General features: G+C 42.2%; 5 protein-coding genes and 2 long non-coding RNA genes across 12 annotated transcripts in view; 4 read left to right on the forward strand and 3 right to left on the reverse strand.

Moving 5' to 3' along the window:
* The first annotated feature begins 6,590 nt into the window (after positions 1-6,590).
* LOC122840664 (ETS-related transcription factor Elf-1-like) lies at positions 6,591-17,398 on the forward strand. 2 transcript variants are annotated; one of them, XM_044133220.1, is made up of 7 exons: positions 6,591-6,943; positions 7,028-7,151; positions 10,649-10,756; positions 10,876-11,031; positions 11,124-11,198; positions 14,131-14,326; positions 15,474-17,398. In XM_044133220.1, exons 1-7 carry the CDS (start codon positions 6,884-6,886, stop codon positions 16,090-16,092), a joined length of 1,338 nt encoding a protein of 445 aa, XP_043989155.1. In that variant the 5' UTR covers positions 6,591-6,883; the 3' UTR covers positions 16,093-17,398. The 2 variants fall into 2 exon arrangements, with proteins under 2 accessions (XP_043989155.1, XP_043989156.1); XM_044133221.1 differs by lacking the exons at positions 6,591-6,943; positions 7,028-7,151 and adding an exon at positions 8,301-8,733.
* A 4,461-nt stretch (positions 17,399-21,859) lies between these two features.
* Positions 21,860-53,470, forward strand: sugt1 (SGT1 homolog, MIS12 kinetochore complex assembly cochaperone). 3 transcript variants are annotated; one of them, XR_006372267.1, is made up of 14 exons: positions 21,866-22,006; positions 22,103-22,151; positions 23,337-23,427; positions 23,826-23,895; positions 24,789-24,859; positions 27,727-27,780; positions 28,762-28,790; positions 28,995-29,017; positions 31,585-31,681; positions 33,566-33,673; positions 46,908-46,998; positions 49,044-49,216; positions 49,623-49,691; positions 52,796-52,903. XR_006372267.1 is itself a non-coding variant. In XM_044133223.1 (13 exons), exons 1-13 carry the CDS (start codon positions 21,993-21,995, stop codon positions 52,895-52,897), a joined length of 969 nt encoding a protein of 322 aa, XP_043989158.1. In that variant the 5' UTR covers positions 21,860-21,992; the 3' UTR covers positions 52,898-53,470. The 3 variants fall into 3 exon arrangements, 2 of the variants coding, with proteins under 2 accessions (XP_043989158.1, XP_043989157.1); XM_044133223.1 differs by lacking the exon at positions 49,623-49,691 and having other exon boundaries at positions 21,860-22,006; positions 22,106-22,151; positions 52,796-53,470; XM_044133222.1 differs by lacking the exon at positions 49,623-49,691 and having other exon boundaries at positions 21,867-22,006; positions 52,796-53,470.
* Positions 53,471-55,303: 1,833 nt separating this feature from the next.
* LOC122840669 (leukocyte cell-derived chemotaxin 1-like) lies at positions 55,304-70,288 on the reverse strand. Its single transcript, XM_044133229.1, has 7 exons — positions 69,355-70,288; positions 69,081-69,221; positions 64,470-64,610; positions 63,918-64,031; positions 59,024-59,174; positions 58,528-58,634; positions 55,304-56,814 (listed from the first exon to the last, which is right to left on the reverse strand). Exons 1-7 carry the CDS (start codon positions 69,424-69,426, stop codon positions 56,593-56,595), a joined length of 948 nt encoding a protein of 315 aa, XP_043989164.1. The 5' UTR covers positions 69,427-70,288; the 3' UTR covers positions 55,304-56,592.
* On the forward strand, positions 59,438-63,572 carry LOC122840673. Its single transcript, XR_006372268.1, has 3 exons — positions 59,438-59,804; positions 60,063-60,136; positions 63,262-63,572. It is a non-coding gene; the product is annotated as an uncharacterized LOC122840673 (long non-coding RNA).
* Positions 70,289-72,054: 1,766 nt separating the features above from the next.
* On the reverse strand, positions 72,055-76,473 carry LOC122840667 (protocadherin-8-like). The gene is made up of 3 exons (XM_044133225.1): positions 73,713-76,473; positions 73,384-73,609; positions 72,055-73,298 (listed from the first exon to the last, which is right to left on the reverse strand). Exons 1-3 carry the CDS (start codon positions 76,206-76,208, stop codon positions 72,946-72,948), a joined length of 3,075 nt encoding a protein of 1,024 aa, XP_043989160.1. The 5' UTR covers positions 76,209-76,473; the 3' UTR covers positions 72,055-72,945.
* Positions 76,474-121,301: 44,828 nt separating this feature from the next.
* On the reverse strand, positions 121,302-132,956 carry LOC122840675. Of its 2 annotated transcripts, none has more exons than XR_006372271.1 (3): positions 132,422-132,956; positions 130,078-130,122; positions 121,302-121,409 (listed from the first exon to the last, which is right to left on the reverse strand). It is a non-coding gene; the product is annotated as an uncharacterized LOC122840675 (long non-coding RNA). The 2 variants fall into 2 exon arrangements; XR_006372270.1 differs by lacking the exon at positions 121,302-121,409 and adding an exon at positions 129,669-129,990.
* LOC122840670 (uncharacterized protein CXorf38 homolog) overlaps positions 121,602-143,571 on the forward strand; it is a 31,389-nt gene continuing 9,419 nt past the window's right edge. For both annotated transcript variants that reach the window (XM_044133230.1, XM_044133231.1), the window contains exons 1-2: positions 121,602-121,734; positions 137,187-137,259. The gene's annotated coding sequence lies outside the window, so the exon portion shown is untranslated. The remainder of the gene's footprint in view (positions 121,735-137,186; positions 137,260-143,571) is intronic.

A 143,571-nucleotide genomic window follows, 5' to 3' on the forward strand; every position in this document is an offset into this window, starting at 1 on the left:
AGCTACTTCTCAGTGCAACGCTGGTAAAAACATTAAAGGCTTAATGGAGAAACGTTGCCGTGATGACGTGGTGCAGGTCGGAAAGAGCAGGCGCTTCTTAAAGAGACAGAGGCCCAATTTCAAGGTGTTAAATTGTGAAGTCAAATTTCTTTTAAATCATGTTTGATATACCATTTTTATAACAAATGAAGTTAACATGATTGTGCTATAAAATGTCCACATGAAGCATAATACTGTTCCTTTGAAGCGCAACTTTAATGTAAGTTCTTGATATTATTTGTAATAGAATGACACAAAAATCTGAGAACTTAGGCCCTTTTTGATCTAATATGGATAAATAAAATTCTGTGCAACTAATTGACATGCAAAGTCACAAATAGTAAATGACAGTTCAACAGGGTGACATTTAATCTGAGTGTAAATCCCGAAGGTGTCAGGACTTTGTTAGAGAATATTAATGAACAAACATCATCATGAAGGCCAAGTGACTCAGTAGACAGGACAGGTTATAAAATAATAGCTCAAGCTTTAAACACATAAACTTGCCCGTTTTCATCAGTGGAAAACAGAAATCTATCAAGCTACTTATGACGGAAAGGCTAGGATATAGTGAAATCATTTTAGGATTTACAAAGATCTGGGCAGCTGGGCTGGAAACTGCTTTGGTGGCCTGTTCAATAAAGTAAAGAATAGGGCTAATGTTAATGCAAATTACAGTATATTAATATGTATTTGCACATCCGAATATGAACTGAAGATGCAAACTGATTATTGTAGGTTTAATACACCCCTTGGCCAGTAGCTTCATGTTGTTTCCCCCAAATATTATTATAACCTCTTAATTTTTTAATACTTCAGTATTGTTTATCTTCATGCATACCTTAATTTAGCAGGGCTATTAAGTCAGTGGTTCAGGGGAACCGATCTTGGAGACTGAAGTGGAAACTTAAAAATGTTCAAAACCACATTTCTACTGCCTTTCAGTGTGACATTCTACCTTGTGTATGTCTATAGCAAAAACCCTTGTAGAACGTTGCAGTTTTTCGTAGCTGTGTAACAAAATTATATAGTTAATGTTAAGGTGAGCAGGCATGAATATCTTCCACAATATTTTTTAAGCAATTCATGAATTGTTATGGGACTGAGGGGGGAAAAAAGAGGTTTGAATCATAGATGTTTTTTTTCTGATTCAGACTCCAAACCACATGAACACACGTCACTGGCAAAGCCCTAAAAAGCCTCCTCTCATTTATTTCTGTTAAACCACGTCATTATGCATAAAAATATAATTCTGTAGAAAAAAAAAAATTATGTTCTTTCTTCATGTAAGTTATCAAAACTCCCAAGAACAGGTTGTTTTCTTTCAGGTCTTGTGGTTAGAAAGTGGATGATGTAATATCAAAGAGTTTCAGTGCTCTAAACTAAATTAGTGACAGTGACATTTGATGATAGCGCTAGCATGTCTCCACAAGTGCCGCTTGATTTACAAAAGACCGGTTTTTGTCCATGTACAGCCCTTAGTATTTGTTCAGTTTAGACTTTCTTTTTGTACCTTCAAAACTGTACTCACTTAGCCTCAGGTGCTTCTCAAAAACTTATCTGTTGTTCAGAAATAATGCTGTATTCACTCCACTGATCCACTTCTATGCTGTTTTCAGTACTGATTCCACATTTTGTTAATGTGGAATCAGTTGGAGTGAGCAGGTGTTGGAGTGAGCAGGTGTGCCACACAAAGTAGAGATACAGGGCAGAGCGGTGGCTAGCATTGTTGGTTCTCAGCTAGCAGTGCCACACACTTTAAACTGCTCTTAAATGTAAGAAGCCATGGACCAGATTTACTGTTTCAAAACCACAAACACTTTCCATCACTCTAGCTTCAGAGTTTGAAGACCTTTTAACAGAATGCTAAAGTTCAGTGTAAGCAGATTCACTGCCTGCTAGCCCTAGCTTACATGTTTCAGGTCATTGCTATTACATGTTTTGCTAGCTTGGAAGTCATTTGGCCGTACAGGAAGTGATGACATGGAAACTAAAGTCACATCACCCATTTGTGATATTAATAATTTTTGAAAAGCACAGTTTGCATGTTCAGAGGCCAGAGCGACAAGTGTATTAACGAGCAGAATGCAGGTTAGCAATTTAAGCTAATAGCCTGCCATACTAACTAAATGTTAGCTTGTAAGCATGTCACGGTTACTCTGTAGAGAGCAGAATTTCAAAAAGCGATATTTTTAGGCATAATAAGCATGTTTATTCCAAAATATCTGCTAAACTCAGGCATAAAGTTTAGTATTCAACTGCTGTGTACATTATGTGTTGGCCATATGATGAACAGTTGGAACTCTTTTACCTCTTTCTTTGTTTATTTACTTGTTTCATTGAGTCAAATCAGAAAATGTGTTTTATAGGAGGTGTTTGTCATTTACTTATTTAAAACCATTCAGAGAGATGACAGCTCTAGATTTGTGTTTCTAACATGACAGATTTATTTTCTTGGTATACATGAAAGTCTAAAGTCCCGGTCAAAAATAAATACAGCCATAACGATATAACTGAATTGTTTTCTTTGTTATGCTTATTGCACTTGCTTTTTTAGTCACGTGACATTTCGCTTATGATTTCATTTTTTAAAGACAGACAATATAAAGCCCTTGCTGCACTTTCCACTACATTAAATAGATATTAAAAAGCCACTGCAATACATTTTTCACTTTCAGTACTTGATTAGTGCTCATATTGAGGTTAAATAGTTTTATTTGTTTTAAATAGATGTATTGATTAATTTCAATAGTAACTTTTTTTTTTAAATTATCAGACAAGGTTTGAAAGCAGCAACAAAAACTGCAGTTTGTCAGTTTCCTAAATGGTTTGCGGCTGCTGGCTTGTGATACAAACTCTATTTCTGTATTCAACAGGTTTATTGTGATTGAACAGATAACAGACCGTCCAGTTCCCTCATATCTTTAAGAAAAGGAGCATTTCAAACCATACTTATTGAATACTTATTGTCAAAAAAAAAATTTCATTATTAACAAAAAATTATTTTAGCAATTTTTAATTCCCAAAGCCTAAATAATCTCCTCAAATGTCTCCTCTGGTCTTTCTTCTTTTCAGTGAAGATAGCTTTTTAATTATATTAATTATACATATTGTCATAATTACATTCCTTAATTATGACAATATAATAATTTTAGCTTTAGTTGACTCCATTTTGGTTTTCGAAAATGTCTTAAAGTGGACAAACATTTCAACATGTTGCTTCGATGACTTCCACCTGGAGCAGCTCGTTTGGTTATTGTGAAATGCAAATTTTATGTAGACATTGGACGTTCTCTATGCAAAAAAAAAAAAAAAACATTTCAGAAATGTAATGCTTTGTTTACAGTTTACCAAAAGGCTAAAGATTTACTATGAATTAAGTCTTACATCTAGAGTGAAACATGCAGACTTTAGAAGGAAGTTGTTTTGAAATTATGTTGGAAAAAAAAACCACATACACCTCAACTAAACATTTCCATTTTGAATAAAATCTAAATGATTTGATTTCATCTACAGGGGAGACTTATACAAAAACAAGTTATTAACTTAACACCTGCAGAAAAAGAAGCAACTCTGTTTTTTTTCCTGTGTTACAGTTTTGATTTAAAATTAAAATTGAGCCTAACAAAAACAAACGTGCACGCCCCGAGTGTCATCACATACGGCATGTGGCAACCGAACCAAGTTTGTTCCCTTTTTTTTTCTTTTTTTTTTTTTCTTGCCATTTTAATCTAAATTTGCTGACTTTACTGAATGGATGTAGCACAAAATGTGACTGTATGCAAAAACACTGCATGGATCAAAGCTAAAATTGGAGAGATGAACCAGAGCGGACTGGAATGTAACTCGACTGCTTCAGAATCAAAGTCCAAAATTCATCAGAGTTGCTCGTCTCCAAGCCGATTTTTCAGCTAAATGCCTTTGGTGACGACACCGATCCAAAACACAAAAAGTAGAAGTCCATGTCTTCACTTCAATTAGCGTTAAAAAGTTAGCATTTCAAGAAATGGAAAGCTAAACACAAACACCAAACTTTACTACCCAGCTGCGATTTTATATCCAGTTTACGTCTGTTGGTGGGAAGGAAAAAAAATAATAAAATCCCCCTCAAGATGATATCTTTAGAGCCAGCTAAAACAGTTTGCTCATTTTGGAGGCGTCTGTCCTTTCTAAAATAATGTTTTGCACCACGTTTACCATCAGATAACAAATTCATTCACATGCTGACCTGTCATTTCTCAGGTCATATTAATACCACAGAGGCTTAAAACAACTGGGAGCATCAGAAGCTGAGAGAGAAGAGGCCGCTGCTGGCAGAGGTATTGGCAGCGGTTTGGCCCAGAAACTCAGGAAGTGGTTCCATTTAACTGAGCTGTGCTTCCTGTGTGATAACTGACCCAAACACGCTGCGACTCTATCTCACATGCACACACCAAAGGGGAGTTATAAAAACAAAACGTCCCTTCTCACGTTAGAAAAAATGAGTACTTTTTCATCACAAATGCGGATTAATTGGGTTTAAAATGTAGGAGCAGCTTGAAAGATACTGGAATTACATCCTTTAATTGTTCACAGAGCCGGATCCAACACAAACAAAACCTAAATGTGGGTGGAAAAGTTTTAAAAGAAAAATAAAAGAGGGTTGAAGGTAGGAGCAGGTGTGGTAGCAATGTTTACACCTTAAATTTGATACTGGCGACGGGGGTGGGGGCTAAACGGCGCCATGGCAACAGTATTTATTCCCCCTTTTTTCACATTCTGTCACATTAAAACCACAAACCTCCGTGCATTTACTGGGATTTTACGTGATAAAACAACACAGTTTTCATTTTATGTGTCACCAGTAACACAAAAAAAAAAGTCTGAAGAAAAGTGGCCTATAATCGTTTTATTAGCCTCACATGAGGCACATCTGAAGGGTGAAACTTTCACCCATTTATCTATGCCAAATAGCTCAAGTCTTCTTTTTTTATTACTTGTTTTGGATATGTAAATGAATATCAGTTCCAGTGCTAAACGCCGTTTAGAAATTAAAGTTTATCGATCTTTGAATGGGTCCACCTGGGTTATTATTCCCCTACTGTTGTATCGCTTGAAAATGATCGCAAAACAACATTATTATTGTTTATTGCAACAACCTCTACGACAATTGCTGCAAAATCTATTGTGACAGGCATAGTTCTAAAATATGACTATAATTTTAAAAAAGTCTCAAGATTAAAAAGAACCAGTAGACTTTTGTAGATTTGAAGAACGCTATTTTGCAAACAAAATAATAGCCCGCCAGTGGATTGATAGACAAAAACCAAAACTGAGTAGATGGCTCCCTGAATTATCTACAGAACTTCCATTAGAGAAAATTACCCCAACGGCAACAAATTTACTTTTGTAGTTTTGTTTCGCTATGAGATGTACTGAAGGAGAATGTAATTCCTCCTTAACCTGACACCCAGTTAAGAATTGCATTATACTGGTGGCGTAGGAAGAACTTGGTTTACTTTGTTTATTCCAGGAAAGTAATTATTAAGTTGTTATTTCTTTTGTCATTTTTTTTATGCAGTGAAAACGGTTTTAAAACACATCGGATGAACAAAAAAAAAGAAGCTTTTGCACAATCTTCCCTCTGATCTGTTCACTGTGGCAGGTTGTTTCAGTGGATTTTTTGAATAAGGGAGTATAAATAGGGTAAAGACAAAGGCACACCACACTTTTAAGATTGTATTTGTCAAAAAATTTAGAATGTTCTATGCATATGCATAACTTTCCTTCCATTTTACAATTATACACTACTTGGGGTTGGTCTACCATAGAAAGCCCCCCAATAAAATACATTGAGATGTGATTCTCCTTAGACAGGAGTAAGTTTGAAGGGACTGAACAAGAGATATTTTCGGAAGCACGTGGAGAATAATTTCCCTCAGAGAACATCAGGTTCTGGTTGGTGGACTCAGGAATTTAACAGCGGCGCATGTGTGCTGGGCGGAAGGCGGAAAAAGGGAGGGAAAAAGAAAACAAGAAACGAGAAGTGAGTAGCGGAGAGGAGCCGGGCCCCGTCGGTGTTGTTCTTAAACTCTCCTCCTTCACGGCCATGTTGTGGGGAACGCGCGACCATGAGGCCACGAACGTTGTGCAAAGACGTGATCTTGCAAGTTCAAAACCCAGCTGCCTCCCCTCGACCCATAACACCCACCCACCCCACAGATACTGACTCACACACACACTTACACACACTGCAGCGCGAAAACTTCCTTCCTGTTGCTGGTTTAGCCCAGTTTAGAAACGTGATAAGAGCGAAAAATATTAAGACATGTAAAACAGAGAGACTTAAGCTCAGATACCGATGCCATCTTCTTTTTCCCACTCGAGGCAAAGTATGCTAATTCTTTTATTTTTTAACATTTTTTATCTAATACTTGGATATAAATATTTGAGGATATCTTGAAGAAATTAGGTTTGATCCCTCGGTGGCTTTCTGCAGGTGTAGCTGTGCCTCTAACGGCTCCCCTCACTCACATTTTGTTCCCTGGTGCCTCTCTGTTGTTCTGTGGCAGGTTCAGTCAGACCACAGGACAGTTCACCGCCCACCACCCCTCCACTTCCTCATCAAGAATCGAAGCAGAGCAACATGAGTTTCCTGTGACGCCGCTCTGTCTCTGGTCAATTAGTGTGTAGCTGTTCGCATCACTCCTCCACGAGACGGGCTCCCGAGCGCATCTGCAGCTCCGCGAAGAGTTTCTCCGCAGGAAAGACACAACAACACCTTTCTGCTGGTTCGGATCCTCCTCGCCGGAGGGGCCTGTGATGTTGTTTTCATGACGTTGGAGTTGCTTCGGGACACACAGCCATGCTTCAGCAGCCGGAGCTCATCTTTGACTTTGCCAGTGACCACTTCAGCTCATCACAGGTGAGATCTAGTTTGTTTTTTGTTGGGTTTTTTTTTTTAATTACTAAAACCAGTATTTGATTTAAAACAACCATCCGGTTTCAGATGGGGATGTTTTCAGAGTACCCTGCAGTGGTGGTGGAGGAGGTCCCCCATCAACACCTGCTGACATACACTGGTATGATGGGTGAACAGTCACAGACAGAGGATCACCATGAGCTGCTAAAAGGTCAGCCTCCACACACACACTCACGCTGTCTGCCACTCGGCCGGTAGTCACAAAGTTGTCAAAAAATGTCATTTATGTCAGTAGTTTTTTGTTTTTTTAAGACCTGGTACTCACCCACTGACTGACAGAGTTCAAGTTTATTGCCTTTAACTGTGACTTACTGTGCTGCAAATTCAGTTTTCTGAAATAAAACGTGGAACAATACATGCAGAGCTGAAACGATTAATCAAATTAATTCTGATTAATCTGTTTCGTCATGATTAATTGGCTAAATCGTGATTTATTGAAATCATCGTCAGCTCATGTTGTAATCAATTACTCGTTAACTGGAGACTTAAAAAAGAACCAGTTTTCTGAAACAAGTTTGACATATTCAGAGCAATAATTAATTAAATGTACACAAATTATCTACATTTTGCATTTCAGATAAAAGCACCTGTGTTTGTGAAAACGCTCTAGCCGGAAATTTTCAGGTGGCATAGTTTTAGTTTCACCTGGTTCAGATTTACTAAAGGAATGCCGTTTTATTGCACTTTAGGCAATAACATTTTTATTTCTTTTTTCAAAAAAGAAATGGTGTATTGTTTGTTTATTTACTTCTTTTAATGTATTCTTAATGTCACGTGAAAAATCCATAGAATATGTTTTTTTAAAAATACGATTAATTGTAAGAATAATCGATAGATTAATAAATTACTAAAATAATTGTTAGTTGCAGCCATGCTTTACAAAAGTTCAATAGAAAAGGTTTTTGATTCTGAAATGCCAGTACTAAACATTAGTTGCGCCTCCTTTTGCATTATCTTGTACTGCATCCAAGCAGCCTGATAATATTTGCCAGGCCATAGGTCTCCCTCTATATTATGCAACTTTATATGCTACACTTTTTTCCTCCACTCAACTTTGTAACTGTTACACTCGGATACGACACTCTGAACAGTCAACTTCTATAGCAATGGCATTGTTTTGCTGAACCTTGCTGTAGAGGCTGCCAGTGACAGCTGTGCAATGATACTGAAAAAAGAAAACAGGTGATCCAACTTAAAGAAAAATAATGTATTACAATTAATAAAATTAAGTTTATCCAAGTAAATATATTAAGTTTATTAAGTCCTCGTGTTGAGCAGACATGAATGAATGAAGTTTAACAAACTTAATTTGATTCCATGTCACAAGTTAACTCTTTTTTTAATTGGAGCTCCATTCTCTTTTTGAAGTGTCTTATTGTGAAGAACACAACGCTTACTTTTTACAAATTATTTTTAGAATTGATCATATCTAATGTAAAATTTTTTGTCTGTGTAACTGAATTGTGGGTTTTTGGTTTGCTGTAAATTAAAAAACAAAAAAACAAACAAAACAAAAAAACAACAGCGCCTTATCTGTGCGCATGCGCACTGGGGTTCACAGCACATGGACCACCCTCTGCAAAAAAAAAGAAAAAGAAAAAGAAAAAAAAAGTTCAGGAAGTGAAACAAAACATTCCTAGCGTGCTCCTGTTAGTGAAGGAGTCCCAGCAGGATGCTGAGGACGAGGTGAAAGCAGGCTGCAGCTCTCCTCGTCCTATCTTCGGAATGAAACAGTAAGGCTTGTCGCCGGGGTCGTGTTTATCTGTGGGAGCAACAGCTGTTAAAAGCTCGCAGAGGTTCTCGGCTGTATTAGCCCACGGTAACAGCTGGTTTAGAGAAGGACTCAGAGACAGCTGAGGAGAGTTCCCTTTAAAGTTTCTACAACATGGAGGTCAGAATCGCGAATCTAGTGGGTGTTTTGTTTGTTTGTTTGTTTGTTTGGTTTTTTTAACCTGCGCGGTGGGTTTAGTGGAGCTTTGTCCCTAGCAGAAGACAGGTAGCTGCTAGCTAGCAGATGGTCTGATGAGCTGCTTCACAACCTCATCACCTCATGAATAAATGCGCGCTGAACAATAGACCCCGTTTTTGCTGAGGGCTGCATTCATCGTCGTGACCATACATACCGTACATTATGTTTCATGAACGTGGTTGCGTGTGATAAGCAAAAAGTAGCGAGCCGTAGCAGAATGTTTCTTATTAAGAGAACAGTGTGTTAAGAGACAGTTTAGCTCAGTCTGTTACTTATTAACAGGTTGTTGAGGCGTACTGTAAATGAATCTCAAAACTTTGGCGCAAATATTTGACGTTTTAAGGAAAACGCCAGTATATACTTTAATAGCATTACAATAGCGTGTGTTATTGTGAGAAACCATATTAAAGATAAAAAGAATAAACCTGTAATGTTGTAGTATTGAGCTTTTATTAGTAGTAGTATTTTTTCTCCAAGGGAAATAACTTTCCTGCTATTTTTAGATAGTTTTTGGTCAATGTTTTTCCAGACAACTATCATAGACCCTTTAGTATTAGTTGCTTGTTACTTTGTAATTTGTTAGTAATTTAAGGCCATTGCCACAATTTATTTGTAATTTTTTTTTAAATGACGCACAGTAGGGCAGAACATTTTTTAGACAACATTTAGGTTTTTACCTGTTCTGTATTTGTGCATTTTTTTCTAAATATCAAAAAAATTTGTCTCATGTCAAGCATGCTTTATTAATCCCAAAGGGAAATTTCCACTTTTGTCGTTGAGCAACAAAGGTAATTTAAAGGTTTCCAAGGAAAGCTATCTGCCTGTAAGCAGAGTATATCGAAATGAAGGTGGTTATGGAGAAAAAAAATCACATTCTCTAGTATGTCAGGTATGGTAGCAGATTTCCAGTCGACGCTGCTAGTGAGCATTCTGCATCAACAAACACGGTGTCGGCGCAATTTTAAAAAGTCTTACATTCATGTTTCTAAAATTAAGGACTGAAATTAGTTCAATTAATTTTAAAAATGCAAGTTGGCCTCAAATACGTCAATCAAAAGTTGTAAATTTTGTTGTTGGAGAACTGTTTAATTCCTTATATACTAAGAAGTTTTATTTTATTTTTAGTTTATGTACTTTGTTGCGTTCTGTGATTTGAAGCGGTTGACTACCAGTAACCAGCTGCTAATATACGCTTTATAGCTAGCTATTTCTTTTTACCCACGATTTTTTTAATATCCATTGTGGTTAAGTGCAAATTTATCGTGAACTTATTGCTTCTTGTACATCTCTGTCACGACACATTAATAAATTTGAGTTGGTGAAACCTGAAGAAATCCTGACGTAGCTGATCCACTGGATTGGTCCGACACAGAGCAACCTTATTTCTTTTATGATTGGCTATTCATAATTTCTGTATATTGTAGGTCTATATCAACTCTTTCTCGTACATCGATCGAGCAAAACCTATTTTGCGATATTATACATTGCTGTCTTTTTTTTTTTATCGCCCAGCTCTGTAGCGTCTATCTACTCTCACCTTAGATGAAGTTCTTTTCTGAGTTTGCGGGGGAGTCGGCATCACAGGAAGTGAGGGAATGTTTTGGTGACCTCTCCGTCTGAATCCCAACCCTCCCGTATCTCAACGTGCTTTTTGCCCTCGCTCCTCTTTTGATCTGCAGTGGAGCCATGTGAGAGCGGCGAGGAGGAGACCATGGAGACGCTTGTTGCTGCTGACTCGCTCCTTGACATGGACTGCGTTGACACTCTCTCACTGGAACAGCACTACTGTAAGCCCACACACACACACACACACATTTTCTGATACACAAGTTGTTTGTGCTGGGAGACGTTATTTTTAGATACGATGTTCTCTTTCATTAAATCTGTTTATGTGCCGCCCCCACAGCCCAGGCTTTCCTCCCGTCACTGAGCGATGTCATCACCGCTCCCGTTACCCAGGTAACCGTGTCCGCCGAGGGCATTGTGGGAGCCGTTGACCAGTCGCAGTGGCACTCGTTGCACAAAGAGAGGCCTGCGGCGCAGCTGCAGTCTAGAAAGAGGAGTGAGTTGTTATCTTTCTGAGCGGAGGCGGAGGGGTGAGGTCACCTGGGAACACGCGGATTAAAGAGATTTGATTTGTTTTTGTGTGAGCAGGTAAGAAACCTCGACATCGGAGGGCAGAGTCTCCTACACCGGATATCAAAGTAAAGAAGGACAAATATAATAAAGGTATTGGAAAACATTATTGTTTTCATATATCTCCCGGTGCTAGATCTGGACTTCAAAATAAAACCATCTAAAGAGAAATTAGTGATCCAACGGGGCATTATTATGTGTTTTCCAGGCACATTGTGCTATAAAATGGCACCATCAAGTAACTTTGCTACCTTCAGTTGTTTTAAAAGTGCTAATTCGATCAAATATGACATAAAAGAAATTTTACTTCTTGATTTAACGCCTTGATATTGAGCCTCTGTCTCTTTAAAAACTCCTGCCCTTTCTGAAACTCCACCTACAGGAAGTCGTCACAACGCTCTGGATGGAGCGAAGAAAGAGCCACAAAAGATTTGAGACTCTTAGAATACAGTTTCCCCAGAGCTGTGATGGAATAATTTAGATCAGAGTGAATTACAGAGGCTCAGTCAAAGTCTACACCAGTGGTGTCAAAACGTTTTGCCACGAGACCCAAAGTCATTGAGTTTGGAAGTAGTTGGGGCCACAAAAATTGTTTATTTTTTTTTTGGACATTTTAAAAATATTCCCAAAAACTATTACTTTTATCAAAATTAACCAAATAGTGTGGTTTTTGTAGAAAACTGATCTGTAAATCATTATAGATTGAAAACGTAAAAAAGGTCTTGTGACTCTAAGAGGCCCTCGGTTTTGACATTATTTGGGTCGATTTTCTTATTTGGAAGTTAAATTTTTCTTTTGAGAAAACCCAAGCCAGTGTTTGTGGTTCTTGTTGCTCCAAAATTAAGAAAACATCAATACTTGAATAATTAGAAATCTGTATTTTGCATCTTGATGTGTGTGTGTGTTGTTTTTTTTTTAAGAGGCATTACTTATCTGTAAAAAGTGTTGCCCTAAAAGAAAAAAAAGTGTCCATCTGGACCAACCACTATGATTGCAGGTCAGCCGTAAGTGGCCCCCGCGCCGCAATTTCATCTGTACCAAGACTTTCAAACTGCTGTTTTTCTTCCAGTCTGGCTGACGTTTTTACTGCAAAGTGCTTTTTAAATTCAGATTTGCTCATTTCAAAACATAACATGTTCTGGATCATCAAAGGTCTGGGCTTAGTGATTAAATGGACGAACCACTGCAGGCACGCACATTCCTTTTTTTTGATATTTCACTATAAACACAATTAGATATGCAACACAAACTGCGGGAAATAAAAAAAAAACAACTACAAAAGAATAAACGAGTCAACACCTTTGCAAAATCAATAAACCCATGTTTTTGATTTGAAGCGCGTACCTTTCGGGCTCACATCATTCACTTTCAACAATGAAACAACCAGCAGTTGCGTGGCCACAAATCATACTTCATGTACTTAAGTGGCAACGGAGCCGAAGAGCATCGAAGTGGAATATGAGTGGAGAATAAACAGCGGGAGAATATTCTATTTACTCTGCAGAGAAGATTATTCATTTTACTGCCTTGCTCTTTTTGCAGTAGCAGTGACATAAGTTGCTATCAGCTGGTTAATTAGGCAGGCCGTCTGACATGTTGCCATGCCGACTGTCGTTTCAAAACGCTCTCGCCTTATTAGGAGTGATGGTTAGTGCTCCTTCAGTTTCCACATCATGACTCTGCTTTTTGCGACCTAAAATGTTTCCAAACAGTCAGAATGAGTCATTTTCACAAGTGATAGAAATATGGAGGAGCCGCGGGTGTAATTTGCTTCTGACACATGAACAAGCAGTACTTATCAAAGATTGCATTTAGGACAGCTGATGTGTCAGCTTGTGTTAAAGGTGATTCTTTGTTAAAGAATTATTTACAGAAAATGTGCAAACTAGCAGCCATTTTTTTTATTATTATTGTTTAAAGGACTTTTGGTTGTTGCTGGGCAGTTCAAACACGCAAATTGAGATTTGTCTTCTTCAGGCCCTCGTATAAAGAATCTCAAAAGCCTGTAGTACAATACAAAGGGTTTTACAGTGCAGCCCTATATTTAACTCTATTCCCTTTTATTTTGGTTCTGATCCCCATGTAGCCCAGGTGGCTCTTACGAAATATGACAGATCATGATTCCTTTTCAAACCAAAGCAACACTGAGTCACTTCCTGCCTGGTGGATATTGTTCTTACTTGAGTCATTTAACCACACTTTCTTACACAAGTCTGTAGTCAAAGCAGGTCCAAAATGTCCCACTGGCAGGTGTCCAGTGTCTTCCAAAATCACTCGGACCCCATTTTGCAGTTCTCCTCTTCAGATGCCAGTTGTTGTTCAGAGAAGACCAGTTCTTGTAGATTAGCAGATTATTAGCTACTTTTATTTCAAACCTGCAGTATGTAACTTTTATAAACAATATGTTTCATACGTATTTGATTAAACTGTCATTATGTCGCGACAGTATAACGTAAGACAGGTGGTCTGTGAAAAAAAAAAAAATCAAACTCCTCTGCCTCCACCCTGTGGTCCTACTGCATTCTGTTCAGTCAGAAACAACCAATTAGAGTCAGTAGGAGGATCTTAGTGCTGTCAATCATGCTTATGCCATTGTTGCTTAATGTGCTAATAGTGGAGAAGCAACTTACTATTTCCCACAGACTTATGTTTTAGAGAATATGTAAAAAAAAAAAAAAAAATACATTTGAGCCAAATACATGTTTCCTTACTACTTCTATTAAGTCTTCACCAAAGTTATTCTCCTCAGTTTATTTTTTATTTTTTTCCCCTCCAGGGGGTCTTTTGTGGGCTCTAGAGTCCCTTATATGAAAGTAGGCTGACAGGAAAGGGGAGAGAGAGACGGGGGAAGACATGCGGCAAATGTCGCCGGGTCCGGGAATCGAACCCGCGACGGCCGCGTTGAGGACTCAAGGCCTCCAAATGTGGGTCGTGCTATCCCCTACGCCACCACAGCACGCCCCTCCTCAGTTTATTTTGTCGTTGTCTCTTCCTTTATTGTTCTGTTTGTGTGTTTCTGCTTTAGGAGGGAACACCCTCTACCTGTGGCAGTTTCTGATGGAGCTGCTGCAGGACAGACAAGTCTGTCCTCGCTACATCAAATGGACCGATCCGCAGGCGGGCATCTTCAAGCTGGTCAACTCCAAAGCCGTGGCCAGGCTGTGGGGCAAACACAAGAACAAACCAGACATGAACTATGAGACCATGGGAAGAGCACTCAGGTACAGCTTCTTTAGGAGGGTTTTGGTGGAGTTTTGGACCTCGGTCCTGTTTTAGTAGTGCATCTTCACTTCAAAAATTTAAGCCACAGTGCATCACAAAGTCGTGCATACTTGTGAAGTAGAAAATTACCACTTTTTAATTATTTTTGTTAAAAAAGATTTCCATCTTTCTGAGACCCCTCTAGCGCCCTCTTGTGCCCCCGACCCCTACTTTGGAAAAAAAAAGTGGTCCAAAAAATAAAATCCCACTGAAACAAATTTTAGCTTTGTGACAAAATTTGCTGCAAGAACGTTCCGGGTTCAAATCCCGACCTGGGGTCGTTCTGCACGGAGTTTGCATGTTCTTCCTGTGCATGATTGGGTTCTCTCTGGGTACTCCTGTGGGAGTACCCAGAGAGCTTCCTCCCACAGTCTGAAAACATTCGGCCTCTCTAAATTGCCAACACGTTTGAGAGAGTTTGTCCTGTGTGTCTCCATGTTGCCCTGTGACAGACTGGTGACATGTCCAGAGTGTTACCTGCCCCCCCTGCGACCCTAAAAAGATGGATGGACAAAATATGAAAAGTAAAATAAAATTGCAGAATTTGTACCTCCAAAGCTGTATATATTTTGAAAATTGATCTTCCATGGCAATGAAATCTGTAGAGAGAAAAATAAAGATTTTTTGACATCGTTATGCTCAATTTTTGGGGGGTAATTCTTGAAGCTTAGATTGCTTTTTCTTCCTCCACTTACATTATAGAAATGACATAATGGTGATAAATATTAAACGAGTTTTCAATTGAACAAAACATAATTGATTAACAAACCAAACAAAACGTATTAACAATGTATAGCAAACAATATAGACAGACTTTCAAAAGGCAGATGCAGCTAAATTAGTCAAATCTACATTAAAAGTCGTAAATTTGCCCATGTTGCTGTTGGAACTCAATCTGAAAACATTACCAGCTGCTCTTTGACGTGGCTTCTGGATGTGTAAAGCCTGTATTGACTAGTACAAGAAAACCAAAAAAAACAAATGGATCGGTATAGCTCTAAAAAAACCAAACATCCCCATTCTCTTAAAGTCAGCCTTAAGATCCAACTTCCTCTTCAAACTTAAACTGAGACCTGATTGGATGTCTATTCCTCTTTGTTTGTGAAGGTACTACTACCAGCGGGGCATCCTGAACAAGGTGGAGGGCCAGCGCCTCGTTTACCAGTTCACCTCTCTTCCCGTGAACATGGTGTACATCACGGACGGAGATTGCGGCAAAGAGGAAGACGACGACGACCACGACAAAAGTGGAAACGACGAGGGGCTTAGCGATGGTACCATCTCCAGTGACCAGTCTGTGGAGGACGAGGAAGCTGATGAGGCGGAGGAGGAAGAGGATGAGGAGGACTTCCAGCCGCCGCTGAAGAAAACCTCCTTGGTCTCCCCGCGAGCCGCAGCGGCGCAGCGGCCCAGACCGACCGCCAAGCAGCCGGCTCAGCGCGACACCGTCCTGCGGCCCGCCGGTGCCAGCCTGATCCAGGAGCAGCACCTGCCCATCGTGTCCGCCGAGATGCTGAGGACGCTGCAGAACCTGCAGAAGGTCCGATCGCTGCAGCCGGCGGGGCAAGCGTCCGTCTTCAAGACGGCCCAGCTGCTGGGGAGCCTGTGCGAGAGCCAGGCTGCGTCCAAGACGGCAACAGACGCCGGCAAAGGGGCGCCGCCGAAGTCTCACGCAGAACGCCGGAACGCCCCGTATTTGGTGCCTCCCACGACCTCCGACCAATAAACACATCCAGCCTCCGCTTCAAACCAAACACGTTCACTCCACTGACTCAGGAACTCTTCCACAGCTGTACTTTGCTGCATCAACGTCTGAACGCCAGGTAAAGCCGTCGATCATTTAAGCAAGGCACCAATTAGACGTCTCACGGCGTCTTTGATCGGACGACAATCACGGCAAACCAAAACCAACTCAATTGTCCCTTAGAAGACGTTACACCCTGTTGTATTTTCTATCAACAAGCTACTCAAGAAACCAAAGACAGACATGCACTGGAACCCACAGCCTCTCTGCACCTTCTGCAGATCCCTTTTGCTTGCACTTCCACTTCAGGCTTTCCTGGAGTCATTTATCATGCCATCACTTCTTCGTCAACCTTTTTATTTTTAATTTAATGTACAATCACAAACTGAATCATTCCTTTGCCTTCAAAGCGTCTTGTTTGCACTATGATCTTCACTCTGCTGTACTTTTCTTCTCTAAGTGCCTAAAGGTCTCGATCCTGGCCCTGCTTTCTCTCTGTCTATTGCTGATAATCATGAGAATTGTGAGGGAAAAACATTCCATATTATTATTATTTTTATTATTATTATAATTATAAAGAGTACTGTTGTTTGTTTTTTGGATATGTTTGTATTGTGATATGTTAAAACAAGGGATGGCTTTTTGCTGCTGTTAAATGTTTGGCCTTTCTTTTCTTGACAATCACAAGTGAAGTGCTTCTTATAAATTTCCATTGTAACTGTAAGGTCTTTCTGTTTGGACACTGTGCATCTATAAGCCTCGGATGTTATATACTGTTAGTTTGAATGTGCTCCTGCTCTGTTGCCATATCCTCTGCCCCGCACCTCCAATCCCCCCCTCAGGTTCCTTTATTTTTCTACTCTACAGAGACCGTGTACTCCATGTAAGGAGCGTAATGGCCGACTGTTAATAATGAAGTAATTAGTCAAGCGTTTCCTCCTGCCCTTACCTTAATGGAGCCTCGCATAGCCAGCTCGCAACGTTCACCTCACTCCGCAGGAGCGGGGCTGCCGTTTTGTCAGGCTAAACTTAGTTAGGAGATGCTTACGCAGTGACTGTGCCTTTGCCTGTAGGGAGCCGCTATGCAAAACTGCTTCTCACATTATTAAGCCATTTGTCTCAGATTCCCCCTCACCTGAGCTACCCGGGTGTCTCCCGATGCAGTTTATTCAGCATAGGGCGAGCTTTAGCCGGAGGATGAGGGAGGATTTCTGTTGCCTTATTTCTTTTACGTGTTTTCCTTTTTGTCCAGAGATTGTAAATGGAATAAAGGAATATATGTGTGAAATTTGTCCTCGTCGTATTTATTTATCTTCATGTTGTTCAATAAAACCAAATGTGAAAATCTGCGGTTTGTTTTAGAGGTTTACATCCGTTCATCGTTGACTTGAAAGCAAGAGTTCAGGATTGCCGAGTGACGATTATTCTTTTAGAACAACAAGTTGGTTCTCAAGTTCTAATCAATCTGGTGGATAAAACAAAAATGTTTCCATTTTAGAACCAGTTTTTTATTTTGAAGTATTTGTTAAAAACTGTCACTATGTTGTGACACTTTGAGACAGATAATCTGGAAAAAATTAACCTCCTTATGCTTCTCTTTTTCTCTTCAGACATTCACCACTCCCAGTCAGAAACAAACAGAGCCAGTAGGAGGATCTTAGTGCTGTCAATAGGGCTCATGCACGTGTTGCTAAATGTCTTCAGCACTTGAAACTAGGATTTATGAGCCACAACAGTCTCTCTTTCATCATAAACCTTCTAAAAATGCCTCTTGTCAGTATGGAGGTTGCCCTGACACATCCCAGAAATGCTGAGAGAGAACATAGAAGTTGTAGCATTTTTTGGGGGGGGCGGTTGTCAGTCTTGGAGACTTTTGATCTAAGATTAACAAAAATGTCGGATTTTAATTTTTTTTTCCAGTGTTCCTAATCCTCTTCCGTACTAATTCTAATAATAGTATATGGATTATAAATAAAAGTGAGATTCAGACCAGGAAACCAACTAGCTTAATTGAGTGCTGCCATAACTGGTATAATATTGTGAAGTGGTCTATCATCCAGAAATTATTCCAAAAGCACATTAACGGTTGTTACAAAAAGTATATTATTTCTCTGCCACATCCTGTCTTTGTTAGCTGCATACCCCCTCTAACCCTCCAACCTCTACTGTATCGAACACACGCACACCTGCTTGAGTGTGACACGAGGCTGGGTGAGAACACTGAGGAGGAAAAGAAGCAGGTCCTGATCACATCTATTGGTCTTCAAGACTGGAGCGTCCTGCTTGTCATGAAGGCTCCAGATAAACTAGTCTTGACCCATCTCAGTTCATGAGTGAAAACTGCTCCTGACCCTCTACAGTTAGCCTACCAGCTGCATGCAGGGGTGGATGATGCCGTCATCTACTTACCGAGTTTCACCTGGAAAGTGGTGGAGGCACAGAGAGACAGGATCGCGGTGTGTGTGACAAGCTGCTCGGGATGGGTGACGGTGCTTCCACTGACTGCTGGGTTGCTGATTACCTGTCAGACAGGGCTCAGTGTGTTTGGCTGAGGAGCACTGTGTCTGATGCAGTGCTCAGTAACATGAGTGCCACGGGGAACTGCTCTCTTCTTTAAGTACAACTCTGAGTCAGACCACCTGCAAATGTCCTCCAGAGACTCTGCAGACATGGGGTGTACTGATGGACATGAGTCATTGTACAGATAGATGGGTGGGATTAAATCACATTGAGGAGTCTCCCGCTCCTCAATGTGGACAAGACTCAGAAGATGGCAGTCTGTTTGGCAGAGAAAAACATCCTCTGACTAACTTCATCACTTCCTCGACTAGAGAGGACATGAATGTTGGATTGGAGGACCAGCACTCATGTTATGTTATTCAAAATAACAGTGTACAGACTTTACTCCGTGAAATCTCAAGTTTTTTGACATGTTCAGCAAAGATCTTCTATCAGTCTGTAGCATCAGCATTCATCTCCAGTGTAGTGGTCTGTATGGGAGTGAGAGCAGCTGTGCCCTGTTTGCCAGCAGATGCTAAAAACTCAAGCAGTAAGTCTTTGGACTGAGCCTGGAGACATTGAGTGAATCAGGGACAAAATGGTGTGGCAGGAAATTGCTTAAAAAAAAACAGCTAATAAAGAGTAATTCTCCAAAGGTTATACTAAATGTGGGACCATCACCCCAAACTTATATCTCGTCTAAATGGTCCAGACTTGATCGTCTGCATGTTGCACATTGTACACAGTTTAGCTGTGTTCCTTAACCCGAGAGTCAATGTTGAAGACTTCAAAAAATTGTGTGAGTAGACGTCTTAACTGACCAAAACAAACGGCAATCGACATTAAATTAGCTTAACTGGTGTTGGACAGCGGCACCTCTGTTGGTAGGGGCTCATCCTATATGCAATCTGTCTTTATTGGTCAATGTTTTCTTGGGCTAGATACTTCACTCACCTTGCCTGTGAGTGGTGATCAGAGGGTCCAGTGGTACTGATTAAATGCCAGCCTCTGTCACACTTCCAGGTAACTTGTAGCTACAATGTAGATTCACACCATCAGTGTATGGATTGGTGAATGACTGATTGTAGTGTGAAGCGCTTTGAGCCTTTGGTCTTGGTAAAGTGCTATAAAAGACCAGACCATTTAGCATTCTGTATTCAAGAAAGAGGTGTTCAAAAGACGTTCAATGATTGCTGCTAAAAAGACTCTACGTACAATTATTACTTGCTGAGATTTATTTGCAGTCAGTGTCCATGAAACACAATCTCAACACGAGACATGAGTGCCACGGGGAACTGCTCTCTTCTTTAAGTACAACTCTGAGTCAGACCACCTGCAAATGTCCTCCAGAGACTCTGCAGACATGGGGTGTACTGATGGACATGAGTCATTGTACAGATAGATGGGTGGGATTAAATCACATTGAGGAGTCTCCGCTCCTCAATGTCAGAAGATGGCAGTCTGTTTGGCAGAGAAAAACATCCTCTGACTAACTTCATCACTTCCTCGACTAGAGAGGACATGAATGTTGGATTGGAGGACCAGCACTCATGTTATGTTATTCAAAATAACAGTGTACAGACTTTACTCCGTGAAATCTCAAGTTTTTTGACATGTTCAGCAAAGATCTTCTATCAGTCTGTAGCATCAGCATTCATCTCCAGTGTAGTGGTCTGTATGGGAGTGAGAGCAGCTGTGCCCTGTTTGCCAGCAGATGCTAAAAACTCAAGCAGTAAGTCTTTGGACTGAGCCTGGAGACATTGAGTGAATCAGGGACAAAATGGTGTGGCAGGAAATTGCTTAAAAAAAAACAGCTAATAAAGAGTAATTCTCCAAAGGTTATACTAAATGTGGGACCATCACCCCAAACTTATATCTCGTCTAAATGGTCCAGACTTGATCGTCTGCATGTTGCACATTGTACACAGTTTGGCAGTGTTCCTTAACCCGAGAGTCAATGTTGAAGACTTCAAAAAATTGTGTGAGTAGACGTCTTAACTGACCAAAACAAACGGCAATCGACATTAAATTAGCTTAACTGGTGTTGGACAGCGGCACCTCTGTTGGTAGGGGCTCATCCTATATGCAATCTGTCTTTATTGGTCAATGTTTTCTTGGGCTAGATACTTCACTCACCTTGCCTGTGAGTGGTGATCAGAGGGTCCAGTGGTACTGATTAAATGCCAGCCTCTGTCACACTTCCAGGTAACTTGTAGCTACAATGTAGATTCACACCATCAGTGTATGGATTGGTGAATGACTGATTGTAGTGTGAAGCGCTTTGAGCCTTTGGTCTTGGTAAAGTGCTATAAAAGACCAGACCATTTAGCATTCTGTATTCAAGAAAGAGGTGTTCAAAAGACGTTCAATGATTGCTGCTAAAAAGACTCTACGTACAATTATTACTTGCTGAGATTTATTTGCAGTCAGTGTCCATGAAACACAATCTCAACACAGAAAGGACTAACTTTTCCTTACTTTGTTTCAGTAAAGTTATTATATTGGCAAATTATTTTAAATTGGTATTTTTTCTTTTTAGAGTGTAGACTTAGGCATGTTGGAATTTCTCTACTTGTGCATTACTTTCTGTGCATTGGAGAGACTTATTTCAGGGACTTAAAAAGGCTGAGCAACCTGATAAAGAAGGCTGGTTCTGGGGACCGATGTGGAATCTCTGGAGACGATAGGGCAAAGAAAGAATTCTTCATAAAATCAAGAAAATAATGGACAAGCCTGAGCTTCCTCTTTTTGTGATACTGTAATACAACAAAAGGGTGTCTTCAGTCAGAGGCTTCTTCAGAACCACTGTGCAGACTGTTAAAGGAGTGCTTTTTCTGCCCATACACATTAGCATACAAATCTTTGAAGAAAATTATATGAGTTACAATGTACTTTCAATCTAAGGTTAATAAAGTATTGTTGAATTGAATTAAATTACCTTTTATCAAATTACTCTTAATAATTTATAGTGATTGCAAAATTTCCTACTTCTCTTATTTTAAAACCTCAAATCAAATTGTGCTGTATTATTCATATTGGAAATCTTGTACGGTACTTGGTTGTTGTTTAAACCTTTAATTTACACCTCTTATCTCTTTCTGCCTCTTTCTTACTAATACATTACTTACTCGGGTACAACAACAGATTGAAACACCACAGCGAGATGTTTTTTCTTCTTCTGTAAATTCATGTTTTGGTGATCTATTCCAGGCCGATGGGAGGAGCAACGTTCAATTTACGTTGAGCGTCAGAGCTCAACGTAACCGGATGTTGTCGAGCCTTCTGTTGCGTTCACTGACAGTCGCCGCTAACACGTTTTCTAGTACTCTCCACGTCTAGAACTTTCCTGTCAGAAACACAGTACAGGTCTGCGGGCGAAACCCATGGCAGCCGAAAGGTAAATTAAACCCACCTATTTATTTCTCTTTGACTCGGTTTTATGCAACGTTTCCCATTCATTTAACGAAGTCCGGGTGTGTGCTGTTTGCTTTAGCAGCTTCTCCGATAGCTTCATTGATGAAGATCCACAGAAAGCTCTGGAGGTAAACATTAGCATTTGTTTCCATCTATGGTTTAATTCTGCTGGTGAAGGTCGTTGGTTTAAAGTTAAAGTGATATGACTAGTAGTTGTTCTGTACAGCTATCCGAGACATTGCTTGATAATGCACATTATGTTAGCTTTGGTTTAACTTTGCTAAGTTAGCTAATGTTTCCGGCTAGCACTACTTTGGAAAGCAGTAGAGGGCTGACAGAGACTTAAGAATAATTGTTGCATTTTATTTCGCTTCCTGTTTGCGTAATAACTTTGTATTCATTAGTTGTAGCTACACACTTAAAGTTAGCATGTTAGTTAGCTCTGCACTCGTTCAGTATTGAGTTTAACTGAAAGTGAAAGCCAGGTTTCAGGTTGTTTCTGTAGCTACAGCATTTACTGACGCTTTCAGAGCTTAAAGCGATATTCAGCTCCTAACCTAAGGCATATTAGCAACTTTTTCAAAACAAACAATTACATATTACAACAGTGATATTTCATATGTCAAAAATCATTCGCGGACGCAGATACGTCGTTAGCTTCAGCCAAATATTTGAGCAATTCATGTCCCTCAATTCAGAGTAAAAACCTTTAAAATGTTGTGACCCAATCACAAAAATGTTTAATTAAATTTTTTCCAGACCTTTCTGTGAATTGTTTAGCATGTTTTTTTGTCTAGTAATAAAAATATCCTAATATATTTTTTAGAATATTTCCCTTTAAAGGGTTTTTGCCTTTTCCAACCATTTAAAGGCAAATATCTAGTAAAGTTTTGCGGCTTTCATTTAGGAAAGATCACGGGTTGTCTTACAGTGAAATGTGTTTTCACAGTAACCATTAGCATCTCGGAAATGAAAAAGCTGTACTGTGTACAATATTTTTTGAAGTAAACATTATAGCTCGGATATTAAAAATTCTACTTTTCAGGTAAATTGAACGGTTTTGTTTGTAAAGCTACTTGAAGAAAAAGTAGCTTTACGATCTAAACTAAAATGGCTGTCACAGAATTTAGTCAGGAAGTTTTATAAGGCTAATTAATGCTTTGCTTTTAAAAGAGTTTATAAGTTAAGTAATGTCAGCAGGAGTTGAGGGGTTTTCTTGCCCTTTCTTGCGTTTATAGTTTTATTCCTATACTCTGTCTCAAATGGAAACCACGTTAAAATAAATTGTCCAAAGGCTGCGTTGTTCCTTTCAGGTTCTTAATGAGGCTCTGCTAGGAGACTGTGACAATGCTGAGTGGTTCTGCCAGCGTGCCTATGCCCACATACTTCTGAAAAACTACAGCAGTAAGTCAAGTTCACCTTCACACAGCTGGAAACGAAATTACTCCATAGTCATAGTTAACTGCAAAATATGGTAAGCTACATTCTCACGTATTTATTTACAAAATAAAGTCACGCACCATTTAGTGTATTGAGTATCATTTAGCTTTTGCTTGTTTTAGTGAGAAGTCAGTTTAGTGTTGTAGCACAGTGAGAAACTTAATATTCAGCAATGTAGCGTCTGATATCATTGACAAAATATTTTTAGTTTGATTCCTAGTATAATATCTCTGACTAGCCATTAGTCCTCGACTTCTCTACCAACACAGATGTAGGTCCCTAAATTCTGCCATGTAATTGGCTAAAAAAAAGTGACCGGTTACTGTTGAATAACTGTTTTACCTTTTCTTTTCTTCTTATAGGTGCCGTTGATGATGCAAAGAAAGCGCAGCAGCTGAAACCCAGCTTACCTTTAGCCTTCATGCGAACAGGGTGCGTAGAATAAAACAGCTGATGTTGGTGTAATTCACTTAGAGATAGAAATTAAACCGGCCCTTTGCTCAGCAGTCAAAGAAACAACAATGCTTAATTCTTTTAAGTCTCTGGAAGTATTGAGGTTGAGCAATGATGTTCTAAGCCTTTTCTGAAAAAAAAAAAAAAAAAAAAACCCAGCTCTTTTAGGAATAGGGCCTTAAATTTACTTTGTCGATAATATAACATGCAAACATTTTCTCTCTTTAGTCTGGACTTAATCCACGCCACTGAATTATCAGGTACATCTCAAAAAGTAAAATAATGAAAAAGTTCAATGTTTTTATCACTCCTTTCAGAAAGTAAAACTCATAAAACATATTAATTGCACGTAAGGCGAAGTATTTCAGGTTTGTATTTCTTGTAATTTTGATGATTATGGCTAACATAACAAAAACTCCAAATTCAGTGTATCAGAAAATTTGAACATTGTGAAAAAATTAAATATTGGGACCTGCTGGTGTCAGCGTAATCAACTAATTAAGTTCCTTGAGGCTATAAATGTGTCTGAGTACATAGAAGTAAATTTTCAGTAGCCTGACTTTACATAATGCACATATTTATATTCTGTCTGACGCGTAATTCTGAGATTTTGTGATCTATAAGACATGATCAGCAAAATTACAGAAACAAAGGCTTGAAATTTCAATCCATGTTAGATTTTCACTTTCTAAAATGAAGGATAACAAATATGAAACGTTAAGCTGTTCAATTTTAAAGTTTGACCCAGTCAAACTTGTCACGTGGCTAAGAAGATTCTTTAGTTAAAGAAGACGTCCACGCATATTTTACAGATGACGGCGCATTTTCAAAGTTATTATTGAGAATTTCTTTTTTGTTTCTTACTTGTCCAGAATTGGAGAGTACCACCTGAAAAACTACGAGTCGGCACATTCAGCTTTCGTTCAGGGTCAGCAGCTGGACGGTGAGTTCAGTCCACTTCTGCTTTCTGCCTATGCAGAATCCACTTAAAACCACCCGCTGTCCTTCATTGCCTCTGTGAATATTTATGGTTGTTTTGGATTTATAAATATTTGTTGCTATGTCAGGGCCCAGAAATCCCACTGACTTGCTCTTACTGAATGTTTTGTATATATGCCGCTGGATTCTCTAAATATGTGAGAAGATGAATCTGTTATTGTGAATATTTGATAATTTACTGCTGCTTATGGGTAAAAGTGAGTATCTCAAAGTGTCGGTATCCAGTTGTTCTTTTGAACTGTGTCCTTGAGTCCAGAGTATTGTGGCTGATTTCATTACAATTATCCAGATTAATGCATTTTCATTCAAATGTGTTGAGACTGATGGGGAATGTTATTACAGGCTGAACTTGCTGCACTAAGAGTGAAGACTGGAACATACATACCATAATAAAAATCATTATTAGTTTCATAAGAAGTGAGGCTATTAAATAAATTGATTTGACAACAGCCTATAAACAATTTGTGAGAGAAATTACAGCGTGTACCCTGAACACACCATCACTCAGATTACACACGGAGGATACTGTAAGCTTCTTTTTATTATTATTAACTTGATCAATGTATATGCTTGAGGCTCTTATTGTGAAGGTCTGTGAAAGGTTGTCTCATTTCATCTGACTTGAACAATTAAGATGTTTTGCCGACTCCTCCTTTGTTAATCAAAGCATATGTCCCGAAGCTTTTTGATGTTAAATTAAAAACATTGCCTCAGTGCTCTGTTGGTTTATCCATTTATACTCTGAAAATAGTTTGCGTTGGTTTGATTCATTTAATGAATAGCAGGACAGCAATCATATAAAACCCAGAAGCTGAGCTAATTTTTCTTTTAACACTATAGCTAACTTTGAATACTTGACATCCCCTTTATGAATGTTTCCAGATCAATTCTAAAGCACTAATTTACTTGGTTGTTTTGTACACTTTCAGTTTTATGCGGTGTGACAAACAACATTTATTTTACACAATGCATTGCAAAAATCTACTGATGTTCTGCTTGCATTCTGACCGAAGCCCCACAGCGGTCAATAAAGCTAAATTGGTAGCAGAATTGGTAACAAATCTGAAACCATGAGGGAAAGTTCTGTTATATTGATTTAGCATTAGCTTCCACTAAATACCATGTTGGTATATTGATTTAGCATTAGCTTCCGCTAAATACCATGTTGGTATATTGATTTAGCATTAGCTTTCACTAAATGCCATGTTGGTATATTGATTTAGCATTAGCTTCCACTAAATACTATGTTGGTATATTTATTTAGCATTAGCTTCCACTAAATGCCATGTTGGTATATTGATTTAGCATTAGCTTCCGCTAAATACCATGTTGGTAAATTGATTTAGCATTAGCTTCCGCTAAATACCATGTTGGTATATGGATTTAGCATTAGCTTCCACTAAATACCATGTTGGTATATTGATTTAGCATTAGCTTCCACTAAATACCATGTTGGTAAATTGATTTAGCATTAGCTTCCGCTAAATACCATGTTGGTATATTGATTTGGCATTAGCTTCCGCTAAATACCATGTTGGTATATTGACTTAGCATTAGCTTCCGCTAAATACCATGTTGGTATATTGATTTAGCATTAGCTTCCGCTAAATGCCAGGCTGATATAGTGTTTAATATTAGTGGATCTAATATTTATGATAAGTGCTTTAAGGTAAGGTTAGTTTTGTAGTTAGTAGTATCCACCAACACTACATGCATAAAACTAGGAATGAAGGATAGATCATTACTATCATTACTAAACATGGCTAAGGTAAGCATGTTTGTATAATTATCTTCTGTAACAGCAATATTAATATTGGCTCATATATTCATACTGATGCATCCCCAGATGAAACGCATTCGCTTTCAAAGATTATGAAAGAGACTGCTCACAGTCTGGTTTTCTGTTCTTCACCAGAAACCTCAGCAGTCTGATTTTCTTATTTTTCTCCAGATTTGGCTTATATAATTGATAAGCTTAGTGGAACTAACTAAAGGTTTGCGCAGTTGGAGATGATGCGTTTCATATTTCTTAACAGCTTAGTGCAGCAATAGCTGCACTAAGCTCGTTCACCACGTTAATTCTGACAACGTTCTAACTCTTTGTTAGAACGTTGTAAAAAAATAAAAAAAGGTTTTAAACCTTTTTTTATTATTCAACTGCATTTTTTTATATTGCAAATCTAATTGAAACATATATTATAACACTTGTCCAAAATACTGTTTTTTTATTTTTATTTTAATGATTAAAAGAAAACTCACACAGAAACAAAAAATAGATTTCTAAAGTTAAATCCTAACTCTGACATAAAATCACTCTCATGTCTCAGTGTTTACATATTACTAGTTCATAAAGACTACATTTAAATCTGATGAGCTGCATATTGACAAGTTTACATGTCAGAGTCACTTTAATGACAGTGGATGTTCATTGGACGAATGAAAAATTTAGCTAAAATCTTTGTATTTTTAGCCATCGATCTGATCTACCTCAGCAATGGTGTAAAAATCAGCCACTGCCCTCTTCTGCCCTCCCGTCAGAGGTGTTTGACTGACAGACCGGCCCACCAGCTCATGTCTGCACATCTGCAGTGAACAAGAGTCACTTTCTTGTCACATTTAGCAAAATGTAAGACAAAAAAAAAAAAAATCAGTGTTGACCAAAATCAGAATTGCAGATTGTCAATTTTTCTTAGAAGTTTGTATTCGCCGATTGGCCAGAAAACTGCAATCGGTGCACCATTACTGAGAAATGTATAACTTGTAAAACATTCAAAACTATGCTTTTTTTGTTTTGTTTTGTTTTGTTTGCAGATTCTGACAAATCATTTGAAGTCTGGATAAAACGATGCGAGGAGATGATGGGGAGTAAGTATCCCACTTATCAGTAAGATTTACATTATGCTTACATCCGACATTTTATTATTGTCCATTTTAACTGCTCTCGGCAGTGCTGATATGTAAAATGTGCCGCCTTATCGGGTGTTTGCAAGCAGGATTCTGCCGAGGTTTACGCCCTGTAAATTAGGCCGCGTGTTGTGGTCGCTGCTGCCGTCGAACATGAAACTAAACGGTGCAGTCGGGGAGCGGATCAGCTTATCTGATCAAACAAACGGGGGCGCACATATGCAGGGGATCCACTCCGTTTTCTCCCCCCATGTTGGAGGCAGCGGCGCTCTGTCCAATGAAAGATGCATGCCTCGTTGGGGCTCCCGTTGATGCCGCGGCCCTCCGGATTATCTCGAGTAAACAGGAGCACGGGTTTTGACAACCACGCTTCACACCCATCGTCCCCCCAAGAGCGCCTTGATTTATCAGAGTTCAGATTACTGATGTTCGAAAGCCTCCGGTGAGACGCAACCCCTTTATACAAACACAGAGAAAGAAAGGCGAGCAGAGCCAAAGTTACTCACGCACACACCGTAAACAGGTGTTTCTCCAAGAGTGTCAGAGTTTACACAAGTTCTGCCTCCCTTCTAAAAGCCCCCCCACAGGTCCCGCTTTGCTTCCCTTTTCAAGTTCGACCTCATTAAGGCGACATTACCGCGCCGCCTATCGTCTCATCCCGCTCTCTCCACGCGCGTGCGCTACGTCGTGAATAATGCATGACAGCATGCTGTGTAAACGGCACGCGCGACCTCGCTTTGGCTCACGGGGCTTTAAATGGCCGTAGATGGACCAGTACACAAACCGGTGGAGAGGATGGGTGAGCATGGAGGTGCCTCCGTTTGCTGCCCAATGGTGTCGGAGCTTAGTATTTTAAATATGTTTTTAGAGGCTTTGTTGTATTAAAACACTTAAAGAGGATTTAGTTGTTTATATTGTTGTTTTTTTCTCTCCTTTCCACAGCTCAGACACAAAACGGCAGCGACGCCACGGTGAGTTTCTCTGTGGAGCCACTTGGGGGCAGTGTTGCTCTCAGCATCAGACGAGCTGTTTTGGCTTTGAAGAAGGACTAAAGAAACAAGCTTGTTGTTTTTTAGAGTGTGTGTTTTTCTCTGTCCTCACTTGTCTGTTTATTGTTTCATGATTGTGTTTTTGTCATTTCTTCCTCTCTAATTATCCTCCCGGCTCGGGGGCAGACACCAGCTGCTCCACCTGTGAAGTAAGTGAGCCATCAGTATACCTTATCTGGGCCTCTTCTGATGTGTTTTTGCTGTTTATCTCCCATTACGCAAACCCTCTGCTCTCCATTACATACTTATCGTGTCACAACAATGTAGGCGTGTGGAACGTCTTTTATTATGGATGGTGTTGAACATTAAAACGGCAAAGATGGAATGATGAGAATCAAATTTAGTCCCTTGCAGAGATGGGTGAATGTGTCGGCACTGTTTCTTGCTACCCTCTTTTATTGCAGAAGCTTAGCTGAAAGTTTGAGAAAATCCAATGCCTGAGTAAATTTTTTAAAATAAAATAACAGCTTGTAGCAAAACCACTGGTGGAGGAATTATTGGCAGTCCTGCTGGTAGTACGCTGCATAACCCTTCTGTGCCAGCAGGACGGATCTTTGACCAGTTTTTTCTTGACAGCAGATTTTTAAAAACTAAGTTCTAATCAATTCAGTCAATTTAGTTTTAGTCAAAGTTGTGAACGACTAATTCTTACTAGTTCTTAGATCTTAATGTAGTTTAATGCAAATTAGGTTGACTACTATTTGATATCTCTGATGAATTAATCTCTTGGGTTCTCGCTCACATTTCCCAGGGGGGAAATTTTTCTCTTTTTAGCTCGATGCAAACAATTTCTTTTTATGGAGCTGAATTTAAGTTTTAATTTGCAATATGCAGACATAGATCAGCTTTTATTTGAAATGGCTTCCTTTGCATTTTTGTTTTCAGTAAAGCTTCAGAAAGTAGAAATCCTGAAAAGCATGTGCTTTTTAGGCACAGATCATATCTCTCTGGCTACGTTTCATGAGTTCCCACATGACTGCTACAAGAACAGACTGCAGTTCATCAGCGTCCAATGTTCTGCTCTCTCTTTTTTTCTTTGTTTGTTTAAGGAAATATGAGTCATTTTGGTCATTCCCCATAAATCTTTACTTGCCGTCTGTCTGGTTTTCATCAGGGCAACTGACAAGAAATGCTCATCAAGAAGTGAGCTGCTTGTTATCAGCTCACTTCACAGGTTTTCTTTTGGATTTACAGTGACGTCAATGAGCGATTGTTGATTTTGTGTCACTTGAGTCATTACCGCCTTGATTAGACACAATGACAGCTATTTTTCAGCGTCCTGTCAGTGTCCACCAGGTCTTTATTCGAAATCTCTTGGGATTTCAGAGACGTCATGATGCTGCGCAACAGAGAAAAATTCAACTGAACCCACCTTACTTAATGGAGGCTAAGGGTTGCTTTTCCAAGTCTTCATTGTTGAAAAAGTTGCCTGGCAAACATCCACTTGGTATTTAGATGGCGTGCGATGGTTGCTATGGAGACTTAGTAACCCCAACATTGCCACTTCTTTGCTGCTGTTTTCCAACAGTGAGCTTTGCAGTCTTTTTTTAATCTAATTTACCATCCTGCTCACTGTGTGTGGCGTTGAGATAAATATTAGTCCTCCTACAGGCTCTAATGCAAATATTTTAGTACACTTGAAATGAGAAGAAAAAACTAACAAACAACTTTGCAGCAAGATACAGGAGCTTGATTTAATTCAACAATTCCTTGAAATTGATAGAAAAGGTACTAGCTCCACTTAGGAATGCACCGATACACCTTTTTTTTTTGTTTTCCGATATCTGTGGTTTAGCATTGGCATATAACCAATTTAGAGAAAAGGTGCTGAATTCCAACGGTTCTTTTTTCTTCTTCTCTATTTTTAAAAGTAGACAAATAAATGTACCGAATTACAAATAAATCTGATAACGTTGCACCAGCACACTGAAATACACCAAAAGCTTCACAATCTCGGTCAAACATGTAAAAACGACACAACTTTTATGGGTTCAGTTGGCGCAATTAGAAATTACAACAGCCAATGTAAATAATAAAGAAACTGAAATTGCTAAAAACAGTACGTTGACTACTTTTGGCAAAACATGAGCTGCAACAAACCTTCTGCCTTCCGCACATTGTAACCAATACCTAATCTAGATTCTTCAATATTGGGACCCATACAGATATTAATACCGGATTGGTGCATCATGTCTAGTTCAACTGACTTTTCACTTTTAACGTGGGAAAAATGTCTTGTGTAAGTGGGTTCTGTACTTCCTATCAATACTAAGAAAATATTTATTTAAAACAAGCTCCAATATTTTGCTGAAAAGTTACTTGTAAGTTAGTTTTGCCTTATTTCAAGTGTACTAAGCTTTTGTGTTTTTGCAGTTCAGCAGCAGCCAGAGGCTTAAAATTGGGCTTCTCAGTCACATTTAAACCCTTGGAAACTGGAAGATTGGATTATGCACCAAAGGTTTAAAGTAAAATATAAATAATGATTTTCTTGCATTTATTTTGCCACTTGTGGTTTTGTTGAACTCCATAATTCCTTAAAGTATGTCCACTGAATCAATGCACTCAAACGAAAGATTGGATTTTTTTATATTTATCAGTGTAAGATGAAGCTTCTGCCATAAACACAGGATTTATTTCAGGATTTGTTTAGTTTTATTTCATTTATCTGGTACTCATTTGTACCGGTAGTAGTCTTGGTGTCGTCCGTCTCTTCCAGGCACGACTGGTACCAAACAGACTCACAAGTCATCGTCACGGTGATGGCCAAGAACGTTCCCAAGGACGCCGTGCGCGTCAGCTTCACGGAAAGAGAGGTACGGAAGCTCACTGGCACGGAGGCCGACCCGGTCTGCTTTTCTCTCTGTATGCGCCGAACAAAGACGGGTTATATCTTCTGGAGTGTTTCCTCAGGGGGGCCCATTAGATGGGTCTCATCCACACACACACAGATGCAGACACCCACGTACACACACACACTCCGCCCCACAGACCCAAACATGCCTCCAGTGGTGCCTTGTTAACGTTGCCCCCAAAGTACAGATCTAAGAACAATTTACCCTCCCTAGCTTCTCCAACCCTCCTAATTGTCTGTAGATGGGAGGGATAACTGATCTCGGATCAGCAGCGGAGCCCTTCAGGGACAAGCGCTCCTTTCTTTGACTTTTTCTCTTTTCGTTTCAGTCTTTCCAGCCGTCTCTCCGAGGGGTAACTGCAGGGCACCCTAGGGAGCGGCTTTGTCTTTCCTAATAGAATAACAAACCGAGTTTACCCCATTTCAAAAGAGAGAGTTCACTCTCCCGCCCGAATAACAGTCACTCGTTAAGCTCCCTTTGTGGCGCAGAGTAAAGATAAGTTCATATATTTTTTACTAGGTCAGTATATACAAAAGAAATTAAAGATGAAAGGAGGTGGTTCCACTTACTTTCCCCTCGCGACCGAGCGCGCGGCGGCTGTGTACCTACAGACGGCACGGAAATTCAGCTAGAAATGAATATTAAAGCTGTGATTTCTTTTCTTTTTTCTTTTTTTGCTGGAATTGCCCAAAAGCAACTTTTATCTCACTTTCTAAGCTCTTATTCCCATTGAAGTTCTTATGTTCATTGGTTCCAGATAAGAAGTAGGGACTTTAAGGAAAACATTAGTTGTGGACTTGAGACTTGGGCACATATTGACGTAGCATGATATTAATGCAGAGTCTATAACAAAAGCAGCTCGCGTTTCTAAGCGTTTAGCAATGAAGTCGTGTCCTTTTGAACAGCCAATGCAGCCACAGTGTTGGTGAATGACAGGCCCCCTCCCCTCCACCCTCTGCGCCCACTCGCTGGTCATCAGAGTGTAGCTGAAGGGGACAGGACGAGGTCTCCAGACGATCACAGCAGCCACATCACATGAAAATTCTCACAGCCTCGTTGACGCCTTCGCTCCCACCGTCTATGTTGTTTTACACGTTCTCTGAGAGCTGCGGTCAAATCAAATCACAATGTTGCTCCAACAGTTTCATCACGGGGAACACTTGTTTGTTTCATTTAGGGCTGCATCGATTAATCAGATTGATCGATTAATTGAATTAATTGGGATTAATTGTGACGAATCGATTATTGAAATAATCGTCAACTAATTTAGCAATTGATTAATCAACACCTGGGGTATACAGAATCAAAAAAGGCAATTTGCTGAAAAAACCCCAACATATTCGGAGCACTAATTAAGCCAAAACTGTACAAGAAAATTTACATTTTGCATTTAATATAAATATATATAAAAAATGCCTTTGTCTCTAAATATGTTTTACACAAAACTCCTCGAGTGGCAATGTTGGCTTCAAATTCAGTCTGGTTCTGGTTCAAATTCAGTAAGGGAATGCTATGTCAATAAAATATTTACTTTTTAAATTATTTTCTTGTTAATTTGCATCATTCAATGAGTTTTTAATAGTATGTAAAACTGCTGAAGTGGTTAAAAGGATTTTTTTTTTTTTTTTTTTTTTTTTACCCAGTTAATCAATTAATCGTCAAATTAATTGATTACTAAATTAGTCGTTAGTTGCAGCCCTGGTTTCATTTAATAGCAACTCTCTTGTTGTTGCAGCATCATAAATAAATAAATGGCTAGAAATGCATTAGAGTCCAGTTTCAACGTTGCCGGAGTCCAGTATTCTTCCAGAGATAATGTCTAACATCTATTTTTCTTTTCTGCAGCTTTCTGCACAGATACAGGTGTCGTCGGGCGAGGATTGTGACCTCCACTTCCACCTCCTGCACCCGATCGTACCGCAGCAGAGCACCTTCAAGATCCTCTCCACCAAGGTAACGCTTTCAGGGTAGCTAAACACACCTGTGTGGGGATGCATGTGTGTGTGTGTGTGTACGATGAACGGAGCTTAATGTAAAGCACTGCTTTCCGAAAACGGTTTTATCCTTTGAACTTTTTCACATTTTGTCACAACACTGACAAAAATTGTAATATGGTTTTGAGAATGTTGGTAAGTTGACCGGGAAGAAAAAGGGCTCGTTGTTTTTATGACTTAATAAATCCAGCAGTTTCTGCAGCTTGCTAGGTGCTTGCTCTAGTTTGAAGTGAAGTTTTTTCACTTTATATAAGTTTTGTTTCCTCAAAGAGCTAATGTTGTTGTCGCCAGCTGCGATTCCATTACAAATCTTTGTTGATTGAAAGAACACAATTTCACTAGGGCTGTCGTAAACGAATATTTTAGTAATTGAGTAATCTACCGATTATTTTTATGATTAATTGAGTAATCAGATAAAAAAAAAAAGGCAAAGTAAAACATTGGTAAATTTAACATATTCAACATCAGTGCAATTTTTCACAGTTGAGCTTCCCTAACAATAACGCTTCTGTAGTTTAGAAAATTAACTCGTAACAATAAAAGCTCACTTTCCAAGTTAACCTGAAGAAAAGTTATACAAGAATCTGGCAAGCTCACAAACACGCTAATAAAAAATGTCAATACTCCAGGTTTTTGTTTCTGTATTCATCTTCAGTCACTTTAATAGATGAACTCTCACCTTGCCCAGACATTTATAGTTTTTGTTTTCATGTTAGCGACGTTATTTGATGCCTTCGTGCCGCAGCTACCCATTTGTTGAGAGCGGGATGATGAAATAAATTTCCCGGTTTGTCCGTAAAGCTACACTTACGTTAATTATTTAACGCTCAGCGGGTCGCAGTGTTCAGTCTATCCGCTCACCTGTATAAATACACCTGCGGCTCTTCCCCGCTGTTCGCTCTGAACCGCCACCAGGCAGCAGCTCTGGGAGGAGAAAAGCTGCCGTCCTCCAGGCATCGCGCCAGTTATTTTAAGGTTGCTTATCGGTCCCCCGAAAAACAACAAAGACCCGGACATTATCTCCAATCAATAAAATCCTCCCAGGCCGAACTTGAAAGCTTCTTTGCGTTATGCTGCTAACACTTAGCTTTCGTCAACACCTCAGGCGGAAGTGAGAGCTCCGCGCAACGCCAGTAATAACCTGGCTGAAACACAGTGCACTAAATAATAAAATATAATTGAACGAAGCTTCGAGGCAGAAAAATTCTCCTCGAAGAATTTCAATAATTGAGATACTCGAATCATTCGAGGAATTGTTGCAGCCCTAAACTTCCCGTTAAGTAAGACCTAAAATTAAAATCACACGGGAATAAACTTGTTCGCACAGTAAGTCATTAATGGCTTTAAGGCAGCGGCAAATATGAACTGTTCCAAGAGAAATATTCATATTTCAGCCACGCGCTAGAATCATCTCAGAGGAGACGTTGGTACCTTATCCTACCATGAAAACATTTTTGATCAAAAAACAAAATTGGCATGTTTCCATTAAACAAATTTTTTTTTCGTAAATTTCAATTTGTGTAATTCTGTGGCTGATGGAAACGCTGCTATGGACTCAAACTAACGTCTGTTCTTCTAAGCATTAAACGCTGCACTCTCCCACCACTCCATGTTGTCTGTTCTTGATCTTCACAGATGTCCGTAACCATGGCGACGCACGCTCGTACGTGATCGTCGTGCGACACTCGCATACAAAAGCGCGGTTTCGTAACGCAGCCTGCTCGCATGGAAGTAATTGTAATCTAATTACTTTTTTTTGTTGGAATTGTAATCCCTCACTATACTTGTTACCTGAAATATGTAATCAGATTACAGTAGGGCGTTACTTCTACCATCTTTGTGTTGTCCTGTCACATGCAGCCTCAATCAAATGCATCACACAATGAGTCTGTAACAAGACAAAGGTGGGAAAGTTCAACACTTTTGGAAAGCCCTTGAAGATTTTTTTCGTAAATTTGATGTTAGGATGTCTTTTTTTTCTGTCTTTCTTTTATTTCTTAAAGGGCACACGACACCTGTTGTGCCAAACTGTCACCTGCCAACCCAAAGACACATGGAGGTTTTGTAGTGTGCCGGAGAAGAAAGAGGGAAATAACAGCCCGTTTTTGTTTTTTATTTCATGTTTTTCTGGGTCAGAGTGACCACAGCCAGGCGACATTCATACGCGACATGATGAAAAGGCTTCAGACCGAGCAAAGTGCAAATAAAAGGCTCGGACAATTTCCAAAAGAAATAACGAAAAAACATGATGCTCGCACAGATTCACGCAAAAGTTAGAAATTTCTCCAATTAACCAGCTCTTTCATTTATTGTTCCAGTGGCCTTCTGTTTTGTTTTATATTTCTGAGAGGTGCTTTAATTCCTTTGTCGGGTAAAACAACATTAAAGCGGGAAAAGAGCATGCTGATTTGAGTTTAAGCTGCTTACTGGGACCGCGGCTGATAATTACTGGGGTTGCTGCGCTGAGATCAGCTTCTTAATCTCTTCAATAAATTAAAGCAGAATAAAGTAGGCTTTCCTTACCTTTAATTCCTTAATGCTGCTGAAGCTTTCTGAAGCTAGAGTGGAAACGGGGAAATCCACTCTTACTGTATACAGTGCAGCTCCCGTGTAGACATCACTGAAGGTGCAAATCCATCCTCCCTCACACAGACACACACACACACACACACACACACACACGCACACTAGTATAATTTACCCGTTGAATGTTCCTCTGCACTCTTTAAGGTGATTACTGACCTAATGAGGAGGATGGCTACTTATTTTTTTTAACTGTGCGCTAATTAGTGTGTGTTACCGATGTGGGCTAATGAATGTGCTGATTCAGGATTTATACCACTGTCAGGTTCTAGCCCCACAGATCAAGAAGCAGATTTTATCCAGCTTTTTATCTTTAATCATCTAGGCTGTGAATGTTGGCTCTTTTTCCCCCTCCCCTCCTCTACCAGGGCATTGATCTGCCCAACCCAGCAACATGGAGCTCTGCTCTCTACTACAGGATCTTCTTCAACTGCATTTTTTTTTTTAAAAGACATGCCACTTCCACATACAGATTTGTTTCTTTTCTCTTTTTTTTTTTTTTGCTTCTTTGGATGTTTTCATACATGATAGTCTGGTAGACTTGGTTTGATTCGAGACCAAAATTGCACCATTTGCAAATTTTTCAGATGGTTTGGTTCGCTTTCACACTGTCAAATAAACCAAACCTTTTGGAAAACCTGTCCACCCCTCACCTGTGGTGGCGCTGCACCAAGAACCAATGAAGGAAAGGACACCAAAAACCCCTGAAGAAGATACTGACAGAAACTTTTACGGTCGTGGGATTTCTCATTTGTGTTCAGTAGTGGAGTACAGGCTGTTTGTTCTGCCGGCGCTATAGGCTCTTGGGTTTGTTTTGGTTCCGTTGGTTGCCCTGTTTTGTCCGCTGTAATCAAACTCTAGTTTGTTTGCCTGTTAAGTCCGGTTTGTTTGGGACGGTGTTGAACCGCAACTGAGCTTTGTTGTGGACAAAACAAGTGAACAAACCTAAGTGTTGGGTGCAGTTTGAATGCAGTATGAATGGAAGCCGACCGGAGACCACTCCAGAAGTTCGAAGCGGACTATAATGCAGTGCATTCTGGGTAAATACAACCAAAACAAACACGTGAGCCTGATGCTAGCGGGAAAAATGTGTCGTAGTCTTTTTGCCAAAGACAAAACAGAGATCTTAGTACCACAAATAGTTTTTGACATAACTGTCTTTGTTTACATTTCAAAACGGTCATGACTTCTTCTGAAGGTTTTTCTGTCGTTTCTTTCAGTGGTTCTTGGTGCAGCGCCACCCACAGGTGAACAGGTTTTCCTAAAGGTTTGGGTTGTTTGACAGAGTGCAGCGTGAAAGAGAACCGGACCAGCTGAAAATGTAACAAATGTTGCAACTTTGGTCCCCAAACAAACATTTTGGTCTGCAGACAAGACTATTAGGTGTGAAAACACCTTAAATCGGACCTCAATGGAAGAGTTAAAGGGAAACAACTACTTCTGACTTAAGACAGAACAAAGACTTGTCTCACATTTACCACCAAAAATACTTTGAAGATGCTTCAAGACTTTTAGGAAAGGATTCTTTGGAGTAATTAAAATAAAGTGAAACATTTGGCAAGGTGTCTCATTCCAGTATATTGAAGAAATAACCTTAAGCAAACAGTGTTAGCAACCTTCCAGTATGGGTGAATTAGAGCAATTCTGCACAGTAAAGTGGACCACAATTTCTCTGGAAAGACTATAAAGATTCTTTGCCAATAGGAGCTCAGCTGCTTATTGACTTTGGGAGGTAATTGGTTCTTAACAAACTCCTCATTTGTAAGCTAAATTTTTAGAAGAGCTCTTTAAACTGTTAATGACGTGAAAGATCTGATTAAAAAAAGAAAGAGCTAAAATCAGGATTCTGAAGGAGCCAAATGTATATAAATATATTTATTTATTTTATTTTACAGCACCAGCGTGAAACTGCGGGAAAACTTCAGCTACAAGTTCACTGAGAATATTCTGCTCATTTTTTGACACAATTATCAAACTGATAACCGAGTTACACGGAGGAGAGGAAAAAGTAGATTTCTTGCGAAAGCATAACGTTACGGACTATATTAAGACAGGCGACCTTTATGAGAAATGAAAAAGGGATTTGTCTGAGATACACAAACCACCTACATAAAGGAAAGTGAGTGCATCAGAACCTCCTTCGCAGTGGATGATTATAATGAGAAAACGGGTACATCAAGTCGTGTGCGTGTTTTTTTGTGTTTTTTTTCGATATATATATATAATTGTCAAAGCAGTGATGTTGAAGCTTTGTGTGACTTATCGAGTTTAGCGTCGTACTACATCCGAGCAGCATGAGCATCAGCCGTAGAGGCGTTAGTTTTGCAGATCACAAGCCTTTGAAGCCTTTTTTGCTTCACCGTAAATTTGCAGCAACTCATTACTGACGCAATAAGACAGAAAACCCCTGTCCTAATTTGTCCATAAAATGGTCTTGGAGTCGTCAGAGATCAGAGATGTGTTCAAGCCTATATTTCTTATTTTTACTATTGGCACAGAGCACAGTGTGGTGGGAGAGAAAATGGGAAAACTAGCCTCCGATACGGAGCGAGCCTTAAAGATGCTGGGCGGCTTGCACTAATGCGAGGCTTTGTGTGGTTAAACACACCAGGTCTGCCTCTAACTTGCCTCGCGCTCGATTGGAGCGACGATTACCGCGCTGCCCAGCAGACGGGAAACGGTGACTAAGACTCTGTGAACGCCCGCGGGCCACGCCGCTGACCTGTAAACATCAAATCACTTCCCAGCGAACAGATTCCTCCCCCACGGTGTAACACCGCCGGGCAGTCACTGACCGGACGGCACGACGAGTCTGTAAACGTCAGGGGGAAATCGATTTTTGCTCGTTTAGCGCTTTCTGAAATTTCTTCTCATTAGAGAGTACTGCACTTGATGTGGTCGCGTGTTCGTCGAAGCCCGCGAACCCAGCCGAGGATTGAGAATTGCACTTGGATGCACCGTGGCGAGGGAAAGACTTTTAGCGGATTTCTATGCAGTTTGCTTCGAAGGTATCAGATTTCCTGTTGCAGCAATCTTGATCTTTACCTCTCCGGGGCTTTGAAAGTTTATTTTTCTTCCTTTATTTTCCATTCCACACACTTTCCCTCCAGTCCTATTACCACAGCCATCACAACGCATAACACACATAGTAGCTCAGAGGATGACTTTGCAAATAAAAAAAAAGATCAAGGAGAGTTGAAAGGTATCTGACAGTTGTGGTTTAAGAAAAAGGAAAACCTTTTGCTGAGTCAGTCAAAACAAATATATGTTTTTTAAAATGTATTTATTTTTTCTCTTATTGCCTCAGATTCCATTTTCTCATATTTGAAGAGGCGAACACACCCGAGTAGCGAAAGCTCAGAATGCATCACTTCAAGTTTCAACAGTGTTCGAAAAGTTCATGGCTTCAGCAGACTTTTCAATTCAGTTTATTTACGTAGCACCACTTCACAACAACAACAAAAGACTCATAATTTTACTTAAGTCACACATACATTCCAGTTGATCCTCGTTATCAATCAACGATTTAAGCTCAGTTCATTGGTCAAATTTAATGAACTCATCGACTTGCAGCATTCACTCCGCCTGGACGAACACGTAGCGCTGTTCGCTTGAGAGGTCATTGACTTTACATACCGAACATGCATGTACCGACAGTGGAGAGGAAAAACCTAAGCAGAACCAGAACCGGGCTCAGTACAAGTAGCTGACTGGGGGGAGCTTGACGGGACAGAGTGGATACTCAGAAGGAAACGGATGAACCGATTTTCAGTTATTTTTCAAGTTTGTGAAAAGTGAAGCGGTTAAAAGGAGAAGAGGCAGAACGATGAGTCGTTCCCTCATCCAGGAAGTCAAACAGAAGATCAGACCAGAGGCACCTTCTATAGAGAGGAAAAAAAAACATGAAGGTAGCAGTCAAAATAGCAGCAAATAAGGCACGTTGGAGAGTAGTAGAAGAAGAACATGATGCAGAAGAGGGTAAGGGAATCACACACTCGCAGAATTGTCACACCACTGACTACTCTTGATTCCTCTCCGGCAGACCTGCATGAAATGTCAAAGCGGTTGAAGACGACTGAATTCAACAAACTCTTGTGCTGGTCTGCACACCAGTTGGTGGCGTTAGAGTGCCAAATTATTTGTTTTACCTCTGCCAGCAAAAGAAAAAAGAAAAAAAAGTCTTAAGAGAAAGAACAGAGGGAAAAAGAAAACCGACAAACGGGCTCTGTTTTCCACGTGTTCGCAGTTGGTTTGGTTTGCTTGGCTGCGACGAAGGTCGGGTCAGGTCTGTACCTCTCTCACACTAACTACTCTATTTTTGTGCCAACTTATCTGGCAAAAATATATATATTTAATGTAGAGCAGACCACAGGATGGATGATGGTTTAAAGCTTTCTGTCAGAAAGCAGAAAGGAGATTTTCCTTTCTTTCTCACAGAGTTATTAATAAGAATTGTCTATAATTTGTGTTGCGCTTCCTCAGCTCCAGATGCACCACGTGCGATGTAAAAGAATTTTTTTTTTACCCTACAAGTCAAAACCCAGGGATGATGCAAGTCCTACAACTTGGTTCTGTTGCAGTCAATCCATTGATCTGACTCCGGATTCAGGTCAGAGCACCTTTCCGTCTTTGTCAGTAGAATTTTCTATCTGTTATGAGAAATTAGAGTAGATTAAGTCGCCTGCTAGAGCTTAGGAGCCTTTTTGGGGCGGCTAAATAGCTCAGAGTTGTGCGGCTCAATATGCATTCTTTCAGAAAATAATCAGATTGTGAACAAAAAATGAAACATCTGCCAGCGTTCAGAGAAAGAGAGGAATGTCTGGATGAAGTCTGAGTCCTTGGAACTTTATTGCTAAAGATACAACAGCGAGGCGGTTTGAACTCATTCCTCAACACACGTACACGTACCTGAGGCCATCATAAGGAGATGCTGTTAAATATGATTATTAGGTCAGTTATGTACAATTCTTACTCTTATTACTTTAAACAAAATGCACAGCCTGATCAAGTCAATAATAAGCAAAACAGCCACATTTGACACGGTGCCAGTCATTTAGGGTTTTGGCTGCTCAGTTGGCTCAGTCCTCTCGTTGTTGTAGTTCACACATCAACAACTACACCCTGTCTAGACAACAGTATTAAAAAATATATTTTAATTAGTTTTTTAAATTTCTCCCAGTCTGTCTTGGGGGGGGCGGGGGAACCCTTCCTCCTTCCTAAAAGAAGAAGGGTGTTTTTTTTCACTTTTCTTCATTTGGCTGCACTTTTCTTCATTTCTGTTTATAGCAGAAAGCTAATTCTATTTCTGTGTCATACTTTTATTATTTTCAAAACCGGTGCATTGTGTGTGTGTGTGTGTGTTTTTTGTTGTTGTTGTTTTTTTAACCGGTGTCAGAATGTTGTTCTTGGTTCAGAAATGCACAAAATACCAAAAAGCAGGTGATTAGATAATAACTCAAACCCTTTACAACCTGGTGTGCTGGTATTCATCGCCATGGCTACCCTATACTTCCCATGAAGATATATTGTTTCATATTGAGAGCTTGTAAAATCTCACTTCTCTTATAGATGTTTGATTGCGTCATACACTTGGATAGTTGGAAATCATTAACTTAGACGAAGTGAACTCTACACCACTGTATCTATGGTACAGTTCTGATCCTAACGTTACAGGCTGAAAGCATTTCTGATAGTTCAGTCTGACAGCAACCCCGCCGGAGGAGCGAAAGGGCAAGTCAGGGGGGGTTACGAACTCGAAAGCAGACGCTGTATGTGAGGACGTAGCAAATAATAATAATAATAATAATAATAATAATAATAAAAAAAGTAGAAGCTGTAAAGAAAATTGAAGCAGAGCGTTGCGCAACCCAACATCTATATACCGTGTGCTCTCTGTCGGCTGTGGCTGACCCGCACAGTAGCTGTCCCTTCTCAAAAAAAAAAAAAGAAAAAGAAAACACTTCCTTTTCACTCATTTCCTCACTTTTCCATGGCAACAGCAGACACTGCATACCAAAGGTGCACGTGGGTTGCAGCTTAAACAAGGACTCAGTCTTAGAGAGGCTGCAGCTGAGGGTGGACTTAGACTCCTTCTATTTAGTTTGCTCCCTCGCCCGTCTTTCTATATTTTGTCAATTCCCTGCACGCCCACGGTCACAGCAGCGCAGCTCTGGTCACTCCTGATGTTTCTGGCTTATTTAAACACCTACAGACTCGGCGTTGAAGCTTTTTTTTTTTCCTTCTCTCCCTGGACTGTTTGTTCACAGGTCCAGTGGGCTCCTCAGGCTCACCTTCCCCTATCACACTCACCCAAAGACATAGAATCCCACTTGCAGATAATTGCAGCATTCAAACTCCTCCAACTTCCCCTCAGCTCGTACAGGTGGAGCGCCGGAGACCCTAACTAACCGCGGAGAGCTTTCTTCATGCGTGTCTCATTTAACAGTTTGAAGCGGTCAGGGGCGGGGGGAAAAAAAAAATCACTCAAATGAACAATGGCATCAGCAAGTCGAGTTTTCCCTAGATTGGCATGCATCTCTAATGAGCCCTTTAAAAAATAAATAAATATATAAAAGAAGGAGAAAAAAAATAGAAAGCACCGCCGTCGGAGCTGTTGAGTCTCAACCAGTGTCTGACTGTAACAGGCTGCCCTGCACTGTGTTTACGCTTCATCCTCCTCGCTGTCTTTAAAGACAACTTAGCAGGGGGAAGCTAAGCTGGGCTTCAGAGTACACACACACACACACACACGCACACACACATGCGCATGCATGAATGAATGCAGAAGAAAGAGCTGTAATCTTTCAACACACTTGTGCTGTTTAAACTATTTTCCTTCTTTCTTTCTGTGCGTGTGTGTGTGTGTGTGTGTGTGTGTGTGTCAGTGTCGTCTGTGGCACATTATCGTCAGTGCGACCTCCTCCCGTCCTCCCATCACAACAAACATCCCAACCGCAGGGGTCACCGCGACAACGGGGAGCCAATTACACACTAGTGTGTTTGATCAGAACAGACGGCTGATGCGCTCTCACCCACACACACACACGCACACGCACACACGCACACACAAACACACACACGGATATAAAAACACGTGCACACACTCGTTCTACTCCAAAATCATCTCTTTCCTGCAAATAACTAAAGTGCCGTCTCCCCGCTTTAATTTGCACGCCTGTCAGTGTCTAAGAATGTTGATGTGTTTCTTGTTTTTTCTTTTTTTTTTAGGGAGATTGTTTGAAATCTTCCCACATCAGGGGGGGAAAAGAGGTTAAAGATGTTGGAGGAAGAGTTATGTTAGAAACTCGGTGGGGAAGATGCTTATAAACACATGTGACAAGTGACACAGGTCCCTTCTGTAAATAGCCTGTATCTCTATGTGTGTGTTGCATAGTTCGGCCCCTGGGGTCCTGTGGGTGGTGGCCCCCCAATTGTGGCTGTGCTGTCACATTCCTTTAAGGACTGTCGCCTCGCCTGTCACACACGCAGCGAGAGAGAGAGAGAGACACACGCACGCGCGCGCTGCTCGGCCTGCCACGTCCCTTGAAAGGCAGGAAACTCGGATGTGGCAGGAGATTAATGTTGTATGGCCCAGGAGCACGCATGGCAGCGCACACGCCTCCACGCAGCCGGAGCCGCGGCTTGACTCCTGCCAAACTTAAAGCGTCCTAAATTTTTAGGGAACAGAAACAAACGGCACCAGCTGGTTGTTTCAATGTGAAGAGTATTTTATTTTGTTTTATTTATTTTTTTTAGGTGACAAAAGATGACAAAAAAAAACTAAAACATCTCTTTGTGTTTTTGCTAGTGCGAGAATTTCGAGCGCTGCTGGAAATATCTATCACACCACATCGGTTTGTGAGGAATGAAATCCGGATTTTTTTTTTTCCTACGTCGTAAAGTTCTTAAAACAACGTAAGATCTTAAAACAATGCAAGATCCGACGGGATCCAGAGTGCCTTCTCAGGCGGATGCTGCGTCTGTCGACAGCTTTAACGAATGTTTGATTTTCCCGTGTGACGCTGCTTCAGAACCCCAAAGATTAGCTTAAGTTAGCTTCTCAAACACATTGCTTTCCACAGAGGTGGCTCCTGTCAGATTACTCTTTGGATTGATTACAAGTTGTTGCTTTATTAGTTTTGATTCTTTTTCTTTTCATTGTTGAAACAGCAATGTTTAATTCAAGCAGTTAAAACAAATTAAACCACAGCACTTCTTTTTAATGGGAAATTAATCAAAGTTCAGTTCGTACAGTCAGTGACCAATCACTGCAGCTCTGCTGAATTTCGGCCAATCTCCTTAGTCCCATTCGGATGTAACCTCCTGTCTCACGTCGTCTCTTGAAAGCCAAACTTTGAAGATGAAAGCATAGACATTACAGGGTATTATAAGCCTGGCAGACCTCCAGGCCACACCTATACCCCCACCAGGCTAAGCATTGTTTGTTTGTTTATTTCACATACACCAGAAACGGTAACGGTGATGACAAAGACGGGTTATAAAGTCTCTTTGATGAAATGGTTGGAAGCACAATAGCAAGAGAGTATAGTCAGTGTGTGACCATATAGGCAGACTGAGGTCAGGTGTTTTTATTTTTCTAATTCTCCGGTACCACATAACCACTGCTTCAGCGAAAAAAGTTGACAAGTCAAAGAAATATATATTTATTTCAATTGCTTATTTTTATCTTTGCCTTTTTCAAGACTTTGTAGTTTGTGTTTATGTATTAATAATGTCTTCCATATCGTTCTGTAGATTTGAACAGGTTTCATGTTAAGTTGAATGACCGACGTTGGCAGCTCCTCTGGACATGATCGTGTTTTAACTGAAGGGAGTGTTTCAAGAAGGCACCTGAAATGGTTACTTGCACTACAAGTATTAATATTAGGAAGGTTACTTGACTCCAACGTTTTGAAAAAGGTGTTGTAAATATAAGTAGTTTTAGGCCACAACAATCAAAAAAGCATGGCAACGTCCCGGATGAGCAACTCTGAAACGCAACCAGCGAATTAGTCGGCAACCTCGGTTATTCAAATTTCTATCTGAAAATATATATTAAAGTTGAAGCGCGATGTTTAATTTTTTAATTCTAAATTAGTCTCTCTACAGCTAGCAACCTCTTGCTCCTCAGTAAATGGTTGATAATGAAATAGCACCTCATTAAAAACCAGATTTAGCCCGGTAGCCTAAACGCTACATGAATGCATATTTAATACCTAAACCTACAGCCCTCCACTGCCCTACCCTCAAGTTTTTTTTTTTCTCCACATCAGCAATTAAAGTTGTGGATCTGTCATTTATTGGTTTAAAAAAAAAAAAAAAGTGGCTCATGTTGATTTGGAGATTTTGACGTGGCTGTGTTGCTAGCTGGGCCCCGCTGCTAAAAATACTTATTGCTGAGCTCAAAGGTTTCCAACCAAGTCGTTCCAAGGCTCTGTGTGTTTGCCAGAGTTATGAACAATATTTCGATGCATTAGAGTCGTGTGGGATGACAGCAGTCATTTTATATACCAGTCAGGCCCTCCAGTGTTACCAGGGAAACCAGGATATATATGACTTGTGAAGAAAGGCCTTGTTACTCAATTGAGGCCTTAATTGAGTAACCTGAAGTTAAAAATGATACTCTGAACGATTTCCGACGTCTATATCACTGTTTACTTAGGTAAATATGAGGTGCTATTTGCCTTAAACCTTTTAAATCAAATATCCCATTTAACAGTTTCACAAACCAAATTCCCTGTAAAGTGATTACTTGAGCAGATCCAGGGGTTCGCTGTGGTAGATGTTCCGTTTTTAGCCCCTGCGTGGAGCAGAAAGTGATGAGGCGTACCAAAGCAGTCTATCGGCGTACAGCCGCCTCGCGCACGCTAGCTCATCACTTCTAACAGCGATCGCACCGCCCGGTTCCCCTCGATCTGCTCACCCCTAATCCCCTCCTCTTCCCCCCCACCCACCAACACCGCCTGCCTCCACCCTCATAAATGAATCATCATGTCGCCCAGCAGAGCAGAAATGTTCCTTAATTGCATCGGCATCACCGGATCTGTCTCTCGTGTGTCAAAACGCACACGGCATTAATAGGCGGGGAGAGGGGGCTTCTCTCTTCTGCCATGTCAGTGCAGCTCAGTGTCCGTGTCCTTTTCTTTGCTGCATTGTTTTCCTCCTCTACTATGTTCTCCATGTGTAACGATTCGGATCAAATGCTGCTATGTGGAATTAGGATCCGCCGCCTCTTCCTCTCGCTCTCTCTCTCTCTTTCTTTCTCTCTGTCTCTCTCCCGTGCCCCGTCTCTCACACCGGCCCTCTGGCTGACAGGCGTCTCGTTAGCGCAGTGTGTCTGTCAGTGAGGTTAGAGATTGAGCTGTGCCCCCGCATATCCCCGATGTCTCTCTCCAACTCTCTCTCTCTCTTTCTTTCTTTTTCTCTGTCTCTTTCTTTTCTTTTCCTTTCATTCCTTTCACTCGTACACAGGCTAAGTCGTTCCGTGGCTCCCCCGAAACAAGCCGCGCTTTCAGGCCTCAGTAATGAGCCGATGTGTTGTGCTTATTTTCACCCACTTTTGGTCAAGCGTTGTTGTGTGTTTCTCTCTCTCTCTCTTTATTTTCTGTTAGGTGGAAATCAAGATGAAGAAGATGGACGCCATCAGATGGGAGAAGCTGGAGGGAGAAGGACAGGAGTCCAACATCAAACACTTCAATCCGAGTCAGTCCTCAGCTTCACTGTTTACGCTCTGTTTTTTTGTTTTGTTTTTTTTCCTCCTCTAATCTGTCTGTATCTCTTCTCCCGTCTCCACCGCCGTCAATCCGTCTCACCATCTTCCTCCTGAACCACTACTTGTTTCTTCCTGTCTCTGTGCGAAGATCAATATAAGCTCCTGTTTGTCTGTTCTTCACTAAAATGAGAGTGGGCAGTCGGGCCCTGCTAGAGTCTTTCATTAGCGTGACGGCGAGGGAAAAAAAAGGTAGCGGTGGCGCAGCGCGGCTCGGTATTTCAGCCCACACGTTCCTGTTACAGACGGGATTAAATACGCACCTAGTTGTGTCGGTGGGGAAGGAAAACTCGTCGTTAAGTGGGCAGCCTAACTATTTTTCCTCTGCCCAGTTTTTTTTTTTTTTTTTACCAGGGCACGCTTTTAACTTGTGATGCCTTCGAACATGATGTTCGGGAGTTTTTTATGAAACGTGTCCACACTTGGCCTGAATCTGTCTGCTGCCGCATTTGTGTAAATCTGCGTCTGGATTACGCGTCCTGCTCTGCCTCTCTCATCTCTTGCTGGGATTATAAGCGGATGTTTTTACAACTGGAGAAAGCAGAAATCAAATCTTGGGGTGATTGTTTGCCAAATGAGTTTATTCGTTCAGCGTTGCAGGGCGTGTTCTAATGAAACCATTAATGGTGAACTCCAATAAAGATTGACATTTTTTCTTCTTCTTCTTCCTATATGGTTCTAATGGTTGCATACCATTTGAACTTTGTCACATAACTACAAGCTTCAGTGTAATTCGTTGAGTTTTTAGCTGATAGAGTAAGGCATAATTGAGAAGAGGAAGGAACGTATAAGACAGAATTTCTTATTTCAAATTAGAATCTACTTGTTTCATCAACAGGGAAGTTTTCAAACCTGGGCTCTATGGAAGAAAGGCAAGAAGAAACATTTTCTGGGGGGATAAAAAGAAACATATCAAATGTCATAAAGTTTGCCACATAAATAGGTGAGCGTGTGGAGGGCCGGGCCCAGGGTGGGTAATTGAAATTCAAATCAATTTCAAAAATGTTTTTTTATCGATTCCAAGGGGAAATTAAATAACCTAAACATGTGTGCCTTCAAAATGATCTCGTTTGACATTTCTCTTAAAAACCAAAAAAATAATAATAATTTTTCATTTTCATAGAACCAAAACAGACCCTGGCTAGAAAAACTGGCAAAAATGGATTCAGCCAGCATCATGTTTCACTCACAGATTATTTCTCGCGCAAGATTGTCTAATTTTTCATGAACGAAATAGACTTAAAGGACTGGAAACACAAATTTCCAAGGTTTTTGCGACATGTGAGCTAAAGTATATGCTAATCTTAGCATAATTCCTCTTACCATTGGTAATTCCTCTTTATGATTTATCTTAACAAACAACATGGATGGTTATTTCATCTGAAAGGTATCATAGATGTTTCTTCATTCATATAAAATAAAAAAAAAAAAAAAACATGTTTACTGGCAAACAATTCAAAGAAAGATCAGATTAAACCAAAATTATACATTTGGCTCTACATGAAAGATGCTGTTTGGTGGAAAACTAACACTGCAGTTACAAATATGAAAACATATTTTTGTGTTAGAACGACGGCGCAGTCAAAGTCCAGACCCAAGTCCTATTGAGAATCTGGGACAAGATGTAAAGAGAAATTAAGTGGTAGAGATGTAGCTTATAGTAAATAAAATGTGATCATAATCAGAGAGACTGAATACAAAATGAATGCCACACTTTTCAGGTTTTTATGATGAAAGCAAAGTGCTATTTTGCTTCCTCTTCGAAATGAAGGACTACATATTCTTGGTCTGTCTTGTAAAAACCCAGTAAAACACACTGAGGTCTCCACTCTCAACCAAACGTGAAAAAGTTCAACTGTTCTGCTTTCTCTGTCTCCTACCTTCTCAGATATTTTCCACTTTAACATTTTTGACCTTCAGTAAACTAACATTTGCGAGTTCTTCTCCTCTACTTTTTTTTTTTTTGTTACCCCTTCAGATCAGTACCCAACGTCTTCCCACCACACCCATAAGTGGGACAAGATGGTGATGGACATAAGCGAGGAGGAGAAGAACGAGAAGCTGGAGGGAGACGCGGCGCTCAACAAGCTCTTCCAGCAGATCTACTCGGACGGCTCGGACGACGTCAAGCGGGCCATGAACAAGTCCTTCGTGAGTAATCGCTCCTGCGGTGACGCGGTTTCACGTTCACTACTGTGAGCCAAGTGTAAACTGCAAAAACTTAAGCAATGCCACTCGTTGCTCTTTACAAGCTTTTTTTTTTTTTTTTTTAAGGTGTGCAGAAAGGAAGCATGTTTTTTTTTCCCTCATCACTCTTGTATTGATCTTTCTGAGAACTGAAGATAAATGAAATAAGAGTTTCAGGTCCACTCGATATAAAAATGTAATAAATCTTGTGGTCTGCGGTTGTTTCATCCCACGAAGGTCTTATTGTAGTTTAGAGGCAGGAAAAGCTTGATAAGTGTCCAAGCGGTAGGAGTCCAGGGAAGGGGGGGGGGGACAAAGAATCGCGACAAAATTCTCTAAAAGTCTGCTTTCCCTCTTCTTCTGTTTATAGAGAGCAGCTGTGTAGATGTTTGTGCTGCCGAGACCGAGGAGAATTGGAGAAATATCTTCTTAAATGAAGGTGGCTTAGAGATTACACACAATATTAAAAAGGATAGGTTTGACTGAGTCACTAGAGGTCCTAAAATTGTTGTTAGGCCTGTCGGAATAAGCAATAAATCAATTAATCGCATGATAAATTGAAATAAACTCAGTAATTTACTTTTGCATAATTTATTGTTTTTGTCTTTTCTCTCTCTTTTTCCCCAAAACTGGATGATGGGAGTATAATTCATTTTACTTTTTGTTGTTTTGGTGATTATATTCAAAATGTCTTCCAGTGTTAAATGTTTTCTAGAATTTAAAGTTTGTTGATCTTTCGAGAATGTGTTCTTCCATTATTACCACCCTCACCGTTATATTACTTTAAAATGGTGTCAAAACAACAATTTCATTGTTTATTGCTGTGACTTCTCTGAGAGTTTGTCGTCCGGCAAAATTTGTTACTGTGACACACTTGGTTGTTTGTTGTAGAAAAAGGAAAATCAAACCAGAAGAAAAAGTCGCAAATATCAATAAACTGTTAACGTCATGTTTTAACGGGCCGCATTTCTCTGCATTTCTCTGTTCAAGTGCATTTAAATTCCTTTAAGATTAAACTGCTACTGAAAAAAAACACAAAAAAAAACAACCCAGTCACAGCTGAATGACATTGATGGTAGTCATGATGAACTGCTGATTTTCCTTTTCATTTAGGTAATTGGATATCTTGATTTTTTATTTTTATTTTTTTATCCAGTCTATATAATTTAGCTGCATTAAGCAGACCTAGAGAAGCTGTTTGGCATTGAACGCAATTAAAGGTGAATTCATTGCACAACCTGAGAAACAAATACACAGAAAACCTAACTACTTCCTTTATTAGGGCACCAAGGTTGTCGACCCAGCCATCAACAAAAGTGCTGTTTGCCTCTGTAGGCAGTTGCTATATCAACGGCCTTTACTGCAAATACTTTGGTGCGCTTTTTAAAGAAAAGCCCATGCAGGTATTGAGAGCCGTGTCTGCTGCAGCCATGTTTGAATCGGTCGATTTTTAACCAGGTCTGTTGTTGTGTGCACAATCCACAATACTGAATGCTAGGAGGCTTGTGGTATGTCGTCGACCAAAAAATACGTTGGAATTTTTTTCCCAAAAAATATTTTAAGGGTTTTCATAATTTATAACGAAAGGCGGCAGCATCTCCCTGCCTGTGATGTCACTTCCTGTGTACAGATAGACTTCAGATGGCTAAAGATGACTCTGTGCAGAAAGCTCTGCAGGTTTTGTTCACATGGGATTAAGTGGAACCACATGGAAATGTCTTACTTTCAGAGTGATCAACAAGTCGTATCAAAACAGAGAGGAAACATGCTATAGTTTCGTTGATTGGGTGTTGGCCTCCATAAGCCGTCACTAGCTCCTATAAAAAAAAATAAAAAAAAATCTGACCTAAGAACCAAGCCTATAAATGCCGTTGATTTAATGACTGAGACTTGCAGCCTGATTTTATTGGCAATAGCGGCTGCACAAGCAGTCGTCTGCTGTTTAGGCTCAGGGTTGGTTTTCCTGCTGAAAACCCAGCAGATCAATGTGAGTTTTAACAATTTAAAGGACCCGAGGAATCCCAAACGCACTCCCAGCTTGTGCAGAAAATAACCCGTTGTAGTCCTTTGAAATAAAACGAAGAAGAAATCTCTAATGTCAGTCTCTGCGCGTTTTGTGGAGAGCTGACCTTTTGATGGAGGCAGCTCTGGTCTTTTCACTCTGTAACATTCTTAAGTAACGTTGATGCCGGCCGCAGATTAACCGTCGCGTAATGCGCGTTAATGACAGAGACCCAGGCTAATTTGGATTCTGAACTCAGACAAAACCCCTATACAGGCTTTTCCGGTGGATGTGTAATACTCTCGCACTCCTGAACCGACAGCAACCCAAAGCCTCTTAAAGAAGACATCCATCTGCACTTATCTACAGGCATTGATTTGTCACCGGCTGTAAGAGAGGAGCTGAGTGCAAAGTTTACACCACCCAAAGTCAGAACGACACAAAAAAAAAATGGAAAAGGGGGCGGGGGAACTCCGTTTATAGAACGTTATTTTATTTGAGGGAAGCTGCACATGTCCCAGTGATCAGTGTGAGGTTTCAACCATTAGAGAATCATTCGCCGTCTTTCCCAGCAGAATTAACCTGCGACTCTTTTTAACATTCATGCCAAGTAGGCGTTTGCTCCAACGTTCACCAGCGCTAGAGCGACGTAAGCATCCGTTTACATTGTGCCGCCGCTCAATAAAAAAAAATAAAGATGCAGCAGGGGAGAGTGTTTCTTTAGTCGCATCGATTACTGCGAGAGCGTCTTCACAGGTCTGCCCAGAAAGACCCAGAACACGTCCTTCCACCGACTCCCTGTAGCTCAGAGAGCAGACTTTAAAATACTGCTGCTAGTATATAAATCGCTGAATGGCTTGCCACCGCGAGACATTGCAGATGGGTCATTGTCATACTGACCTTCCAAATCACTCAGGTCTTCTGGTTCCGATTCTGGTTCTGCATCCCCAGAACCACATCCAAACATGGAGAAGCAGCGTTCAGGGTCCTCATATCTGGAAGAAACGTCAAGAAAACCGCAAAACTGCCGAAACACTGTGCTACTTTAAATCAACTCTAAACCCTCCTGATTAGAGTTTGATCAGGTCACGTAATTGGCAACTTCTATATATTTTGCCCCTGAAATTTTTGTTTTGCTTTGTTTTATTTTATTACTTTGTAAAGCGCTTTGAACTGCTTTGTTGCTGAAATGTGCTATACAAATAAACTGGCCTTGTGATTTAACATCATTTCCACGTAGAGCCAAGTTGGTGTGGATTGTCAATGAATTATCAATTAAATTATATATATGTTTTCTCTGGTTATTATTAGAATCAGTTTGGTGCACTTAAACATTACATTGTGACAGAAAGCAGTTAAAACAGGAGAAATCTACCACAACTGATAGCAACATTATATTTATGTAGCCAGCTCCACTTTTACTGGAGTAGTGTGAACCTTTATTTTTTTGCATATTTTGGCACATTTTAACAAAACTGAAATAATAAGAACTTAAAAAAAAAAAGACTTATAGTAGTTATCTATTTCTCCTCCCTGTGCAGATGGAGTCTGGTGGTACGGTCCTGAGCACCAACTGGAGCGACGTTGGCACGAGGAAGGTGGACGTGAAGCCACCAGAAGACGTGGAGTTCAAGAAATACTGAATGTCCCCCTGCGTCCCTTTTTCCTTTTCTTTTCCTTTTTCTTTATTTTTAAACATCGTCTGTCTACACGTTTGCCCACCTGAGTTCCTACGGGATCCCTCGTTGCTCGGCCGTCTGCACCGCGGTCTACTCTTTAGCCTCCTTCCTCCAGGAGGCGCTGCATTCACATCACCTCGCGGTGATGTGAACCCAATCAGCTAATCAACTGATTGGGTTTGAAATGCGAATGATCTCTTTTTGTTTTTGTTTTGTTTTTTATTCTTTAGAGGCCGAAGGACTAAAAAAGGCAATCTGTAGACCTGAAATGCAGCGATTCGGCCTTCAGACGAGTTTTCTCTGAACAGCCACAGCCTTTCTGTTTGGAAGCCTTTTCACAATTTGCCGTCTTCAGCAGAGTGTAAAACAATGTACAATTGCTTAGGATAAGAACTATTAGTGAAACTGTTTTTTTTTTCTTCCTGTGAAGAGTCTGCACCAGTGCTCTTGTTCCTTGACTTGTTTGCCAATGGCTCAGCACCTGGCGTTCCATCAGTGTGACTCAAGCCTCATTGTAAATAAAAAAAAGATTTCTTGTTTGGGCTGTAAATCCGTGTACTGTGTGGTTACTGTCTGGAGTCTGTTGCGAACGGGACGGGAAGTCCCTGAACGCATCATTCAGACTCAAGATGGCAGCGTATTGGGACGGGGAGGGGAAGCCGCATGCTGGGATTATACGCCGGCAGCGGTGAAATGTGGTATAACTGATAGGAGAGCGGGCGGTTGAGATACGGCTGACGCCTTGAGGACAGGGTTTACTTACTGCAGCGTGATCGGTGTCGAGACGGAAGAAGTTCCCCCTCACTTCAGGTTGTTTGTCCAAGGACGAGGATGCAGCCGAAGACGAGGGAAGCTTTCTAAGAAGTCTTAAATTAAGGCTTTAACACGTTTTTCATTCATTTTAAAAATGAAGGTGGCCTTTAACATGTTCATTGCAGCTCTTGTTTTGGCAGAACTATTTCATATTGTATGTTAGAGGTGGCCAAATTGATACAAAATATCAATAATGTCAATACCAAGACCAATGTCGACTCGATATTAGAGTGGTAAGATCAATGCTTTAGGTCCCTCTTCAAATTTAGTTTTATTTTTGTGTTGCAGTTTGTAACCTGCTCTACCTGAAAGATTCTGTTGTGATTTGCTGGAATTATCTTTTTTTTGCACTTTATTTAGGAAAAATGCACACAAATTAAGTTAATATGATTAAAGTATTTCGTAGACACTTAGAAATTTTGTCCAAATTGTGTTAAACCAGAAAACCACCAGAAGGTCAGACGTTTGATATCAGACTTAAATGAAAAGCATTGGTATCAGTATTGGTATCGCCAATATGGGCGATGCCAATATGCAGTATCGCACACCTCTGTTGTATATTTCTTGTAATTTTTTTATTTTTTGTCGGAGGTTTGAGTCAGACATCTTTATTGCGTTCTGTGACTCGAGACCGTTGAGGCTACTGCTAACTAGCTGCTAACTCCCTTGCTAGCTAGCTACCTTTTGAACATCATGGGTAAGTTCAAATTTATTGCTAGTAACATAAATGAAGTTTGGATATTTCTGTGGAAATATAGGTCTTAAATTTTATTCACAGTGCTCTGAAAAAGGTCTTCAATGTAAGTTGGTGAAACGGGCAGAAACCCGGTATGCAGCAGCTGCAACTGTGAGGGGGAGCGTCCTACCAAACCAGGAGAGCATTAATATGGATCAGCCTCCCTAACCACATCATCAAGCCTCTCACACTGAGTTAAGTGTTAAATTCATCACACATCGTTTCATCTCTCCTGATGATCAAACAGCCATTTGTGACTCTGGATGGAACTCTTAGCTCTGTGACACTTTACTTCTCTCTCTCTCTCTCACACACGCACACGCCTCTAGTATCCTTCACACACACAAAATAACACACCGCCCCCATCCTTACCCCCTACCCCTGCCCGAGGCGGCTCTGCGACATCAAAAGGAGCTAAGCGCTTTGCATCGTGGGTAAGATCTGGGAGCGTGACGGGCTGCAGAGTCTTTAGTCTCATTAAAGAGTTCTAGATCTTCGACTCTCACATTAAAGAACTCTGGAAAAACTTTCTGCTGGGGCCTTTGGAGCAGGGACCAGATGAGACGCTTCTCAGAGAACACTGAAGGAGCCCGGCGATACACACAAGACGTGTGATCAGATAACATTTATTCTTTTGATCTATAACAGAATAAAAATGCTTGAAACCTAGAAGTTTACTTTAAAAAAAAAAAGTTTTATTTCATGATATTGCACTTTGAAAAGTTTGGAAAGGAGGTACATTTGTTAAAGGCAACTCGTGAAAAGAGTTGAAGCTAATTGGATCTGAAACGTCAACAGGCATAAGTATTCACACCCCTGGAGCCTCTTCCAATGGATTTTATTTAGGTTTTCATTCAACAAAATGGCGCACGGTTGTAAAGTGAAACCTGTTTTTTTTTTTTTTTTTTTACAAATGATCTTAAAAGTGTGACGTGTCTTTACTCTGATAACCCCTATTACAAGTACAATCAGTCACCTTCAATTCACCTGACATGGTGGTGGAAGCATCATGCTGTGGGGATACTACAAAACATCTCACATTTTTACATCTATTTGCTTTATCGCTGGACCTTGGGTGTTCTAGCATGAAAGTGAATCTGACCAATAGTGAGAAACGGTGACATTGTCATTTTACTGTGACGACTGTTTTGATTACAGACAGAGCAATAAATGACTTCTCTTCCTGATTATTAGCATTTTGGTCACCATTGCAAAAGATGTAGAAAACGGTTGATGCCTATTAATATTGTATTGCTAATCAGAGCCACCTGGAAGGTTGTAGCCAATCAAATATGGCGTCTGTTTTTATTATTTGTGATTAAAACTGATTCGATTTCGGCTTGTTTTATACATTTCTAAACCAAATCCTTCCATTTGCAACTCTGGCTTCCAGTGGAAGGGTTTCATATGGGCAGCTACCCAGGGCGGCTTCAGAAAGGGGCCGTGGGCCCAAAGACAAGTTTTCTTCCACCATTGCCCTGTATTTAACCCTTCCCTCCAACTCTGCCCACGTACCCCGTTCATGGCGAGTTATCACATAAAATCATAGAATCCCACTAAAATGCATCAAAGTTTCTATTATTCCACATCGGACACCTCCAGATGTGCGGTTCTGTAAATCCACCGACTTCTTCTGGAGTTCTTTGTAGATATTTATGTACAGAATTTTAGGCAATGTCGATCACTGGCTCTATTAATGCAAGCTTTTCCTAAGCGTTTACATGAACTAATGTCACCATCTCTGTTTTCTAGGTAGCATGTTGCGCTCTAGCTCAGAAGACCCCAGATTAGTAGCTGCAGTGTGTGTGTGTGTGTGTGTGTGTGTGTGTGTGTTTTAACAGCATGAAAGGATGTGCCGCCACTGCGTTTGCCTTTCAGTGTCAGATCAGCTTTATATGCATCTAGAATTCATAAACGCAGCTACTAATGCAAGTTGCTTTTGAACAAATCAGCTTAGACTCAGCTACCTACAGTAGATGTTATTAAGTAACCCCCCCCCCACATCCCTCTTTTTTTTATTTTTATAACTTTTCCCTTCATCTCACCTCCCTTTGAACCCCGTCCCTCCCTCCTGGGCTCTGCCATGTCTCGGGCAAGTGCGGTGGTTTTCTCACACCAGCCCCATGATGCGCGCCACCCACCATTTGCAGGGCATGATAACTCTGCAGGCCACCCTGCAGCCTCGGTAGTGGTACGGCCAGGACTGGTGGCCGAGCGGCTCGCAGATCCTCTGACAGTGGGTGTAGCCGCGGCGACACTCGCTGCAGCACACGCCCTGGTGGTCCAGCATGGGGTCGATGTCCGCGGCGCCCTGCTCGCCCTCCAGCCCTCGCTGCAGGGGGAGGAAAGGGGAAAGCAGTCAGACTTGAGTGGCTCGTTTCCCTCGTTGGCATGTTTAGCAGTGAAAGAGATCTCATTTCAGCCCTGTTGAATATGGGAGGCAGGGAGGTCACACGTGTTTTTTGTTGTTGTTGTTGTTTTTTTTTTCTTCCCCCTGTTAGTTTTCAGTTTAATCCTGCCTGCAGTTGTCAGGGCTGTGATGAAAGGAGAGGAGGCTGCAAGTCTGAGCAGCTGGAAGGGAATGGAGGATGTGTAAGGAGGCAGAGGTTTGTAGCAATGAGCTACATTTACTCGCTTACTTTTACTTGAGTAACATTACTATGAAGTATCGCTACTCTTACTTGAGTAAAATTTCTGGATGCTCTACCCACTGTGAGTAACTTTAGTGAATGAAGAACAAACACGTCTTAACCAAAAATCCATCGGACACGCACCTGAAGTTTTTGTTAATGTTTCAAAACCTTTACGTAGAAAGAAATCGATTTGGAAAACTCCTTCTTTTGCATGATTTTGCCATTTTGTAATTATGCCATTTACATAAATTATTTTTCATTTTGGTCTTTAAGGGGGCAGTATTACATAAAATCTACGTTTTTTTTAAGCTTTAGTTTGTGTTATAATGTTGTTCCATCATCAAAAACATACCTGGAGTGCTGTCTTGATCCTTTTGTGCATGTTTGAGAAATCCTTTAATCTCCATGGCAACCATTCAATTGTGCAAAACGCCTGGGGGGGGACCTAGCCCCGCCTTCAACAACAAAGTTTCTCCTCAGAGCTGCAGTTTCCAAGCTCTCCTTCATGACGCCTCCACTCAGCTCCTTCAGACTAGCCAGCAGACTTTAGCAAACTCCTAGTGGCACTGCACATGTGCTGAGCTCAATATAGGAGCGACTTCTTAGTGGAATGTTGGTAAAAATGTTAAAGGATTAATAGAGGAACAATTAACCTGAAGGTGGAGCTTCAGAAAGAGGAGTTTCTTAAAGCGACAGAGGCCCAATTTTAAGGCATTAAATTACTAAGGCATATTTGTGTGATACATACAGCATTTTTATGGCAACTCAAGTTAACATTGTACTATAAAATGGCGATATGCAAATAGAAAACACGTAACACTGCCCCTTTAAAATATCCAAAATTTCCACATAACATATTTTCCTCCATCTGATGATGAAATTTTTAAATATTTAAACGATTCTGCTTTGATCAGTTTACTACAAACTAGGCTTTTTTTTTCTTTTTTTTTTTTACAAAATACTTCTTTTTACTCTTGAGTACCTTCTTGGACGACTACTTTGTACTCTTACTCAAGTAAAAACATGTGGAATAGCGGTACTACTCTTGAGTACCATTTTTGAGTACATGTATACTCAAAAACCTCCATAAGGATGGGGACTGTTTAACAGGGCGGAGGGGGCCGCGGAGAAGAAATGCAGGGGGTTGGGGGCGATGAAATTATTCATACAGCCTCATTCCTGAAAAGGAAAGCTTTAGACAGCCCGCGCGGAGAAAATGCATACACTAAAAGATGTGCAGTGACGTGCCGAGCCCCTCCGCCGTGACCCCAGCATCTGCTGCGGCTCCCGTAGATGTGAGAAACTCTCCGCGGGGGAAAGGCCTTCTCAGGTAGCGCCCCTGTATCCGAACGGACAGCTCGGAGCGCTCCGGCCGGATGTAAACACCGCGGAGGGAGCGGCGTGTGACTCACCTGATAGGGGTTCTCCGGGTTGAACTGCGGACCCCCGTCCTCTTCCTCCACCGCAGCAGCTGCCTGCCGGCGCTCGCGAGGAGCGGCTCTGCTCTTCCTCTGGCCGCCTGCACACATCACAGCGTCACCGTCTGACAGCGGGCCAAATTTAGGAGCGGAGTGGCACTCATGTCGCACGGCCGTTTCCCGGGCAGCGGTTTTCAAGATTATCAGACGATAAACAAATGTTTATATATATATTTGTATAGAACTTTTGACCTCACTGCGTGCTAAAAATTCTCCATTCACGCTCTCTGAGAAACTTCAGACACGATTCAGATCAAACGGCTGCGATGTTGAATAGAAAAATACTTTAACCCATTTGACCCATGTTGTCTTTGTTCCTTGTAAGCACTCTGTTTGGCTGTTCAAATCCTTTCTGTTTCCAACAAATGGGTTGCTGTGTCAGATCTGAAAGGATTTTTTTTGTTGTTGTTGTTGGTTTTTTTTTGCATACCGGGTGAGTGTGTGGGACGGAGCCAGAAGATGGGCAGGTCTCCACACAGGTCCATGATCTTGCTGCTGAGGAAGGAGGAGTCGGACAGAGGCGGACCTGCTGCCACCAGGATCAGGTCGTCCTCGAATTTGGCTGGCATCACCTCGTCGCCCTGCAGGGAATGAATAAAAATGAAACGCACTCAAGAGCCACAGCCAGTCGTAAATCCGTACTTGTATGTTCTTCCTCGTCTTTAGATAACCTGCTCTCCACGACGGGAGCTTCACGTTCTTGCCATAAATATGACGTCGAATGTACGCCGAAACGTCATTAGCTGCACGAGCGCATTGAACGTCCCATGCGCGCACCATTCAGGGACCAGTAGCGATACTGTTTAGTAAAGTTTTTTGGGGGGAAATATGAATAGCCTACTTGTAGCTGTATGTGCACCTTCAGTGAACTGTATTAGCTGTATGTGATCTCAAAATATCAATCTGTCAACGTATCAACTCACCAGCTCCTGTTAAATAATGGACAAAGTGTAGAAGAAGAAACAATAACTAGTCTATGATTGACCAGTTTTCCGCTATCGCCCCGTGACTCCGGTTGCTATGGCTTCCATAGCTAAAATATGGATGCATTATGCTAACGCGGCTAGCAAGTCGAAGCTTGTTCAGTAGGAGTTTTATGAATTTTTCATAGAAACATGCCTGTTTCATAGTTACAGGGATGTTATGTATGGATACATTACAAATTCACAATATTAGTTGGTCTGGAAAAAGACACATTTGTAGTTTAACAGGTAAGAACATTTGATAGTTTTAGCCAACATTTAGCTCCCCTCAGCTGGGGAAAATAAAAACTGAAATCAACCTTAGATCAAGGTCACACTGGGTAGCAAATAACCGTTCAAATAATTTACAGCACGAGAAATAAAGTGAGACTTTTATGTATTTATCTACTTAAGATGAACTTACTACATTACTTGCTGCAGAATATGCTGATGTGAGAATCCATATTAAGCTTAAGGCTCCAATATATTTTTCTGTTTGTCTTTCAGCCTACTTCTCAGACCTGGTAGCTGCCAACACTTTGCAGAGGCAGCCGCCACGGGGATGGCAGAAGGTCCCTCAGGTGATAACATCCATTGTTAATTATCTGGAGTGGCAATCACAAATAGGTAGTTCAGGCAATTAAAAACTCCAGCCGCACATTTACTTAAACATCTAAAATAGAGCTGAGCTTGGACAGAAACACGCCGAAAGGTCAGCAGAATGTATCTGTGGAAACACAAAGAATTAGACCCAGTCCTTCGATCACAGTGGACAGATTGCATTCTAATTAAGTGACCTATAAAGCCAGTCTTTTTCTTTTCTTTTCTTTTTTTTTTTTTTTGGCACAGGGTTTTATTTGCACTGCAAAACCCCAAAATCCTACCAAGTATTTTTAGTTTTGTTTCTAGTGCAAATATCTTAGTACATTTGAAATGAGACAAAACTAACTTACAAGAAGCTTTTCAGCAAGATATAGGAGTTTGTTGTAAGTCAACTACTCCTTAATGTTGATGACAAATTCTTAAAGCCAGTGGAACTAGAACTTTTTCACCAATATTAAGGAATTGTTGACTTAAAACAAGCTGCTGTTTCTTGCTGAAAAGTTTATCTTAATTCAAGTATATTTGCTCTAGAAGCCAGAACAGAATTACTTGGTAAGATTTTGTGGGGGGTTTTTGCAGTGTCATTCTTCACATACTTTCAAAACCATGTATCATTTTCCTTCTATAATTATGAACCAGGTTTGTGTCAGTCTATAGCAAATATCCCATTAAAAAAAAAAAACGAGTACCTATTTTAAGGTGTATCACTACTAAAGTCATTCCTAAGCAGACATTACAAGAACAAAATAGTTTGCTGCCGGGGTTTTTCTGTATCTTGTCACTCCCCTTTAAATAACCCACACTCTCTGCATCATGTCCCAGTCTAATCCTCATTATCGGTGCCCTGTTAACGCTCCGTTTTGGAATTATAAAGTCAAGCCCGAAGGCACTCTGGGCTGCAATATGTAGATTTTGTTTTCGCGCTGACATTTGGTTGCACGCACGTAACGTCGGGTCTCGTCAGCATCTGACGGGGGGAGGAGGGCGGGGTAGAGGGGAAGTTTGACGTCCTGAATGGACGGGAGTCTGCTTATGAGCCGCATGAGGTCTCGCCCCATAAACACACGTGTTGTGTGGATCCATGGCCCGCAGGAGAGGAAAAGGGGAAAGTCTGCTGGGATGATCTCGCCCACAGGCTGCACTGCACCAGCCAAAGTCACATTTAGGGAACCGTTCAGAAATTACTTTTTTTTTTTTTCTTTCCCAGCTCAAAATAATTTGCTGGAGGGACAAATAAAAGCAGGGGGTCCTTCTTCACTGCTCGTCTGACTGATAAGAGTTTATCTGACCCGCTCCCAAGGAGGGGGGCTTTATGCGTGTGTGTGTGTGTGTGTGTGTGTGTGTGCTTATCTAACCCATATTTCCCATCATTCTAAATTATAGCAAATGACCAGCCTGCAGCAACCATTATAACGACATCGCCATGTCTTCCAACCACACGCGGGCTTCACACACGGCGTACACACACGCGGCGCGCCCACGATCATTTATGAGGCAATAACGCAAACACACACCCGAGCACAAATGTGAAATAAATGATCGTTTATGAGGCAGACAGAGGCAATAAGAGCAGCCTTGCGTGATAATTAATTGTGTTGTTGTTGCGTTCACGTGGGAGTGTTTGTGCGCGAATGCGTCGACGGGGAAGCGGTTGGTGCCGAAGCGGATTTACGCGGATGCGAGGCTTACCCAGAACTAAATGATTTTAATTATCACGCGGCCTCAATTGAGCAATCACACGCTGTGGTGTGTTTTTGTGATAACAATCCTCACACACACACACACACACACACACACACACACACACACACACACACACACACACACACACACACACACACGTGACTTGCAAGTCCCCCTACTGTGTGTGTGTGTGTGTGTTACCCTAGCAAGCTGTCACTAGTCACCTGTGTGGTCCTGATAGGTGACTTGCTTAGATTTCTGAGTGCGCATTAGCGGTAATTAAAAAGTGGCAGCTGTTTAGAGCAGTGATGTTAAGTATAGAGAATTAGTTTTCATAAATACCTGTGAGGAGCTTTAGGATTTGTAATTGCAAGCGTGCGGCACGGTCTACATTTATTAATCCCTTAACCTTTAACGATGCTCCACATAAGCGCGCGTTAAGGGCTGCACCGATTGCAGTTTTCTGGCCGATCGGCGATTATCGATCTTTTAAAAAGCTTAATCTGCCGATTCCAATTTTGCCCGATACCAATTTTTTTTTCTTCTTTTGTCTGAAATGTTGCTCAATACAGCAAGAAAGTTGTTGAGTTGGCAACGGTGGGGTCACTATTGTTGATTGTAAACATGCAGACATATCTTGGAGGGCCAATCTGTCAGTCCAAACCTTTCTCACCGGAGAGTAAAAGAGGACAGTGTTTGATGTTTACACATTTGCCAAGCTAGATAAGACCGGCTTCATATGTAAAAATCGGCCGATCACCGATCTCCCAAAATTAAGGAAATCGGCACCGATAAATTGGTGCACCCCTAGTTAAAAACCTTGTAGCTGACCAAACTGTCATTCACGTTTCAGTGAGAAGGAGAGCTAATGCTAACAGGACGGTTTCACAGTATTTTTAAGGTGCAGCAGCCATGTTAGATGCTAAACTCAGGACCGCTGGGCAGCCTTCCACTTTTCAATTCGGATTGATTTGTTTCCAGCTGGGAAATCAGAAAAGGTTAGAAAAGCACCGTATGCCGGAAGACTCGCTGGTGGTCATCAGCACGACAGTGTTAGACCCACGCAAAGAAAATAAAAGTAATAAAATTAAGAGAATGAAGTCATACAATTACGATAGTAAAGTTGTAATATTACAAGAATAAACTCATACGAGAATAAAGTCGTAGTTCCAGAACAAAGTTGTGAAATCACCAGAATAAAGTCATAATGCAATTTTTGTATTAATTTGACTCAATTCTCAAAGTATAATTTCATTCTTAAATTATTGCGACTTAATTCTCATATTATTTCAACTTTACTTTCTTAACATTATAGCTTTATTCTCATAATATTATGGTTTTATTCTTGTGACATTAATGACTTAATTTCATAATTTTATGACTTTAATCTTGTAATTACATTTTAAAAATCTTTTCTTAGTATAGCTCTCTTGCTCCGTCGCGCATCGGGACTTGTGCAGGGCTAGCTGCTAGCACCTCTGCAGACCCCACACATCCTGGACCCAAACTGTGAAGACGTTTGCCGTCGGCTCAACGCCGCAGAGGCAGTTTCTCCTCCCAAGCCATGCGTGCGTTTCGAGGAACGAGGGACTCGTATCTCATTGTCGCTGCTCTGATCAACAAGACAGAAAACATTCGATCCCAAGAAAATCCGGAAACTGCGTGGTGGGAAAATGTGTTTGTTTTGGAGCTACTGTGATTTCTACATCCCCTTTCTACCACAACAATAAAATAAAATGCAACTTTATTCAGTTGAAGTGTTGGTGAAATTAATTAAAATTTGGATCTGAATCACGGTTTCTAAAAGAAATCATAAGTACTTTCAAGTTGGCCCCTGTAGCAAAACGTTTGAACACCACTGCTGCAGAGGAACCATTAGCTTCCAAACTGAGCACTACAGAGAACTGAATAGATTTTTGACGGTTTTGCCGCCGGCTGAGTTAGTTTTAACCAAAGCACGGATTCATAATCAGGCTGCGGAATTACAGATATAATTTTCCATCTCTTGAATAAACGGGATGAAGGCTAAAAAGCATTTTGAACTAAGACAAAAACACACAAAGAAATTCGTCTCACCAGTTCAAATGTGGTCGGGTTCTTGTTCAGCGGCTCCACATCCGGGAGCTGAGCTTTGACCTGGGTCCTGATGAAGCACTTGTCTCCCCCCGAAAACCGGATGCCTGTAATTCCCTGGGAAAGTTTTGAAAGTGAGAGTTTCAATAATGTCACACTCGAGATCTGAGGCGTTTGTGCACAACTTCAAATATATATGAAAAAAAAAAAAAAGGATCAAAGCGACTGTGATTAAAGGTCAAAATTTTAATATTCAAAGCCGTCAACCCCCGCCGCACTTCTGTGATTAGCCTGATTGGGGCTCTTTAATTAAAGGTCAAAAACCACCAGTCTGAATGCACCGGAAATCAGAGGGCCGACGCATCTTGACACTGATTTTTCCCGAGGGGATCCGATGTCTACTTGTTCTTCATTCCTCCACCGGGTTAATGAGCCGATCTTCCGACCCCCGGCCCCTCCCGAGAGGAGCCGCCGTCGTTCCGACCAATCTCACTGATTCCTCCGACGCGGCCAACGGCGCCGCGATGTTCTCCGATCGCTTCGCATGAAACTCACAATCTCGAAGTCGTGGACCTCCAGCGCCTCGTCCGCGCCGCTGCCCGTGCTGAACGTCTCCATGTTGTTGGCGGAGTCGATCTCCATGGAGCCCTTCTCCACCTTGCCGTTGATGCTCATGGTGTAGTGGACATTGTAGACCTGTGGACACACACCCACACACACACACACACACACACACACACACACACACACACACACACACACACACACACACACACACACACACACACACACAAATGCATGCAATGAGCTACAAAGAACATGCTCCACAAACTTTTCCATGTTTTGTTGGTTGCGTCACCACAAACTTCGGTGTGTTTGTTTTTTCAGGATTTAATGTGACAGACCAGCAGAAATTAATCCAGAATTTAAACCGTTTCTCCTAATCAGAATTATAAATGTTGACTTTGGAGATTCCCAAGAGCAAAGTCCATGTAGAAGATTATTGCAATGCAAAAACACAAAGTCTTACGAAGTATTTTTGGTCTAGTTTCTACAGCAGATCTCTTCTTGAACTTGAAATAAGACAAAACTTAATTTCAAGTGAGTTTTTAACGAGATAAAAAGGCTTGTTTTAAGTAAACAATTTCTTAATATTGTTAAATACTTTTTCCATTGGCAGGTTATGTAACATAACTTGACATTTTCCCTTTGTTATAAGTTAATTTTATCTGCCAATGGAACAAGTGCTTTTTCATCAATATTAAGCAATTATTTACTTAAAAAAAAAAAGGTGATTAGTAAGTTTGTTTAGTCTTATTTCAAGTTTACTAAGATATTTTCACTAAAAACTAGTCCAAAAGATTTAGGATTTTGTAATCGCAACAGTTTTGGTCAGTATCTATGAATGCTACGTTCTTGCATTCATTGTTTCTGAAAGGGGAACTATTACATATTTTCCGTCCGCTCAGTGCCATTTCATAGCACTATCAAGTAAAGTATGTAACATTCAGTTATTATAAAAATGCTATATCTAAAAAAACACAACTTAGAAGAAATTTGACTTTGCAATTTGACCCCTTGAAATTGGGCTTCTGTCTCTTTAAGACGCTGCTGCTCTTTCCGACCCTCCGCCTTCAACATGTCATCACATCAGTGCTTCTCATTATGCCGCCTGCAACCGACTGAGAAGTTCTTCTCATGATGAGTCGCAGATCCACCAGGTGAAACCCTGGAAATACCACCGTTCATTTCTTAAAAAGAAAAAAAAATAGAAAAAGTAATTTCATTATTTTTTCCCAGCATGTCATGCAGTCAGTCTCTTTTTCACCAAATCTGTCACTATGTACTTTGTGTCTTAAACTGGTAATTAGCGCAAATGTTGCACCATGGTAGTGCAAGGTCACACACACACACACACACACACACACATTGACTGTACCCTATTCGCGTCTCAGTTCATTAGTCAGGCAGTTATTACGGGTTCATTTCTTCGTCTGCTGCTTAGACTACAGGAGCAAAAGTTTCCTCCCGTTGCTACAGTAACAGTGGAGCCGAGCTGACACCCACATTCCTGGAAGCTTCATTATGCTGATATCCGAAGTGTTTTGTTGCTATTCACAAAAATTTACTTTTTTTTTCAGAAGGTGTGAGGACGTTTGGAGGCTCTGTGGCCGACATGCACAGTTTCCGACTGGCATGAAAGGTATGAGGGTCCTGAGAGCGAACCCACCTCACACTGATGTGTACGCAAATAAAACTTTACTCATATAGTGCTGTTCAAACAAAAATAACAAATACACAAAACAAGTGATGTTGGAGTTGGAGGAAGGGATTTGGAGCCACAGGAGAGGAACCTCTGTCTGCTGTAGTATTTAGGTCTGAATGTGGGGGACAATCGGCAAGTCCTCACAGGACCTCAAGGCCCCGATGGGGGTGTAGGGAAGCAAAGGTTTGTGGTACAGATCAGTGTGTCCATGTAGAGCTCCCCAGAGTCTTGAAATGCACTAGAGAATGAGCAGGGAGTCGATGAAGTTGCATTAGAAGTGGAGTTACGTGACAAAACTCTGAAGATTCAGTCAGGAGCCCAGCAGCAACATCCTGCACAGACTGCAGCTGATCTATGGAGGTTTTGTTTAAACATGTGCGATGTTAAAAAAAATAAATAAAAATCGAACTAGATGGAACAAAAGCATAAATTAAGATTTCAATTTCTGGATGAGAGACAATAGGACTAAGTTTGGCAATATTTAGCAAATGCTAGAAACAGCAGCAAAGCAGAGATTTGACTTGATTTTCCTTTGAAGGATATCCGAAGGTTTAGTACCGATGATTTAGCCACATAACCAAGAAGCCCAAGAACCTGCTTTATTCTTTATTTTTTTTGTCTGGCGCAAAGATCTTCACTTAATTTTTTTTTGTCTTTCAGCTGAAGAAAACTTTCAGTCCTCCAGCTTATGATTGTATCCAGCAAGTTTAGCAAAATAGTCTTTATTTGGAAGAAAAGAAATACACAACTGGACATCAGCAGCATAATAATAGCTGCGTTTCCATATAGTTGCGCAAATTAGAATTGCGCAAATAAATTTGCTCAATTTTGCTGAACAAAATAGAAACACGGCAATTTTGGAAAAAGATCAACATCTTTTTATAAAGATTTTGTGCTAGGATGAGGTGATTTAAAAAAAAATAAAAAAAACATTTCTTTGGCTCTATTGAATCTGATGTGTTTTACAAAACCGCAATGGAAATAACTGGTTTGCTTCACTCAAGTCACGTAATGAACAGCCGGATGTTTTTACTAAACCACGAAGAAGAAGACGACAGAAAGTGCTTGGAGGATGGTGGTGCGGAATGTTCTGTAATGACTTTCAATGACGCCACAATTGCGAAATTGTGTTTTTTATCACAATTTTGCAATAATATCAACAACTCTTGTAGCTCATTTGTAATGGAATCTCAGCTACAAAGACGCCGACGTCTTCTGTGATACCTGATGATGAAATATTTCAGCCACCAGAGAGCCGTGGGTGGAATATGAATATATGTCGTGTAGATGTTTACATCCATCGCTGCCTATGAATTTTGATAACCTACTGCGAGAGCTAGCTTACTTACATGGTGTTTCTGTTCGTATTTAATGGAAACGCTGCAATTGAGAAATTGCGTTTTCTTGACATCAGCAGAATCCCGACAAAGTTTTGCGTGAGTTTTGTGACGACAACTCAGCTGGTGATGGGAAATGTTCTTAAAAAGTGACGGTATCAGACCAAGGGGGAGCAGGTAGAGCAGGAAAAGCAGTGGGCCCAAAACAGAGTCCTGTGGAACGCCGAAATTAAAGGGACAGGAAAGTTTTCTGTACATGGATGTAGCCAAGAAGGACGGGAAGTGGTACGAGGAAGAGGGCGTGGGGATTTATTTAATAACTTATCCTGAGAGCAAACTGTGATTTGAATTGGAGTTCTTATTGAATGGAAACGCCGCAACAACAAAATTGTGTTGTTGTTTTTTCTTTTTATATTAGTGGAATATTAACAAAGGTTTGCACACTTTTGTGATGGAAACACAACTACTGATAGGAAATATTCTTAAGAGAGCAGTATCCAACCAAGAGGGAGCAGGTAGAGCAGAAACAGCGACAGCCCTAAAGCAGAGACCTGTGGGACGCCAAAACGAGCGGGACACGAATGAGATCTGGACGTAAATGTAGCCAAGAAGGTTTTAAAGAAGAACCCGAAATACCAGCCCAACTCCTCGGTCTGTCTCGCGATGTATGCTGGTCAGCAGTGTCTTTTTGTTCTCTCTCGTTCACCTCTACCCTACTCTTAGTTAAACCCGACACGTTTCCACAAACATCCCACATGACTTCCCTCGCGTCCTCTTTCTGAGACACACGTTGCACACTCGGTTTAGTCTGGCCTTCTCGTCTCGTCTCATTTCTTCGCCACAGACCCTTTCAGGGAGCAGAACGCGCGCACACCGCCGACTGCATTTTGCCGCTCGTGTTTTCCACCTCTTGCCCCCGGAGCTTCGGCCGGACCAGAGAGAGAGAGAGAGTAGGGGGGAGGCCCTCGCCCCACTCCTCCTCTCCACCTCGTTTCACCAGTTCAGGATCCCACAGCACAATGGCTCCATTCATTTGCCTCACACTGTACCACAGAGAGGAGGCGGATGATTTACACTTCTCCGTTTGCCTAAATACCAACAATTTAACAAAAAAAACTAATTTTGAACTCCTCCGTCTGTTTTGATCTGCTGGGACTTTAATTCTAACAAGTTGAATTAATCATCCCAACACCGATGACTAATAAGCTTTTTTTCTTTCCTCCTTCATTTTGATCATATTCAACAGACATCTTTCTAGACTGACATTTTCTCCAAAGAGAGCTGTTTTTATTTTATTTTTCTAAGTGGATATAGGGAAGAAGAGCAGAGTTTGGGGGTATCTGCGCATTAATGGAGCTGCAGCAAACAAAGGACCACTGGATACAACCCTGAAACAGAGACACGAAGCGTAAAAAAGAGCCCGTGCCCTTTAACACTAACCAACACATTTCAATATGCATACAATAGTAAACTAGAATCTTTCATCGACCCACGTTACGTCTCAGGCGGGCTGCGAGCTTCTCCCGCACAGAGAAACCCGCAGGTGCGAATCGTCACTCTTACGTGTTTCTCGCTGTTGTTCCAGAAGTAAAAAGCGCCGGCGGCTCCCAGCAGCAGCAGGACAGCTCCGGTTACCAGCACGGCGATCCCGGCCTTCAGCAGGAGTCCGGCGGAGGGCGGTTTCACCGCCACGGCGGAGTAGGCCTGGACGGGTTCGACGCGAGCAGCAAAACAAAAACCCCACGACACATGAGAGCTCTGTGGTTTGACCGTGCCGGTCACCCTGAGGGGATGCACAGCAGGGTGCCACGGCTTCGTCTTGCACTAAGCAACTCACCGGCGGCATGAACTGATGCTGGTCCTCTGGTTCTGCTGTCGCGATGGGTATTTTCTCTGAGCTCCCGGCCATGACTGGAGCCAAACAGTCAAATACCTTTTTAAGCCCCAGTTTCCCCCCCCCACTCTCACCCTCCAACCCTCTCTCTCTCTCTCTCTCTATCACTCTCTATCTCTCTCTCTCCTCCTTCTTAGAAAAGGAGGTGGGCACTTCTCGGCCCAACTTTACTTCTTAGCCCAAGCTGAGCATTTTCAGCTCTTAGAACTTTTAATAAAAAAGGTAAAGTTAAGGTTGTAACTTCAAGCTGATTAGCAGCCAGAGAAGGCATTAATGTAATTCTGAGGTTTTTTTTTTTTCTTTTTAGGCTTTCTTCCAGAAAAATCATTAACCAGTTTTTTTTCCCCCTTTGAAGCTTCCATAGGCTTTTGCTCATGCAACTTACATGAGTCTGATCCCGCTCTGATCCGCAGGATTTCATATCATTAGGTTTTATGACAACCTTAGCGAGGCCGGCTTGAACCTGTTCAGTAATCATGATGACAGCGGAGGAGGGGTGTTTTTTTTCTTCTTTGTTTGTTTATTTGTTTGTTTCTTTCTTTCTTCTTTCTTTCTCTGTTTTCATCCCAACTTTGCACAGCTCTACCTCTTGATTTTGTTCCCAGTTACTGTTTCCGGTCAAAGGTTACTCCTGCGGAATGTCACAGGTTTTTTTGTGTGTGTTTTTTCCCCCTCCTCCTCCTTGATGGACATGGCGACGAGCCAAAGCTGTCCTCTCTCTCTCCCTCTCTCCCTCTCTCTCTCTCGACGAGCCGCATTCCTACACCGCCTCCTGCGTCCGCAGCGTTTGCTGCTAATAAAACACGCCCCGAATCCATGAATGATGATGATGGGATTACGTGTGCGTTTGGCATGTGGACAAAAACAAACAAATAAATAAAAATGCCTCCAATTTACTCAGACGTTTTCATTAATCCATCAGCACTTTCCAAAGCCATCACATTATCGTTGTTTAAAGAAGGTAATCATTTTGTATGTAAACTTCTCATTTTCAAGACAATAAATCTGACATGTTCTCATTATTGTTGATGTTAATAGATAGAAATAATTTCGGCGATTTTAACTGACCTGAAGCCAAAAAGGTTTGGTCTAATTTATGTTCAGACAGCGACTTAAAAAAAAGGTGCATGTGTCGTTTTATTCTGACTATGTAAATGTCTGGTTTTATTTGTATTTGCATAAAGAATTGGGGGAACCAGTTTGGGTTTTAATGGTCAAAGTCACTAATAATCGAGATGCAAATGTGTAAAAGTTGCTTTATGTGTTGTTATGTGTTGTTAAAAACATACAAAGACGAAAAGCTCGACAGGGAACACGGCTGTTTGCAGAACAGTTCAAGCACAGCAAAATTTGGTCAAGATCATCTGTTGACCAAATCTTCGCTGCCTCTCATAGCATGCTGAATGCATTTTAGAAAGTTTGGCTTTTGAGCCCATCTGACTAAAAACAGAAGGACCTTCCACGTTTTGGTCAAAAGGACGAAATAATCGAGGAAACTGGAATCACAAAAATACATTTCCTCAATGGAAACTGGCCAATTTAAAAAAAAAAAGGAGGAAGCCATTACTCCAAAAAGAAACACAAGAATCAAATTGCGGTTTGAAGATCCACACATGGACAAAGACATTCGTTTTTATAGACCTGTGGTCTGACGAAACTAAAGTGGAACTGTTTGGTCTGTTGTTACATTTGGAGATAAAAACCTGGGAACAGCATCCCATTTGTTTAGTATGGGGGTGGCAAGCATCGTGTCGTGTTGGCTAAAATAGATGACATCGTCTAAAGAATATTATGTGAAAACATTAAGGCAACATCATCCAGGAAGTTAAAGCTTGGGTCCAAACGGGTCTCACAAATGGACAGTGGCCCTTAGCATGCAGCCAAAATGGTTGCAAAGTGGCTTGACAGACAACGAAGTCGGTGTTTTTTGGTGTGGCCATCGCAAAAAGCCCTGATCTCAGTCCGATAGAGATATTAGATATGAAATGGCAGGTGTGACAAAGGAGCCTTACTAACCTGACTCAGTTACAGAGGTTCTGTCAGGGGGAACTCCAAAAAAACTGCTGAGAAGCTCGTGGAAGGAAACGCGAAAAGGTTTGACCCAAGTCACGCAGTTCAAAAGGTTGAATTGAACAACTTTTTTAGCTGTAATGAGGAAATTTATGGAAACGTCTAATTTTGAAGACACCGACACACAAATCTCTAACATGCTCTTCTATTATTGTGATACTGGGCATGTAACTGACCTAAAACATGAGACGTTGGGTCTGATTTAAACTTCGGACGGTGAGAAAACAAAGGTGCATGTGTCTTTTTGTTTGGTTTATGTAAACGTCTGGTGTCGACTGTAAATGCAAGAAAGTCAGCGGTAAAGAAGAGGATTACTATTGGCTGAAATGGTGGGAGCCAGGGCGGGGAGGGGCCTGGATTGCTGAAAAGCACCTCAGTCTGTTTTTGGCATCTCACCAGCAAAATTATGTATTTACAGAGGGGGAAAAAAAAAAAAAACCTTAAGTGACCTTCCTCAGTGGGCTGCAAGGACGCTCAGGCTGCAATAACAGCGACGCCTGTTGGCTCCCGCTGCTCTGCTGACTGGTCCGACTGACGCTTCGTCATCCTTTGGAACAAACTCCAACGCACGGGTTCACAAGAGTATGTCAAAGTTTATTTCTTTTCATAGTGTAGTGACGATTTAAAAAAAGAAATTCTGTACAATGAATTATTGCATTCAAAAGTTTCCATACATGGTTATCAACTTGATCACCAGCCCCTCAAATGGAACGTTTTAAATAATAGGCATGCTTAAAGATCTGCATTTACATATATCTACATTTTGTTATTTTTTTTTGTTTGCTTTATTCTCTTTTCTTTATATATAGAAAAATAAAAATCTCTCCATGTACAAGGCTTGCATATGATACACGTTATGTTCAACAAATGTCTCAAAGTGATTGACTGGACGTCAGAGGCGGCTCTCGGCACAAAGACAGACATACATGAAACAGCAGAGCCAACCCAAGGCATCAGAAAACTGGGTAGCTGCTCGGGGCCTCCAGAGCCAACAGGGGGCAGCAAAGAGCTCTGTCACTGTTGGCCACAAGTCAAGTTTTAGATTTTTGTTTTGTTTTCTTGTACAAGTGATACATCTGCAGTTTCTTGTGCAAAATAAAACTTGTGATCATATTATACATCATATTTGAAATCATTTAGTATTTATATGTGTTTTACAGTTTATGCTATACAATCCCCTAAGTTAGGGTGAGCTTTTATGGTATCGTTTCTGTTATATGTATGATGCGCTAACTTTTGATATAAAAGGGATTATTTGAATGATGCCAGCTGATAAGGACCCCAGATCAACTTCTGCTCGGGGCCCCATTCACTCTTGGACCGGCTCTGTATGCCAGGATAGGATTCTGTAAGCTCACGCAGCAATACAGCCACATCTCTCTCAGCTTTGAAGCATCAAAAATTAAAACTCTGGAGAGTCTGTGCGTTTCATCGAGAGCGTGAGAGTTTGTGCGGCGCTCCGCCCTAGACGTCGTTGTTGGGGCAGTGCGTCGGAGTCGGGGTGTAAACGGGAATGGCGACTTCGCTGATCTCCTGCACCCTCACCGGTCTGGGCGGGGTGACCAGGACGTAATCGTATTCGCTGTGCAGGACCTTCTCGTAGACACTCTGCAGCCCCACCGTTTTGGGGATGTGGGCCTGGTAGTAGTTGTCCCTGCGGTTGGGGTCCCGGGGCAGCGAGGCCGTCTTGGGCAGGCTGCTGAAGGAGGAGAGGGTCGGGGCCGGAGAGGGGGCCGCGTTGGCTCTGCTGGCCGAGGGGCTCCAGCATCGGTCCGAGTGGCCCAGGACTTTACACTCGCTGGTGCACGCCCACAGAGCTAATAGAGGAACAAGGTTAGGTCAGATATGTGGACTGGTACAACTCATCTCTTCATCTATTGTTTTGATGTCTTCACTCCTTACCGTTTTGCCCCCCCATGGGAGGAACCATGGCCCCATCCTTCTTCAGGCCAGTGTCGCCGCTGACGTCACTGTCGCTGTCATTGAAGTCGCTGTCCCCCTTGCCACTGTCTTTTCCACTGAAGGCGGGGTCCCGGGCAGAGATGGTGGTGTAAGAGTTACCCTTCCAGATGGTGATGGGCCTCACCGCCTCTTTACCGTTCCCATAGCCAGGCAGAGTGGAGTATCCCTGAAGGAGAGAAGAAGAAGAAGCACATGTTAGTGTCTGCTTAGTAAACACATTTCTCCGCTCCCCCTGCTCACAACCCTTCTGTCCCAAAGGAGCGTCTCACCTCGTGTTTATTCCCTCGGAGTTTGCTGTTGTTGTCTGAGTCATACACACAGGGCACCTCGCTGCCGTCCTCAGAGGCCGAGCACATGTCGCTGCCCCCCGGGTGAGCCGGAGTGAAAGCACCAGGCTGGCTGCTGAAGGAGTGTCCGTCAAAGACCTCCGCTCCTCCTCCTCCTCCTCCTCCACTCGCTCCTACACCTCCCCCCGCGGCTCCGTGGAGGGGCAGAAGCGGGTTGTCCCCCGCGTGGTTCCTGGCCCTCTCCAGCGAGCCCTTCTCCCCGTAGGAGTCGCTGTCTTCCCCGCTTTTGTCCCGCCGGCGCCGGTTGCAGGTGGTCGCGATGAGGATGATGGCGAGCAGCAGGAGCGTGCAGCTTCCAGCGAGCACGACAATGATCACCACCGACAGGTCCCACTGCGCGCGCGCCTCGTCCCCGCCGCCCGCCTGGTACACCGTCCTGTCGCTCGGCGGGGAGCCCGCGATGATGAGGAAGTGGAGCGTGGCGGTGGAGGTGAGCGCGGGCCTCCCGTTGTCGCTCACCGTCACGGTCACGCTCAGGGTCTCGTCCACGTCGTGGCTGAGCACCTGGTTCAGGTAGATATCCCCTGTGACTTTGTTGACGGAAAACACGGAGGGCTCCCCGGTGGCGAGTCCGTACGACAGCTCTGAGTTCATGCCCTCGTCAGCGTCCCGCGCCTCCACTCGGGTCACGATGTAGCCCGTGGGCGCGTCCCGGGGCAGAAGGACCTCAGCCGAGCCGTTGTTGAGCGGCGGCTGCAAGATGAGCGGCGCGTTGTCGTTCTGGTCGATGATCCGGACGTAGACGCTGGCGCTGCCAGACAGAGGCGGGGAGCCGCCGTCGCTGGCTGTAATTCGGAGCTCCAGCTGCTTCATCACCTCATAGTTGAAGCTCCTGAGCGCGTAAAGGGAGCCGCTGGCGGGATCCAGAGACACGAAGGTGGAGATCGGGGAGCCCATGAAATAGGTGTCCGCTAGTTTGTAAGTGACCTTCCCGTTTGACCCTATGTCCATGTCCCGCGCCACCACCGTGGTGATGTAGGCGCCGGGTGCATTGTTCTCCACCACCGCTACTTCGTACACGGGTTTGCTGAACACCGGCGCGTTGTCGTTCTCATCCGTCAGTCTGATGGTGTACTGCGAGATGGTCCTGAAAGGAGGGGAGCCCAGATCCTCCGCCACCACTGTTAAGTTATATTCGGGGATCTTCTCCCGGTCCAGCGGGCTGGTGCTCACGATCATGAAGCTGTCCTCATACGCCTGCTGCAGTCTGAAGTGGTCGTGTCCGTAAAGCGTGCAGTGCACCTGGCCGTTTGCGCCAGAGTCTCTGTCCGAGGTGCTGACCAGAGCCACGAAGCTCTCTCTGGCCGCAGCCTCTGTGATGTACGCTATCCCCGCTGTGATAGAGGTCATCGGGGTGATAGATATCTCCGGCGCGTTGTCGTTCACGTCCTGCACCTGAACTACAATTTTACAAATGGCCGGGCTCGGGTTCGGACCCAGGTCGGTGGCCTGGACGTCAAACTCGTACGTGTTCTTGCTCTCAAAGTCAACGGGGCTCTCCAGCGTGAGCCGCCCGGTCTTCCTGTCCACCCTGAAGAGTTGCCGTATCTCCGGAGGCACCTGGTTTCCGAACCCGTACACCACCTCGCCGTTCAGCCCTTCATCCGGGTCCTCGGCGTTCAGGTCCAGCAGCAGGGAGCCCACCGGCGCGTCCTCGGGCAGGTCTACGGAGAAGCTGCTCCTGTCGAACACCGGGCTGTTGTCGTTGTAGTCTTTCACCTTGACATTTATGCGCGTCGTCCCGCTGCGGGACGGGTTGCCGCCGTCCATGGCGACCAGCTCCAGCGCGTAAGAGGCTTGCGTCTCCCTGTCCAGCTCCTTCATGAGCACCAGCTCCGCATATTTAACCCCGTCGGCCCTGCTAAGCACATCGATGGAAAAGTGACTGTTGACGGAGATCTGGTAGCTCTGGATATAGTTCACCCCGACGTCCTCGTCCACGGCAAAGTCCAGCGGGATCCGGGTGCCCACCGCCGTGTTCTCGGAGATCTCCAGACTCGACTCCTTTCGGGGGAACTCTGGGGAGTTGTCGTTGATGTCCTTGACCTCCACCTCGACGTGGATGAGCTTGAACTGCTCTTTGGAGAAGCTGACCACGTCGAAGGCGATGAGACAGTGCAGGGTGTGTTTGCAGATCCGCTCCCTGTCCACCCTCTCGCCTATCGTCAGCTGCCCGTCGCTCTCCCTGAGGCGGATGAAAGAGGAGTTGAACTGTTTCATCATCTTGAAACTGTTCCTGGAGCCCCCCGAGAAGGGCGAAGTAGCGTAAACGTCCTTGGCTAAGTTTCCAATCACTGTCCCCGGCGCGTCCTCCTCAAACGTCTGATATTTCATCGTTTTTCCTCGCGTAAAAGCAGCCAAGACCAGGACGGAGGCGCACGTAAACACCAGCAGCCCGGTCCACCCTCTTTCTCCCATCTTGATATTCTGAAATTCAGCAAACCGTCCTCACTGAGTCCAACTTAGGAGTTCGAACAAAAACGCACCTGGTCAAAAAATAGTAACAATAACAAAGTGTCCTCCTCTCCCTTCAGTCCACTCTCCTGGGTTGTTTGTTAGAACAAAGCCCGTGATAAATATTCCATATGTCTGATTATGCGCACTCAGGATGCGCTCCACTCTCTCTCTTTCTTTCTCTCTCACTCACTCACTCACTACTGGAGGTGTGCTGCTCTGTCAGCGCAAGCGGGCTGCAGTGTCTGCGGGAGGGTTTATATGGCGAGGCATGCAAATGAGCCGCACTGTGACCAATCCGGGCTTTGAGATGGGGAAGACAGAGTGAGAGAGGGGCTGGACGGTGGAGGGGAGGGGTCTTCTTTGAGACCTCTAAACCCTGTTTAGAGATTCCTGGGCTGTCCGGAGCAAGTTGGCACCCAATTTGTGGGCTAAATGCAGAGCTTGATTTAATACAGCTATAGTTTCCGTTGCTTGTTTATGTTCCTCGGGACTGTTGAATGAGTCTGCGCACCGACACATGGGTGGAGGGGGAGGCACGGAGATGCGCAGTGTCCCTGAGCTAGAGGACAAAGCATTTGAATAGGACTGTCTGACTGGGACTGCTTTTACCTCTGAAAAGAGGTTTCAGTGTGCGACGAGATTTACACCGAAGCACCGTTTGGATCCCCACACGCGTGTCCCGTGTAACCCACTAAGAGGAAACACTAGGCTGAGATGTTCCACTGACCTCTCCACCTCTAAAGCGGGAGGAGACCTTAAACTCGAAGCACGCACGACGCAATTTATCATTTTCACCTCGTCCTCGGAGCACCCTCATCGCCCCTCCCAGCCGGACAAATATGCTGAATAATGGAAATGGCTACGGTGTTTTGGAGACGTATTCGGACCCGTGACCCGTTTCTTAAATTATGACACACCATCTGCAATGGTACTGTTTTGGGGGATTTTGTGTCATTGCACACTCAGAAATAAAATAATATAGAGCTCTTACTCACAGATGAGTCTGAAAAGTGTGGCGTGCCGCTGGAAGTCTTTAGGGGTGTGTCTCAGTAGCGTTGGACATGACAGGCGGACATTTTGTGTACGTTTTTCTTTGCTCAACAGCCCAAGTTCAGTCAGACCGGACGGAACATCAGTTTTGCCAACTTCCCACACGTTCTCCTGTTAGGTTTAGTTCTTGACTTTGACTGGGCCGTTCCAGCACAGGAGTAGGATTTGACATTAAACCATTCCAGTGTAGCTTTGGCTTTACGTTTAGGGTTGTTGACATGCTGGAAAGTCACCTGCGGTTTTCTTAACGGGTTTTCTTCCAGTACTCCCGTCTCATTAAGTCAAAACAGCCACCACCATGTTTCACAAAGGGCCTGGTGTATTGTGAGGGTCTGTGTTAGTTTTAGTTGGACGGTTTGCGTGTCTGTATTCTGATTGAACAGACCTCAGTTATCCTCACAGTTTGGGATGTGAACTTCTCCGCAACTTTCCTAGTGACCTGCTCTGTTCTTTACCCACCGTGACGACGCTTGCTCTCTAATAATAACATCTAACAATAAATCATATTCTGAAGTGCGCTTCTAACTAATAGGGTTGGGGATTTTTTTTTAAGACATTTGTCACACTGGAGTTTGTTTAGGGGTAACATAGTAAATAGGGTTGAATGGGGTCCACCTTTCAAATTTTTAATGGTGAAAAATCTTTAAAAATCTGCACTATTTTACTTTGACCTCACACCGATGTGTTGATAAGACACTTCCAAGAAATTAATTTCCACATACGCTCAGAAGAACGTGATGCTAATGGCGTCATTTTGTAAATGCCAATAAATTCTAATGAACTCCCTCTTCCTCCCGTTCACTCATCCCCCGCCCCTGCTGTGCTCTAATCTCGTCATTGTTTGTCTTTCAGATCATATCTCCAGCTACACGGGGACCATGTGCACTTCAACATTGATTTCACTCTAATTCGGCCCGAGCTCAGATCGGCTCACGAGATGTCTTGTTCAGAGAAGAGGGAGACGTAGGGGGGATTTACTTATTTATTTTAAACTAAAGCCTATGTAACGGCGCCGTTTAACGTGCGGCTCCCAGTGGCCTCGGCTGCCGGAACAGAGAGGCGCAGGTGAAGACGCACAAATACTACCGGCTTTCACCCGTTACAAACGGGATTTAGCTGTCAACGCAGAGGGGGAGGTTGGGGTGGGGAGGTGTGTTGATCAGGATTTCAATGGTGAGATTATATCAAAGGCCTATGAAGCCCTCGTTAGCAGCGGTGCGATAATGGCATGACGGGGTCTCCCTTTGCAGCCGTCCTCGCCTGCATTGTGGCCCCCTCTGAATCTGTCTGCGCGGGCCCTCGCCCTTTCTGAACCCCTCACAGTCCCTCCGAACCCCCCTGCCTCCATCTCGGCCTAACTGTGGCATAATGGAGCAAAGCCACATGTAGCCTTTGTAGCACCATGCCCTTCCACCCCCCTCCCTCGTCCTCTCCAGATCCAGAAACAGGCCCCGGCTATGACTCCTTTCATTACTCAGAGATGGGAGATGAATTGCCCCGGACACCAGGGTCCCCCCCATTAAAATACATTTAGAGACAGACCGGGGCCCCGTCACGGCTCTTTAAGAGATTTTCTCATTCTTCCTATAGGGCCTGCTCGCTCTTTCCTGACCCCTCCTCATGCTGCACCCCCACTCCCCCAGCCCTTTTTCCAGGGGCAACACTTGCCTTGCAGTGGAAGCTAATACAGGTTGGCATGTTCTATAAAGAACCCATCTGCCACTGAAAGTCAAATAGAAGGCACCTGAATGAACAAGCCCAGCTTAGTTGGGCCTGTCCCAAAGAAGCAGACATGAGACTTTGATTGATTAATGACATCACTTTCCAATTACCCCAGAAGAATGGGATCACCTCATGACTTTATGCTTTAAATGAGCCAGACTTGAGGTTCTGAGGCTTTTTGAAGGATTTTCAACCTTTTTTCTTCTTTTTTCCTTTGCAATTTGTCTACTTATTCCCTCATTTTCTGTTCGGAGCTCATACTAAAACAGGACATCAGATTGCGTAGCACGTGTGCGCACTACAGCTGGTCGGTGAAATGAAGAAATATGAATTGGCATTGCATCATTGGTTGGAAAAAAAAAAAGAAAAAAAAAAGCTATTTAAATATCGGTTTTATTTTTTACTTAGAACATTTCCAGGTTGGAAACATAAACAGGAAAACTTTTAAGTTTTAAGTCAAAAATGTATCTGAGTCCATATCTTAAAATCCAGCATGCCTGTCTTTCAAACATAGCGATAGTCACAGTATAACAGTGAACTCAACCACCTGTGAGTTACCGTAATCTACAAATACTCGAGACACCTCCATAACTGCCTTTTTTCATGGTTCAAACACTAAATATACCTTAATATGCATTAATACGCACAGAGGAAACTGTTTAAGCTCTTCCTCAGAAGCTAACATCCACGGTCAACCTTATTGTAGCGCTTGGGGGTACAGCCAATCAGTGCCAAGGAAAACAAGTGCCGCTCCAGGATTGGCTGCTTTGGAAACACTAGCCAATAGCATGTCAAGTAGCATTTTAGCTAGCTATGTCAATTTCCTGTTCTCTATTTCATTTAAAATACGTTAGATGTACTCTAAGAAAAAGAAACATGAATAAGTAAAGATTCAACGAATAACTTGGCGTTGGATTCCACAGAAAAATCCGCAAATGTCGAACCATTAATAGCAGAGGTACGCTTCACTGTAAAGTAGGGCACTTTACATGACAACTGAGAGGACATACAAACCAAAAAAACAACAACCAAAAAACAATTTTGTAAAGCAGAAATTATGGACTTATGGCGCCCCTATAGGCCATCTCACCCAGTGCAATCAGCTCAGTCAACTGTATTAAAACCACCTGTAGAATTACTGCTGTGTTCATTCATTTCATTTATTTAACGGATCTCCACAGTAACAGGTTTCTGACCAAGATTGTAGCAAGAAATTCAAAGACCTCACAACGGTAACAGTGCAATACTTAAAATACCAGGATTTTACTTCACTCAGGGATGCTAAGTCTTGCAGAAACAGGTCAGACTGAAGGTTCCAGCTTGCATAAAGTTCCTTGTATTAAGCACTAAAACACCTAAGCTTTATTTTCCTGTTCAATGTTTACTGCTGGTACAATAAAAAAAAAAAATTTTAACATTAAAGATAGTAATTTCCTTGCTTCTACATTAAAAGGAAAGATAGTGGAAGGGAAGAATGGCTATATGAACACATTCCAGTCACTGAAGTGATAATTATGTGGGGACGAAGCGCTTACATTAGTCTTGAGCTGACAATGCCGGATGGAAAAGCATGGTTATTAAAAATGCTCAGTGCCCCATCATGTCCAGCATGAAAATGAAAGCAGTGAGCGACAGAGTGATGAGCATGGAGGACAAAAGTTGAGTTTTGTAATGCAAAAATATAGGAGCAAGTATGGAACTTTGTGGAACTCCTTTATTTTATTGTATTCATAACAGGAACATTGTGCCGTAATGAGCATCGCTGCGAGACAAAAGCTATCTATTCACGAAATAAAATACAATAAAAATACTCGTAACCATCAATGGGCTGTGCTTGACTTATGAAGCCAATCAACCAATTGTTTGGAAAACAATATCTGCAAGATGTTAAAGCCTTTAAAGGAATCCTAAACATTGCTGCTGGTCAGGATGGTTTGGTATGTTATTGATGACCTTCATAAGGGCCATGATATTTTACTTGATCTTATTTTTATCTTTTGAAAAGCACTATTTTTTTTCTCTAAAAACTAATTAAATGCAGATAAGCAGTAGCAGAGAGTTTAAAAAAAAAAAAACTTCTAAGAGGGCACCAAAAACAGCAATGATATTCATAGAATAAGGTAGTAATTTGCTTTGCAGCTGCAACATTAACCTCGGTGCAAAAAAAAAAAAAAGATCTTTCATTCAGGCAACTTGGTGAAGAGCTCTTTCAGATGAAGACAGAGAGGCTTTTTTTTTCTTTCTTTTTTTTTTTTTTTTCTGAGCCCACAGCAACAACATGCTCAAAGTGTACACCGGATTCCCGCGTATTCCAACACCGCTCAGCGTTTTCTCACACCCAGAGGTACAGAGCAATCAAAAGCAAATAACGCTGCTGTATGTCGCGTCTCGCCTGGCGGATTAAAAAAAAAAAAAAAATCGCTGCACGTGCACACGCGCGCGCACTACACAGACACTTTTCCTCTCCCTTCAAAACAGTTGTTGGACAGACTCTTGCATCCACACACACACACACACGCACACACGCACACACACACACACACACACACACATCTACCCAGACAAGAAAAGCTCAGATTTGAAGACTAAAAAAAAAAAAAAAAAAAAAAAAAAAAACACGTGATCACCGTGTCAATCGCGCCCGTCTGCACGCGAGCGCAACAAAAGCAGAATTAGGGAGAGTCTCTGAAATCCTCTCCATTCTTCACGAGACATATTAGCATTTTCTTTAACATATATAAATATGTCTTTAGAGCGCCCTCAAACCCCCCACCTCCTCTTCTTTTCTTCCATTCTTCCGCATTGTGGCTCCATTTGCTCAAGTGATCGCAGAGGGTATTTGGGGGTCTGAAGCTGCTCGGCCGATCCGTGTCTTTTGTTGGGGTTTAACTCTTTCACATGGAAATGGGCGATTTGGTCGCTTTTGTGTCCAGCAGATAAGCGCTTGGAAGTGGGGAGGAGGAGGTGGAGGAGGGCAGGAAGGGTGAGAAAGGAGGACTGTGTGCGCGACTTTGGGAAGGAGGGGTGTCTGTTTAGGATAATCGATCAGAGTTGGTGACCTCCTCACAGAACCCCACACGCACCAACCCCAAATCTCACTTGCTGATCCTTTGGCCGAACTCGCGTGCCATCACGAGCACTGAGCTCTAATTGGTTTCCAGCAGTAATTATCCAATTACCGCCTCTCCAGCGGAGAGCCGCTCTCAACGCAGAGCTGGCCCGGATAATGGCCTCACCCTTCTGCAGTACTGATGGAAATCTTTAGGAATGAACGCGCCCCGTCGGCTCCGGGAGTGCAACACTTGAGAAAGTTGGTGCCGCTGCTCCCGGTGATATAGAGGGCTTTATGGTGAGGACACCACTTCTGAATGCAGAGACCATTCAGGCAGCATTATTCCCAAACTCTTATCGAAATTGAATTCATGATAAAGTGGTCGGCGGGTTAATTTGGCCCCTTTGTGTGGCCGTTAAGAAGTAAATGTAAGCCTGACATTACAGGGTGGCTTCTCACGGGAATTCTGGGAGTGTAAAACTTCAAGATTTCTGGCTGGAAGATTCATTTTAAATGTTTTTGGTGTTTTGTTTTGTTTTGTTTTTTAAACTAAAACACAAACAAAACTGTCAACAATCTTAACTCGAACTTATCATGTTTGGCCTTTCTCTGGATTTCCTTTCGGACGACATGTATCCAGAAAACTCTCAAAGGGTTGGTCAGATGGGGACGACTGATGATCTTGGGTCTGAAAGCCGAAACAAAATGCCATAACAGAATTTCAAGGATGTTATCATGTTGTGTTCACATTTAAGGGCCAGAACAGAACACCATGAGGGGCAGTAAGCAGATCAGAAACCAAGTGATGAAGTAAAAAAAATTTGTTTCGACTTCCAGCACTAAATTGTGTCAATACACAAGTCTTGATATAACTACATCAACATTTTTGTCAGCATTGTAGTTTCCATTGTTTGGAAATGAAAGGAGATTAGAAGCACGCAGATTCATCCAAAAACTTTACCACCAACTGGTAGGGACTCAGTCAGGGAGGGGACAAGATTCTAGTCAGGACTTTGGATGAGCCACTTCAAAACACTCATATTACTTCCTTCCAGAGATGCACTGATTGTGGTTTTCTGGCCGATCTTTAAAAACCTTGACCCTTGATTCCAATTTTGGTCAATACTGATTTTTTTTTGTCCAAAATTTTGTAAAATATAGGAAGAAAATTGCTGAGTTTTCAACATTGGGGACTGTTAACTGCAAATATGCAGATATGACCTGGTGGACCATCCTGTCAGTCAAACCTTTCTCATGGCAGAGCAAAAGAGGGCAATAGTTGATTTTTTGATCTTTGTGGAGATAGATGAGATACGATCATAGATCTTCTAAAATTGAGGAAATCGGCATCGTAATGTCGGTGAACATACTATTCAAAAGAATTAGGTTGGCAAAATGTAAACACATGTATTAATAATAATACATGTTGTTGATGCCATTTGAGGTTGGACGGCTTGTTGTTGTTGTTGGTTTTTACTAAATTTACGAGCAAACTGTTTTCACATTGTCATTATGGAGCACTGTGAGACGTTGAATCCAATGTGGAAAGAGGGAAAATGCTAAAATGTAAATTTTCCTACTACTAAACTCCCATAGTTTCCACTTAGAAATTGGAAAATGTACTTTAAAGATGCACAAACACGCCGATCTTCACTACAAATATGGCTGGAGAACCACGTGAAACAGTTTCACTTTGGAAAGGTTTCAGATCCGGTCGGTCGGTGGACGGGCAGTGAACAGCAATGAGGCTGATCCGAGCGCAGCAGCAGGCCAGGGCTGGCACCGCAAAAAGCCGACAGCAGATTGATAACGTCCAGTTTTACGCCCCGACATTCCTTCTCTGCTTCCTGCACCTCTCCTTCTCCCAGAGTTAACTCCTGCTCCAGTCCATCACCTTCCAGCCCATCTGTCGCCGATAGGCGCAACACTTTGAATAAATTCCTCGCCCCGACAAACAAAACGGTTAACACCTCATGAATACAGCTTTTACACCCCGCACACAGATTGTGGGGAAACTTTAGGGCCGCAGGAGTAAGTAGAGCAAAGAAATCTGTCGGCGGACACTCCCCTCTTCCCTTCCACTTCATTAGCAGTATTGTGCTCGGGAGCGCGCAATCTGTGCGGCCGTCTCTGCCCGGCCCCGCCAGCTTTCTAATGACTTTCCGATGATGATTTAAAGGCTCGCACGGTCCCGGCCCCGCTTTCGCGCTCCAACCCGCCTCCCCGTCTCATTCTCTCCTTTCTCCTCTTTTCAGTTTGGGCCGCTTTTGTCTGGGAGCTGCTTCCATCACTTTGCTTTTTCTTTTTTTTTCCTTTTTTTTTTTTGGCAGGAGTGGAGGGTCCCGTAAAGATCCACACATCAGCCTCGCATGAAGGAGTTCCACAGGGCAAACTTTGGCCACTTGTTTCAGCCCACCGAACACGCACACTTTTTAAAACTTTTTATTAGTTGTAGCCTATGTTTTGTAAATTTCTTATAAAAGTTCTGCCTGATATATGTACATGTATCACATGGGAATAAAAGTAGCTTTCAGTATTTATATGGCAAATTAAAATTTAAACAAATTTTTTTTTAACCCCAATAGTGGTAAAATAATAACCCTTATGATGGGTTGTGAGTTTCAGCCCAATTTTGGGTCATTTTATCTGTGACGCTGCAGTATGTAACTTTTACAAAACATATTTTTCCTCCCATATTTGTTAAAACTGTCGCTATGCCGTGACAGTAAAGCGTGAGACAGATAACCTGTAAAAACATCTAGCTATTGCCGTGTGAAGAAATGCATTCAGAGCCAGCTACCCGAGGCTGTCAATCACCCTCGGGTATCTGCTAAATGTGCAAACGACAGAGAAAAAAAATTTACAATTCCGGAAAGAAAAACAAAAAAAAAAAAAACAAGTTTATCCCCTGTCATCTGTGGCCATGCTAACTATAGTTTTAACATTGATGGCAGGCTTTGTTGTGGTGAACCAGGTGTAACAGAGAGAAAGGGGGAGTGTGTGAGCAGCCAGTACACACGGGTGATTAAAGGCGCTAAGACCCTCCGCCTGGCTCTGATTGGTTGTTCCTGACTGAGTGGTGCATTTCTGAAGTTTGTACTGGGAAAGACAGAGGAGCTGATATTTTTAAACAGATTATCATATTATACTGTCACCACATAATAATAGTTTTGAGAAATCTATAAAAAAAATATTTTAAATAAAACTTACATACTCCAGTATGTAATGGTCAATTTAACTTGATCTTTGGATAGTTGTCGTAACCCAGTATGCTGAGTCAAACCACCAACCCAACCCTGTTGATTTAAAACAACCCAGCGTCGGCTCGGTCCAAATTTGACCCTGGTTCATCCCAGGGTTGGATTAGTTTTAACCCAGCAATTTTTTTCAGTGTGTGAGGAGGGAATTTTTTAATTTTTTTTATTTTTTATGGACGGGGGCAGGGTGTGGGGGTGGGGTTCGGGGGGCTTGCATTTACTCTGAGGAGGTTTTCTAAAACGCAAACTCCTCTAAATGCCTCATTTCCCTCTTTTTAAAACAAGCAGGAACTACAAGGTAGCCTGTGAGCATAATGGAAAGCTCGGGGGCTTTGTGTGCTGCACACCTGATGGCTGCACTACGCCAGATTGTGCTGCGCCTTACATGAACAGATGGGGGGTGGATGAGCTGAGAAAGGCACGGAGGAAGGGAGTGGCACACGTCTGGATGTCACTCATGTGGAGTTATGTGTTGTTACTGCGTGGGCCATAAACACTTAGACATGCAGCTGTGTGTGATGTTGTCTATAGGAGGACGGTAAACAGTGATGCAGCCGGGGACGATCCATCTGTCAAAGCTTACTGTACAGGAATGTGTGTAAACTTGTAAGTTTGGACTTTTCAACTTTTTAAATGTGTCATGTTGTAATCATAAATTTCAATGTATGTTTTCAGGACAAAGTATATTGGAAGGGCACAGAGTTTGCAAAATTTTAAAGGTGACCGCTTAAGCTTCCTTGAACAGGTTAGAATAGATTTGTGCTTATTACATTTTTTATTTTTGCACAAATAATGGATAGTAATAAGATTAGTTTTCCCTATTCTGAGCTTGTTTCAGACTGAGTCGTTTTAGGGCCTCTTGTCATTTTAAATCCAAATCAGCTGCTGCTGGCCACGCAAGCCATCCGCACCCAACTCAACGTTTAAACTCGCACGTGAAAATGGTTATATACAACTGTACATCTTTGAAAATTATTAGTAGAGCCTCCAGCGCAAACAACAAGAATGCAGCAAGTAGTCAGTCAACAACAAAACACCAGCAGCCATTGTACAGCGGTAAAACCAACTGACCAGATATGCTGGAGCTCCGCTTGGGTTTCTAGGTGACGGTGGCTTGATGCTGGGGTTGCTAGGTAACAGGCTAGGTAACAGCTTGTTATCAAGAGATCAAAAAACATTAGTTTGGCTGGGTGTTTTTTTTTTCTTCTTTTAAGCCCTTGGACTATTTTCAGAAGCAGAAGTACAGAAACGAGCAAAACGTTAATTTTGTTTAATGTGTTCCGTTTAAGTAAAAATTGTGCAAAACCATGTATCATTTTTCATCCACTTCAAAATTATACACTAATTTGTGTGAGTTTAGTGCTTAAAACGACATAAAAAAAATGAAAGTTTTTGGTAGCGAAGTGAGAAAATGGAGAGATGTTCAATCAGTCTAAATGTTAGAGACTCACTGAGATTTTGTGTGATGCCAGAGCAACACAGCAAAGAAAACATTTACATGTCCATTTCTTTGTATAGTTCTAATTAAAAAAAAGAAGCTTTTCTTATTCATCAAGAAATGCCCTTGGCTCCTTTTGTTTGACAGTGAAGCACTTCATATATTTTCTGTAGAAACAACTTAGCTCGCCTTTGTAGCTACGTTAATTTTATTTATTGATTGATTGATTTATTTTTTATTTTATGAACCTTCTCAAAACATTTTTATTCCTATTTTGTTGAATTGACATGTCTGTTATCGCTTTTACACCGCGGCAGGCTATTTCTGTTTTAGCCTGCTTTCATTTTTGGTTCCTGATGTAAATATTGTTCTGGGAGGACGATTATTAATGTTGCACAAAGTAAGGTTCTGTGACGTAGCTGCAGCAGCCAGGCAGAAACTGTCTAACTTCGCTGCTGGTAAGATGCGTGCTAATGTTTATATCGTTAAAAATAGTTCTCACAGCTTTTGTGCTGCATAAAAACATAATGTTAACTGTGCAAGTGTTTGTTTTAAAAAAAACTTTGGGGTTGGTTAAAATTAAATTGTTACTTTTATAAAGTTTGTCTAAAGTTTTCCCTCCAAAATGTGTTTGTTGGGCCGCAGGACTGTGACTGCGTACCAAACCCGGTGGTTGAGTGTGTCCCTCACTGTCTTGTAGGTACGTAATGGATACACAGTTTTCTGTTGTAGTTTTATCTTTTAATTTAATCAATTTATTACAGAATAGGGCCTTTATGCATTCTTTTACATGAAGTAAAAATGTTAAGTTTTGTATTATATTTGTGATTTTCATTTATATTATTTTGCATATATTGACATATTTCATTGATGTTGATTTGTACATGATTTCACAAACGTCATTGCACTCTTGAAGTGGCAGGCCGCGCTAAAGTACCACAATCTACTTATTGCTGCTTGGATTTGGCTATTCGTGATCTGACATGTTATGATATACGTAAAACAAGCATGTAGCAGCTGAGAAAGAATGACAACCGGTCACAAACGTGTGAGCGTCGTGTCTTGTTTAGGACCCTCGGCATCATGTCGTGACCTTGTAGCATCAATTTTTCATGCACAGCCTTCATCCATCCCGACTGGAAGGAGCGCAGCCTCCTTAATCTTCCGATTCAGACGTGAAGCAGGAGACGCTGCGGTGCAAACACAGAGCTGGGCCGGACTGTTTTCTGACTCAAATTTATACGTAAAGGATTAAATTGAAGACAGAAGACGGCACAAGGTCAGCGGAGCTGCGTGAGTTGTCTGAATGTGGAGAAGCAGGCGGTAATAGTCGCAACTCCGGGGCACGAGTATGATTATTAAAAACAGGCCTTAACCTTGAGCGTTTCAAAGCACATTGGAATAAGCAACTGTCTCACTCTGAACTCAAAAGACTGCTTTTTGGAGAGGCGGACTCTGACGTTCTAATTTGTATCCAATCACTAACGTTTTCCCATGATGTATTTAATACCAGCCTGCGCTGTGAACAACCATCCTCCACTGTGACGAGAGACGTGCCGAGTCGAATGAGGCGGCTGTTAAGTGAACATGGCCTAATTCTAAAACAGCGCAGAAAACCGACGACATCGTTTAAAACCTCTCTTTCTGTTCGCTGATTTTTTTCCGCTACTACCGGAAAAATCCAAGTCAATGGGAGAAATCCCAGACAAGGGAGATGAGAATCAAGCGGGATTGCGTAGGAGGGTAATGGCCTACTACAACGTATTCACCTGGACTTGCCAATGTTAGCAGTTGCATTAGTAATTAAGACAAAAGCAGCAACTCTTTACGATCCTCCGGTGTCGATCGAAGAACAGCTTCAGTTTTATTAGAAGCCAGGAATGTATTTAAAACGTCGGAATTATTATTCTGCTGGAAGTCATTGAATTTTGGAGTAATTATGTATTTCGTGCTGGGTTTGAGTGTTTATTCTAGAACTTCAAGCTGAAAGGGGCAAGGATGGAACATTATTTTAGTAGATTTTAACCGTGTACAGTTTTACAGCATACCATTCTTACATTTGGGCCCTGGTTTTTAAGCCAAGTAGCGACCAAGGTTCTGTGTTGAGTTATCTTGGTTGAGCTCTCTCAATTTCACTCATCAGCTGATTCGGCGGATCGACCGACCTCGAGTCTGCCGGGACAACTTTCAGAAAAACTAAAGGACCTGGGTAGCGCAGGAACACGCTATTATCAGTGCTGCTGCTCAACTGACACAAAATCAAACTTTACTCCGTTTTCGGTGGAGCTAGAGGACCGACAAGTCCTGGCTGATACGGCCAGCAGGCTCCAACATTGTAGCTTCACATTAAACCACAGGAATTGCTAGCTGAAAAAGATAGATAATAGACCGATAATATCTGTCAACTCAGCGTTCCACCCCAACTAATGTGTCTATTTTCAGTTCGAGTTGTTTAAAATTGCTAAGCTCAGCTAAAACCCAAGGCACATGTCTGACTAGCTGCTGGCGTCCTCCACTCCGAGGACGTACTGAGATTTGGAGCAGGCACACAGGTATATTACATCTTTCTAAAACCGGTAGTCTAGTTCCGTTTGTGCCGCTTTCCTGAATTTCTTTGTGTCCTTGTGGGTTGGTAGTTGAGCCATTTGCTGTTTTGGATGATGTTTTGTGTTATGTTTGTACAGCTTTCTATCTTGTCTTAGGTGTTTCAATCATTCATTGAAACTGCTCCATGTCTTAGCCGGTCCTCATTGTTTATGCATCACTCCCTGTTTCTTCACTTCATTGCAATATCCTGCTGTTGTACATTCCTGTTGCCCCCCGTGTGTTTTGGTTTTGATTCTGCACTCCCTTCAGTCAGCTTCTGCTTCTATTATTAAATGCTTTGCTCTGCATCATACATGTCTGACCTCCCTACCTACATGTGGTTCCTCCATTTCACTGCACTTTAACAATGCCCATTGTTGCGTATTGTTAGTATAGCCATAGCCTGGTAAAAACCAGAGCCTTGTTCTTCGCCTCCCTTCGGACAGAGAGTGTGGACCCTCTGCTGTTGAGAAACGATTGCTTGCTGGAGGTGTAGACGTTTTAATTTAGTTGAAGTTTTAATTAGTTCTCAATCGCTAATATGCTCCTGTGACGTATGTAATGCGCCAATTCAACGCTATGAAGCTTACCCGAAATTGCCTGTGCTGTAAAACAACCGTCCTCCACTGCGAAGAGAGAAGTGCTGACCTGAACAAGATGGCTGTCACTGTTAATTCAATATTTGACCAAAACGGACTGAACGGCTTCGTCCACTTCCTCCGCTGCCATTGCTAAAACTACAGGCAGACTACGATTCTAAAACAGCTCAGAAATTCAACATCGTCGTTCACAACTTCTCCGTCTGCTCCATAGGTATCCAAGTGAATGGGAGAAAACCCAAACACAGTTCTGAAGGGAGATTAGAATGGAGTGGAATTGCATAGGAAGGCGATGGCCAGGCAAGTATAGAGGAGAATCTGTGATAATGCCGGCCATTTTATCCTTCCCGATGGATGCCCGAAACCTCGGGCCATCATTAGGTCTTTCAAAGGGATATTGATCCAAAGAGTGTCCCCAAACCAACAGACCGGACATAAAATCAAGCTTCTCGTTCTGCAGGCGTTAGCTCTCTTTCTCGACTTGCTTCAAGTGTTAAACATTGCAGCAGCTGGGAGAAATCAGAGACAATAAAAGGGTTCAACTATTAAATTCTCCAGGATCAAATATTATGTCTGCGGTGCGACAAAAAAAAAAAGAAAGAAAGAAGAATGCTCTTAACAGCGTGAGACTCTCAAACGTTTCATATATTACACACAAACTCCACTGGAGTAACTTTAATCACATATTAGTTCTTTAACTTTAAGCAACAACCCACTGACCTACTTTACAGACTTTATGAGTCACATAAGACAATCAGTGTGCACTTGCAGCTGAGGTGGAAACGCTTCTTAAACTTACTTATTTGATAGGCAACAGAACGCCCACTCTCGCTTACTTTGCCGCTTCTCACACTTATCTCCTCCCCCACTCCTCTCCCATCTCACCCATTCCCTTCCTCCATCTCTGCAGCTCTCTACCTTTTTCTTGCTGTTTCAAGTCCCCGCAGTGCTATTTAGAGCGTGGCACACAGCTATATTAATGGGACTAAAGAGGATTGCACAGGTAACACAAGTCCAGCTGGTGCTGCACTCAGCAGTGCGGCTCCACGCCGAGCAGCACAGAGCACTCACCCCCCAAAACCCTGCACCTCACACCTCCCTCCCCGTTCACTGAGTCACCCTGCCCTGAACGAGCAGCACTATGTAATTCTCTTTGAACGCTGCAGCCCCCCCCCCTCATAGCCACTACAAAAAACAGCACAAAAATAAGAGGGGACACCGCGCACGCCCACGCGTGAAGCCCCAGGCGCTCGTCGCAAACATATACTGACGGCGGGGTGCAAACGCAAGCGCCGGCTCTATGCGATAAGTGTGTCCTTCTCTGCAAGACTTTGAAGGGGGTAGGCATTGTTTTCCCTCAGGAGTAAACACCCATAGAAGACAGATAACTATATACAACAACTAGTCCAAATGCACTAAAAAGACCAACACACAGCCAGCACTGATTTTTTTTTCGTCCAGCATGACTCTAATCAATATTTCAGCAGCCCAGGCTTGATTGTTCACGCAGGCCAGAAGAGGGCTAATGAGGCAAAGCTGCAAAGACAATGTGCTCCATAACAGTAGGCTGTTTGCTGAAAGACAAAACGGTCCTTGGGTTCTGCAGGTTCACTCGCGCTCTCCTCAGAATGAGAACTTACTAAAGTGAGCCCCCCCTACACTCCCACTATCCTGCATGACAGTTAATGAGTGGGCATGTCTCTCGGAGAGAGCGGCAGATGTGGTTTCCCTCTGATCTGCTTTGTCAAAGCAATCCTGCCTCATTGTTGTCAGCCCTCTTTGAATCGTAGTTTATGTGCGGAACGTGGACGGCCTGCGAATCCCGCTTGTCGGAGTCGCCCTTAAATGACAGCTTGCAGAGTGTTTATGCGTGCGTTATGTAACCTAAAGTTCTGCCGTGGGAGAGAGTGCGAGGAAGAACAAAGGTTTGTTGCTCAGAGGACGGCCATCGTTTATCTTGTTCATGTGCTGTGCTAAAACGCCGTGGGTTTCTGCTTTTAGTAGCATGAAAAATGACGGTGTAGATATCACTTAATGCTACGTGCGTGTCTGTTGCAGCAAGGTTTGCTGAGGGTGAAGCCATGACAGTGTAGCCAGATCTACGTAGAACGTGCTCACTGCAAGAATATAAGCATGTGCTTATATGCTGACGGGTTTATTTAAATTAAAGATATAAGAAATGTTTTCCCTTGACCGACTGGTAATATGAGAGGGAGTCTGGAACAGTCTGGATTTTAGTTTGTCATGTTTTCCAGGTCTGGATAAGTTTGGTAAAGATACTGAATAATGACAAATTAACAGCAGTTCTGCAGGGTGGTTTGTAGGGAGCCACCCTGCAGCCTGGAGTCTGAGCCTGGAGTCTTTCTGTATGTAGTTTGCCTGTTCACCAGGTTGCTATGTGTGCATTAGTCTGAGGGTACTCTAGTTTCCTCCCACAGTACAAAAAAAAAAAGACTTTTAAGTGGTCTCACGTTCTCCGGCGTACTGCGAGCCGTGCAAATTCCGCACACACCCTCAGTGACGTTGGGGATTTCATAGTCGGGCGTACCGATTGCTTACATCTCTCGTGACACATTCCATCATTTTCTACAGTCTAAATCAGGGGTGGGCAATCCTGGTCCTCGAGGGCCCGTGTCCTGCAACTCTTAGATGTCTCCCTGGTCCAACACACCTGAATCCAACAGTTGAATCACCTCCCAAGTGCAGTCAGGTTCTCCAGAGTCCTGCTAATGACCTCATTATTTGACTCAGGTGTGTTGAAGTAGAGCTACATCTAAAAGTTGCAGGAGATGGACCCTCGAGGCCTGGAGTTGCCCATGGATAAGGAGGTACCTGGACAAACTTTGTTGTTTTTTCTTCACCAGAGAAGCCACTGCACACACTGCGCGTCCTTATTTAGACTGGTTGCGCTGACTCTGGTCCTGTCCCAATACTCACACTACACCCTACGGCCCTCTGTGAAGTGTGTGCTCAGTGGAAGTGCACATAACGGGTGTGCAGGTTACAAGTGTGTAAAGACTGGAGAATTGGGACTCTACAGGTTACATCATCGACTTGCGCCTCTGCGTTGTAACTTTGACATCCAAAATGGCGGGAGCAGTCGTTTCAGAAAGTGGCAGTACGATTGTAGGTGTACAGTGTGGATTTTTGCTTTCCAAAGTCACTGCAGGAGGTATTTAGCTGTTCAAATATGTTTTGTTATGACTTGTTGAATACAGAGAAAAATTTGATAGCATTCACACTATAGAACGAAACAAAAAAACTGTTGTTCAATACTTTTGAAAACTGATTTATTTTATTTTTTTGACAGAACTAGCTCGGTGAACATTGGCATGTTTCTACCTTTTAATTCAAAATATCACATGCAGTGATGAATTGTGGGTGATAGACTTTGCCCAAGTCTGCTTGGACGCAGGCTTATAGCCGAAGTGTGGATCAAGGGTGCAAAAAGGGCGAAAGACCGGGACCCACCAGAACCCTTCAGTGGGAACGCACCTTCGAAGGACACAAAAGTGGAAGTGTGATTATTGGGACAGCTTGGTGACGCGTGCAAAACATTTCAATGTGAACTCTGTTTCCCACTGAGGGATACCACAAACACGGTTGTAGAAGTTTACCTTTGTGCAGATCTGTTCCGCGTAAGTCTGTTTTTACGTTAATTGGTAGTGAGTGTGTGCATCGTTTGTCCTGTGTCGCTATGTTGCCCTGAGATGGACTGGAAAGAACAGAGAAACACCTTAGAGTAGCTTAGCGAAGCCAATAAGCATAACATGAAAGTTGCTGAGCAGTGAGTACCCAGAGAACTCAAGCTCTGCATGTGGAGAGCCCAAAACTTAACTACTGCAACATCATTGTAGAAATCTCTGGCATAAATTCCATGGGAACGTTTGTATTTTAGATACAAGGGAAGTAAGAAGGACTGAGAACTCTGGAGATTTGGGTTTGGAAGAGCGTAACACTGTGACATAAAAAGATAGTTGCGGAAACGTTGCAATTAAGCCCTTAAGTCTTTCGTGACAATACATCCTGCGGCCAACTCAATGTTTAAACGTTAATCTAAAAAGAAAACCAACAATCGTTTATCCATGGTTAGAGTGAAAACAGGGAACCCTCTCTTTGAGCATTGCTGGCCCTTACTGAACTCGGTGATTGCAGCATTCAAACAAACGCACTCAGTGGCTGCTGACGAATTTCAAGAGTTTGTTGCTGGGGAGTTTGGGGGCTCGTTAGGTTGGCTCATGTACAGGAGTCACAGTACACTGCACTGTTCGACAACTCTCTGCTGTGTGGATGCTTTCCTAGCTTTTATGTTGGGTACTATAAACCATTCAGAGATAGTGCAGCTTTACAGCATGTTTAGAATCCTGCAGAACAACATGTCTGACAGTTAATGTAAAGAAATACAAAGGAGCAGGAAAAGGAAAGGTTAGTTTCAGTCAGACGTTAGCAGCATTTGATGTACACTGCCTTGAGTAGATGGAAACCTCAAGGGAAAATTCATGCTTAATTAGGTGGTTCAATGCAAAAAATGGTTTGTCTTTATTGTATTTTTCCGTGTTTATCAACGGATGGCCTGTTTTTTTTTTTGTTTTTTTTTAGACTGAAGCTGTGTCCTGCTGTTGTACTGCATGGCTGCTGTACAATGTAACGGTGTAACAAATACACCAATGTGATATACTTTATTTTAAAACACATTAAAGTCCAAATGTGAAGAAAATTAAGTTCACGTTGTGAAACATCAAGTTCTAAAATATGCATAAAGCAAACCACCAAAGCCCCAAACCACCGGGATTATAATACAATCAGTGTGAAGTTTGTATTTACAGGTTCTAGGTTGGGAAAAGTCTTGGGTTGGAATTTCCAGGTCAAAATTCCCACCATAAATCTGACCTCAAAGTCCAATATGGCTGCATTTTTATATAAAACATAGTAGTAGACAAATACAGTTTATTACACAGTAATAAACTGTATTTGCACTTTGCAGATCTGCACTGTTGCGCTGCTTGAATGCCTAAAATGCTCAGAAATACATTTTTACTGGTTTGTACTGCTAATGACAGTTAGTCTGGTCATTGGGCAAAACCAATTAGCAAATCCCACTGGTTTTCCAAATTCCAGCTGCAACATTGGGTAGTGGGGATGCGTCGTAGCATTCTGCTTACCTTTCCCTACACTGCACTTCTTCTTCTTTTTTCTTACAAACAGGAAATGTAGAGAAACAGATTAAATTCCTAACATTTGCTCAAATCCTGAGCATGTTTTCTCTCCACTCAGCACAGATATTAGGTATTAGCTGCTCTCTGTGGTTCGGGAACGGAACAACGCTCTGTAATTGAAAAATCCAATAAATTTCGAGGTCCAGACCTGGTTATTGGAGATAAATATTCCAGCTCTCAGCACAAATTGATATAAGCACCTCTAAGAGTAATATGCTCAGCTTCGCATCCCTAAATATAACAAAATAAACATTTCCCGTCTGCGCTTGGAAAAAAATAAATAAATCAACGTTTCCTGCATCTTGAAGAGAGCCAAACTTAGAGGACGTCTGCCCTCACTGCGGACACTCTCGGTTGTTTCTGGGTCGGTTCGACACACTGATGCTGCAAACAGCTGAAGTGAAGTGTTGGGTTTTTGCTGGACCACAGAATGAGCGCAAATGACGGATATATAATGTTGGTGTTCCACATTTTGTTTCTCCACTGCTGTCAGCAAATCTCTAAAAATGAAAGAGCTTTATAAACAGAGATCTTCGCAGGCATGCAAACGCGCGCAGCAGGCAGCACCCAATTATCTTTGCTCATAGTAAATGAGAAATAGGCAAATTAGTGGAGGGTGTGCGCGTCTTCAAAGAGTACAGTGGAATTTAACAAGCAGGGGAAAACGTCCTCACTCGCTGTTCCTTCTCAAACCCTCAGAACAAAACCAAATGTAGGCTATTTCATAAAACTACAACCCGCGTGCCATCAAAGCTCTCCCTGCGGAGGCGTTATTCTTCGGCGCTCCTCCCATCTAAGCGTCCCATTTCTTCACTCAGCCATCTTTGTTTGCAACGCTTGTCTCGCGTCACAGAGAGGGGAAAAGCCCGCGCTCGACTCATCTTAACAGCTTGTGTGTCGCTGGGAAAAGAAATAGATGAATCTTTAAAAAAAAACAAAAAAAAAACATAGAACAAAGAATAAAAAAAAAATCTGCCTTTGTTTCCAGAGAACAGACGGCTGACAAAGTTTTAGAGAGGCAGCCGTGAAGTTCTGCCTCATTAAATGGAATAGCTGTTCTATATTCAGGGTCTCACTGGGGCTAACAAACGCAATGAGCGGGCCAAACTCGCTTCGTTACGCCGGAGCAAGGGCCTTTTTGTCTGGGCTCGGTGGGTGGAGTCGGTTGGGGAGCTGGGGGCGGGCCAGCCCTTTAATACAGGTACTTCTTCCCAGCTGAGGGGACTTTGTGAACAGGAAAATATTCTCAAACGTGTTCCCTGCAGACGGAACGTCATTATTTTCTCTCACTGCATAACAGGAGATTGGGTGATCTCAGACAACTCGTTGTTTCCTCAGAGGCTGTAGCTGAAGTTCTCATATCCTCCTTGAAATACAGACAAGCTGTGTTATGCTCAAGCAAAACTTGAAATGTATTTCACCTGGATTTCAAAGAAGCAAAACATTGTGAAGCAAAGGGAAAACAATGTGTAGTTTTTTCCAAAAAAAAAAGAAAAAAAGTTGTTGGCAAGTTTGTTTAATGGATGGAACTGAAAACAAGGAAGTCCTGGAGGAATACCTATCGGACGGTTCGTCCTTCGCAGAAAAAATCCTTTCGCTCAGAGCTCACCATTATAGCTGCACATAATAGGCAAATACTGACTTGACACAGAAGATTTTTCTGTTTTTTAGTAGCCAGTCAATTCCGACAAAGAAAACAAAATAGGCATCAATTGTTGGCCCTTCTGGAAGGCGACCGCTTCACCAGCAGAGTCGTGTTACAGGCAACAGTTGGAGCATCTGACCGTCAGTCCAAACAGAGACTAGAGGTCATCGGACTGAGAGGATGCCTCATCGATGCGTAAGAAATCATTACCGTCACTCAACAGACTTTGCTAGGGTTCGTGTTTTGGGTTTGCCAGTCGTATCTTTTAATTTTTCAGCATATGGGGTGTATAAATGTATCACAATGGATATGGACGTGCATCTTCTTCCTCAAAGTGTTGCGAAGACGTGACCAATGTGAGAGTTTCTAGGGTAGTGGTAATCTAGTCCATTTGAGGTAAAAAGTTGTCTGTTTACTTTTTTAACTGACTGTCAGATGCCCAAACGTCTTTCCTCATCCTGCCACCAATTACATCCTCTGCTTCTACATCTGCCGTCTAATGCTGTGGTAACTGTCAGATGCCCAAACGTCTTTCCTCATCCTGCCACCAATTACATCCTCTGCTTCTACATCTGCCGTCTAATGCTGTGGTACTCCAGACATATCTTGACCACATTTTCAAAGTCTTGGTCTCAGTTGGTCTCGGGTTAGGTGATCTCGACTAAAACAGTAGCGCTTCCTCCTCGAAATCCCAACTATTTATACACCTAACACTAGTTAGCGTAGTTAGGTATGTTGAAAAATCAAATTCTCAGCAGCCGCAAAATCTTAACCCGAAACATTCTTCAACATTTGTTTCATCAAAGTCAAACGTATCATTCGAATAATTTTGTCGCTGTTTTATATAGAAACGTGGGCTTCTGACAGTGTTGTTGCTTTGAAGATGAAGTAGTCTTATGGTTTTTGACCCTGTGTGACATTGAGATGCAATGGCTGACATATTCTATCGGTTAAATAAAGCTACTAGCCATTTCTTGGATGCTTGAAAGTGCGATACTGCAGGCCAACACTGACATGAAGAATTTTACACATGGCTCAGTAAATGGCTGCACCTGTGAAAATGTTCACTTTAATCTGCATCGTAGTTATTTCACCTCTCAGTGTCAACACACGTGTAGTAAACACAGTTAGTCAGTGTTTCAATTTTGTCAGAAGCCAAAAAGAAAATTGCATTATTTATCTAAATTTGAGGTTTAGCAAATAATTTCCACCTTTCCAAGCCGTGGTTGTATTGCTCCATCTCAAGCCGGTTGTGGCACAGCAAAGAAAGGAGACATATTAACTGCACTGAATCTCAATGAAAGCTCCTTTGACGCTGCAGTAATCAGTACAGAACGTCTTGTGAACCAAAATTCCTATATTTTTCTCCTTTAACGCTGCAAACTGAATAATGTGGCTCTCATTTGTATTCAGCCGCGCCAAATCAATACTTTGTAAAACCACTTTTCGCTGCAGTTGCAACCATATGTCATTTGGGGAAGGTCTCTGAAGGTCTCGTCCATTTTTTAAACAGCGAGAAGCTCAATTTGGCCCGTCTGAAAGTGTCTATGAACATCAATTTTCTGGTCTTAACACAGATTTTCAGCTCAATTTGTGTCTGAACCTGTCCTTTGCCATTTTGTTTTAGAACCTAAACATATCCACATCTGATTGGGTGATTTCTGAAGACAATTGTTGGGGTTGTCAAAGTGAAGAGGCTGAATTTAAGCCACGTTTTCTTTGTGTTTTGTCTTACTTTTTCTAAATTAAACCATAAAAGCACATTGACAGACTTCCTCTTGAGCTTTTTGAATTTGTTCTGCACCATTTTGGTTCCTCTCACAGTCTCACCAACTCGATTCCAAACAGCTGAAGGCACTGAGAGAACTAATACAGAAACTTCGTGCTACCTTCTGCTCCGAAGAAAAGCCAGTTTGAAAGCTAAATTAATTCACCCAGAATGAAACACTGATGAATTTACCATTCCTGTTTTTTTTCTTTTTTAAGTTTTTTTTTTTTTATCTTCAAGACTCCCTCGGATTTGAGGCGGTTAATCTTTAAAATGCAGCTGCCTGAGTTTGTGAAACGAAATAAAAACTGTCCTCCTGAAGAACTTTCAGAAGATTAGGAAACCGTTTCCTGAGCTGCTCTTTCATGTGTGCTTCCCAGATTCAACGATATCTTCAGAAAAAAAAAAAAAAAGCTGCTCCGGCTATGGTGCTGTGGTTTGAGATAATGGGGAGAAATTTGCACAGTGTCATTATTTTCATTCTACTCCGTGGATATCATTTCAAAAAGGCGGTACAGCATTGATATCTTAATGGGCTTTTTTCCCATTCTTTATTTTTCTCCAGTCGCTATTCACATCGGCTCGCTCTGGGGCTACTAATGCAAACGTTACGCAGGCTATTAGAGGTGTTTAGCAGGCTTGTCTCAGAAGACTGGAGTATTTGTCGAGGCAGATGGACACAGGCCCCCGAGGCTGCCCTCTCCCTTGACCCCCTCCTCCACAGATGTCCCAAACTGAAGCCGCAGCGCCGTCCGCGAAGCAGCAGAAAATCAGTAACGCACCGGAACCGAGCAGTCAATAAGCAGGACAATTAGGAGCGTTTGAGAGCCAATTCTGGCTGCGCAGCGGCGCTCCTCGCTGGGAGAAGCACGCAGCGAGCACAGGCCGGATGAAAGAGGAAGAGGGGCCATGCGGCGCCTTTCTGTGAAGGCCTGTTTGACCGATGGCTCTCCGCTGAATAGGGTTCTGGTGGTAATACATAAATTAAGAGGTTAAGTGAGCCATCAGGAACAAATGTTTGCATTTATTAACTAAGAATAATGGCTTCCAGCGGCGAACCCACCGCTTGAGTCTTGCCTTCGGGTTGACTTTCTTAGCCATGTTGGATATCTCCTTCGCCTCAGCCATCCTGTCGCTTCATCAATCAAGTCTGATTAACCCTCACTGAGCCGATTCCTGTCGCCATACGGAGCAGGATTGCTGCGGCAAAGCAAAAGCTGCTGTACATTCGCAGACGTCAGGCGGAGAATATTAATGCCGTTTCGGGTGTGTTCCCACTGCATGCAAAGAAAAAACAAAATAAAACAAAAATGTTTTGAAAACCAATTAGCTGTAGCTTCATCGACACATCAGAGACCGAGGTGTTCACGATGCTCGTTACGCAGAACAAACAGTCCCACTCATGCGCGAGCGGGAGGGGGTCCCGTAGGAATGCACGAGGCAGGTGTAAATTTAAACCGTTAATGAGGCGCATCAAAAGCATCAAAGGCGCTCCATGCTGAGCCATTCTGCCATTAGGCCATATACGAGACAAAAGCCATCAGAGAGCTTTTCCCCCACTAAACGCTGCAGAATGGGTCAGAGCTGCAGGAGTCATATTTTAGCGGCTGCAACCCCCCTGCCTGCTAGACCCCACAGGGTCAAACACAAGGTAAGTCTAAACTCCTAACAAGACAGATGAATCGGCTGCTACTGGTCAGCTGATAGTCATTTGAGTCTGGAGGACTCAAACGTCCAGACTGGTAAAAGTCTCTTTTAAAAGCCTCTGGAAGAGACTGTTGAGTCTCTGGTAGATAAAGGTCTGGAAGAGACTGTTGAGTCACTGGTAGACAAAGGTCTGGTAGAGACTGTTGAGTCTCTGGTAGATAAAGGTCTGGTAGAGACTCAAAAGATATCAACATTTACAATGCTCACATGTACATCCACAATGTTCATTGTAAATGTGATGGAATAATGGGTTTTGAACATGATGGCTGTTGAGTCTACTGGTGATCACAAAGGTCTGGAAGAGACTGTTGAATTCTGGCCAGACTAAAGTAACTGACTGTTAGATATTAAGCTCAACAACAGTGATTTACATTCATAAAGATCCCATAAGGACATAGACTTAAGAAAACCAAGCTCAGGAACATCTGCTTGTAAACTCCATGCCTCCATTCAGAAGTGATGAGTATGAAAGCAAAGCTATTATGTCACAGAGGATTCTTAATACGATCAGACTGGACGGCTTACATCAAAACTCTCTCTGAAAAGCTGATTAAAGTTTTATACTCCAGACAAAATCAGTGATCTCCATATTTTATAGTCTGATGGTTTTATGTCACAAGGAATTCCTTCTTCATATATCCTTCTTACAATGTTAGCGGCTTCGCATTTCTATAACGTAAAATTCACTTGCTGATTTGAATAAAAACTGTGTATCCGACACTATAGCATAAGCCAAGTCAGGCAAAGTCAGGTTGTCGTAGACGTTACTGGTCATGTTGAAAATTTCCATCAGTTGACTTTCTTAAAATAGACACAACTGCTACACAATTTGTGCAATTGATCCTGAAACGTTGCAGCAAAAACCCAATAATGAGATTATGTAATCTCATGCAAGGCTACGCAGATTCTCAGTCAGCACCAATGAAGAACCACTCAGTCAGCATGAATAATTGAAGGGATTCCAGTGGAAGAATGGTCTTTAATTCTGCTAAGAAATCTCAGAATATTATAGTCTTTGAGTGATGAACTTCCAGACTGAAATATTTAGGAGATCATTAAGTTTGGACAAAAGGTTGTAGAAAAAGTAACGGATTTTGCAGTAGTATGCTGTAAATTTTACTTTCTTGATCCCACGGAGGGTTTGTTCTTTTATCGCCAAAGGATTTTGCCATGACATCTGTGATAACCAGGTCAGAAACCAGTTTGCTGTCAACGTCTTTGAAGCGGACACCAAAGTCGTTCTTGAACTCTTGGTTGTCTTAATTTAAGACGATGTTGGTCTTCTTTCATCTCAGTGGTACGTGATCTAATCACGTCGACATTAGAATTAAAACGAGTCATTTAATTAAGATTTTGCTGTCACTCTTTATCAATATAAAGCTGATATCGGAAAAGTAAAACAGTTTTCTGTTGTGTCAAAATGTCTTTTTTTTTATTGCTTTTACAAAGTAGAATTGACCAAAACATTACCTTAAACCTGAGTTGTGTTCTAGGTGTTTTTACAGGGCTTGTGAATATTTTAATGTAAAAGTTTTAAACATGCGGCATAAAATTTTGTTAACAGATGGATTATCTGATAGAGTCAGATGATATTATCGTTGATATTATAAAAACTTTATTTGCCTCAATGTACAAATTCACTTGGGCTAAAGGTGTCAGTCAGTAGTTTGTGTGAAACCTTTTTTTTTTCTTGCCAAAATACAGTTGCAGTTCTTTCAGCACTCAGTAACAAACTTGTAAAAGTCCTGAAGCAGTGACCTTGGAGAATGACTACCTTACCAACGTCTACTTTTCTCCGTAAAAGACTTTCAGACTCGATGGAATAATAGGTTTTGAATAAAACTTACAGCTTTTAACTATGAATAAATCCCTCCTTTATGTTGACAAATGTATCATCTCCACTTCATTCTTCCACATCAGTGTCAATTTACTGATTCGTGAGAGCAGAATACGTTCCCATCTTATTACTGCAAAACTTTCCTTAGGCGTATGAATATCATGTTTGAATTATGAAATCCGGCACAGTTCCCTTTGGCAGGCAAAGTCTCTTAAATCCTTGAATCTCACCCGGCACGTAGAGGTGGGCTTTTTGGGAAATGAGGTATGTGAGCACGGATCTCCTCGAGGGCCGACGGGGAAGGCACATCCACGCTGTGGGTGGTTATGCGCGCGCGCAGGCGAGAGTCGCTTGAATAAAAGGCAGCTTATGCAAATTGGTTAGTATGACCAACTCAGGGGACGACGACTGCGCCTCACACGGAGTCTTAATGTGCTGCTCTGCCAGTGTTTTAGCCAAGACTAACAAGACACGGCGCGCCGGCAGGGCTGAGCAGCAGCTTTACTCAGACAGAAGGCGAGTTCACAGGCCTTCGCCTCCAGGAGTTAACCGTTTCCCAGTCTCATTATTATTATTATTATTATTGTTGTTGTTGTGGCTGCTTTAGTGAGGAATTGTACAAAGGTACAACATTCGTCAGCGCATCAGATAAACGTCCCTCAGAAAGTATTCACGTCTCCTCCTGCGGGTTCAAAAACCACTTGCTGCGCGGGGACTGGTTGAGGAGAAACATCAACTTTAGCTGCGTTCGATCGCCCAAATTGAGATCCCGAAAATAAATCTGCTTAATGGAAACGAGCTCATTTTGAAAAAAACTTGTTTTTAATAAAACGTTTCTGCCCTAAGGTGAGGTGGTTTTTCAGTCATATCCAAATATTTATATATTTCACAAAAACTACAGTGGAAACACTTTTTTTTTTTTTTTGCATCACACAAATCACGTGACCAACATCCTGATGTCACTACTGGCGTAAAAGATGAAGAAGACGACAGCAGGAAGTGGTAGGAGGATAATTATTGTTTTTAATGACATATCACGTAAACAAGCGTAATTTTAGTTTCACTTCTTATTTAATGGAAATGATGCAATTGCGAAATTGCGTCATTTCCTCAACATTAGAGTATCAGCAAAGTTTTGCGCGTGTTTTGTAATGTAATCGCTGCTTAACGAGAGCCGATTTGGTCACTTCGGAGGACGTGAGTCGGCCTTTACAGATGCGGGAGCGACAACTCGGAAGCCCCCAAGGACGAGGCGCACTGGGAGGACTTAGCAAGACGTCGATGCCGCGACCCACTTCTTTGCTTTGGAGGCTTGATAGGTGACAAGAAGATTGCGTGACACACTGGCATGTTAGTAGGCTGTTTGTGTGGATTGTCAGGGGGATAACAAGCAATGGGGGTCAGCTCCTTCTCCTGTCCTCTCCTCTCCTCTCCTCTCCTGGCTTGTCAGTCACTTCTCATCTGTGGGACATCCGGAGCCTCCGAAGCTTGGCCTACTTTCCCCGCTCTTAGACAGAAATTGTCTCAACTTATTTCCTTGTGAATGTCTGTCTGATTTTAATTAACATCGCAGCGGTAGTGATAAAACAGCACTCTGTCTATATCTTACAGCGACAGCATCCCACTCCTGCCTTTTGTGTGTGTGAGAGAGAGAGAGAGAGAGAGAGAAGAGGGAGCGACAGAAAGTGTGAGCTAAAATCCATAATTTAACCGAATGCCTACGAGGTGCACACAGCAACGTTGATTTCAACCCTCTTTTTTTTCTCCAGGTCTCGCACGAACAAGTGTTTGCTGTGGGTGTTTTCCGACACACACACGCATGCACACGCCCACACACCACATCATTTTTAATTGTTGCTCGTGTTCTTACTCCCACCAAACATATAGCAGCAAATACTTTGCTTCTTTTCCAAACGTGGCGCCCGGTATTTGTCATACAGCGCACGCCGTGTATTTATAGCATATTCTGTCTGACAATGTAGTGCATTTGTGAGCATTCATTTGGAAATAATAACATTGACAACTGCTTGAGAGATGGAGGGGCTGAGCGAGGGAGAGGGACTCATTTTGAGCATGTACCCACTAACGAGCTGTATTGTGCTCCAGGCGATGTGTATGATAGCTGCAAGCCTCTCTGTGTGTGTGTGTGTGTGTGTGTGTGTGTGTTTGGGTTTGTGTTCCTACTTATTGGCAGCTGAGGGATCTTAACAGTTTCTCATTTTTTCTAATTTCTATGTTCAACTCTCCTGTCTCACTTTCTTCTTGTCTCTTGTTTCCTCACTTCCTGCACCGTCTTCTTCCTTAATAAAACTACTTATACCACTTAAACTTTTCCACATTTTGTTGTGTTCCAACCGTCGTCGAAGTTTATTGGGATTACGTTTATGTCCTAAACCAACAGAAAGTTGGTTTAGGACTAAACATCCCATAGAAGAAAAAATCTTTCAATTCTCTTTGTAATTATGTCTTTCTTTTATGTTTTTCATACTTTTAAAACCTAAAAACAACAATGAAATGGTTGTCCTTTAAAAATTACCACAAATTTCCTATTCTGGATATTTATGGGGCTGCACAGTGGTACAGTTGGTAGAGCTGTTGCCTTGCAGCAAGAAGGTCCTGGGTTCGATTCCCGGCCCGGGGTCTTTCTGCATGGAGTTTGCATGTTCTCCCTGTGCATGGTGGGTTCTCTCCGGGTTCTCCGGCTTCCTCCGACAGTCCAAAAACATGACTGTCAGGTTAATTGGTCTCTCTAAATTCTCCCTAGGTGTGAATGTGTGTGTGAATGGTTGTGTGTCCTGTGTGTCTCTGTGTTGCCCTGCGACAGACTGGCGACCTGTCCAGGGTGAACCCCGCCTCTGGCCCAGAACGTAGCTGGAGATTGGAACCAGCAACCCTCCTGACCCCATTAGGGACAAGGGTGTAAAGAAAATGGATGGATGAATATTTATGAAACATTTTTAAGTTGTCTTTTCACAAAAGGTTATATAACATTTGTGGCTTTAAATGAATTTTATTTGCTGGACTATGGGCAAAATGGTCAGCTTTTGGTTTGTAAAGGTTGGAGACCCCTGACCTAAACTAACAGGCCAGTGAAACCAGTTTAATGAGTCTTGAGGAGTTACTGTGATCAGCAGTACAACTATTGGTTGGTGTCTATGGAAGACATTCTCTATCCACTCTGATTGGGCTTTAGCTAAGTTAAAAAGCTAAAGAAGAGAACATGTGCTAAAGATAAGCTAAAGATAAGAAGATGTGCCAAGCTGGTAGATGTACCACTAAGGAGTTGTAGCTATGTTGTCAGAAAAGTATATTTCCACAAAGCATTGAGTCAGTGGCGCTGAATCAAAGGCAGTTTATGGATTTTCATCTGTAGAGAAAGTTCAAAACTGTCATTTTCCCTTTTTTCATACCTCACAAATATACACTTTTTCCATATCAGTATGTTTCATAAACTCTAAATTGTGGATCTGACGTTTACAAAGTATGAGAGTATGTAGTAAATGAATACTTTTGCTCCTTCGTCCTTCCTGTTGTGTTTTTCCTCTCCCTTTCCTTGTCTATGCCTCGCTTCCTAACAACCTCCCTTTACGCGCTCTGATGTTTAAGTTCTTGCTTTGTTACGGCTCCGGCTCTCTCTTCCATGCCGTTGTTTTTGGAGTGTAATGCATTATCCATCTCCATTCCACTTTGTTCACTCCACTTCACATCAAGTGGCTGCAACTCATGAGCAACACGCTCGCAAACTGGCACACGCATGCAAAGCCCACATGCTCGCCTTGCCACAGTCCCATTAGCTTTAATATTTCAGCGCCGTCACAGCGTTCGCCAGCAGCCTCGTCACCGCCCGTTCCCTGGGGGGCGGGTGGGACGTGGATCCCAGATCAGCCCGCCGACGTTCCCTCCCCACCCCCGGGACGCGGGAAAGCACTCGAATGACCCGAAAGTTAAACTTCTGCTGCCGTTCCCAGGGGGTTCACCTCCCCTCACTGCCAGCATCCGTACCGACACCGCCGCTGCCGCCATCTCCAGGGAGGTTTAGGAAAAAGAGGGGGGACGGAGGAGGTGCGGGGGAGGGGGTGGGGTGGGGGGGGGGGGGGGGGGAATGCAAAAGCAAGATTTTGTGAGGTGAAAAAGGGGGGACGAGAAGAAGATGAGTAGGAGAGAGGGAGCTGGAGGGGTTGTGTGGGTGGTCTGTGGGGGGTTGATTAGAACCTGGGTTTGAAGTGCTCTGCTGCTCAACACTGATTCACACACTTACAGCTAAACACGCCGTTTCCCAGCGGCGTTACCTTTTATTCAGCGCAACGAAAGCTGTAGAGGTGTACAGTGAGCAAAGTCTGGCTCCGTTTAGTCGATCTTCTCAGAAAGTCGTGGCTCTCTGAGGAGGAGTGCTTCCTGTCTGTCCTTACACCCGTGGATCTGATCAGCCGGATACAGAGTTCCCTGTGTGTGTGTGTGTGTGTGTGTCTAGCGGTGTTTCTCCCTGCCTCCTTGTCCGTGTAAAAGCATGAAAGGAAGAATCAAACTGAACTCCGCGGTATGCCCGGCAGCAACGTGTCCGTACGTTCACCGGTGGAATAAAAAGCCTGGGAGCAGCACATGGGACTTATTTCTTCCTGCTTTAACTCGTCTACCTTTCTTTATGGCCTTTTGTTGGCTGTAGGCAGTGGCACGCAGACATTTCTGGGGGCAAACGGGAAAGAAAAAGGGCGCCTTTTGCGGCACATACAACTACCTGCTGACTTACTAGTGCTAGATTTCACAGTCACAGCTACAATGACTTACACCAATTTCTGTTCAATAGCCAAATTCTGTCTGATGAAGATGGTTAATATTGCTCAACAGTCTAACATGTGAGGGGTGTCGAGGGCTGCAGTCCTGCAACTTTTAGATGTGCCTCTGCTGAATAGAATAATTAGGTCATTAAGGCTCTGGAGAACTGGTCTACACAAGGTGGAGGTAATTAAGCCATTTAATTCCAGTGTTTTGTACCTGTGGCCCTCGAGGACTGGAGTTTGACACCTGTGCTCTACAGGCTGGTTTCTGTAAGAATCTGTTTGAAACAACAGAACAAAGTATGACAATGTCACATTATTAAAGTCAATCAAGTTTATTTGTATGGCACATTTTAGCAACAAAGTTCTTTACATCACAAAAACAAACAAACAAAAAAAAAACACATCATGAACCCGTTATACAGTTGATAGTTGTGAAAACCAATAACAGACATTACATTTTGTCATCAATAAAGATCAGATATCGTGTGCAATGTTCCATTTATTATGGTTCAAGAGCAACTCTAAACCGGTGGGTTTTTAGTCTTGATTGAAAAGAACTCAGTGTTTCGGCTGTTTTGCAGATTTCTGGCAGTTTGTTCCATATTTGCGCTGCACGGAAGCTGAATGCTGCTTCTCCGCGTTTGGCTCTGGTTCTGGGGTTGCATGTCTCTTTGTCTGGCAAATCCTATGGATGAGTCCGAGTTTGTTGCCAGGTGAACATCACTTGCCAGATTGTTTTACGTCAAGTGTGGTGCGTTAAGGACGTTAAGGTGTGTCCGTAAGTTCACCATTGGACGTACGGAGCTGAGCTCTCAGCACCTCCGTAGCTAAGGGGTTGAGATCGTCTCAGCCCGTTAGTCGCAGTACAAGGATGTTTCAGCAGACCAACATGCTTTGGACAATCTCATGCTCGAAACTTTTTGTGAATCGTTTGAAGATAATCCCTTTCTATTCCAACATGGACACAAATGAGTAAGTTCTGACACACATTCATGAGGAATTAGAGCAGAAGGAAGGCATTCTTTGCCAGCGTCAGAGTCTGACCTCACAAATGTGCTTCTGGAACAATAATTGTTAAAAAAAACAACACATTTCTCAGATAAAACTTACTTTCATCGACTTAGACAAAAATCATAACAGTAATGTCACACCAGGCTTTAGAAAATACAGTAACATAGTCAAAGAGACTTCTGTGTGGCATGCAAACCCCTTACAGAAAAGTTACAGGATCTACAAAGTTGGTGATAAGGTCTACTCACATTTTAACATCTGAGAACATAAAAACAATTCAACATAATCTAATTTGACATTTAAAAAGTGTCATTTTATATGAAAATACCCAAAACGTTATGAGTTATGATGAAAGTCCATTTTTTATGTGCTATATTCCACTTCATAGATCCTCTTTCATCAAAAACTTCACAGTCAAAGATGCATTTTAAGTTTTCAAACACACATTTTGCTTTTAGTTTTAGTGCAGAAATCAAAACGCCAAACACGCAACAAGTCGAGTCGTCTGGCTGATTCATGTTAAAATGCTAAATATTTTTGTGTGAACGCTCACCCAAATGTAACAAGTGCTTCACATCACGTCAGTTGGAAAAACACATTTTTCTTTAACGTTCAGAAATGTGATCAATGAAGTTGATTTAGTTTACGCCCGGAAGCGTTTCTTTCTGAACAGTAAAACAAGAGTTTTCTGATTGTTGCATTGCTTTTACTTTCCAAGGCCACACAGTCGTCGTTTCTCACAAACATTTCCAGATATGTCGGTTTCTTCTTATTCTGAGGAAGGAAAAAGTGCAAGAGTCCATTTTCACACGGAAAATACGGTAAAGGTGTATTATTCTTTTGGTTCCCTCGTACAACTTGAGAAAACCGATCGCTCTGCCATTGACATGATGGAAATTTGTCACGTTTTTTTTTTTTTTACCGTAACTTTTACAAATTTGCTACACCTCTATTCTGGCAAGTGCCTCACACACATCCACGCACAAACACACCGATGTCCTGGGAGTTATAACTCATGCATGACCACTAAATGGAAACATTTGCTATCTCCTCAACAATACAGTAGAGCAGTTAAATCTTTCATCACCTGCACCGCCGCTACCCACAACACCCACTCAAAAAGCCCACATGAGCCTCGACGCACCAACTCCTGCCGCACGTTGGAGCTCACAGGTCGTCCTCCCGCCAGCGCGGCCGCGGAGAAGGAAGCGAGGCGTCGCTAAGCTCACAACACCTCTCTCTCTCTCCGTGAAAACCGCAAAGCTTGCTTTGAGCTGTGCAGACGGGCCGCGGGCGCAGCCGCCTGTTCACCGAACGTCTCGGTGAACGTAAGGTCATGAAAGATTAACGCAAACGTATCCCTGTTGACTCGCCATAAAACATTCAGCTGCGTGCGTGTTCAGACGGATACAAGCTCTCAGGCCTCATCCTCTATTCACACACAGACTCAATAGTCACTTTGAGGGGGCAGAGGGGCGGTTTGTGTGCCACCTCACTGAGCTCCCAACATGCCTCCTCTCGATTTTGGTGAAAACCTTCATAGTTCTGACCTACTTACCACCAGCGCCTCAAACGTGTCAGCTGTCAGTTCATACCACTCAGGACGGTGCAAGTTTTTTTTTTTTTTTTCCCTCCTGTTAAAGAGGCAGTGTTGTGTATTTTCTAGGCACAGAATGACATTTTATAGCACACTCAAGTAACTGTGTTACCTTTGGTTGTTAGAAAAATGCTATGTATATATATGTATATATCAAATATGACTCAAAAAGAAGTTTGACTTTGAAATTTAACACCTCTGTAAAAACTCCTGCTCTTTCTGAAACTCTGCCTTCAATGCAGCTCCTCTGTTAACCTTTTGACAATGTTTTTACCAGCCCTGCACTGAGAAGCAGCTTGTATAATGAGCTCAGCAGATGTCCAGTTTTACCAGGTGTTTGCTAATTGCTGCTGGCTAGTCTGGAGGAGCTGAGTGGGGGAGTCTTGGAGGAGGGCTGCTCTGTGAGGTGGAAGCTCATAAACTGCAGCTCTCAGGAGGAGCTGAGTCTAGAAGGCGGCGCTAGATCCCACCAAGCGTTTTGCACTGCTTAACGGTTGCCACGGGAGACGTCGAATTGATTCTTTCATGCATGTTAACACTCCAGGTGTGATTTTGATGAGGGAATAACAATATGACACGATGTAAAGCTCAAAGAAGTCAATTTGACATAATACTGTCCCTTTAACTATGAATTGTAAAATCTTTGTTTTTGGAGAATATCGATTCTGTAGTTTATGAAAATATCAACTAATCACAAGTTTTTTCAGCATCCTGAGCAAGATAAAAAAAAAAAAAAACTTAAACCAAATCCTTTAAAGGCTTAGCTTTAATGTCATAATTAATTACAACTATATATGACTTCCCACACAATGTCAATGTTCTTATATAAAGTGTCTTGGAAATTTGCCTTTGAACGTTTTGACATTTGTTCCATTACAACCCCGATGTATTATTTTTAGTTATTTGATCAACCAACATATTGTCAATCAATCAGTTTTATTCGTTTAGCACATTTCATCAACATGTCAGGTCAACGTTTACTTTATGAAAACAAAAAAAACATCCTCAACACATCATCCAGTCAACAATTGTGGAAACCAGTAAGAAACATTAGATTTTGATGAGTTTTATTATTAAAATCAACAATACATGGGGCGTGCTGTGGTGGCGTAGGGGTTAGCGCAACCCACATTTGGAGGCCTTCAGTCCTCAACGCGGCCGTCGCGGGTTCGATTCCCGGACCCGGCCGACGTTTACTGCATGTCTTCCTCCCTCTCCATCCCCCTTTCCTGTCAGCCTACTGTCATATAAGGGACACTAGAGCCACAAAAAGACCCCCTGGAGGGGAATAAAAAAATTAACAATATGTGTTAAACATGTTGGTCAATGTTCCACTTACATTGGAACATTGACCAACAAAAGCAGCTCTAAACCAGTGCGTCTTTAGATTTGAAGGAACTGTGTTTTGGCCATTTAGCAGTTTTCTGGAAGTTTATTAAAGACTTGTGGTGCACAGAAACTGAAAGCTGCTTCTCCATGTTTGGTTCTGGTTGTGCGGATCCAGATCAGACCAGAACCAGAAGACCTGAGAGGTCTGGCAAGTTGATACAACAACAACAACAGCATCATATCTTTAATGCATTGTGGTGTCGAGCCATTCAGTGGTTCGTAAACTAACGGAAGTGTTGTTACATCCTTCATTAATCACCCAATTAGTAATGAGAGTCTCACTGTGAGTTGTTGCTCTGAGGGCCTCAGGAGTTTATCAGACAACAATAGAGGACCATAAGTATCATTGCAATCCGGCTCTTGGCGTAGGTCATACAGACGGTTGCATATTGTGGCAACTGCTGGAGGGGTCGCCCCTGCAATAACTGAAATATATAAATATAGCTCCCCAGGGATGGGCCTAAGGCACCAAAATGGCCCGCGCAAGCTCTAATGGAGACCAAGGACCACAGCAGACGGGTCAGAGAGAAAATTATTACAGAGTGTATGGCACAGCTGCTAACGCTACATGACTTGGCCTTCCACCAAAAATGACAGGCAGGGAAAGGAGATCATTAACTGCAGAAGTAGCCAAGACCCTCATTATAAGCTGCAGATATCCACAACTCAGGTGGAGGAATTTGGTCACAGGACCTCCGTTAGGCATTAGGCTCCACAAATCCAATAAAAAAAAAAAAAAAAAAACAGCGACAAGAAGAAGAAGCTTTTGCTGAGAGAAACATGGTGGTCACTGAGAGTTACAATGAGGAGGTTTACTGACGTGCATTCAGTCTGATTTAGTTTAAGCTGTTTCGCAAGAAGGATGGATGAAATCTTTTGATCTGTGGCTCTGCAAGGCTTGCAGAGAGATATCCCACAAGAACTGCAGCTTGCTAACTAGCTAACAGAAGTAAAAAGCAGTGATGTTTTTATTTGTGAAAATTGTAGTCAACCACACTCCGTTTTCCTTCATTTTCTCATGATCCATGTGTTTCTGTGTCTTGTATGTCGTCTGGTTTTACCCCTTTCAGTCGTTTTTGGGGTTGTGACATTGTGCGTTTCATACCTGATTTACTCCTTCGTCTTGACATTTCTAATACTTCCTTCCTGTCCTTTGCTTTTGGTTCAGTTAAGAACCTTTTGTGTCCTAGTGCATAAGCCCCTGATTCTTAATTTTCAGATTAGTCTCACCTCATTCAGTCACCTTCCCAGCAGTTAACGGCCAGCCAGTTTCATCAGATCCTGGTTTGCCTGTGTTCCCGTCACCGTTGCTTTGCTGTTAAAAACAGCGTTTCTTTTACAAAAGTCCGCAAAACCGTCTGTATCCCTCTAATGTCAAAAACACACAATTTTGCAGTTGTCTCCATTAAATAAGGAACACAATTACAATGGTGCGTGAATAAGTTAGTCATTACAAATGATGCTGCAGCTACTTCATGTTCTTCTTCGTGGCTTGCGCCGGTGGCAACATCTGATTGTTGATCATGTGATACAAAGAAAGTGGTTTGCGAAATAAACCAAATACAATACGGCCAAAACGACCTCATCCTTGCGACAAAACGTCTCATCGGAAAACAAGTTGCCGTGTTTCTGTTGAGCGAATTTGTTTTCAAAATGTCAAACTGCGCATTGGAAACGCAGCTGGAGCCTCATCCTCCCCGGATCCTCTCCTGCTCGCTCCTCCTCTTTTGTACATTTCCTAATAAACCACCATTATCTCCAGCGTGAAGGAGCCCCTCTCTTGTTTGCATTTCGGTCCAACTCATCGACGGAACATGACACACTTTAAAATTATGCACAACTTTGTGCTGGCGTATCCCAGGGGTCTCCGATCCTCGAGAGTGACTACGCTGCCGCCTTTAGATGCTTCTTTCCTCCTGCACACCTGAATCAAATCAATGGTTCATTACTAGGCCTCCGCAGAGCTAAAGGACGGCTGATGAGGGAACTCCGCCATTTGTTTCGGGCGTGTTCGAGAAGGGAGGCATTCAGAAATTGCATGAGAGCGCTTTCCGAGGAGTGGGACTTGAACATTTTAACTCCTTGATATGAAAAGGAGCAACAAAACAACCGCAGCAAAGGCAAAGTCAACACGTAACTGCGTCTCCAAACACAACAGTTTCCTTGCTGCGCTGCAGCCCTGTGCCATTTCAAACCCCAAGCAGCTCTTTCACTGCGTTTGTGAATCCGTCTCTGTTGAAACGTGGCCACAAACAGTCTGACTTCCCCACAGTTACACTTATAGCACTTGTGAAAGTATTCACACACTTGGATGTCTTATTCTTCTATTGCTTTATGTAGATTTGTTATGTATTTGTATTTACTTGTCATTGAAATCAGTTTTCATATCATCAATTATTTATTATTTTTTTGTCAAAAAAGTCAAATTTTGTTGATCACGATAGACTTATATGCAATAAAAAGAGTCAAACATCCAAGGGTGCGAAATGCTTTTGTTAGTCGCTGTATTGTGCGACACCACTCTATTCAACGCAGCTGTACAGAAAACTGTCTAAATGTCACAACCCCCATCCGTTTTCAGCAGTGGAAAGTGATTTTTCTTCAGTTGTTGTGTAGAAAGGAAAAAATAAATAAAAAACTACATGATGGAATATCATCTGGGCATTTTGTGGAGTTGTTGCGAAACACAAACAAAAATCAAAAACCTTATTTTGAAGCCAGAGGGGTTTGGAGATGGCGAGCGACACATCAGCATCGATCTAGAAAGTTCGCCTCCCTCCTAGAGGTGGGCAGTAACTGGTTACATTTACTCAGTTACATTTATTTGAGTAACTATGTTGTTGTGATGACTTCCTGAAAGAGCAGGAGCTTCTCACAGAGAGAAAGAGATGTCCAAATTCAAGGCGATAAACTATAAAGTCAAATTCCTTTTCATAACAACTGAACATAACATAGTTACTAGAGCTATAAAATGGTACTATGTGCACAGAAAACCAATAATACTGCCCCTTTAACGTTACGCCACTAAATCCATAATTGGAAAACCCAGTATCCTATCTGCAGGGGCGCTGCTAGGAATCTTGGGCCCACTGACAAAAAATTTTATTGCTGCGTTAAATTTTACTGTTACAATTTTTTGAGTATATCTAACCCATTAAAAGCGTCACAATTTCAGAGGGTTGCAACTTGCTTTCTGATAACTAGCACAATATTTACTCCTCAGGAATTTTACATGCAGCAGTAAATCCACATACATCCTTAAATGTTTTCTGTTAGATTAGATTACTGAAATGTCTCTCACCACGAGCAACCGTCAAAAGCAAGATGGAAAATATACATGAAGCAATCCAGACTTCTCAAAAAATGCTACGTAGTTGCATTTTATTCAAGCTGGAACAATCGGTTCAGAACAGCCAGAGAAACTAAAGCCTTTTCACCGTCCGTGTGTTTGTGACAGAAATATTGAACCAGGTTTGTCGTTTCTGTTGTGCCCAAGGCTGCGAGTGGCTCAATAGTTGCGGGGGTTTTTGTTGGACAACATTTTAGGTGTCGAAGGAACCTTGAAAATACCTTGATAAAACAAAAAAGTTTTCCGAATGATCACAACTGGGAGAAATAAAAAAAACAAAAGAAAAAACGAATGTTTTTTGTTGTTTTTCTCTCGCTTCCTCCTGCAATCTGATAAGCTTCTGCAAGCTGACTTCCATCAGAGCTGATCAGAAAACAACAGCTGGGTGGAAGGTAGGAAATGAAATGTAAATCTTATGGTAAACTCCACGAAATGATGAGCGTGAGCGCGCAGCACTGTAAACACAAGGTGCAGTTTAGGGCTTTGGCGTATAATATCTGCCGTCTCTCTTTTATGGAGCCTTCAAAATGGAGAACGCTGTTGTGTTTGGGGGCCGAAGTGGCGTTGCTCTTTGAAAACAGAAAAAAAAAAAAAAGCAAAGCGGCACCGTGAAGAATAGCTGGGCGGAGAGCGGAGAGAAAGAGAGGCTGGGTGAGCCCATGGATGCACACCAACACACACACACACACACACACATGAGAAACGAATCATCATTGGAAAATCATTAGAAATCTGGCGAAGTAGAGGGCCACAGATTGAGGGACAAACCCTTCATTCAAGCACACACAAAGACACACACACACACACGGAGAGGCAGTCGGGTGGAAGGGTAGCGGGGCGGCTCCAGTGATACACTCCTGCGCACACACACACACACACACACATAGCTTCATCCACACAAACAATCCTCCATGTTTCCCTCCCATCCCCCGGCCCCTCCTCCTTCTCCTCCTCCGTCGACATTTATTGCTCCTTCTGTGTGAATATCTTCGAGTTTTATTCTCATGTCGGCCATTGTGGGCGTGTGCGTGCGTGTGTGTGTGTGTGTTTTCTCACTGTGAATAGGAGCTCCATTAGCGATTCATTTGTGCGTGGTTAACCATTGTGGAGAAAAAGGCAACATTTTATTTGTCTGAACTGAACCCGAGCCATATGGCTCCTTTTTCTCTCCCAAAGATCTTCTCTGAACTCAGGACTCTCACCCTGACGCTTTCATCAGCCTCAGCTCATTTCTTCAGTCCCTGACTTTTACACTTCTGCTGCAAAACATGTTTAGAGACGCACAGTGAAAAAATGTCGGGTGCCTGAAATGTCTGGTGTCAGATATTTTCAAAAACAGTATTTTTTTTATTTTTTATCTACATTTTCACCTGTGACACAGGTAGAGCCCGACATCGCACATGCTCACTTTGGTCTTTTGTGTTAGACAGAGTTGGGTAACTCGCTACATTTATTTGAGTAACATTTTAGGAAAAAGTACTTTTTTGAAGTATTTCTTCTACATTCTATGTTTTACTTTTACTTGAGTAATATTATTATATTACAATATTATTATGAAGTACTGCTACTTTTACTTGAGTAAAATTTCTGGATACTTATGCCAGTGTGAGTAACTTCACTGAATGAAAGACAAACTTGTTTTAACCAAACATTCACCAGACACAGACGCACACGACTGCAGTTTATTGTTAGTTTCGTAAGTTTTATATTGAAAGAAATTTATTTGGAAAAAATAGACATTTCGCCTGAGTTGTAGTAATGCTATTTAAATAGATAATTTTTTTTATTTTGGTCTTTAAATGACCAACATTTCCACACAACTTTATATATGGAAATGTGTAAAGTTATGTCATTTAATATTAAATTATATTTAATATTAAATAATATTAAATTACCAGTCATCAGTCATTTATTTAATATTAAATGACTGATTTACTTTTCTCCTTTGGTCAGTGAAAATATATTTCAGTTAATTTGGAACCAAAATTTTTAATTAATTAATAAATTTTATATTTGGAATTGTTTAGATTACTTTGGTAATTGTTAGACCCTCCCATTAATTTGAGTAATTAAGAACACAACAGGTGCTTGGTGGAGGTCTATTGTTAGGCAAATGTGCTAAGGGGTAGTTTTGTAAATGTTTTACCACTTTTTTTTCTTTTTTCTTTTACTTTACACATCAAATTAAGTTTACTTTTGTTTTCAGCCAAGTTATAGGAGATTTTTAGTAGTTATTTTGTCGCCATTTCTTTTACAAGAAATAAAGCATATGTATTTTTTCAAAACAATCAAGTCGGAAGTCCGTGCAAATCAAACCACCTGTTACCACCCACGACCTTTGTTGGGAGTATTTTGGTTTTTGGAAGATAGAAGTCCGCGACAGGCGACATGAGGAAATATTGACATTTATACCTTAAATTATTTAATATAATCTGAGCTGCACCTTCGTCTTTCAAAGACAGGAGGTTTAAGCTGACAAAATGGCCACTGATTGGATATAGTATATTAACAGTTAAGCCCAAAACTATTTTTAACTCACAAATTTAGATTTCCAAACTGTTTATAGAAATAAAAGTTAGCTTTCCCCAGGAAATATGACAGTTATCTTTCAAATTATATTACACCCATGGGAAAAAAGAGCAATTTGTTTTTATTTGCATTATTTATACACTTCTCAACATTTAGTCTGGACTTTTCTTATTGGCTTTAATGCATCAAACACTTCATATAATTTCCGACCAGCCTTATGCACGTTTTCGTTAGTGTTTTTTTTTTCTTAAATGTTTTGTTGGCTCTATTTATTTGAACGTGGTTCAACGGGAAACAGGGTAATGAGAGGGGGGAAGACATGCCGCAAATGTTGCCAGGCCGGGAATCGAACCTGCAACCACCGTCACGAGGACTCGATACGGGGGTTGTGCTTTGCCCCTGCACCACCACAGCACCCCTCCGTTGGTGTTTGATAGTTTAGCTTTCTGTGGTTTTTTTAGGTTGGAAGTTGCAGTTTTCTACTGTAGGCTCAGAATGCGGTCAGCAACATAAAGATATGCAAAAATCATTGACAAATTATAAAACATACTCGTTTCTTAAACCTAAAATCATACCTGATGATAGTCATCTAAGTCCTTCTTCAGAAGTTAACGTTTCTTCTCTGGTGGACGGTTGTAGTAGAACCACAAGATGGAGTAAGGATTTCCCCTCAGGGGGCTTTTGTTGACAAACCTAGAGGTATTCTTCACCTTAAATGTTGACACATTTGTTCTGAGTCGTCCTCCGTTGGTAACCGATGCAAAACTAATCAACTGATTACAGGAATAATCCTCTTTCACTTTGGGCACATGTTCCAGTTTTTGAAAACACAAGCTAAGACTCATGTGGTTAAAGATGCAGCTCCAAACTTTTCTGATTGCGGCGTGTTTGTGTAAGAGTTACTGTTTGTCAAAGGATGTCTGAGTTTGGATGTGTCATCCCTAAACAGCTGGCACACCTGGCATTAATTACCTCAACGGGTTCAGAGGATTTAAGGAACATCATGACAATCTCTCTTTGTCTGACGATTAACATTGCTGGGTAGATCTTGCCATTCTGTTTTCCTGTGTAGAAACCTTCTGATTTTATTGTTTCATGTTTCCTTACCTGACTTCTACTTATCATCCACTCTTGTGGTCCAACAGTGCAATCCATTTCCTTGTCTCTTCTGGAATCAGTCCTCTTCATGGATGTCCTCTGCACCTCCAGAGGCCTGCATGCTCTCTACTACCATAAAACTCTGGAACTCACCACTCCAGGGCCAGACCTACCTTCCTTCATACATCGTCCTCACTTCAACGCCATATGCCGTCATCCATCCGTTACTTCCCAGTGACATTCTGAACTCTGTTAAAGCCCCCATTTAACCGGTCCGTCTGCTTCCAGACGCTTCTGCCAACTGAACCGTTGAGAGAACGTCTTCAGTCACACATTCAACTCATTGTACGTGTTGTAAATCAGGGGTCTCCATCCCTAGTCCTCAAGATTTACTGTCCTATAGGTTTTAGAAGTAACTCTGCTCCAAAACTCCTGAATCAGTTTCAATGTGAAGCCCTAGCTCCTCGGGTAGTGCTTTTTTCTTGTTCGACAAAAAAAAAGCCAACAAAAAACAAAAAAAACACCCTGTGGGTCCGATCAAATGTTTCCACGCTGCACGAGCTGGGAAGGTTGGAGATCCGCGTCTGTGTTCACACTCAGTATGTGGCATCAGGAAAAGCTTGATTTTGACTTGGTTCAAACTTGATGGCATGTCAAAGAGGTAAATCAATCATTTGATCGGGTTAATGGAGCAGGGATGCATCTAAAACTGGACAGTAGATCTCGAGGACTGGCTTGGAGGCCCCTGTTGTAGATACACCTGCTTTCCTTTATCTTTGGTGTCATTGGATTGACTCTCTATGTGGGTCAGAAAGCTGCCTATTAATGTGACATAAACAAGGCCAATAATGACAATAACGGCACGTTCTAACATGTTCAAGCTTGGGAAGGACATGTCCGAAGGTGCATCCAAAACGATACAAATGGAAAGACTTAACTAAACCGTAAAATCAGCAACTTTTAACATACAAACATGCTTGTAGCCCTCGATATCTAATGAGAGTTGTGATCATAATCTTTCTACAGCAGAACTACACAGAACGAAGCACACTGTTCATAAGGTGACCTGTCAAAATCAGCACCAGCAGCAGGTCCAAGTTTTACAGAAAATCCATAAATGGATATTAGCCAGAATTACTGTTCGGTGAACCCCTATCCTAAAACCCTTCCTGTTTCTTTTAGTTTACTTTTTCTTTCTTTCTTTCCTTTCTCTGGATATCAGCCTGTGTGTGTACGCTCACACAGGCTATGTGTATGCCTGTGTGTCGTCTCTCTCTAGGCTGAGAGAGACGACCTAGAGAGAGACGGGCCTCGTCTCTCTCTAGGTCGATGGAAACGGGCCTCTTTCGCTGTCAGCTGTAATCAGCCCTCACGTGCGCCTGTAATGTTTTGTATTGTCCGAACGCATCACCAGAGGAGCATCTGAGACGTCCATTAAAGTTCAAAGCAATTTATCACCATCTTCCCTCCTCGTCCTCCACCTCTTCCTCCTACCCACCCTGTCACAACCTCCTCCTTCCCCATCCCTCCGTCTGCATCCGTCATGTCTTCCTCTCGCTCCCCCACTCACCGCCCTCCCCGACCCTCGTCGTGTTTAGCGCGAATTAAAATTCAGATGGGATTAATCGACACGGTTCTAATTTGTTGGCCGAGGCAGGTTGCAGAAGGTGCGCGGACGCGAAATTAATTCACAATTAGGACGAAGGGGAGGAGGAATCATGGCGGGGATTCTGTGTTTTGTTTTCTTCCGTTTGTCTCTCCCCAGCTTCTGTCTGTCACACTCGCTAACTCGAGGTGCCCTTGACATCTTGAGTGTGATTTGTGACAAGCCCGGGCTCCTGGAGGTATTTGAGCGTGCACGTGCAAGGCGCCCGGCGAGAGCCGTCTGAGAGTTTGTTTCCCTGCGTGACAGGAGTCACCCTGGGGTATGATAACTTTAGAGGGGCCCGGTTTAAATATTAAACTGGCCTTAGTGGCTGACAGCTCCCTCACAGCCGTTCAGCAGCCGTTCCACAAACACTCGCCCACACGTGTTCCAGCCTTGACACTAAGTAGCTTTCCACGGCGCAGACGCGCGTGTGAACGTGCCAGAGCAAACTATATGCGCTGGGAGTGTGTGTGTGTGGGTGTGTGTGTGTGTGTGTCTATGTTGGTGTGCGACACAAGGTTGGATTTGGACTTGTTTTTAATCAGTGGGATTTTGCAAATGGCCTCGGGCTTCTCCCAGGGACTAATTAGCGATGTGACTTCGGCATGATAAATAAACACACGCACGCCGGTGCATGTGCGAGCGCATCGTTAAAACACATAAAAGAATACCAAAGAGGGACTCGGGATTTGCAGATCAGATGGAACAGAAACACATTTACAAGGAAAATAAACAAACGCCTAATCTACATGGTTTCTTTCTGTCTCTAGCCTCATTTCCTCATTCCCCCCCCATTCACCCTACATTTTCAACGTTACTGTCGAGCTTTAACTTTCTCTCTCTCTCTCTCCACCTCACACACACTCACACTCAGACTCTACAATTTAATGTGTTGACAGCCTGTGCCCAAGTGAGAGCAGAAGGTTGACGGCCTGAGAGAATTCCTTAGGCTTTTCTACACTGCACCTTAATGTACACACACACACACACACACACACACACAGACACAGATTCTGGCTGTGTAAACCGTAGAGATTAGCAGCTCATTACCATACCACAGGGGTAGGGCGAGCGAGGGTGGGGGTACGCACAGGGGACCGTGTGTTTCTGACTGTGTGTGTGTTTGTGCCAGCACACCTCAGAGTTTTGTCTTCTGGTCACAACAACAACTGTTCTGTTATTTGCGCGAGCGTGCCAGAGCGAGGGCGTCTTTAATCAGGAGGACAGAAAAAAAACAGGGGCCGCAGAGAATAACCGAATATGTTTTCATCGCTGAGACAATCAGCAGATTAAACAAATTCACCTCGTTAAGCAGCTAATCCATCTGTCCAATCAGCGGGAGGGGAAGGACGGAGGAGGCGGCGGCGGTGACCCCGGACAGATGTGGAGAGGATCCACTTTCCAGAACAGCAGCTCCGAACCGGGGAGGATAGTTCAGTTGCATTCGTTTGAAGTCCTGCGTTTGGCACGAGAAGAGCACCGCAACCCAGTTTTAGAGAATCCTGCTTGTTTGTTTTGGGCGAGTTGATCAAGCTCAGAGCGTGAAGCACGGTGTTCTGTCTGATTGCTATACAGAACAGGTGTCGCCTATCAGTCAGGCTGGTAACAGCGTGTAGATTCACCAATCAAATGTAAAATAATAATAAAAAAAGCAACAAACATTTCCCTTTGACTTTTTATGTTGTGGCAACCGTTATGAGTCCAGAACCGTTTCATGTTTCTGTGCAGGTGTCGTTCACCCTGAGGGTTGCTGTTGTTGCAATTTTTAGTTTAAAAAATTCTCCACTTTCTCTTTTGGGGGAAAAGGTCAAGACTGCAGGCGGGCCAGACCAGAACTCTCCTCTTCCTCAGCAGTTCCCATTGCAGTAGTACCGATGTCTCTCTGTCTGTCAAAACAAAAGTACGATACGATATAATTAAAATGAAATCAATCAAAAAGCTTCCCAAATAATTAGTGCTTATTAAGTAATTAGTTATAAAAACATAATTAAAAACAAACTCTTTAATCAAAGCGGATTAGTGACAGTGGGATTTGTGTGATCTACGATAATCCATCTGTCCATCTATTGTCTCTCTAGCCGCTGTCCTTGCGGTGTGGTGGATGGCTGGTCCCCATCGTTGGCAGTCAGTGGGTGAGAGACGGAGGAACCTTGGACAGACCAGCAGTCAATCACAGGGATTCATAGAGACACACAGGACCAGCAACTCTGGGTACACACACGCACACACACATCCTTGTACTTCTACCAAACTGAAGACCTTGTATTTACTTCCATTCATTTGAGGAACTGAATTTATGCCTAACCGAGACATTTTCCCGAACCTTAACCATTTCCAGTCCGATCCTAACCCTAACCTTTTCCAAAACGTAATTCACACCATACCTCTGGACTTTCCTCAAATGACCTCTCTTTGTTTGTAACTGTTGTAAAAGTGGTTCTCTGTATGCAATACAGAGTATGTCTTTCTTTGTTCACAAAAGCTTTGCATAGGCTTCCATTCATTTTACATTCATTTCTATTCCCTAACATTCAACCTACATAAACTCAATTCACTCATTAGTCTTAAGTCTAACCCTTTACCCAAAAACTGCACCTCTCCTTGTGAGGAGAAGGCCTTGGTCCCCATGGTCCTCAGGGGTTAGGGACTAAGTCCTGCATGTTTTTGATGAGCCCAGACTCCAGCACAGCTGATTAATGAGTCCATTACCTCTTTTGCATTCCTGCAATTGCTTAATCACGTGTTCATTTAACCCAGGTGTGCAACAGCAGGGAAACACCTAAAATTTGCAGGGCAGTGGGCCCTGAGAACCAGGGTTGAGAACCACTGCTTTACAGTATATCGAATACCTAAGGGAGATTTAGAATAACAAAGTAACATAGATTCAAACCCATGACCTTCCTGTTGCAAAGCAACGACTTTCCCACCATGCAGCTTGTTGCAACAACATAATGAACATTCATTTTCTCAAAAGTACTTTAAATGTGAAAAATCTTTAAGTAATAAGCAAATGACTGAGAAATTTTATGGAGAATTGTTATCACATTATTCTACGTGATTTCAGTTTTTGCAGTTTAGATTTTTTTTTGTTAGATGAGGCAGTGCAGTGTGTCGGTGTGCTATTTGCTTTAAACAATGGCACTTTACCTCAAACCTAACGGACGTTAAACCTCCATACAGTGTTTGCCTGAGCAGCGAGGTGATATTGTCTGTAAATATCATCGTTCATTTGATCCCTCGTACAATGATGGATGACTGGTGAATATTTGGAACATAGAAAAACATGATGCAAAGTCGGCTTTTTGAGCTTTACACAATGTCATGATGTTATTCCTTCCTCAAAAACACACCTGGAGTGTAGCCTTGATTTGAGAAATCTTTTAATTTCCCGTGGCAATCATTCAGCTGGGCAAAACGTCCGGGTGGACCTAGCACCACCTTCAAGGACGCAGCTGCTCCTCAGAGCTGCAGCTTCCAAAATCCTGAGCCACCGCCTCACAGAGCATCACTTCCCCAGTCACTTCCCTTCGCAGCTCCTTCAGACTAGCCAGCAGAAATTAGCAAACACCTAGTAGAACTGCACATCTGCTGAGCTCATTATAGCAATTATAAAAACATTGCTAAAGGGTTAATAGAGGAGAAATATTGCAATAATTTCCTCATGGCAGTTTCACAAAGAGCAGGAACTTCTTAAAGAAACAGAGACCCAATTTCAAGGTGTTAAATTACAAAGTAAATTTTCTTTTAAATCCTACGTGATACATACATTATTATTATTAGAATAACTGAAGGTAACATAGTTACTTGATTGTGCTATAAAATGACACTGCTTTTTACTTTTGTTACTCTATAAACCGCAGAATGGTGAAACGTTTAACTTTATTTACAAAGAGCACATTCACAAACTGTTTCTATATTTAGCTAATATTTACCACATTTTTTATTATTATTCAACAATACATCTTTAGATCACTGCACATTCGAGGTGGGATGAGTGTTGATGAATTTGTTTTCAGTTAAAACCAGCAGATACGATTTTATCTAAATTTTTGTTGCCTATATATATATATATATATATATATATATATATATGCCAACCTATTGGTGGTTCAGTATTTGCAGATTATTTTGAATAATGATTCAAAAGACAATGATGCTTGGGAAGCTAAAATACCTAGTTGCAATGTTGCTTCACGTGTCATTTCCTGCCATTTGTAAAGCAGCCAATCCAGGAGCAGCACTCATTTTCCTTGGCTTTGATTGGCTATATTCATAAGAGATAAGGAAGACCATAGATGTTAGCTTCTGCAGTAGTGTGAAGATGGTTTTCACAGTGAATATTAATCCTTGGGGTATATTTTCTGTTTAAACTATTGAAAAAGATAATATTGGTGTTTTTGGAGGGGGTCTCAATCTGGGGATTTTAGCTATTTGCGGGTTTCAGTGAATACTGGGGTTCCACATAGATTTTCCATCCATCCATCCATTTATAAAATTCATATTCCATTTAACCTTCCCAAATTTTGTCAAAAATCCCAACCATTACTTCTTGGACTTTTTATGTGAAAATTGAAAATAGCACATTTCTTCTGTATTTACCCATATTTGTTTCATCTACTGCCGATCCTTTTGAAGTTTCTTTCTACACATTTTGTTATAATTAACAGTTCTTCGAACACTTATAACAACAGCCTGCAAAAATCAGTAGAGCTAGTTATTCCTGAAAAAAAAAAAAGAAAAGAAAAAGTGGTTATGCAACTGTGTAAATACCAGGTCCAATTATGAAGCCATGGAGGAGCCTGAAGTGAAGCCTTGAAATAAAAAAGGAAATTATTTTTGAAAGTCCACTGTACATATCTCTCCCCATAATTTGCAGACTGCATTATGTTGATTATGCCATCAAACTGTGCAGTCAACCATCAGAATGTAAGAAACAAGCCGCACAACAAAGAGCAGCATGGGATGATGGCAGTCCTCTGGGGACGGAGGAGGGTGGGCAGAGGGGTGATAACAGTGAAAGCATTTTGAAAATGGACCCTTAAGATGGCTGAAATTGGATGAATCATGATGATACTTAATAACACACATTATAAAGCAGTGCCCCTACAGCAAGGAAAGGGGGGAAAAAGTCCAGCTTTATTTAAATAAAAAAATTTTGTTGGCCAAGCCTCTGGTAAAACTCACCATCTCTAAATAATAATAATGTGATGCACTTTTAAACTGTAAAAGAAAAAAAAAAAGAATGCTGAATGGCATCGCCTAAATACTCGAATTATTCAAATCTGCAACAAAGTCATGCTTAAATTATGAGAAGTTAATATTTGCTGTGTGATAAATACCCTACGCACTTTTAAACCAGCTCCATCTTTACCGTCATATTGTTCCTTGAGCAAGAATCTATAAACTGAAGAGGCTAGTCCAAAAAAATACAACAAAACTGTCAATTTAGCAAAGGTGTGTGTGCTTCCATGAGATTTAAGTGGGAGAATAGCAGTAGCATGTTGCTACTTTCATCAGCAGGAAATGTTAACACCTCCATAAAAGTAGAGGGTTTTCACACCAAGAAGGAAAGATGTTAGCAGTGAACTAAAAGAATCATTTTTGTTTTCATCAGTCTAGCATGGATTGATGTCATGTCCAAACTCTGATCCCCATCATTCTACTTCTGGAAAGTTACACTGCTAATTTTTTACAGTGTAACTTTCCAAACGGCTGATGGATTTATATTTACTCAAAATTAAAAGGAAGGCTTCCATTAAAAACAACCAAAAAAAACACAATAGCTCATATATTTTAGCTAGTGATCGTCATCATACTTTGTTTTTGTCTTATTCTTTGGTTCTTCAAACATTTTCTTAGCATGCTCTGACAGCAAAATGATGCCATATAGAAATGTTAATGTCATTGGGTTGCGTTAATAACGTCCGTTCTCTCTAAAGAATGCGTCGTCACCGTACTACAGCAGCCTAGCTGACTAGCTAGCTAGCACATGCGAGTGATAACTATTTGTGATAACTATGTTCAACATTCCCACAATTGTGTCTGTTAAGCGCACATTGTCCAGTACGCTGTAATAATCAGGTACTGGAACTGCAGATCAAGATCAAGAAACGTATGGGTCAGACAAAATCAGTTCTAAATTGTCTGGACAGTGAACACTATTATCCTGCTGGAAGGGACACCGGCCCTCCGCCCCACTTTCTACTCTTCTCTGGCCTCTCATTTGGTCTGGTTCAGGTCAGCTGCCCTGTATTTAGCTCCATCCATCTTCTTGTCAACTCTGACCAGCTTCCCCCTTCCTCGCTGGAGAAAAGCATCTCCACCATGTTGTCCTGCTGGTGTGCTGTGTTCGGGGTTATGTGCAGCGCTACCTGCTCAGATGAGACCAAAATGAAACTTGTAGGTCTGCTTTCAAAATGTCACAGCAGGTAAAATAAGTATTGAGCACATCCTAATTTTTCATAGTAAACCTATTTCTGAAGGTGGTACTGGCATGACATTTTCACCAGGCGTTGGTAGCAACCCAAGTACTCCATGCATGGAAAGAAATTAATCCTCGTTGTGGTTTTGTAGGATCTCATAGCATGATTTTTATGGCTAAATGATTTAATAAAGGGGCAATCTTGTGTGAAATCGACTTTTTTGAGCATTACACCAGGTTATAATGTTATTCCTGTTACACCTGGAGTGTTATTTTGATTGTGTGCATGTTTGAGAAATATTTTAATCTCCCCTGGCAACCATTCAGCTGGGGAAAACGCCTGGCTGGACCTGGCACCGCCTTGGACGGTGAAGCTCCTCCTCTGAGCTGCAGTTTGCAAGCTTCCACATCACAGAGGAGCCCTTCCCCCGCATCTCTCCCTCTCAGCTCCTTCAGACTAGCCAGCAGCAGTTAGCCAACACCTGGTGGACCTGCGCACCTGCTGAGCTCATTTTACGAGCCACTTCTCAGTGCAACGCTGGTGAAAATGTTGTTAAAGGCTTAATAGAGGAGAAATGTTGTGATGACTTCCTGAGGGCGGAGTTTCAGAAAGAGCAGTAGTTTCTTAAAGAGACAGAAGCCCAATTTCAAAGCGTTAAATTATGAAGTCTAATTTCATTTCAGTCATGTTTGATATATGTAGCATTTTTGTCACAACTGAAGGTAATATATTAAACTCAATTGTGCTGTAAAATGGCACTATGTGCCTGGAAGATACATAAAACTGCCCCTTTAAACTTCTCCACAACCTCATCGATACTGTGGTGAATTTTAATCATGAATGTCTGAATAAACAGGCGGAACAGAAATTGATCCCAAACTTTTCTGACTTAAGCATAAAAACGTTTAATTTCACAATAATACACTATTTTGTGTTGATCTGTCACAAAAAAATAAAAATAAAAAATCCCATCCCATTGAAATGTGACAAAATGTCAAAAGAATCAAGAGAGTATGAATATTTGTCCAAGGTACTGGATCTATCTATCTTATTTTGAGTCAAAGGATGCATTATCTTACCAATCACCTCCGAAGCGGTTGAATTATCTGCAAAGAAACACCATTGTGATTCTTTCAATCACACTTGCGCGGCTGTCGACTCGGTTTCATCGTCTAGTGAGATCCAGCAAAAAGATAATGTGCTTAGCCAAAAATCATTATGCGTCTCGTCTGTGACACTTTGTGGAGTCATTTACCGTATCCTCTTCCCTGAGCATTAGTTAGGCTTCACAGACAGAGGACAAAACAGACTCTTGACTCATGTTTCATGCTGCAGGAGATGGCAGGTAATGTGCACAACAACAACAAACTAAATCTGGGGCAGATCTATTTTAAAGCCGGCAGTGGACCGACTTTCCCCTTAAAGATGGCGGAAGTGCAACCCGACTCCTTGATCAGGACAAAGGCCAAGATTCGTTTAGACTTATGAAATGATCACAGTGGATGCAGGGGAAGTAAGCTGAGAAAGATGTGTGCCTATGTAGACTCTCTCTGCCTCACACAGCCTCCCTCCCGACACACACACACACACACACACACACGCACACACACGCCTCTCCACAATCAGAAATCAGTGCCTGGCTGTAGAGAGAAAAGAGAATTCATTAAACTCAGCCACCCACGCTGGGCTGCTGAAAAGAAGAGGGGGAGCAAGGGTGGGCAGGGTGGGGAGGAGGATGATGAGAGACTGAGAGGGAGAGCAAAAAGAAGATGGAAGGCTGGAAAAAAGGAAGAAAGAGGAGAGAAGGTGGAGTCCTCTTAGCGGGGCCCATCAAATGAAGTGGATAGGAGGTCAGTTGAACAGAAAAGCTTTTAAGCAGCGAAGGAGTGAGCAGGAATTGACCAGACGCCGGAGAGGAGAGAGGAGAGCACAACAATGTGTGAAGGAGGTGTTAGATGTACTCTAGAGTCTGGAGTTGGATCATAGCACGCGCAGAAGCAATTAAAAGTTGTCCCCGCAAACTCATCAAAGACTCTTCCCCTCCAGCGTGCGGCGCCCGGTTTGTTACCCCCACCGCTGGGCATCTTGGCCGATCCTGACACCTCTCGACTGGCAGGTGATCGCAGAACGCTTTCGGCGTCGGCGGGTCTCTAACCTGGAACTTTTGCCATCTGACCTAATCCATGCGCTTGGCTAATCTGGTTAACCAGAGCCATTCCTGAAATGAAGAAAAGCCTAATCTAATTCCCACTTAGCACTAATTAAGAGATTACTCTCCTCACATCCTATTATCGTAATCATCGAGCTTTGACAAACAGTCAAACAGCAACAAGGAGGAGTCAATCACATGGCAGCTGTGGACAGTGGGAGTGACCATGGCACCAAGGCTGGACTCGGGAAGACATTACCCACTTCAATGGAGCCGGCGTGGGAGACAAACCCACACAAGTTTCTTTTCAACAGAAGCTACTAATACTGCGTACTAATTATGACTTCTGAAGACAATTGGTTGTGCTGAATTTTACATAGGCCTGTCAGAGGTGTGAGAGTGGGATGCAAATTTACAATGCAATGTTGTTTCATAAGTAGTGCAAATTTACCGTAAGTAGTGCAAATACAATACTTATGAAACAACCTTGGTATTTATTAATGTTGCCTCTCATGTCTCTCATTGTTCAGTTGCTCACTTTAGACTTCAGACAACATACTGGACCGGAACCAGCAGATGGTGCGGCTCCAACAATCATCACCGACTGTGGAAACTTCACACTCAAGCAGCGTGAGTTTTGTGTCTCTCCAGACTCTGGGACCTCGATTTCCCAATAAAGCACAGACGTACATCTGACAAGAGGACTTGGGACCTCTGAGCGAAGGTTCAATCCTTTTAACCATACTGATTTTGTCACCGGTTCAGTTTTGGCTTAACATAAAAGTTTCACCTTGTGAATACTGAATAAGTAAGTAAATTGCTGAGAGGCACCTCTACTCTGGTGTACCCAGGCTATTCCCCCTGTAAATCCGGCCCTGCATGGCATTCCCTGCAGATGAGACGGAGCGATAGAGCGGGGAGGAAGACTTGCAAGGTTTCCTCATCCGTCTTCCAGACACACAAACGCACACTCCACCCTAAGCCTTTTACTGTCCAGAATGTCAGCAGCCTTCTCCAGCACCACGGCCTGTCACACAGCACCCAGTGAGTGTGTGTGTGCGTATATGCATGTGTGTGTGTGTGTGTGTGTGAGGATGAGAGAGAGAGGGAGAGAGAAGTTGAGGGACGGAGACATGCAGAAGGGAGGGGTGTCCTTGAAAGAGGACAGAGGTGTTCAGCTGGATCTAATGTGATGGAGGAAACAACTGGAGCACACACACACACACACACGCACACACACACACTTCTTCATGCCCTCACACACCACTGTTGCACCAATATAATTCCTTCTCAGGAGAGGAGGGGACGGGGAGGCACAGAAACACATTTGTTTGGAATAAATTCTCATGAATCCGCAATCCGACCGATTAAATCCGTTTGTCCCGTCCAGGCCTCAACAGGCCGGTCTTTTATAACAGCAGTAGAGGGACGGGGGAGAGAGGAGGGCCGTCGGAGGGCTGCTCCGCTCTGGTTCTCTGTGGCGGGCCTCGGCATCATTATCATCAGCAGCGGGTTCCTCTCAGATGTGCCTAGCCAGAGATCAAAGGGAAGCCTCTCAATCTTCCCCCCTCACCGAGGCGGCACAGAGCCGCTCTGTAGCTGGCATCTTGGTCCTGCGATAATCCTCCCATTGATCTACTTCACAGAGTTCAGTGTGCGCTGCGCCGGGGCTTCTGGGGTTGAGGTTTAAAGATGCTGAGGAATGTCTGTCAGAGTTTGCAGCACACCGCGTGCCAGAGTTTATTAAGCCGTCGGCCGGTCGGTTGGTCGGTCGGTTGGCCGTGCGCCCTGAAGCAGGTTCCCTGTTTTCAAGGTGCTTTGCTTACACAAGGTCATCCTAATGCTCCACAGGACCTTCCAGCAATGGGATTTATTTCACCACAGTCAGCGTTTGTACTTTTAGAAGAGGGAGGAAATGGCTTCGGTGTTTAGCATAAGGAATTCAAAAAGCACATGTAGGGGCAGAGGAGCAAATTAAATTACCTTATTTTCTTCTGTTCGTTTGAAGTCCGTGAGGAGGAGTTGAGACTGGAAGGCAAAAAGGAGGGTGAGGATGAATGCAGGGAACAATAGAGCAGAGAGGCATTACCTCAACGCTGCCTCTAACTCCCTTACCAACTCAACGTTTCCACCTACTGGCGGCTTCGTGTCACGGCAGGTTACACGACTGGCATTGCTGACTTGACAACATGGAAGTCGGTTCATAAAATGTCTGTTGCGGTGTAATAAATGTTTACTGTTAAAATAAATAAATAAAATGTATTCCGGAAAAACATATTTCCAAGCGGAGCAGTTTGGCAGCTCAGAACCACCGGTGTTTAAAATTCATACAATTTGAAAGACGGAGCGGTTCTGAATATTTGATGGGCTGGGCTGCTGCCTGGGCCGAGTGCTTTTCTTTCATGTTGGGATAAAATGATAGTTTGATTAGTTCTGTTCTCCAAAGATAACTCTTAAACTGGCCAGTTAGACATGGAGCCGTTGCCAGATGAGGAATAAAGCTGAAAAGAAGGGAGAAACCCTCAGTATACCATCCTATACAGATGTTCTATGTGAAAACAAAAAAATACTACTTAGAACTGGTTATTTTACATTATGAATGAATCAAGTGGCCTGAATATTACAGCTCCTTGTCTCTTACATAAGACATTTGATTCTTGTCCTCAAGCTTTCGCTCTCTTTTTTCCCCCTCATTTTTCAAACATCCGAGTGTATTTTCACTTGTATGTTTCAGATCTTCAAACCAACTTTTCCCATAAGAGGATAAACCTCAGTAAATACAAATAAAGCAGTTTCCGAATGATGATTTCATTTGTCAAAGGGTTTAAAAAAAGTTGTCAAAACTAACCTTGTGTGAAAAATAAACTTTTCATGCATTTGCAGTAGCTGACAATCAATCTTTGTGAAAATGTTGAGGAACTCTGACCCACTTTTCTTGGCAGAATTGCTGAAAATCATTGAAGGACTTCTGGGCATAAATGTTTAAGGTCTTGCATGGTAGTTCAGACTTTAATTCTGCCTCCCTTTCATTTTATCCATCCATCCATCTATTTTCTATACACCCTTTGTCCCTAATGGGGTCGGGAGGGTTGCTGGTTCCTATCCCCAGCTAACGTTCCGGGCGAGAGGCGGGGTCACCCTGGACAGGTCACCAGTCTGTCGCAGGGCAACACAGAAAACAGACAGCTGGAGAACCCGGAGAGAACCCACCATGCACAGGGAGAACATGCAAACTCCATGCAGAAAGACCCCGGGCCGGGAATCGAACCCAGGACCTTCTTACTGCAAGGCAACAGCTCTACCAACTGCGCCACTGTGCAGCCTTCTTTCATTTTAAGTTAGTTAAAAAAAATTTAAAGTTCCTTAGAGGTGAACTTGCTTGATCTTAAGCCAGGATTATCCGAAGTGCAGCTAGGGGCCCGTTAGTGGCCCTTGGACTGATTCTGTGTGGTCCCCAAATGCAGTTCAAGAATGATACACATCTGGCCTGTCCAGCACAAGTAGTAGATGGAGAAGGAGACTTTTTATTTTTGGAAATGTTAAGTACAGCACAAAGTATTTGTCTTTGTAGAACCACGTCTACTCAGAGACTTTTTTCTGAAAAGCTGACTTTGCTGTGACCAAATCAGCTTTTACTGAATTTATTAAACTTTTGAAAGAAAGTGACCTAAATTCTGTTTCTATAACTGAGAATAAATTTGTTCAGTTGAACCTCCATGAATTCAAAAACTAGATGAGTGTCTTTTAACCCCCCTCGCGATGCTCAGAAGGAGTGCGACAGATGTCACGGTCGGACAGCGGGGAAACATGGGGGAGGGAAGACGGGTTGTCCTGTCAGACTGTCAGTTCCCGAACCCATATATGATAAAAGAAACTCATAAAAGCTCACACGGGTTCTGTGCAACCCCACCTCTTAAGACTGCAGGAGGCTTAATACAGGAAATGTGCAAAGTCTATTTCAAGTTTGGATCTTCAAGGAGTAACAACCCTTTTCTACACAAACAAATAAAAGAGAATTGGACTACTTTATCTGCTTTGTTTTATTTATTTATCTATCTTTTAGGCCCACATGACAAAACGTTTGGACACCCCTGGCTAAAGTTCAAGTTTGATGGCTCTCTCTGTTGCCGTTTGAGATCTTTAGCCTACTTCATGTTAACCAACTGGTTCTATCGGAGAAATTTGTCCATTTACCAGGTCATACAGTAATCAGGTCTGGATAGAGAAATAAAAAAAGAATGTGGTAATAAAAGTTCATTCACAATTCAACACAGGTGGCAGTTATATTTTCATAGTAATGAATGAAATCAACTTATTTTGCACTTACTCCGGTTGTCTTTGTCTGACGTTGATACTCGTTTTACGACCAAAAAAGGAGTTAAAACATTTTCACTCCAGCGTGAAATCTGTTTTTAAACTAGAATCACATACAGGGAATTTTCCTCCGTGCGTGTTATGACATCTACTCTTTCTTACAGTGGTACCTTTTTTCTGCTTCTGGGTTAACAAATGGTTCACAAAATGTTAAAACGTCCAAATTCTCCTTCCAAAGGCACCGTTTTTTAAACTCCGTCTTTGTGGGTTGATATATTACTTCTCCCGGGGACCTAACATAGGCTCCGACGACTGAGGATGAGATACTCCTCTCCTTTCTGCGACTCTCTCGCATCCTTCTCGTCTTCTCTCCAACTCTTCGGGGACTCCAGGTCTTATCACAGGCATTAGTAGGGGCTTTGGCATAGCGCAACCAGCTGCTCCTGCCTGTAAACAAATCTCCCGTTGGCAGAGTTGCTCATCATAACCCATGTGAAAAAGTGCAAGAGATATCACCAGAAATCACCGAGGCGGAACGCCACGCAGCCCAGGGGGGAGGAAGGCTTTTGAAAATCTAAGTTTTAACAGGGGAAGAAAAAAAAAAAAAGAAGAAGTAAAAACAGATCCAAAAATACAGTACATTGCAAGGATATTTGTAGCCTTTGAAAAATTCACATTGTTTGTCACTTTACAACTACAAACTTCAAAGTATTTTATTGGGATTTTATGTAGAGGAAGAACACAGAGTGGTAACCTTGTTGTGAAATGTTTGGTTTGGGTGTGGAAAACTATTAAAAGAGGCCAAACGATAAAATGACGCAGTGATGTCACGGTTCAGCAGGAACTGTGAATGTTGACTAATCAGGTTTATTTTGAGGAATTTGAAAATGAGGCCAAATTACCTTTCAGCTAATTGAGATTAGTTTAAGAAAAATTTATGCTAACACTTGTGTACATTGAAATGACTAGTTCACAATGCATAGCAGAAGAGAAGATAATATTATTTTGATAAAGTATGTTTCATTAAAGGGGCACTGTTATGTATTTTCTTAGACAAATAGTGCCATTTTACTTCACAGTCAAGGAACTTTGCCGTTTTCAGTCGATATAAAATTGTCTTATATGTCAAACATGACCTTAAAGAAATTTGACTTTGCAATTTGGCACCTTGATATAGGGCTTCTGTCTCTTTAAGAAGCTCCTGCTTGTTCCAACGCTCTGCCTTCATCACGTCATCCCAAAAATGTCTTTCCATTATGCAGTTTACAGCTGTTCTTAGGAGAGTTGGACTGAGAAGTGGTTCGTACGATAAGTAGAGCAGACTTGCAGGTCTTGATTGCTGCTGCCACTAGTCTGCAGGAGCTGAGTGGGAGAGTGGCGGGGGATGGCTGCTGTGTAATGCGGAAGCTTGGCTGGGGCTTTAGGTGTGTAGGCGGAGCTTTGTGAGAGCAAGCGTTAGGACACTGAATGGTTGTCACAGGAGATTAAAAGACTTCTTACACATGCATGGAGGAATTAAAGCAACACTCCAGGTCTGTTTTTGATGATGGAATAACATTTCAACATGATATAAAGCTCAAAAATGTTAGACATAACAAGAACCGTACTTTTCGAGCCTTTGGAAAGTGAACTTCCACCCCAATCTCAAATCTTTCGCGGCCTCCAGGCCTTTTTTGTTTTTACCTTAATTCAGTTTCCCGTCACTCGGCAGGTCGCCTATCCCTGCTGAATAAAATCGTCCCCACAGCATGTTGCCACCTCTACCATGTTTCGCTGTGGGAATGGTAAGGTTGCTTCTCCTTCACATATAGGCATGTGAAAAACATTCAATTCTGCTCTCATCCGACCAGAACAACTTCTTCCTCATGTTTTTGGTCTGTATCCTCCATCGCTTGTGGCAAAGCGCTTCTTATGCTCATTTATTTCCACAGACACATCAATAAGCTAATAGTAGGCGGTAGTAGGTGCTTGCATGTTCCTACAGCAGCTCCCTTCAGTGGTAGCCAGCAGTCCGGCCCTTTAGAGCGGGCGCCATCTGTAAGCCCAGGACCCCACGCCAACCTGTTAGACCGAGTGCATCTGGTACCAGCACCAGCTGCTGGGCCACAGCCTCATGTTTATTCATCAGATATGAGCCCAGTAGCTGTATTTTCTCCTGATTCTGGGCAGGATCGTGGTTTGTGAGGCCTTCCATCATTACGGCGCTGCATTAAACCAAGGCAGACAGGTATTACTGAAGCCGTCGGCTGTGAGAAATAAACTACTCCTCTGACTGTGATAGAGTACAGTCCAGCTTGTTCAGCATTAGGATTGGGCTTCTTCTACATCTTCTTTTTTTGTATTAATGAGAATTTTGTTATTCACAGGCAGCTTTGGAAATGTGTGTGTGTGTGTGTGTGTGTGTGTGTGTGTGTGCGTGTGTGTGTGTGTGTGTGTGTGTGTGCACTGGCTGAGATTTAATATGTACATGTGTGTGTTTTCTCTCTCTCTCTGTAAAAACGCACACATGCAAACCTTCACACACGCCCAGGTCTTAACCAGCCTGATATATATAAATATATATATATATATATTTTTTTTTTCCTTCTTTATCCAAGCTCAGAGAAATACATTGATAAGCAAGTGCATGCACACACCGCAGTGTGAAATTGGGTCAGCGGTGGAGAGTGGGCTTTAATGCTGAGCACATACGCTCTCTAAAACTGATCTGCATATTCATGTGGGTGGCTATCAGAATGACACACACGCGCAGCTACAAGCGCGCACATAAATAAGTACACGCTGGCGCGAAACTTATCCATCCCACACACGTGCCCCTCTCTCTCTCTTCCTCTCTCTCTCCCTCTCTCTTGCTCTCTCTTTCACTTACATGTAAAACGCACGCGCACGTCGACAGCAGGGGCACAAAGAAAACGCTGAATCTCATGGATATTGTAGCTGTCAGGGAGCTACAGGGGGCATTTATGTTCCACTCATTCTAATTCTCTGGCTAAAAAATGAGCTTCTTCCTCTCCCAGCGGTGCTATGCCAATCATTTTTCCTCCTTTTTTTTTTTTTTCCCCCACTTCCCTGCCTCCACTTACGGGGTTGCTAAGCAGTCTGGGAAAGTTTAGGAAGGTCTGGAAGAAAACAGCAAAAGGAAAAGAAAGTAGAGTATAGAGAAATGTTTTTATTTTATTTTATTTATTTCTCTTTTTCTGTCCATTGTCTCCATCTTCTTCTCGTCTTCATTCCCTCCTTTCTTGCGTCCTTCTCTAGCGCCTTGATTCCCTCCTTCTACTTTCCTTTCTTGAGTCTTATATTTCTTCCCCCCTGCTTTTTTGTTGTTAATATAATGCTGTATATATCAAACATAACTTTAAAAAAATTTGACTTTGTAGTTTAATGCCTTGAAATTGTGCCTTTCTCTTTCACCCGGTGTGCTTTCTCATCCAGCTGTTTGCTAATTGCTGCTGGCTAGTCTGAAGGAGCGCTGCTCTGTGAGACGGAAGCACGGTGGCTTGGAAACTGCAGCTCTGAGGAGGAGCTGCGTCTCGAAGGCGGGGCTAGGTCAAAAAGTTGCAGCAAATTTTTTATTTTTTTATTTTTTGCATCGAGTCACGTGATCAACAATCTGGATGTTGCCACTGCCGAAAACTTGAAAGAAGAAGTAGGCAGGAAGTCATTGGAGGATGTTGGCATGGCATGTGTTTATGTGTTTTAGTGACTTGTCACGTGAACAAACTTATTCATGTGTGATTTTAATTGTTTTTTTTGTTTGTTGGTTTTTTTTATGGAGACATTGCAATTGCAAAATTGTGCTTTTTGACAAAGTTTTGCGCACATTTATAATGGAAATGTTGCTACATTGTCCTTCCTTCTTTAAGTTCTTACATTTCTATTCCTCTCTTTACTTCCCAGCTTCCTACTTCCTGTGTTTTCCTTCTTTGTTTACTTCCTTGTGTTTCTTAAATCCCTCATACTTTTTTCATCCCTTTTAGTTTTCCTAAGTCCTTCCTTCCTTCACTCCTTCTTTCCCTGCCATATTCCTTTCTCCCGTGTGTCCTGCCTTCCATCTTTTTGCTTCTTTGTGTCCTTTTCCCCTTCACTCCTTCCTCCCATTCTTCCCTGCGCTCTTCCTTTCTGTCAACTTCTGTATTTTCCCGTTTCCGTGTCTTTATGCAGAAATAAACGCAGTGAGTCCAGACTGAATTGTTATTTTGTGGATTCACAGAGCACCGAGAACTGTGGAAATTAGAGTCTGAGAAAGTGTGAAACTTTCTCATCAAAAACTTGAAGGTCCCCTCTTTTCTCCCTTTATATTCCACCCTCCGCCCGCCCCCCAAGGCAAATCGTGGCGGCCATCTTTCAGAGGGAAAGCACGGTCCGGCTGACGCCGCCCGTCCGTGCAGAACGGCTCTCATTACCGGAGAATTTGGGAGTGAGCAGCAACATTGTCAGAAGTCTTAGAAGTGTTCACACTTCCCTCCCAACTAAAAAGATATTCACACTCTGAAAAGTGGAGAAAAGGAATAATAATCACCATTCGGCTGTAGACTGATTGTGCCGCTGAGCTGTGAAGAGAGTTGGAGAATGGCAGAAGCAGAGTGAAAGGGAGGAGGTGAGAGAGAGAGAGAGAGAGAGAGAGAGAGAGATATGCAGCCAAATAAGAGGTCTTCTCCCTGCGGATATGCTTGTCAAAATTCCCATACTTTGCGCTTCTGACTTTTTTTTGTGTTTTTTTTTTGCAATGAACAACAGTTTTTTTCTGACAAAGCATTTTCCTCACTTATTTGCAGACGGAGGGGAGGAGAAGGAGCTCAAGTCGAAACGTGAGAAGCTGAAAGGATGCAACAAAGGATTCGGAGCCCAGTAAGCAGATAGCTCAGAAGGCCGCTGGGGGCCAAAAAACAGAGAGAGAGAGAAAGAGAGAGGAGAGAGGAGGTGTGGATGGGAGCGGAGGGGGTGCTTGGTGGTGTCTTTTGAAGATGGAGATGGAAGGAGAAAGAGGAAGGAGGAGACGCGGAGAATGAGACAGAGAGCGCGTCTCCTGTGGATGTGTTAGGGGACCAACGCGGCGAGGCCTGAGCATGTGATTTATTTCAGAATACTAATGTCCCTTTGATCTCTGCTGCTAAAAAAGAAAAGAAATGCCCTTCCGGGATTGTGGGCACACACTGGAGCGCAAACACACTCTCACTCTCAACACAGGCAGATGCATGCATGTACCGCACACGCACCTACATCCTCGCAGTCGCATTAATATTGTTGCGTCCCCTCGACTGACTGCTGAATAGGGCTCATTTATGCACACACACACACACACACACATACTCCAGGGTGTCTAATCTACTTTAACTATCATCAAATCCTCAGAGATCCAATTACAAAGATAGAGGGATATTTGTTTTTCTCTGTACACCCTAAAAGACTAATTAAATTTTCATGTAAAGATGAAATTATTTGATACAACACAAATGTCTTTTCATTTTCATAATCGTAACGTAATACGTTTTAATTAGGAGTCCTGTCACCGCTTCTGCTTGTACAAGCTGTTTTTTTTCCCCTCCTGGCCCACTTAACCTGAAGGAGAGGCAGAAACAATATACGGGTGTAAACCCAATCTGTTCCCAACGCGTTGTTCTGAGTCAGGGCTCGGAGAGGTCAGAGGTCATGCGGGTGATAGTCGGGACCCGGACTGAAGACGCCCGTAGACGATGAAGGTTTGGCTCCGAGCAGGAAAAACGGCTCGGACCCCGGCCACCTTTCGTTTCTGCATTTCCTCCGACGAAGCGCCCGGAGAGCGGCGTATTGACATTTTGTAAATGTCAGGTTGTTTATTGTGAGGTGCTTTCAGTAGGGGACGTAATGACAGTATAAAAATGTTCAAACCTTTGAAGGGAGCGAGAGAAACAATCACAGTGGCAGCTGTAACTAAGTGAAGCCAGAGCATTCTTCTTCCACCATCCCATTTCTCAAAATTACTGTAACATCACAACCGCAAGCTTCAGCTTTGTTGACATTTTATTTGATCAACGCAAAGTAGAACCTAATTGAGAAGTGGAAGGAAAATTACACTTTTTCTCTCTCCAGTTTTAAAAAATACTCGAGAGCAACTACGGCTGCTCTCAGTTGTGAAAATCCACCTTACTCTGAGTTGTTACCATAACATAAAATGTACACAACTGACTTTGTATATACTGTAAAACTGTTTCCCAGCATGTTTGTTGTATGATATCGGGAATCCTGTGTATGAAAGCTCATAGTTTGCGTTTTGGTCTCAATCCCCAGCTTATCAGCGCCGACGTTAAGCCTCCTGAAGCCTGGCTCTTCTGACGCCCTCTCCCAGTTCAAACACAGCTTCTCATTTCCACCGTAGCAGGCTAGCCTGCTGCTAGCCTGTGCGCGCTCGAGCTGAAGGACCGAATCAAAGCAGAGGTTTAATGAAAACAGTGCGCTGCCTTAGGCAAAGCAAGCCAAAATAAGGCAAGGAAGCAAAACAAGACGTATACGCTGGAGAGGACAAAGGAGACCAACGTACAAAAGACAAAGTCAAAGGATGAACTCAAAACCTAGCAGACACATTCACAGTAAGGGCTGAATTTGTCTAAGTTGTGTTATTCTCTGGTCTGGTGTAGCGCTGCCACGAATCCTTAACCCCAACCCAGACTGAGTCAAACTCCAAGATGGCAGTTTTGGTGCAAACTTGACAAAACCTGAAATATTAACTCGATGCGAAATGTTCATCATAGTAGTGAAGCTTCAAAGTAATCGTTCAAGTTCTGACTGACATAATTCAGTTTGAATTTCCAGTTCTGGGTCCTCAGTGATCTCCTGTTTCGGTGTAAGATTTCCCCCACGTCAGGCTTGATGAATCTCTTTTAATAGCCATCAACGCAAGAGCCTGCGGTATTAAATGTACAGCCGGTGCTTTGATTTTCAATCTATAAAAAACAAAACATCCTAGAGGAGTGTAATTCAATATAAATTGTAATCCGTGGGCCGACGCTTCTGTTCCTTTAGACTCAGAAGTTCCGGGTTGCTGGGAAATTGCAGCACCGAGAAACCCGCTGCGTCAGGAGAGACGCCGCGGACAGCGTTCCGGGTTTGGACGGTTGTCGACAACAGTCGCGCCCCGGATATGGAAGTGGGAGGTTGTTTTTTCTTTATATATATTAATATATAACATTATATATTAATATATTCGGTTGTTGCTTTTGACATTCGCGAGACGTCTCTCCGCTCGGCTCAGGCTCGAAATAGCAAGAGGGTTAGTCGCTGCTATTCCTCCGGCGAGCCACTATAGTCTCGGTTGATGCATGGTATCTGTCAGCCGGTCCCCGATGTACGCCTTCAGCGGCGGCGTGCTGCCGCAGCTGCCGGCCGGCCTCCTCTGGGTGTTCAACTCTGCTTTTCACTGCAGGCGGCAGGTGTAGCAGCTTGGTGATGCCACCTCTCATGAGGGGCACCGCCTCCACTCGGATCGGGAGGCAGATGTGGTCCCACGGCACAGAGAGCTAGAGAAGACCCATCCCTGGAACTTCCTGAAGCGTTACTGTTAATATAAATAATTCAAACTAAAAACTGGCTGGAGTAACACTTCACCGTTTCGAATTAACATTTTACAGCAATGCCAACTTTTGTCACTTCTTATGAAACACGGTCCAAGGTATTCCTATTACACTATTCTTCCAAAAGTAAGAACACACGCCCCTGACTTGGAGGTGTCTGGAATCATAATTTATGGAATCCCAAAGCCAGCAAAATGCACCTGGGAGTCCAATTAAACATATACAATCAACCTGATCCAAACCGCTCTCTTGCTTTCCAGGTCCCTAGAGTGCGACCTATTTAATCGAGTGCGTGACAAAAAATCTTTTCAGAGTAATTTTTTTTTTCTTCTCCCCAGGTTTCACTGGCGTGTTGAATATTTGATGTCTTTTCCCTTTCCGTGGGTCTATCTGTGTTTGCTCACCTTCGTAGAAACAAGTTAAGGTCTGAGCCAATCAAACAATAAAGCAGACTGCATTTCTGTGAAGATCCAATCTTTTGATTGGCCCTCGCTTTTCGGATAGATTATGGACGTGCTTGATGTTGCGCCTTGTTTTGACTCGGTTAATTATGAATCATATGCCAAAGCATTGAACAGAATAAAGACGGAGGTCAATGTGTTCTTGTGAAATACCTTGCTGCCCCGTGCTCTCTCATCCCCCTAACCATGAGGTTACTCTACCACAGGCCATCTCTCTCCAACCCGGGCATAACGCAGAGATTAAATTTGGCCCAGATTAAACAATTTGGCCCAGATTAAATTCAAATAAAACAAATGTTTATCTGCAACTTCTTCCTTGCAACAACCATTCACATGTCAGTCAGGGCAAATCAATGGACCAATGGATCTGACGCGTATATTTTTGGGTTGTAGTAGGAAGCCAGCTGTTCTACCATGTGGTCTTAATTTAACCTAACTAAACTGAACTCAAATTTAATGCAATAAAATAAAATAGATAGCTAAATAATTCAGCTGGTGACTCGTTTGAGTACCTTAAACGACAAAATCACAGATTAGACAAGGGAGGAAGTGGGACGTTAGACAACAGAAGTATGGACAGCATAAAACGCCTTTGTAATTCTGAGAATATGAAGGTGTTTTGTTTTGCTCACTTTTAGTTTCTTCCACATTGTTTCTAGTTCATACTACATGTGGAATAGCTAAGAGCTACTTTACATACTGAGAAGTTGACAACCCTACAGGAATCTGAGAGCCCCCTCCCCCCAATTTGGCTCACTCTCTTCTTCTGACTCTGCAACATGTGAGAAAAGCCTGCACATGTCAGATAACTTCCAACTATATTGATGAAGGTACAGACCTCATGTCATATTACCTGAATTACTTAGACACTCAGTTGTGTTGGCCCTATTGCTAACAAGCTGAAAGGGGGCACATCGCCCCCTATCATTATGGAGTCAGACATACTTGAGGCGAAATGGATTCCCATGAAATGATTTAATGCTCATTCAAGGTCAGCAGTCCAATTAAATGAAGTTGAGCTGAAGCCATAGCTCAGCTGTGCATGCAAATGTTCTCCTTTTCAGTGTTTCTGTAGGGAAGTAGCACCTTGATGCTAGTTTTCAGCAGGTAGACTGTTAGCTAGCATGGCTGTAGCTGTACTATTTCCATTGGCCTTGTTTACTTTTCTAATAAATGAACAGTAAATAACCTTTAGGTGAAACAATATTCAAGACTTAGCTCATGTTTCTTACAGTGTTTATGTTGCTAACTCTACGCTAAGCTAATACCTGCTCGTTTTAGCTAGCACACCTAGCAGGCTTCTTTTGACAGCCAATATTTATAATTTGGGAGAGGTGTATCTTTTGACAGTGTAGTGGAAACATTGGCTCACTCTCAAAACCTATTTGGAACTTTCTATCTTTAGCATTATATTTCAGCTCTGGTTAAGTTATTTTGAGTGGATCTTCAGAAATTATTGAGTAAAGCAAAGAAGAGGAAGCTGGCATATTTGCTCAAAAGGTACATTCAGCATCTCCACTGATTCAGTAGAAACTTTCGGATGTGCTAAGGTCATTTATAAATATGGGTACCTATAGTTAATCCAATCATAATTCAATTTCTCGACATAAAGGTATCAAATTGGATTGCAAAGCCGGGTCAAGTTAATTGTGCCTTTTGCGCATGTGCTGTCAGAATTGCCATCAGGTGCTTTCACTTCGTATTAATGGTTTTCTTTGACAATTTTCCTCATTTAAATTCAGAGCCGAGCAGAAGCAGGGGAGGCGATGAGAGGAGCAGAGCGGGAGAAGGTTGGAGGGCAGTTGGAGGAAGAGCGAGGAAGTCGAGCAGCTTGGGGAGGAGCGGGGAGCAGCCAGGGAGGAATTACCTGACGCCTAAAATAAAAATCAATTTAAATATTTCAGCAAGGCTTTCACCAGAACCCAAATTCCCATGGTTAAAAGTGAAATTTGTCTCCCGAATCAATCAGTTACATTGAGGCGATGGAAATAGGAAAACTTTAAGGAGAGGTAGAACTGGCAGGCTCAGATAACAATTTGCAAACTGAAATAGGAAAAAAACGTCCTGATGACTGCAGTGAACTTTGCAAGTAATACATAGAACAACATGCGTTCCTCCTCTTGAAATAGGAACTGTCCATGCACGTTACAACAAAGTGATGCTCTGCTCGGCACGTTCCTCTAAGGCAGGCACTGGATTTGCTTCTTCGGTCCCGGCCTGTCCAGAAAGAATATGAAGACACAGAAATGCAAAAGCTGCTAGCTGTAGCTTCACATGCAGAGACAGCTCATTTGAAACAAGGTTTCAGTCCTCGTTTTAGATCTTCCTAACCAGAGAACGCGTCCTCAGATGGAGTCACGACTGAACTGCTGAACAGCTTGCTGAACGTGGCCTAATTATGCTACCCTTAAAGTAAGTCTTGTGGGATTCTGTGCGGATGAAACGCTGGGTTGGAATTGTCTTAATCAGATGCGGCCAAGCTTTTCGCAGAGACCAAGCCGCCTCACAGGTTTTCTTTACAGGTTTTTACTGTCAGGAACATCAGTCACCGAAACGAGGTGATGTAGGCTCTCAAGTAGGTGTATGTTTGAGAGGGATTGGTTTAGACATAGGGATAAGGTGGGAGGCTTAATCTTTGAGTGAACGCTGCATGTTGCTCTCCACAGAGCTATGAATAAAAATATGTTCAAGCAAAATTGGAGTGAAAGACAGATCTGTGAGAGACCTAGTTTTTCACCACAACACAAAATCCGAAGAAAGGGAAGCAAGTGAAATGAATGCATATCTATAATTATTGGACAGATGCATGTTTGGCTATTTTCATGTCCGTTGTATATATATGTATATATATATATATTGGTCTTTTTCTCAACTGTTCAACAACTGTCATAATTGCATTCAACTGTCATACATACAAGAAGTCAATGGTGGTGAGATTAGACCTTAATCGACTCAAACTGATGACCGTTCATTCTCCTCCAGGATTTTCTGCGGAAGAGAGCAGAATTTATGGTCTCAAAAATGACAGAAAGTCATCCAGGTTCTAAACAAAAGCATGATGTACTTTCTCTGAAATGGTGAGTTAGGATTCATCATTCACCAGAATATTTCCTCAACGGTCTTGTTGGTCATCAAGATGTATTCATCATATG

This window comes from Gambusia affinis, linkage group LG12 (genome assembly GCF_019740435.1).
Source record: "Gambusia affinis linkage group LG12, SWU_Gaff_1.0, whole genome shotgun sequence".
NCBI classification, from domain to species: domain Eukaryota; kingdom Metazoa; phylum Chordata; class Actinopteri; order Cyprinodontiformes; family Poeciliidae; genus Gambusia; species Gambusia affinis.

What these genes read in the sequence shown, in the direction of transcription:
- LOC122840664 (XM_044133220.1), top strand. Translation starts at nt 6,884, where the DNA reads ATGCTTCAGCAGCCGGAGCTCATCTTTGACTTTGCCAGTGACCACTTC. An exon ending in CTCACTGGAACAGCACTACT is followed by an intron (nt 10,757 to 10,875) that starts GTAAGCCCACAC and finishes CCGCCCCCACAG; the next exon opens with CCCAGGCTTTCCTCCCGTCA. An exon ending in GAAGGACAAATATAATAAAG is followed by an intron (nt 11,199 to 14,130) that starts GTATTGGAAAAC and finishes TTTCTGCTTTAG; the next exon opens with GAGGGAACACCCTCTACCTG.
- sugt1 (XM_044133222.1), top strand. An exon ending in ATCCACAGAAAGCTCTGGAG is followed by an intron (nt 22,152 to 23,336) that starts GTAAACATTAGC and finishes TGTTCCTTTCAG; the next exon opens with GTTCTTAATGAGGCTCTGCT. An exon ending in TCAAGATCCTCTCCACCAAG is followed by an intron (nt 33,674 to 46,907) that starts GTAACGCTTTCA and finishes ATTTTCTGTTAG; the next exon opens with GTGGAAATCAAGATGAAGAA.
- LOC122840669 (XM_044133229.1), bottom strand. Translation starts at nt 69,426, where the DNA reads ATGGCCGGGAGCTCAGAGAAAATACCCATCGCGACAGCAGAACCAGAG. An exon ending in CCGTCCCACACACTCACCCG is followed by an intron (nt 58,635 to 59,023) that starts GTATGCAAAAAA and finishes TGATGTGTGCAG; the next exon opens with GCGGCCAGAGGAAGAGCAGA. An exon ending in ACCCGGAGAACCCCTATCAG is followed by an intron (nt 56,815 to 58,527) that starts GTGAGTCACACG and finishes CTCCCCCTGCAG; the next exon opens with CGAGGGCTGGAGGGCGAGCA.
- LOC122840667 (XM_044133225.1), bottom strand. Translation starts at nt 76,208, where the DNA reads ATGGGAGAAAGAGGGTGGACCGGGCTGCTGGTGTTTACGTGCGCCTCC. An exon ending in TCCGAGGGAATAAACACGAG is followed by an intron (nt 73,610 to 73,712) that starts GTGAGACGCTCC and finishes TCTCTCCTTCAG; the next exon opens with GGATACTCCACTCTGCCTGG. An exon ending in TCCCATGGGGGGGCAAAACG is followed by an intron (nt 73,299 to 73,383) that starts GTAAGGAGTGAA and finishes TTCCTCTATTAG; the next exon opens with CTCTGTGGGCGTGCACCAGC.